This window comes from Cavia porcellus, unplaced genomic scaffold (assembly GCF_034190915.1).
Source record: "Cavia porcellus strain 051 isolate PalLab524CR breed Dunkin Hartley unplaced genomic scaffold, mCavPor4.1 scaffold_40, whole genome shotgun sequence".
In the NCBI taxonomy this organism is placed as follows: Eukaryota; Metazoa; Chordata; class Mammalia; order Rodentia; family Caviidae; genus Cavia; species Cavia porcellus.
Genome location: NW_026947523.1, coordinates 4,355,583 through 4,494,630, shown reverse-complemented (window position 1 = coordinate 4,494,630; position 139,048 = coordinate 4,355,583). Strand labels below are relative to the sequence as shown.

Below are 139,048 nucleotides of genomic sequence, written 5' to 3'. Positions count from 1 at the left end.
GACAGGAAGCGTCCACCGGGTGCTGGCCTCCCATCGGCCCTGCGGAGCAGCGGGAGATTCCCTCACACCGTCTCAAACTGTGCCTGGGAGGAAAAGATGCACCGGGAGGCCGTGAGAGAGCGGACTACATCCTGGCCGCTTCCTGCCAGAGCGGACTTTGGCTCAGAGCGAGCGTCATTAGGGACAGTGTGGCCCGAAGTAAATGTCCTCATCTTTTAGTGTTGCTATCAGCAACTCCCAAAGCCTCAAGTCCTGAAATATGGTCTGTTTCCAGCGCCCCCGCTTAGCAGGTGCTCTACAAATCATTCCTATTTTATTTGACTTTTCATTTTGGGGGGGTACTGGGAATCGAACTCACCACCTTTCATTTGCTAGGCAGGCGCTTAAGCCACTGAGCTATATCCCCGGCCTCCACAATCATTTTAAATCATATTTCCAAAACACTTGTCCATGCAGGGCTCTCTAACAGAAGCATTGCTGGGATCAAGTAACTTGGGGAACCACACAACCTCATGAAGGAAGGTTCGTGATGCCTCCCAACACGTTCAAGGCTCTGAGAAGTCCTGCGGCGGGGACTGATGAATTTACCTCAGCGGTTTCCACGGCCAGTGGTCACCAGCCGCCTTTCCCCCCACATCCTCAATCAAGCTTTTCACAGTGACGGCTCCCAGAGGACACAGGGCAGGGCTCGGAGACCAGAGGCCCAGGGTCCGGCTCCTCCTCCTGAGTTTGTTTTTCTGTGTGCCCTACATATCTCGTTCTTGACACGGATGGGAATAACAGCAGCAATCCCAGACCTCAGGGAGGCCTTGGGGACCCCGTGCCGTGGCCATCAAAATGGGTGCTGAGGCCGCACCTCTGTCTGGACGTCCCTGGGGTGTGCAAGGTGACTTTCATCTTCCGTTCTCCAGCCCCGAGGGAAGCCATCCACCTGCAAACATGCTCTTCCGTGTCCAGGCCCAGGCTCGGTCTCCTCAGCCCGGGCCCAAGGACCCAGCAGGCGGTGGCGACGCCAGCTGTGCCTGTGGCTTCCGCTCTGTGCCTGCCATCCCCTCCCACCCTGCAGCCTCCTCTGGGTAGGAGATCCGCCCACGCCCACCCCTGTGGAGGGGAAACCGAGGCTGGTCAGGACAGGTGACTTGTCTGACCTGGACAGGGGGACCAGGTCAGTGCGCCAGCCCCACACCCATGTCTGACACTCCTCCTGCTGGCCATTCAGGAGGAGGGCAGGGCTGGGGCCTTGCATGAGCCTCACTTGGCCTGGGTCACCTGCTGCATGGCCAGCCTGAGTTGCCATGGGACTGGCCGCCAGTGAAGCTGGGGGGTGGGTAGGAGTGGGCAGGGACACCCGGGCCTGTGTTGGATCCATGGGTGACAGAGACCCCTGCAGGAGGTCCTGTTTGAGGTCTCCCAGAAAATCAAGGACTCACCCCTCTTCACCCCCAGCCTCTACCATGCCAGACTGCTGCCCTGGGGGTGCAGGGTCTGCTCTGCTGGCGTCTGAGGCCCAGAGGAGCCTGGAGCATGGACAGGGCAGGGACTCTGCGCAGGGTGGTCCTGCCCAGGGCTCCCAGGGCTCCCGCTGGTGTCCTATAGCAACCAGGATGTCGGGGACCAGGTGAGGTGAGCAGTGGGAGCTGGCGGGCAGGCGGTGTGATTGGGAGCCCACGGCCGAGCTGAGGTCAGAGCCGCAGCCTTGCGCCTGCCCAGTACTCTCCACTCTGCAGGGGCCAGGCAGGGGCTCCAGCCAGGCGGAAGGGTGGCCAGAGGGACAGGCACCAGAGAGGGGCAGCTCCTGAGGTCTCCAGCCTGCCTGGAGGTCACACAAACGAGATAACCCTGGGCCCAAGGCCACCCTGAGCCTTGGGTGCTCAAGAAAACCATGTCCCCATGGGTCCCTATGACCCATGAGCCCGTGCTCTGTCCCCTGGCCGAAACTGCTCACCTGACAGATGCACAGCCTGGAGTCACGTCCACCAGGAGGCTTCCCTGACCTCCGCTGCTTCCTGGGTGACGGCTTTTCCCAGTAGAGGTGGCCTCCAGATGTGTGTGTCCAGAGCGACCCTGGCTCAGAGTCAAGCTGCATGTGGACGAGGCCTGGCTTTTGTCCCCGGGGCTGGACGGTGGTGCTGAGTGATTCACCTGTAGTTTGGGCAGCTGTGGACAGATGTTGTTGGGGGCAGGACGGGCCCCACACCCAGGCCCTGAGCCGGGGCTGGGGCCCCACATCTGCTGTCCTCTGATGGGCCTGCTCATTGCAGCTGCACAACGTCACCCTGGCCCTGACCCTGCTGAAGGATGAAGGCCTGCTCAGCCACCCTGTCAGCCCCGAAGGTGAGAGCCCTGTGCAGGGCACGGGGATGAGTGCGTCCTCCGGCCCCGAGGGAAGCTGGGAGTCAGCAGCCTCCAGGGTCCCTGGGAAAACTGACCTTGAGGCATCTCCGTGTTGAGAGGACACATGAGGTGTGGGGGAGGCCTGGACTGGAGCAAGGCAGAGGCCGGGTCATGTGGTGGGCGCTGGGCAGGACTCAGGCCTGGGGGACCCACAGTCAGCCTCCCAGCAAACCAGAACGGGGGGCAGGGGTGCGGAGTGGGGGCGGGCACCCTGCTACCCGCCGGACTGACTCTGCCCCTCTGGCCCACAGACATCGTGAACAAGGACGCCAAGAGCACGCTGCGGGTGCTCTACAGTCTCTTCTGCAAGCACAAGCTGAAGGTGGACAAGGACGGGAGGCCCCAGGCACCCACGAATTAGCCGCTTCTGTCCCCTGAAGCTGTTCCTCCCACCCCTGCCCTGCCTCTTCCGCAGCAGTGTCTCTACTCTGGGTGTGGAGCCCTCTGGAGCCAACCTGAGCTTGTTCAGTTTAGTTTGCTCAATTATTTCTTGGGGGGCTCTGGGTGCCTTGGGCAGGGACCTGATGGGCTCAGTCCCCAACTGTGACAGACCTCAGCAGCCTCTGTCCTGTCCCATGGAGCTCCATGGGCACCCTGGGGGCCCGGACAGTGAGTCAGTGATGGTGACCTGTCTTGGGGCTCCTGGACTCGGGCATCAGGACGACGGCCCCAGACCCAGCTTCTGCCCGAAGCTGCCCGCTGCCCACCTCTCAGGGCAAAGGTCCTGGGATCCCCACCCAGAGGCAGGAGTCCCTGGAGGCTCCAAAAACAAGCCCCGACGCTGCACGGAGAAGCAAGCCAGGTTCCTAGCTGAAGCAGCTGTGGCCCAGGCCAGCCCCGCGCCCACCCGGCTGCCACTGTGAGATTTGCCCAGAAGTCTTGCCGGAGAAATCTCTGTGGTTGATTAGTGGGTTCAGGTCCTCTCCAGCCTGTCCCTGGGCGAGCGAGCATTGCTCTCTTAAGTGAGGTCTGGCATCTTCTGCAAAGAAAAAGAAACTTGTATGAGAATTGAGTGCAATCGTTCCAGGAGTGGCTTCCAGGGCTGCCGCTGCGGCTGTCTGATGGGAACCAGCTGGAGGAGGCGCATCAGGCGGGCATGGAGGGGTGCGGGGTGGAGGGTGCAGGGGTGCAGGGCATCCAGCCCTGGCTGCTGCTCCTCCCAGCCGCCCGCCTCCTGCCCTCCAGGATTCCAAGCCTCTGTCTCTCCCCTCTCCCCAGGTCAGGGCTGTCCCAGTGTGACAGCTTGGGTTTGGGGCGGCCTTTGGAGAGGGGATGAGAGGCCCGGCCACCATTGTCAGGCTTGGGAGGACGCCCTGTCTGGGAAGGTGGCACCATCAGGATCCCGGCCACTGCCCTGCTCCCTCCTGGTTCACAAAGCAAACCGAGGTGCTTAGGTGGGCTCTGCAGAAGCCTCCCCCCATTGGATGCACCCCATCTGCACCCACACCCCTTTCCCTGGGCCCCTGGGCAGGGCCCTTCTCCTATACAACTGTCCTTCCATCTCCTCCCTTAGGATGCCCCTGGCCTTCCTCTCCTCCCCTTGGGGCGTCCTGGGGCTGTGCACAGGCCAGGACCACCCATCTTTTTCTCACCAGGCTTCATGATGAAGCCAACGTCCACGCCCCACTCCCAGGGTCCCCATCCCACAACACGGGCCTCACCTCCTGCAGACGGCTCTGCTCGGCTACCCAAGCCTTCACCATGTTCTATTTAATAGCAAATTCTAAAAACAGCAAAAACAAAAACCTTTCGTAGCTCGCTTGAGGAATAATTTAGAAACAGTAAAATTTCCCAATCGAAATGTACGCTTTGACAGGGTTGACAGATCTACATGGCAGGGGCCCAACCCCAGCAGGGCTGAGCCTGGGTGCACCCCTCCCCCAGCTGCTCCCCAGCGTCCTTTAGATCCAGCCCCTCCCGCCAGTCTGCTTCTGGTCAACACGGCTTTGCCCCTTCTAGGATTTTCCATAAACTGCTTCAAACAGGACGGCGTCTTTGGGGTCTGTTTCCCTAAGCATGACCCCCATTGGCCCTTGCCCTTTAGCTGCTGGGGTCATCCACTTGGTGCTGTGTCACTAAACCAGCCCTTTCTATGACCCAACACAGGGCCATGTGTGGGGATTTCACACATTTCGTGATGTATTATTTTTGCTCCAAAAAAAAAAAAAAAAAGTTATGGCTCAATGGCACAAGCGCCTGCCTGGCGAGCACAGGGTCCTCAGTTTGCTTTCCAATATCAGAAAAGAAAACACAGGACAGACAGCGTCTTTAGAAGAGACCTGTGAGCACCCAGGAGAGCGCCTTGCACTGGCCACGTGTCTGCCCTTTCGCCCTCTCTGTGCCCCCTTCTGCCTGGGACCCTCTGCCTCCTGCTGGAGACCTCTGTCCGGTTCCCCTCCTGTTCTGGTTCTGCGGATTGCACCCAGAGCCTGGCACCGCCCGCACACCCGGCCCTCTGTGGAGGTCATCCGTGGAGATTTGTTTCTTACTGGCCTGGGAGATGGGCAGCCCAGCGAGAAGGGCTCGACCTGAGGCAAAGGCTTTTCTACTCCGTGGCCGTGGCAGCAGGTGGAGGGACCAACAATCACGTGAGCGTGGAGAAAAAGGCACTGAACTTGCAGCCAGAAACTGCTCATGGTCAGCGTCCACCCTTTCCCACGTGGAGCCCTCACGGCCTGGGAACCCGCAGTGGACCTCACCCGCAGACTCTGCTGCTACTGGGGACGCAGGTCCCGATGTGCGACCTTCGATGGTCACATTCAGGCCAAAGCGCCCTCTGCGGCGGTGTGCGGGTGCCGTCTGCCGTTAAGGCGCTTCCGAACCTACACGGACAGACCCCGTTTTGAGAGATAACTTCTCTGCGGGGAGAATTCGGACTGGCAGCTTTTGGTCCCAACACCTTCACGGCCCTGCTCCCGTCGCCGGGCGGCGGGCTTTCAGCATGAGGTCCCCTCCTCTCTTCTCTGAGGTCCTCAGCTCTATGTCCTGTCTCTCTGGCTGTGAACCTTTTGATTCTGGAGGTTCATGGTTTTTAAATCTGGAAACTCTTTGTCCATCGTAATGTTTATTTTTGGTCTCCCTTTCCTCTGCCTCTTGGTCTCCAGTGGGTCCTTTCACGTGGATTGGCATTGCCTGTGCAGACTGCAGTCCTGGGGTCTGAGCCCAGAGCCTCACGCAGGACAGGCAGGAGCTCCGCCCCTGAGTCACAGCCGTCCAGTCTTCATTTCACGCTCAGTCTTTTGCCCCGCTCTCTTCCCCTTTAGTGATTTCTCCTGCTGTGTTTCCAGGTCTGCTGAGCTTCTCTCTGGTGCTGTCTCCTTGGCTTGAATCCACAGCCGTGTCGTGGATTTCTTTGTGTTTCTTTTCTGTGTTTGGGCTCTGTCTGGGATGCAGTCAGGTTACTCAGAATCAGTATGAGCCCGTGGACTCTGCCCCTTACACTCTGTAGAATGGGTATAGGGAAAATTTGAGGGCCTCCTGGCCCCATGATGAGCAGTACTGACCTGAAGACCTGCCCATGTCCTGTGTGCCGGAAGTCTTTCCCCTGGCAGACTGTAAACGACGCCCTGCTTAGGTCCGTGGCTCGCTGGGCTTAGCTCCTTCCTGTGATTCTCTCCCCAGCGTGGGAAGCTAGGAACGGTCCCTCCCATGCATGTGACATCCACATCTGACCCAGGGCTGGGCGGGGGTGTGGACTCCTGTAGCTCTCCAGGGCTCTCTTCTGCCCCATGCAGTATAGTTGTCTTAATTTCCCCACACCCCAAATTACACCCTCCAACACTGGGCTATCTTGGGGTTCCTGTCCCCTGGGCACTGCAGCTGGTGAGCTCGGGCATGCACAGGGGACCTCTTCTTCTTCTGGTCCTCTCAGGGACCACTTTCCTGCACAACTGCTGTCCAGGACCTGGGGACCCTTGCTTCCAGATACTCTGTCTGGAGGACAGGGAGGTCAGGTGCTGCTCCCCGACAGTGGTTACAGGGCGGAGCTTTCGGGTTGCAGGGTCTCCTGCCTGTCCCACCCCTTGGGCGCCCCTGACCGGGCTTTTCTCTGGGCCCTGGGAGGTGGATTTCCTGGCTTCTCCCCCGCCCCCCGAGTCTCCCTTCCCTCTACCTTCCCGGAGGAAGTGGCAGGGTCATGGCCTCCCCTCTGATGTCCCCTGCCTCTGCGACCCTGTCCCCCTCCTCAGCGGGGAGGCTCCCCGAGGGTCCCTCTCCGTCTCCGCTCAGCTCCAACCCCTCATTCTTTTTTTTCTTCTATTCTTATGCAATGTGGTGAAGCATACATCACACAAGCCTTCCCGCCCAGCCCTATTAAGCACATCCATCTGATGATTGTGTACCCACCGCCACCACCTGCTCAGACACGCTCCATCCACAGAGCTGACACTGTGTCCCCATCAGACCATAACCCACCCCCTCTGTTCCCCTGGCCCCGGGGAACTACCCTTCCATGTGCTGACCGGACCCACATCTGTAACCCTCCCTGGGGTGCCCATCCCGAACTCTACATCACGACACGGCTCAGCTCTCTGCCCTGTCCCTCCCCCCGCTCCCCGTTGCATCCTGGTCCCCAGGCCGGAGACCCGGGTCCACTCCTCTCCCGCCTGAGCACGCGCCCTGTCCTTTCTGTCTCTTGCTCCCCCGATGCTGTCTCCTGCCTCATCCTCTGGACTCCAGTTCTATCCCGACATCCTCTGGGTCCAGCTGGGCTGCTCTGATGTCCGTCGATGGCCAGGAAGATGCCTTCACTACAGCCCCAGAGGATGTCTCAGTCACACCAGTGGGGAACCCCTTGAGGAGCAAGTGGGGGGCAGGATGCCCTTGGGAGATGGAGGTATGACTGGGGACCCCGTGTCTGCGAGTGAGAGGGGGACAGGCCCCTGAGAAGGAAGGGGCAGCCTCTGCCCGGGTCCAGCTCTCTGTCCATCACCCTCCCCCTCCGTCTCCAGAAACCTGACTCTGGCCGATCCCACAGAAGCAGGGAGCCAGCATAATTGCAGTGGGCCGAGCTGGAAGGCGGCCAGGGCTGGAGAAGGAGCGGGCAGCCCCAGCCGGGTGTGCTAACAGCTTCTCAGCCACAACGGGAAATGCCTCGAAGGCGAAGAAGGCCGGGTGCCTCGGAGTTGAGCTGCTTCCCAAAATAATCCAGGGGGAGCTGTCTCAGAGCCTGAAACTGGGTCTGGCCGCCCAGGCTGCAGGAAGCCCCAGGCCCACACCAGCCCTGCTCGGGGAACAGATGGTGCTGGGATTTTTCCTTTCTTTTACCAAAGTCAGCTGGTAGGCAAACAGCTTGTCTAGAGAAAAATGTATTCCTTCCCCCTCTGCTGGCAACGGATCAAAGCTAGCTCTCCCCGTCCCCCGCCATCTCGGCCTCCTCTGGCCTCTTTCCCTGTGAGGCGGGGGGCTGCAGGCTTGTTCACCCCACACCTCATGCAGCCCCACACGCTGTCGGGTGCAGACCCTCCAGTGCCCTCAGTCTTAAAGGGCCTGGGCTGAGCGGAGGTGCAGAATGCGAGGGGCCCGGCTGCTTGGAAAACAGACAATTGGGATACAGATTTTTCTAAGATCTGGCAGGCTGGACTTGCCCTGACCAGCAACTGCCCGAGCTCCCTCATCTATCCGTATGCATTTCCCACAGGGCGCGGCCTCCTGTCTCCTGAAAAAGCGGCCCAGCCCCTCCCAGCCTGGCTTTCACAGCTCCGCAAATAAGTGTGCACAAGACATTCCCACGAGACCCTCCTGAGCACCTGCCGAGTGTGAGCCCAGGGCTCAGGGCACGGACTGAGGCCCCGGGGAGCTCGCAGCCCAGGCTGGAGCAGGCTGGGGCACAGTGGTCACGGTGGGGTACTCTGGGGTGTGTCCCGTCCTTGTTCTGTGACACTGGGATGAATCAGTCATCTCCCTGAGTCTTGGTGTTCTTGTGTGTCAGCTGGAAGCAATCAGAACCTATTCTCCATAGAATTATTATGAAACAGTTGGAAAAGAAAACAGTTTGAACCATGGCAGAGCATCTAATATTCAATAAAATGTCATGTGACATCACTGTCATCACAACACTGCCATCATGACCACGGTCACTGCCATCTGTGTTGCTCAGTTTACCAGCACTGGGACAAAATATCCAGCGACTGCAATTAGAAGGAGGAGAGCAGGTTATTTGGGTCACAGGTTCAGAGGGTTCAGTCCATGGAAACTCCGAGGCCAAAATAGCAAGGTGGGAGGGCCTGGCATCCGGGAAGCAGGGAGAGAGGGAGGGGCGCGGGCAAGAACGCCCCTTCCCAGGCCTCCACCTGTGACCCAGCCCTCCCGCGAGCCCTGCCTCCCAGGGGCTCAGGAACAGCTGAAACGTGAGCCAGTGCTGAACGCAGTGTCCCGTGACCCAGCTGTCTCCCTAAGCCCCACCTCTGAGCACGTGAACCTGCGTGGGACAGTCTCAGTCTAAACCATAAGACCCTCACCATCACCCCCACCACCATCATCATCACCATCACCTTCAGAAAACCAGTGTTGAAAGTGACCCCCTTCCCAGGTCCAGGGATGTGACATAGGTCAGGTCAGGGCCCTGAGCACTGTTGGCATCAGGCTGATACACTGAACGGTGAGCCCCGCCTGTCTGTCCTGTGTGCCTGCCCCCAGCTCTGCTGTGGCTCCTGCCGTGGCCCCCCCTCTCTCCCAGGCACTGGCTAAGTACGTGTTGGCAGTGACCTCTTAACCCTGCTGCGGACACAGATCCTGACTGCTACTCAGCTCACAGCTGCCCCGCCAGCCTCCTGAGCACCCCAGGTGCCGGCGTTAAGGCTGAGCTGACAGTGCCGGTTTCCCTGGCCCTGGGTTCCGCTGACCTGTGCCTCTCCTTCTCCTGTAGCCTGCGATGAGAGGCGGAGCAAAGATGTGGCCAAAGTTCTGGGTTCCAATCCCAACTGTGCCTCTAAGCAGGTATGTGATAGAGCACAAATCACTGCCCCTTATCTGTAAAATGGGAATAATCCTCTCCACTCAGATTAGACCTCAGGGTGGAAGTCACAGAGACTGGCTGAAACACTGATAGGTCGGGTGTGTCAGGTGAGTGTCTGCTAGAGCCTCTCCTCCCTTCTGTAGTGATAGCCCAGGCCTGGCTCACCAAACCCATTCCCTCCCTGGCTGGGCTCGCAGTGGACTACATTTCCCAGACTCCCTTGTAGTTTAACGTGGCTCCGGAGCCCTCACCGGTGAGCTTCCTCCCAGCCCAGTCTGGTCCGCCTGTAGTCCTGGTGCTCGGGACGCTGGGATGCAGCACACGAGGGTGCCATCTCAGAAGCCAGGTGGAGGAGCTGGAGCCCCAGATGGGAGCCCCAGGAGGTGCTGACGCCAAGAGCTCCCAGCTCCGGAGGACAGGAGTGTGGGAACCCCTGAGCCTCCTGAGTGCCAGGATTAGGAGTTTTCGCCAGTTCCCTTCAACTTATGCCTGGGGATTTATCAAGGACACAGGTGAAAGTTGGGGTCTTCAGAGAAAGCCCCCCTCTGCTTCGGTGGGACCTGTGGGCTGGCTCCAGGGTGGTCCCCGTTACCTTAAATCTTCAACCTGAGGGTTGGGGTCCAGGCAGCCAGTGTGGAACCCACTGTAGACCGAGGTTAGGATCCCCACAAAGCCCCTCCGGCTTGTGGTTATGATTTCTGGGGTGCAGTTCCTCCTTTTCTCACCCAGGACTGCAGATGACCCAGGAAGACCCCTTGCTCCTCCTCCAGGGCAACCCCGTGTCCCATTCTTATTCCCCGTGAACCACGGCCCCTGGAGAAGGGCGAGTGTCTGGCTCCTCACGATGGTGGGCTCCGGTTTCCTCCTGTCCTGAGTCGTGTGTGGTCCTAGCAGGGGAAGGTCAGCTGACCCTGCACGCGGGTGTCCTCTGGGCCTCTGGGGTTGTCACTGTCACTTTCAGTTTGGTGGCTGGTGTTCCTTTTGTTCCCCTTTGCTGGGGGTCTCCGTTACTTTTCTCTTGTTGCTGGGACAAAACACCCAAAGCAAAGGAAGGAAAGGTTTATTTAGCTCACTGTTTGTGGAGGTTTCAGTCCATATTCAGCTGGCTCCAAGGCAGGGCGGCCTGGCACAGGGGCAACACTTCAAGGCAGCAGCCAGAGAAAAAGGGCAGAACAAGCTTCTTCTCCTCCTTTATATAATACTCAGGTCACCCCCGACCCCCAGGGCGGGTGCAGCACTCACAAAATTTCCTTGGCCTCGTCTTGCACAGGCTGAGGATATTTATAAAGTAAGAACCCTGGCTCCGCACTGAGTCTCTCAGTTACAGGTCTAAACTGCTCAAGGTGACACAATGTGCCAGCCATAACACCGGTATGATGCCTTCTAACCACCTGTCCTGGATACACACGCAGGCCCACACCTGCACCCGCGCGGAAGCACTGTCCATGCACTGTCCATGCGGTAGCCTCTCCGTGGCTTCCCTGCTCCGCACACAAGTCTGCTGTGCTGTGGAGAGTGGAAATCATTCTCCAGCAGCTCACAGTGGAGAGTTAATAAGCAGCCAAGTACAGTGAAATCTTGCTTTGCAAGAATAACTTGTTCCGGGGACAGGCTTGTTGGCCGGTGCTCCTACATCAACGTGAATTTCCCCATAAACATAATGGACACTCAGGTGATTTGTCCCATGACCCAAAAATACTCATATAAAATGATTACGATGCTGTAATAGAATACAAAATAAATAAAGAACATATGGCGTATAAAGAAATTCACCTGCACTTACCTTGAAGACCTGTCGGGAGGAGGGCGGGCAGCAGGGCGCCTTCACCAGCGCGGACCAGCTGCTTCTCCCGGCCCCACGCACTCCTGTGCTCACCCAGTTTCAGCGAGCAGCCTGTCCAATGACCGTGCTTTCTGCCTCTTTTTGAGGATTTCATGAAAATGTGACGTTGCGTTGTTGTTAAACACATTCGTTGCTCTCACCACGATGGTCCTATTTGGGTGACGATTTTTGGTAAAATTTTGCACCGTTCCCCGTATTTACATCTCCTGGAAGTTCAGGACTCCTCTCCCCTTTTCTCCTCCTCATCTGCAGATGAGGTCTCCTCCATGATCTCTTACTGTTGGTAGACAATCACCCATAATACTGCACAGAAAGAGAGAGACAGAGAGACAGAGACAGAGAGTGATGGAGAGAGACAGAGAGAGACAGACAGGCAGGCAGACAGAGACAGACAAGACCACTGACTCGGCTGTGATCAAGTGAAGTCTGGCATCATGGATGACTTATATCGCAAAACTGCCCGTGTAGTGGGTTAACCTTTGTCAGAAAGGTTCAGGCATCTCGCAGGACACTCTGGGAAGCAGCTCCTCGCCATCCCAGATCCCGCCTGCTCTTCTCCCCGCAGGAGCCCCACGCCCACCCCGTCTCCCACACCTGGCCCCACCCCTGCCCTGGGCCCTGCCCTGGCTGGCTGGGCAGGAGGCAGCATCTTCCCCACCCACAAATGGCTTCGAGTGGTTTCTTCTCAGTGCAGAATTAGTGTAAGGGGTTCTGGACATAGAATCTTCTAGAACAGCCAGCCCGGCTCATTCTGGAGGCGGGCCTGCGGGACAGAGTGGCTCCTGAGACTGAGGGAGAGAAGAGACAGGTGCCTTGGTCTCCGTCTGAGGGCCCCGAGGGGACAGCAGGGCCCCTCCGGAGGGGTGTGGGTAGATGGGGGCACCCACTTCCTGGGAGCCTGCACCGGCCTGGGCACAGCAGGGAGGTGAGAACAGCTCTCCCATGGGCCCTGTGCCAGGGGCCCTGCCCTATGTGCCGTGGCCATCAAAACCTGGGCTGAAGTGGCGGGCGGGGCCCAGTTGCTGATGCCCACTCGCCGGGCAGGTGGGCACAAGCAGCACGTGGTCTGTCGGGACCCAGGTAAGACCCAGACCCCTGGGCCTTGCTTTCATGGAGATGTGGCTGGTCTCCTGGTCATGCAGGGGATGCACCTTGGTGTCAGGCTCAGGCTCCAACTCCTGGCCAGGCGCTGAGGGTGCCCTGGCAGCTGCTCCTAGTGAGCTGGTGCTGCTGGGCTGGGAAGAGGGCTTTGAGTGTCACTGCTGGGTGGTGTCCTTGCCTGGCCTCGCCTGGACAGCCCCAGCCAAACCTGGTCCTGGGCCCTGGTGCCCCTGGGAGGGCCAGACACTGCCAGGCAGCTCCAGCCTGCAGCCACGTGTCCCAGCCACGGCGCTCTGCTGCGGAGGAATAGGAACACACAGCCCGGCTTCGTCCCTAGGCCTCATCTCTGTCTTGACGGGGACGTCCTCTCTGAGGACAAACAGGATGGCATGATGCTGAGCAGGGTCTGGAGGGCCTAGGACAAGACGTGCACAGGAAAGGCGGCCCAGAGGGGACCCCTGACCCCTCCCAGGGCCTTTGCTGGCCAGCACCGGCATCGGGCAGGATGGGAAGGTGGGTGGAGGGTGGAGCAGATGGCAGGAGGGTGGCCAGGCCCACGGCCTCGCCTTGCCTTGCTTCTTAGGAGCCCCAGGTTCCCGGCTCTGCTCCCCTCTTCTGTCTCCAGGTCACTGGGGTCACTTCGGGCCTTTGGCCCTGGAATGCGGCCGGTGCCCCTGGCCTGTCACCCTGGGTTGCGTCAGGGAATGGTGGGACCAGGACAGGCTATTGCTTATTGTCCAGGCCCAGACAAAGGACCCCAGCCCTGTGGGCCCCAGCCCTGAGGACAGGGATGGCCACACCGCTGGGCCCTGGCCCTGGGATGTATGTGACAGGACTCCCTCCCTGCCCTGTGATGGGTTTGTGCCTGTCAGGGAAGCTCCTACCCACGTGTAAAATCCTCCACACACCCTTAGGAATGCGTTTTTCAAGCTGTCTCCACAGATAAGGGTAAAGTCAGGCGTGGGAAATGCCAGCCTCAGGCGGAACTGCCCTCCACGGGGCGTGGGTTGTTGGGTGACTGGCTGTGAGGGCGGAGGGCCTTGGATCTGTGCACCAGCTCTGGGTGTGCAAACAGCGTTTCAAATGCTCATGCAGTGTGGTCCCCGACAGCCCCTCCCCGGTGCCCTCAGCTGCCTTCCTGGGGACTCCCGGCTGCAGAGCCGCGGCTGGGCGGGACAGAGCTGGAGCCCCGAGCGCCTCGGTGGCCCAGGGCTGGGATTCAGCGACAGGGCCAGACGCGAGAGCAGGTGTGACCTGTGGGGTTTCCTGTACGATGGCTCAGGGCGCCTGGCCCTGTGCTGGGTTGACAGTTCCTCCTCACTTTCTGCTCAAGGTCCTGGGCCTCTGGGACCATTCTGTTGGTTTGTCCATCTCTTTGTGGTGGTGGGAACGGGTCCCAGGGTCTCGGTGCTGGCCTGGGCCCTGGCCCTCCTGAGCATTCAGACATTTGAATCGGATCCGTTTCCTCTGGGTCTCCTTACTCCTGACCACAAACAGAGAGGATCCTGGCGAAGCCCTGGAGGCTGGCGGGAGCCACGCGGTGGGTGTGGGGGGCGTCCGTTCCACCTGCTCCTCCTGGGTCTGCTGGTTCCGGGCAACCTGGGCCAGCCCGAGCTCGTGGCTGTGTGGCTCTGTCTCCGCCTTTTCCTGTTGCATGGCCTCCCCCAGGTCTCTCCTGCATCTGTGTGCCTTGAATTTCCTCTTGCTGTCTCTGTCCCTGTCTCTCTGTGTCTCTGTCTGTTTGTCTCTATCTCTGCCTCCGTCTCTGTCTCTCTCTCCTTCTCGTCTCTTTCCCTAAGCATTAATTTCACTGTCCTAAAAATAAAATAAGCACCCGGGTAGGCGGAGGGCGTCTACATTACATAGAGTTGAGACAGCTCTACACCAAATGGAGACAGGGCAATGATTCGCCCTCATGATGGGTAAGATGAAATTTCGCAAAAGTCCGAGTCTGTGACAATATGATACCACACAAAGCATCAAAAAGACAGTGTGGGTTCCCCAGGGTTTGCCATAAGCCCCTGGCCTCTGTTGAGCCCACTCAGCAGCCACCACCCTGTCCCCGACCTGTGGTCTCCCGGTGACTGTGGGGGGCCAGGTTGCACCCCAAGGATGGCTCTGTCCAGTCCTGCTGTGACACCCCCCTCTCCAGATACGCATTTCCTTTCCATTGTCAGTCACTTAACACCTTCCTTGTGGTGCATGAAAAGCAGCCTGATTTGTAAGTGTGTCCTTTCCTGGGTTTCTGTTCCCAGCTGCCAGGAAATGTTTGCTTTTTTGCTCCAGGGATACCAGCCTCTGTAGCTGTGAGCGGCAGCCGGGGAAGGAGCGCGGTGACTTCGCGGGGACTCTGCCTTCTGCGTGGGGCAGGGCCTGGGCGAGAGTCTCCTCCCTGCCGCAGGTGTGCTGCCGTAGGCAGAAACACTTCCTTGCTTCCTCACTGTCCTCCTGGGCTGCTGGACTAGGGGATTTCAGGAGCCCCCAGGATGACACAGGCCACCTGGAGGACACCCCGAGATGGTCTCGGTCACCAGTGTGGGGAGCAGGCCTGGGCCCTATGGGCTTTTTCTCAGCCTGGGCTCCATTATGCACTCACCCCCAAACCAGGACACCTCTTCTTCCAGCCCTGGTCCTGGGGACATCGGTGTCCATGTACTGAGGACCACAAGCCTGGGGATGCCCCACTGTGGCTGAAGCCATGAGTCACATGTCCCCAACAGAAGTGCAGTGGGTACAGGCTGGGCCAGAGGATGCCATTTGCCGCATCGGCTGAGCTTGGGCTACCCAGCAGTGCCCTGAGGCCAGGATCGCTGTGGGCCTGGGGGAGCCACAGCACCCCCATGCCACTGACCCAGCAGAAGCTGCCCCAGGACCCCTCTCCTGCCTCACACAGGATCCTGGTCATTAGACTTAGGATGGGCCTCAAAGGCCCCACATCCGGACGAGGTCCCATTCGTGCCTCCTGTGCCCGGGCCGTGGACCATCTTTAGGGGACACCATGCAGCCCACGGAGCCCGGGCAGAGACTCAGGGAGATGGGATTTCCTGATTTGGGTCTCTTCAGGGCTGTTGGGGGGCGGGGAGAAGCAGGTGTGCAGGTCTCAGGGCAGGGCCGGGACCCAGATGAGGCCAGAAGAGCCGATTCCACCCCGGTGCAGGGAGGAGCCAATGCCCAGAGACACTGACCTAATGCCTGGGGATTTCAAGGCCACAGCTGATGGAGCAGGCAGGCCTGCGTCTGGCTCAGCCCCTTCTCTGGGTGCCGCTGTGGTCCCCAGGGTCTCCTGGATGGACCCACAAAGAACCAGCTTTCAGTACCTTGTACCAAGAGAGTGGACTGCTTGGTGGTAGTGAGCTCCCTGTCCCCAGTGGTATTTAAGCAGTCATTGGATGAGCACATTAGAAAGACGTTGGAGGTAGAGCTTGAACTCGAGGGTCCAGTGTCCCTGTCCCCAGCCTGCCACCATCTTGCTGGGATGCTCTGGGTGGCATCAGCCCCTCTCCGGGCCCAGCCTCTCTACTGTTCCAGAAACAAGAGGTGGCCGCGTGTATTCGTCTGAGTCATCCAGATGGAGCAGGCTGCAGCAGGGAGACCGATATTTATTCATTATCATGTTCAGAAATTAGACTGGGGAGCCACAAATAGACATTTCTAACCGAGCCCGTCTGTCCCCGGCGCTCGGCTCCTGCCGCAGACGCGTTTGTGTCCGTCTCGCCGCCGCCTGCGCGGGGGCTGCTTGAGTGGCCGCCGGCTGCTCGGTTATCTCCCGAGGCCATTAGTGGGCAGGAGGTGGCCAGAGCTGCTCCCGGCCCCATCCGCGCCCCCAGCCTGGCTTCAGCCTCCTCCTGGTCCAGGCCGAAGACCGGGAGGCACCCGGGCAGGAGGCAGCAGTCTCATGGTGCTCTTTAACCTCCGCGTCCCACGGCCTCCGTGCTCCGTGACATCTCCCTGGGTCAAGCTGAGGTCCCCACAGGCTCCCAGCCCCTCCTCCTGTCCAGGGGCAGCCCCAGCTTTCCAATCGCTCAGGCTGGGCTCTGCGCTGTCCCCCCGCACACCCCGCACCCAGGCTGTCTGGGATCTGACGCCCTCCTCTCTGCCCCGCTGCTGTCCATTCCCAGGAGGCAGAGGGAAGAGCCTCTGCCGACATTAAACTCTGCTCATTAAGCCCTGCCCGACGTCTACCTGGGCTCAAAGCTTGTGCCTGAGACTCCAGCCGGGGTCCTCACAGGGGCCTGCAGAGTGCAGGCTGTGGGATGGACATTGGCCTGCTGCTGTCCCCCCCCCGCCCCGTGCCTGCTGCTTGGGCCGCGCTGCCCAGCATCCTCTTCCCCAAATGGGCAAGGCAGCCTCTGCCCCGAGACCTTTGCAGTTTCTCTGTCCTCTGCTTAGATTCCTGTGTCACTGGGCCTGTGCCCCTGCACCCCTTAGCTCTGGTTACGTCCTCAGTGCCCTCCACCCCACCCACCCAACTCCTCACTCTTCTCCACTTGGCCTGCTTCTCGGAGCACCCGCTGCCGGCCAGCACACCCTTCTGTTTAATTCCTATAACATCCATTGTTTATCAGCTGTGTTCTCCTGGTAGGCTAGAAGCTCCTTGAGGGCGTATTTAGGTGCTCAGTAAACACCTGTTGACTGTGGAAGAGTGGGTGGCTGGTGTCAGGAGTGTCACGCCCAGGGCGTGTGCACGGGAGGCCTCCGCACCTCTGTTATCACTGAGAACCGTGCACAGGGAGTGCCTTGTGCAGATTTGCTAATTTCTCTGAGTCTCTGAGTGTTGTCATGCAAAAAGAGGGTGACAGCGGCACCTACCCTCGGAAGCCGTGAGGATGCAGTGAAGCCTTGTGCTACAGCTTCTGTCTAGACGTCCCCCCAAAGCCTCATGCAGTCATAGCTGGGGCTTTGTCAGAGGCGGCTGGAACTGATTCATGGTGCCATGAAGGCACTAGGATTGAGGGCGTGACCTGCTACCTGCTCTGGAGAAGACACAAGGGAGAGGAGGAGGCTTGCAGGTGTTCACATGGTCGCTTGCTACTTGCTTTTGCTGTCTTCTGCCCACCAGGAGCTGTTTCTCTGCCATCCCTCCCCGCCTTGGAGTCAGCAGCTAGGAACCGAAACCTTACAAACGGTGAGTCAAATAAACCTTTCCTCTTATAATGTTTGGTATTTTGTCTCAGCAAGGAGAGGAAGTAGCTAAGACATCGTGTATTAAAATGCCTAGTACAGGGGCTGGGACGAAGTGTGTGCGTGAGCTTCGTATGACAGTGACAGTATAACTACTGCCTTGTACTGTAATCACCGTCGCTTTGCTGCTGCCGTTCCAGGAGTACAATATCTAAGGCGAGGCGTTAGCTCAGTGCCTTTCTCTTGCGGGCCACGTCTTTCCCGTTTCTGACTACTGAGAGGGGCCTAGGAAACGCTCTGCTCCCAGCTTAGGACACAGTGTTGTCCTCTGAGCGCTCACTGAGCTGCGTGGCCTTCGGAGGTTGTCACTGAGGGTCTGGCTGGGTCCTCATCGCAGGGGAGTGAGGACGGAGGGAAGGAGCTGATGGGAATTGTGTGATACACATGGGCTGAACCTTTGCTGTGCACATGGTACCTAGAGTGTGGATGGAGGGATGGAGGGATGGAGGGATGGACAAACGGATGGATGAGTGGCTGTCTAGATGAACAGATGGAGGGGCGGGTGATAGCCAGATGGGCAGATGAATGAATAGGCAGGTAGATGGGTGAGTGGAGAGGTGGATTGGTGGGTGGGTAGATGAGAAGATGGATGGATTGAGAGCTAGATGAATGGATGGATGCATGGATGGGTAGATGGGTGGATGGATGGAGGAATGGATAGATAGATGCACAGGTAGGTGTGTAGATAGATGGATGGGTGGGAGGATGGATAGATGGGTGGGTAGATGGGTGGATGAATGGATGGATGGAAAGATGAGTGGGTGGATGAGCAGGTGGATGGGTCAGGGAATTAGTGAATGTGTGGAGGGATGCATAGGTAGAAATAGGCGGAGTCTTGTTGGCGTGATCAAGTCAGGAAAGAAACAACTGGACAAGGCTGCCGTCTTATCTGAAGGCTTGGCTGTGTCCCCTCTCTGTTCCTGTGCAACACTGGACTCGCTGCTCTCACTCTGGGTCTCAGTTTCCCCTTTACTGTAACAAGACGTTTGGACCAGAGCCCCTTCCAGAGCTGGATCTCAGTGAACACTGGCTCCACGTGTAATGAGGCTGGATGACCAAGGCCCGGGGTCATCAGGGTCTGTTGTGTTTCAGACAATGAGCGTCCTATCCTCCGTCCTGGGTGCAGGGTGGCGAGGTGGCCTTGCTGCTTCCTCACCAAACAGTGACTCCTGAGTTCTCCTCCCCCTAAATGCAAGCTGACCCCGGGCTCATTCAGCCCAGCAGAGCCCGGCAGACGTGGCCCAGCCCCGGCCTCTGCTCCTCAGAATCCTCCCTAGAACCCAGGCCCAGGGCAAGTCCTGCACAGGGGACACCCAGGTCCTCCAGCCCCAGCGGGGCCCCCACTTGTAGCCACATCAGCCACCAGCCGGGGTAGGTCACCCTGAACCCTCCAGTTGCCCCAGGGCCCCCATGTGACCCATGTGGAACAGACATGGCACAGGCTTGACCCACAGAATTGTCAGACTTTGTGGGGTTTAGGAATCTTCACAGCCCATTGCATGCTGGGATAGCAGGGTACTGGATGTGGGGTAGCTAACAGTGAACGGAAGGGGCTCAGGGTCCAGTCCAGCAGCCCGAGGCCTGCTCATGCCAGATTGCCTCTTTTAAAGAGTTTATATCGAATTCTGTTGTGCTACCTAGCCCTAACCTTCCCAAGGGCAAGCTGGGGCCCTGAGGATGGCTTCTTCTTTTGTGAATTTCTCAGGGATTTTGTTAAATATAATCAATTAAACAAATCATATGAACTCCCAATCATGCACATTATATTATTTTATTATTATTGTTATTGGTACCGAGAACTGAACTCATGACCTCGCCCTTGCCAGGCAGGCACTGTGTCACTGAGCTATATTCCCGGCCCCATGTGCATTATGTTAAAAATCATAGTGACAAACACTCAGCGGAGTCCATGTGCCCACGTCACTGCCATCCGAGCTCTCGCAGTTGTTCTCGGTGGCTGTGATCCTGGCACCCTGTGAGTCAGGGGTGTCTCTCCCAGGCAGGACCGCCCCCAGCCACAGCAAGGGAGCCGGCTCACGGCCTGATGCGTTGTGCTGACCGTCTGACGTGAGCACGTGGTGGAGAAAATGCTCCTGAAAGTTGACCCTGCGGTGCGTCACGTCTGCAGTGAACGCGTGGTGAACAGAAGGACCGAGCCGGGACGTACTGCCCCAGGCTGTGGACACGCTTCTGCCCCTCTGAAATGTGTCAAAGGAGCCACATTCCAGCATCTTTCATGGTTCCTTTCTTCCTCCACAAAAGCAAACGCAGCCACGGAAGTTCAGATCAGGCCCATCTCTCTGCTTGTGGGTTGGAACCGTTAGTCGGGCATGAACAGAAGCAAGACTTTCTGTGAGAATCAATGGACCATAAAAGTCTATAGTGAAGAGTAGCATATTTTATTATTGTTGGTAAATTTTGTGCCACACATCTGTCTTGGTTACTTGTACTTTTTTCTCGTTGCTGGGACAAAATACCCAACACCCAAAATGAAGGAAGGAAAGGGTTATTTAGCTCACAGTTTGTGGAGGTTTCAGTCCATGATCAGCTGGCTCCCTGCTGAGTTTCTAAGTTAATTTTCTAAACTTCTCAAGTTGACACAGTGTATCAGCCATAACAACACCTTTTATGTTTCCACATTTTATGGTAAATGGAAGCTGTGCACATGTGTGGATTTCTCCTCCTTTTCCTCTTCTTCCTCCTTTCTTTCAGACTACAAATCGTTTACCATTTATGGCACACATGCAGTCCTGCACACAAACAAGACTGTCTGTTTTTGTTCCAACATGGAACAGAAATCCCTTCCATGCCGAGTCAGGGAATGCATGTACTTAAATTTTAATACACATTTTCAGATCGTTTTTCACAACGGCCGTCATACTTCTTATTTCCAGCAACAGGGCCTGGGGACCCTTTTTGAAAACAGCTGCTGACGCTGGATATGCTTTCCCCTGGTCTGACAGGTGCGGGCGGGATCCCATTATTCCACCCCCTCCAGCAAGTCTAGGTCACTTCACAAGGTCGCCGCCGTCTTCAGTCACTCTCTATGGGGCTCCCTCGGGTCCCTTGGGTTTTCTCCTGGCTTGTCCCCTTCAGCCAGTGTGAGCGTGTTCTCCTGAGTTAGACACCACCCTGGTACCTGGCTCCCGTACTCCCGTGTCTTGTCTGTGGATTGACTTCGTGTTGTCTTCTGTCATAGGAAAATTAATGTTTGGCATTTCTTCCTCGTCTCCGGGTGCTTGGTAAGGAACAGTTCCTCTGTGTCAAAGGGGCGTATTCACCCCGTACGATCTCTCGCTGCCTTTTTTATTGCTTTGTTGAAGTCACTAAGATGAGGCTTCTCATTTATATCTGGTAAAAATAGGGGTCCTGTTTTGTTGGGGATGGCTGGCCAGGTATGTTCAGATCATTTCTTAAAATTGATAGCTTAGTAAAAAAACAATAATTATGTATTCACGATCCCCCACAGCACCAAAGCACCACTGTATCAAAGTACTACCAAATCACCGTGCGTCCAGACATTCCTGTAGTTCTTATTTGTCTTCTTTTTCCGAGACAGGGCCTTGCCTGGAGTTCAGGCTAGCCTCAAGCTCACCATTGCTCTTCTGTGTCAGCCTCTCCCGTGGGCTGGGGTGACAGGTGCCCTCCGTCATGCCCAGCGGACTTCTATTTTAGATCACTTCCTGTGCCAAAGGGCACCTGTTGGATCATAGTGTTTCTAGCATGTGTTTTGATCTGGAGTTTTTGGGAGGCATTGGGTATATATTTCTGGGATATCATGGAATTACAAGTGCCTTTTATTTTTCTGTCTCCCTTTCAGGGTGTTCACCACAGGGAAACTGGACGTCAGAACTATGGCAAGAGGAAAGCACTTGGGGTCCAAAGTCACTTTATGGAGGGAGGGGAGTGTCCATCAAGCACTGCCTGATAGATCATCTTTGCATCTTTTTGTTTTGAGACAGAGTCTCACTACATTGCCCAAACTGACCTCAAATTTGTGCTCTTCCTGCCTCCGCCTCCCAAGTGGCTGGGACCACAAGCCAAGACCACCACAGTTGGCTGACCCTTGTGTGGATGTCAGCATAGCCCAGCCCGGCCTGATGAATAATTGGTGCTGTGTGTCATAAGGCTGAACTCCACGGTGAGAGCTCAGTGGCTAGACACAGGTGGGTTTCTCCAAGGGAACTGTTCCCGGGGGCTGGAGCTGGTGATCCATGCTGTGAGTGGAGAGACGGTTAGTTAAGGGCCACTGCAGGAATTCACGGGCTGTGAATCTGCGACGGAGGACAAGAGGAAAGAAAGCAAGGTGTCGTAAATGCATGCTGGCTGTTGACCAACGAGGTACGTGAACTCAGGAGAGAAGGCGTGCCCCTGTCAGGAGAAATTTCTAGGAGATCCCAGGAATTGGGGGCTTAGCAAAGCTGGGGAGCAGATGGCCCTCCAGATACCGATAACCTGAAACAGGGCTGGGAAAAACCTCTGAGCTACACAGGTCCGAGCAAAACACAAGACGAAAAAGAGCCAGGATGACCAAGGCCGACATACTGTGCACCCATGAGAAGTAGGTTCTAAAAAGCAAGAAAGTCGAGATCTGTATCTCAAAAGCATGGGGGAACTTAGGGCCCCGGGCCCTCCTGGAGGCAGATCAGGGCTTGAGACATTTTCAAGGACATCGTTTTGTGAAAGGAACTCAGAGATTGGACTGAAATGAGGCTTTGACTGATCATGACTTAGAACAACCCGTGGCCACCCATTTCCCATGGGCACAGTCTCCCCTGCTCATCTGAGAGGTGTCAGAAGAGCAGAGCGGGATGACATGGTTAGAGGCCAGGGAGGAGCTCAATCAAGACACCTTCTGCAGCCGGGTGTGGCGGCACAAGCCTGGGATTCCAGCACTCGAAGCGGGGAGGCTGAGGCAGGAGGATTGTTGTGAGTTCAAGACCAGCCTGGGCTGCATAGTAAGACCCTGTCTCAAAAAGAAAAGAAAAGAAATCAAATAGAAAGAAAGAAAAGACAAGACAAGACAGCTTTCCACTCGTGTCCAGCCTTCCCACCCCACTTGGAAGTGTCCATGGTAGTTGCTGGGCCTGCTCCATCATGGGTCCCTGGGTCCAAGGGGAGGCTGGTTGTTAGCTGCAGAGCCTCCGGTCCCGGAACATGGAGGTACAGACCCAGCGGGGGCACTGGGCAGACGGTCTGGAGGCCCAATATATCAAGCAGGACAGCTCTGGGAGGGGACTGTCTCCTAGAGAAGGTGGAGGGTGGTCTAGCGATAGGAAAAGGAGCAGCCATAGGTGCACAGGAGAAGGCTCACTTCCTACTTCCTGTAGTTGCTCTGGGTCATGTGACTCGTTCTAACCAATGAGCTGCAAGTAGCAGGCCTCGGGCACGCTGGGCACAAAGCATTTAAGGGCTGCTGAGCTCACTGTGTCCTTCTCCCTGAGGGTGTGTGGCAGGGGTCCTTCCCAGCCCGATGTTAGATTTGGTGTGAATGCAACGCTTATGACTATTTTTTTAATGCTTAGCCAGTGGGTTTAATTTATTTTTGATGATTTTGAATTTCCCGGCAGTGCCATCATGGCACCTGTGGAAGGTGATCTTTTGATTTCTTTCCTTTTCTTCTCAGTCTCTGCTGTACGGCGGGGCCTGGGACTTCATAGTCAGTGCTGGCAGTAGGGGTGACAGCCTGGTGGGCGGCTTCCAACAGAGAGGAACGCTTTCAGCGTTCCCAGCAATGAGACGTAAAAGGCACCTTCTGTAATATTTTGGGAATCTGTTATCTGTTTAAACAAAGGCTCCCTGTGCTTCTAGTGTGCCTAGCTCGAATGACGTTGGATTTTGCATTTTTTCCCATATCACAGGAGGAGTCGTGTATTCCCTGTAGGAGGGAACCGAGGCATGCGGACACCGTGATCACGTGTCCTTTCCCATGCTGCACCAGGCTGACGTTTCAGCTCACCTGATGAGGTGAATCCCTTCCCTCTATCTGACTGGGACTGTACGCTGGCATCCGAGACTTCCTCTGCTAGGTTTTAGTGTCAGAGTCATTCTGGCCTCATATAGGAGTTGAGACCATTTTATACTCTTTTACATTAATTTTGTGAGTTTTTTTTTTTTTTTTTTTTTTTTTCAGTATTAAGGTTTGAACCTGGGGCCTTTGCACTGATCTACATCCCTGGATCTTTTTAATTTTTATTTTGAGGCAAAGTCTCGCTAAGTTGCTATATTGTCTGGGCTGGGGTTGAGCTTTTGATCTTCCTGCCTCAGCCTCCCTGGGTACTGGGATTACAGGTGTGCACCACCAGACGGAATTTATTTGCTGCTGTGTTTCTATTCTTTAAGACAGCTTGGGGCTGGGGGTTTAGCTCAGCGGCATAAGCGCCTGCCTTGATAGCAGGCAGTTGTGAGTTCGATCCCTGGTACCGATAAAAAGGAAAAAGACAAAAAAAAAAAAAAAAAAAAAAAAAAAAAAAAAAAAAAAAGACAGCTTATCTAAGACTGGCATTATTTTTTTCTTCAGATTGATTGAATTGGCCTGTGGTTTTCTTAGTGGGAAAAATTTGGTTGTAGATTCAATTGATTTCATTATGACAGGAATTTTCAAATTACTCTTTTTTTCCCCTAGCATCAGTTTTGAGAACAAGTTCTTTTTGTTTCTTAGAGAATGACCTGTTTCAAATTTTCACATGTTTTGGATTTAATTTTTCATAAACAGTCTCTTGTCTGTTTGGACTGCTATACTAAAATACTAGAGAGGCTGAGTACTTTACAAGCATTAGAAATGTATTTCTCACTGTTCTGGAGGCTGGATGTCCACAGTCAAGGTGCGGCAGGTGTGGTGTCCGCTTCCAAGGGGCACTGGGGCTGAGTCCTCTGGGGGGCAGCGTGGGTTTTCATGTGGGGAAAGGGGCAGAAGGACAGAAGGACAAAAGCTGGGCCTCGGAGATGGCAGACATGGGAGGGCAGGAGTCCTTTTAGTTCACTGATGCTCTTTGTAAGGTTGCTAACCCCATTCGGGGGACCCCAGCTTCACGAGGGACTTAGCCACCTCCTCCCCGGCCACCTCTTCATGGGTCACATTGGTCTCAGGCTCCAACATGAGATTCTTGGTGAGGGGCACAGACCACAGGAATCGCCGCTCTCTCACGTTTGCTGGATGCGAGCCAGTGTCTTCTGATACGGAAAATCAGTGTTTCCTCTCATTTTTATTGATAGGAATTTTGCTGAGGGTTTGCCAAGTTTATTGATTTTTCTCAAAAACCTGGCTATTAAAAAAATCTGGCTATTGGTTTGTTGGTCCATTCCATGTGTATTTATTTTGTTTTTTCCCTTAGATTTGTGTTTATCTCCCCTCCCTCCCACTGTGTGTTTGACTTCCATCTCCAAGCTCGTACCCCAGTTTGGAGAGAATGACACCCTCGCTACGCTGTCCTCCGGCCCACAGACACAGTCTGTCTCTCCATGAGTTAGATCTTTAATTTCTTCACCAGCGCATGTGCTAAGGCTCAGTTCCCACTCAGCACTAATTTACCTTATCACGCAAGCTTTCGGGCCACCTTTCTCTGGTGACCAGAGGTTTTCTAGTTTCAGTATGATTTGTTCTTTGACTTTGGGCTATTTGATGGTTCTTATTTTCCGAGTGAGTGGGAATTTTATACTTAGATACGTGTTTTCTTCCTAGATTTCCATCTTAATGGTATTATAGCTAAATAATACCTTCTGAAGATAGTCTTGCTTAATTGTCCGTCTCTGGTAAAAGTTTGTATCTGTACAAGAAAGAATGTGGGGCGGGGGATTTAGCTCAGCGGCATAAGCCTTGCAAGCAGGCAGTCGTGAGTTCGATTCCTGGTACCGATAAAAATTTAAAAAAATAAATAAAAGAAAGAATGTGAATTTTGTGTTGGTTAGATGCAGTTTCTCTGGAGCTATACACCAGGTCCCCAGGAAGCAGCGCAGGGGAACGGCGCCGGAGTGGAAGGGACCATGGGACAGACACAGACCCCGAAGTCACGCACAAACACGCCCAGAAGTGTACGGCCACGTTCCTACAGATTCAGGGATTTTATCGTCTCATTGAACTGGCTCTTCTGTCACTGAGAAATGTTTTCCTGCATCTTTGCTAACGCTTCTCTTTATATCTGCTTCATCTGATAGTGTTTTAGCCACACTAGTCTGTTGGTGTTTTGGGTTAGTGTGTCCCCGTCTTTTGACTTTCATTTTCTTCCTATATTCGAATGCTATAAGTGACAGATAGTTGTTTCCTAAGAAAGACTAACCTGCTAATCTTCACCTTTTAATTATAGCATCTCATTCATGCATACTGTATCTCATGGATTTCTAAAATATTTGGCTTCAAGTATTCTAATGATGTATTTTGTCTTAGATGTTCTTTTTTTAAATTGCTAGCTGTTGCTTTTTAACTCTTATCATTTTTTGTTTTCTTCTTTCTTCCTTAGAATAAACACATTTGTCATTGAATGTTTTCCTAATGTTAGTTTAGAAGCTATCCCTTCTTCTATTTCCATGGTAACCTAGAGATTCTAAAATGTGTCCTCAATATGACCTAATATTATTCAGCATTTTGTTTCTTCTCGGGTAATACAAGTACTAACTACACTTTATCCCCTCCCTGCAATTGTGTTAGGTATTTTAATTCTCTATAATTTAAGGCTCATAAGAGCATATCACTCCCATCCAATTCAGCTACTATTAGGATTTAAATCTAAAATGCCCCATAAAATTCTCATGTGCCTGGAGGGTGATTGGATTTTGGGGTACCATACTTACCCTCTAAGAGCTATAAAGCTCTTAGAAGCAAACATGGGTAGATCTTCATGACCTTGGCTTCTTAGGTCTGAATCCGAAGGCGCAGCCAATGAAATAAAAATAAACTGGACTTTATCCAAATGGTCTGCCCTGTGTACGTTCTATTTAGTAAAATGCCTCTTTCTGTCTCACTTCATTTCTGTGCATTGAATTTTGAATGTTCTTTAAGCGCTGTCACTGATGACTCTTCGCTGGGTGCAAGATCTGCAAACAGTTTTGCAGTTAGCATTGAAATCTATGAGACAATTAGCACTTAAATTCTCGAGCAAGGCTCTATTTTTTCCCCTGTGAGTGTATAATTGCGTCATCCTCTTGTATTGAAAAGTCTCTTTCTCTCTTCAAATTGCTTTTGCATCTCTGTTACGGACCCCGGACACCTTGGCAGGGTCTGTCTCTGGCTTCTCCGTTTTGCCCCCTTGGTCTGGGTATGTTACAGTTTATGTTTAAAGGTCCCCTCAAAGCCTCATGAGGCCATGGGGGCGGGCCTTTAAAGGCAGCTGAGCCAGGCGTTTGTGATTGGTTCATTGCCTCACGCTGGGATTGGTGGTGCGAGCGCTGTACCCGCCCAGGGGCGGAGCCAACATAGTGTAAGGGAAGGGTGGAGAATTTAAGTGCTAATTGTCTCATAGATTTCAATGCTAAATGCAAAACTATTTGCAGACCTTGCACCCAGCGAAGAGTCAGCAGTGACAGCACTTTTGCCCTTTTAGCTGTTGTTGCTTGCGGCTGCCATGAATGGCTGCCCCAGAGCCATGCCACCCTGCCTTGGAGGCACCTGAGTATGGGCTCAAACCTCAAAAAAACTGTAAATAAACCTTTTCTTTCTTCACTTTGGGTGTCAAGTATTTTGTCTCAGCAGTGAGAGAAAAGTAACCAAGACAGGGTACCCACTTCCCCACCCGCAGCACAATCTCCACTACTATATCTCTGTCACCAGTCTGAAAGTGGGCAAGTGATTATTCCCACTTAATCAAGATGATTTGCCTTTCTATGTAAATATTAAGAGCAATCTTGTCTATGTTTAAAAAAAAAAAAAAACCAAAGAGGGCTGGGATATAGTTCAGCAACACACAGCTGCCTGGCAAGGACCAGGTCCTGAGTTTGAGTCCTGGTACCAAAAAACAAAACAAAACCTTCCCGGAATTTTTGTTAAGAATTATGCTAAATTTATACATAGGTTTGCAAAGAACCGGCCTCTGCACTATTTGGGGTTTTTCAGTGTGCAACCAAGCTGTATTTATCTCGGAGATGTAGTTTTTCTGCAGTAATATTCTGTAGTTTTGGCATGCGATGCTGCCCGTCCTCCATTGGCCTTGCATCTGAGGTTCTCATTTTGAGGGGGAGTGTTTGCAAATGGTACTGTATTTTTAATTTTAGTGTTCACATGTTCACTGCTGGTAAGGAGAAATACTATTGATCTTTGTATATTCAGCTAGTGTTCTGGGGTTCTGGGAACTCTCGAGTCATTCTAGAAGTCTCTGCAAGTTCCTTAGGTTTTTCTATGTTAGTGATGGTGTCCTGTGCCCACAGGGAAGTGCTGCTTCTTCCTTCCACCTCTGAAGCCCTTTCATTCTCTTTTCTTGTCTGTGTCCTTGTCTGCTGGCTCGAATGTCCCACAGTCTGGAGGTTTAGATCTTTTAGAGCAATGTCAGGTGAGCAGTAGCACTGAACAGAAGGGACCAAGAGGTCTACCCAACCCTTCCACCATTATCAAAACGTCCCACCAGAGTTGCAATCAACAAACACTCCCTGACACACTGGGGTCACCCTTGGTGTTGCACATCCTGTGGGTTTGGACAAATGTAGCAGGTCACAGACCCGCAGTATACTGTCACACAGAATAGCGTCACGGCCCTGAACGTGCTCCACGCTCTGTCTCACCTCCTCTCCCTTCCTCTAACTCTTGGCCATTCTGTCTTTTCCAGAATGTCTCCAATTGCAATTGTATTGCATGTAGCCTTTTAGACGGGCTTCCTTTACGTAGTCACACATTTGAGGCTTCTTGGTGTCTTTTCCTGGCTGCAAGTTCTTTCTTTTTCATGCTAATAGCTCACCCTTGGGATGCTGTACTTTCTTTAACCCCCAGCCCTGGAGGACATCATGGTTACTTTTGACGTTGTGGATAAAGTTGGCCACATGTCTGGGTGCAGGTTCTGGCGTGGACGGAAGCTGTCACCTCCCTTGAATAAATACCAAGGAGTGCAAACGGTTGGCCCACACAGGAAGGGCGGGCTTAGCTCGGCTTCTTCCAAGTGGCTGCACTCTGAGCCCTGGTCCTTTCACTTCTTGTGGTGTCTTGTGGCGTCACGATTCTGAACACAAGCCGCCCTAACCGGCGGGTGCAGGGGGAGTCCTTTGTCCCCCTCTATTTATCCGATGTCTCCCCATGTTCTCTGCCGAGGTGTCTTTGGCCCGTTTTTTTAAATCGGGTTGCTCATTTCCTTGTAGTGAGTTTAGAGCGTTCTTCATCTGTTTTGCACCCTGGTCCTCTATCCGATGGGCTGTTTTTGCACCTCATCTGGCCCAATCTGTGGCTTTCTTTTTGCAGAGCAGATCTTTTAAATTTTAATGAAGCCCAGCTTATCAATTTTCCCTTTCATGGCTTGTGCCTTTGATGTATTTAAACACTCATCACCCAACCCAAGGTCATCCGGACTTCCTGGCTGCTCTTTCCCAGGAGTTTCATGGCTCTGGTGGGGGCCTGGGACCCACGGAGACGCTGCTTTGTGGGGTGTGAGGTCTGCTTTGATTCCTTTTTATCCAGCTGCACATGGCTGTCCGGTTGTTCAGCACCATTTGTCACGAAGGCTATTTTTGCTCCACTGTGCTGCCCTTGGCCCTTGTGGCGCGCCGGCCAGCTATATTTCTGCGGCTCTATTCTGGGCGCTCTGTTCTATCCTGTTCTGCGCTATTGATGCGTCTCTTCTTTTGCCAACAGCACTCTGACTTGTGTAATCTGCTTTTAAACCCACTTACCGAGCCTTGCATTTGGCTATCCTATTTTCTCTGAATCCCTACAGTTTCTAATTGCTTTTGAAAAAAATTTCCTGTATCTCTTTAATAGTTTGCAGACATTCTTGCATTTCTTTTGAGCACGGGACACACAGTTGTTCAAAGGCCTGTGTCTCAACGTCCCTCCCCTGGAGCCTCTGCCGATCTGTCCCCCCATGCTCCCCCATTTCTGCTGCTCCTCCATCACCGATGCTCATCTGGGGTGACTGGGCCTCTCTGGGGAAGGATGCTTTTTCTGCCGTCACTTGTCAGGGTGTGCTGGGAATGAGGTGCAGCTCAGGAACTGGGGGGCTCTAGATTCTCAACACGAAACTGAGCTGTGAGGGCTGGCGCACTCCTACATCTGTGACGCAGGAGTCACAGCAGGGGACGGTGAGAAGCCACGTCAAGTCCTCTATGCAGGAGAGCAGTGTGCCCCACGTGTCCATGCCTCGTGGCTGCCAGGAGCCAAGTCCTGTAGCCCCGTGCCTCCATGTCCCTTGCCCTCTCTGCCCCCACCCACGCCTGCCTTAGTTCCGCTGCTCACACAGCCGGGTGCTTGTCACCCAGTCAGCCACCAGGTTCCGAGGGCAAGCCAGGTGCGTCTCCTCTGTCCTCTCCTCTGCGTCCAGGTGAGGGACACCAGGGCAAGACAATGGCTTTTCAGGAGTGACAATGCTCACCTGTCCACTTTCCAGAGGCTGGGGCAGGGGGTGCACGTGTGCACCAGTGACAGGTGGAGCACAAGAAGAAGAACCACTGGGGTTCCCTGGGGTCCTCCCTGTACCCCAGGAGTAGCTGGAGACACACCCATGTGGCTCCTCCCGTCATGCTTTTCTGGGTCTTTCCTGCACTGGGCCTGAAATTGTTAGGGAGGGGGGCTGCTGGTGGGGCTGGTCCCCCCAGGCCACCAGAGCTGGGACTGAAGTTCTTGGGGTCACGGCAGGGGTTGCTACACACAGCCTTGAACCTGAAACACGGACAATAGGACCCGGGCCTGCGCGATGGAGTGTCCTGCTGTGGCCAGCTCAGCGGGGATCAGGACCCAGGTGGCTACAGCATGACCCAGCCAGGGTGTCACACAGCAGGACAGCAGGGTGCCAGCTCGGTGTCCTCTGCTCTCTATGAAGCCTCTCTTGCCAGAGCTGAGGAGCTCGCTAAGCCTGCCAGGGCCCTGCCCCAGTATGCAGTTACATATGGGAGCTATGAATGTGGAACCCTGTTCAAAGCATAGCACCAGCCTGCACATGTGGGTAAGGAGGAGACAAAGAGGGACCCGGCAGAGAGCACCTGGCTGTCCCCGACCTGCCTGGTGCCCTCAGCTCCATCCCTCTCTCTCTCCACCTGCTCAGAGCTGGACCCCTGAGGTCCTGGGGTGAACTTGTGTCCCCAGCTCCTCCCAACCCCCACCCCGGCTGAGACCCCAGACTCCGCTCAGCAGAGCGATAAAGGCGTGACTCAGGACACCACGGCACACTCGGATTCCAGAACAGTGGATGTGACACTCCTTTATTAAAACCTAAGGACATCTTTATAAAAACTACTGTGTATAAAGACAAAAGCAGCGTGACAGCGGTCAGTGTAAAACACGTCATTGTCACAGGGGAGGGTATTCGGAGGGACAGGATTGGTTTTTTGGTTTTCCCAGTTATCAGCATCTGACACCCCACCTTGCCACACAAAGTTGGGGTTTCCAGCACAGAGGGGAGGTCCCTGTCCCCCCGACCTGCACACCCTCATCTAGCTAGCCCCGGGGAGGACCACGACCTTTGGGGGGAGGCTCCCTGCCGTGTCCCCAGGTCCTTATTGCACACTCACTGGTCCGGATGTGACCGAGCTTTCACACAAGCAGTGGGGAGGGAGAGGAAGAGACGGCGTGAGAAACTGAGGCACGTTCCAAGAAGAGACCCCCTCAGGGCTCCGGGCTGGCGCTGCTGTGAGAGGACTCTGCTCGCTTCGCAGGGTGGTTCGGGCCGTTCCACAGGGACCCCAGGGTCCCGCTCTATTCCTGTGAGTGATGCCCTCCCTCCTGGTGTCCCGCAGCCCTGAATTTCAGTCTGTCAAGGACAGAGGGCGTCAGGGCTCTGATATAAAAATACGAGTTTAGGCTACAGAGTGACGAAGGGACCGATCTGCTCACTCGCCAAGCGTCTGTCTAGCACCAACCCTGTCTGGGTCCTGGACTGGAGACGGGTGGGGCCAGGGAGGCAATGCCACCATCAGGGTCACCTTCATGGGTGGGGCGGGCAGGCTCCTTATTCGTGTGCGGGTTTGGTTTCTGGAAGGAATGGAGCGTGACACTGGCCTGGTAAGGTCACCCACTTTCGGCCCTCTGAATGCTTGGGTGACCCCAGGGACCAGGCGGACAGGGAGATGGAGCCCCCTGAGGTTCCCACTGCACTCCTGACCCCAGATTGTTATGCCAGAGTGGGCAGGCCGAGTGTCACCATCCTGTCCTTCCACCCTGACCAGAACCACCCTATGGGGAACCTTCTCTTCACACCCAAAGGCTCTTCTGTGGGCCAGGGCCAGCGAGATGACCAGTGAGAGCAGACGAGTGAGAACCCGCCAAGCCTGCTGCTGGGCACCGAATTCCCACGGGCATGGTCTCCAGCAGTCCCGTGAGGGGGGCTCAGCCAGGCAGGTAGAGGTCCGAGGGACCACCAGGGTGAGGCCGCACCACTGGGCTGCTGTTTGAAGTGACCGGAGGGGATTCCACCAGGGCCTGGAGCCAGGGCATCTCCGAGCCTAAACAGATCACACCCTGTCCTGTGCCAGGGCTCCCCTGATGTTGCCCGCTGGGGGAAAGCCCAGCTGCCTCCCAAAGCCCTGTGTGTGGACCCCAAAGGGGACAGGTCTGCCTGCTGAGTCACACATGTGCATGTGTTTATGCATGCACATGTATGCACACGTGTGTGTGTGTGTGTGTGTGTGTGTGTGCATGGTCTCTCTAAGGCCCGCTGCACCGGGTGAGTCACAGTCCTGTGAGCTTCCTGTCTGGGTCCCCAGATACTGAGATTCTGGAAGACACAGCCACCAAGCCACACCCGGGGAAAGGAAGGCGTAGACTGCCCGTCGTGAATGGCACGGGTTCCCGAGGGAAGGAGTCACCCGGACAGGGAGCTCGTGACGACACACAGTGGATGCACTGAGGTCTTCTTTTCCTTTTTTGGATTTTCATTATGGATGGTGATAAGTTAGAGGTGGGGCCGGAGGGAGACGACAGAAAGGTAAAATAGGCGGCTTGAAAACTCAGGCCCGGGCACCACTGAAGAGCCCTGACCCTAGGCGTCTACCCTGGAGCGCGGCTGTGCCCTGTATCTGACTTCCGGGGACCTGCGACTGACTGGCACGTCCCTGGCCACAGTATGATGGGCACAGGACTTTGCCCTTCCTGTCCTGGGCACATCTGAGGTGCTGCCCTTGGCCAGTGAGCCCAGGAGGCTCAGAGAGGACGGGCCACTGGCCAAGGCACCCATGGGGAGGGAGCAGGGCTGGGGCAGAGGTCCCTTCCTCTGTGGCCCTTGGACCATCAGCCCCGCGGGGACTTTCTGTGACTCTCAAGCCCACTGGTGGCCAGGGATGCCCTCCTAGAAGGTCACAGATCCAGAGGGGTGCGAATCAGCCCTAACTGTGCAGTGACAGTGGTCTCTGACCCCAGCACCTGCAGGGCAGGGGACAGGTCACCAGACCCTGATCGGCAGAGGAAGCTTCTCTGTGAGCACCAGCCAGGCACTCAGGAAGCCAGCAGCCTCTGGGCACCTGGGCTGACTCCTCCCACAGATGGGGAAACTGAGGCAGCAAGGACGCAGGCCTTGCCTGAGGTCACACTGCTCTTAGCAGCAGAGCTGATGCCAGAATCGGGCTCTTGGGCTCCCCACTCACACCCCAGGCTTCCTCTCACTCTGGAGGCCCCCACAGGGGATGGAGGTGTGGGCTGATCCAGCTAGGCTGACTGTCCATCGTCTTCCAGAGACATCGCTGCCCTACATGGACACAGCCCTGGGGCACGCGGCCCTGAGGGGAAGGACACCATGCCCGTCCCTGCTCCGGACTCCACGCTGTGTGTGCCAGACCACCTGAGCACCACACAGGCTGGCCAGCAGGTGCTCCAAGTGGACCCTCAGCAAGCGTCCCCTCATGACTGTCCTCGTCCTCAACACCTGTCTCTTTGTGGTCCTCCCGCCCCGCTGGAAGCACAGATGGCCGGTCCATGTGGGGATGCCGGGGACAGCTCTACAGCAACACAGGTCGGGGGACACCAAGCTACGAGCTGGGGTTCTGGTTTGCTAACACGGATGCAGTGAGCACATCTATGCTGGCAGTGTGGCTTTGGGGACGTCTGTGATCCTCCCGTGTGTGCCCTGAGGGGGGTGGCGGTGGTGGTGACCCACAGGCAGGTGCTACAGGCGTCCAGGGCTGTGTGGAAGCCCTGTGCTACAGTGGATGTCACTCGGGACCTTCAGCTTGGGTTCCCAGCAGCCTCCTCACCCATCTGCAAAGATCCCGTGTTTGTTTCTCCCACCTGTGGGGAGGACCTCTCGGGGCCGTCACTGCCTGGCCCATGGCTCCACTCAGCCAGCAGGTATGGGTGGACAGACCTTCGGGTGGTGCTGGGGAGTCTGGGGTGACAGTGCCCTGCTGAGAAGTCTCCAGAGATGCCTCAGGGGTTGTCTCGAGCCCCTGGGCTGCAGAGCCACTCGTATCCAGGGATTTGTGGCCTGGATTTTGGGCACTTCATTTCTGAGGCCACAATGAAGGTGGCTTCCCCTGGCCCCAGTTCCTGGCACCCGTCCCCACTCTGCACTGCTTCTGCAGGGGTCAGTCATATCTGCATCTCAGGGGCTTGACAGAGTGTGCCTAAAGCACCTAGCCTGGTGGCTTCCCTGTGGCTGGCCAAGACACGTCCCTTATTATTACTGTCATAGGAACTAGTTCCGTAAGAAATAACCCTTGGTGTTTTCAAGTCCCCCGAGCCACAGGAGGCCCAGCATGGCTGTGCCTTGGGCCCTGTGCCCGGTCACCCCCATCTGGCCTGGGACTGCTGACTGCACCAAGAAAGGACGCTGGCAGCGACCCCCAGCCACAGGGTGACCCGTGCCCACTGGAGAACTTCCAGGGGAACCCCAATAAAAAACCAACAAACAAAAAGTCACCCTAAATCACGCACACGCACTCACACTCGATCCTTGGGCAGAGACGCCCGAGGGGCACTATTGGGAGGAGCGGGGCAGGGGGAGCTCCGGGGTTTGGACCACGGCGGGGACTCGAAGGTCTAGACCCCTCCAGCTGGACTCAGCCAGGACGCTCTGTGTCGGTCACCTGAGTCCGGAAGTCACCTCTCAGAAGCCACCAGCCCCAAAGAGAACTATTGCTTGCAGACGGGAGGCTCAGAACCTCCTGACACCCCCAGTCCCCACCCCTGAGTTTACTCTGAATCTTAGAAGTCCACGGAAGAGGGATCTGGGCACAGCTGGCATTTCCTTCTCGGCCGCCACCGCCGTCACCACCGCCGTCACTGCCGCCTGGGCTCTCCCTGGTGTCCCTGTCGAAGTTGTCCTCAGAGGCTGTGCTGGGTGCGTCCCGTCCTGCCTCCCCCATCCTGAGGCACAGCAAAGGGGTTTTCTGGGGAAGCAGAAGGAGAGAAAACATCATAGGGCGTCTCCCCCAAGGAAATCTGCTAAGGACATTCTCCGGGGCCTCAGAGCCAGGAGGTGCGGGGCTTTCTCGGAACATGCTTGTCCTGCCCCTGCCACTGTGGCCGGCCTCAGGGCTGTAAGAAATCTGAAGTCTCTCTGGCTCTAGAGAGCCCTAGAGACCCCAGCTCCAACGACTGTACAAAAAAGTAAAAGCAGAATCCACACTGGAACAGAAGGACCAACATCATAAGCAAGCAATAAACTCCACAGAAAATCTAACAGAATCAACAGAATCAGAACAGAGAGAGCAGATACAAAAGTGCAAGGTGTCTCGGTCCAGGGACACTTCTGTCCGCGACCCTCGTCATGAACTGAACTGGACAAGAACCAAATCAAATTTTGCATGAGGTCAACATTGAACCTCGATGTTGAATTGGATTTGGTTCTCATCTAACTTGGGTTGACCATGATTCTTCATGGAATCAGGTTCCTGAACCCAGGTACCACTGTAATTTCCAATCTGTGGGAGATCAGTTCCATTTTTAAAACTCTGGAGTACCTGTCTGCCCAAGCTTGACTGCATGACATGGGACAATCCCAGCTGATGTCTGTTGTTTGACACAATTTTTAATATTGTTCCCATTTCTCCCTAGAGAGTATTGGATTGGGATGGTAAATTATATAGTCAGCCTTGTCATAACAAACTAAAAACTGTTTAAAAGAGATACAGATGTCATTTGTGAGGGCAACAAAATCCATTATGCACCTTGGAATCACACCACAGAACTGTACCACGCAGAGGCATGGCGAAGACACCAGTACGCACCTCAAACAATAGTGGGCAGGGGCTGGAGTGCGGCAACAGGCCTGTGGGAATCCTGACAGGCAGAGTCAACCTGCATACAAGCCAGTGAGGAACAGAAGCACAAACTTCATCTGTGCAGGCACCATAAATTGCCTAGCTCACAGCCCAGCCATAGGGGCTAATCTTCCCAGATTCCCTTGCAATCTGGGTGGTCACATGACCCAGCACAACCAATGGTGTAGAAGTGGCAGTCCACAGGGCCATGAGGGTGGTCACATGACCCAGTACAACCAATGATGTAGAAGTAGAAGTCCACAGGGTGTGACGGTGGTCACATGACACAAGGCAGCCAATACCTTTGAAGTAGACATCCACTGGGCTGTAAGACAGCCAAGGTCATTGTGGGTTTTGCTATATTGTTTGGGATGAGAAAGTAGTTGGCACATAGCAGAAGCTTAATAAATAGTTCTTGAATAAATGAGCCAAGAACTTAAGCCCACACAAAGCATCTCTGAGGTATAAAGTCAGTAGGAAAACATGCAGGACATATATTTGAATTAGAGTTTCCATAATCCCTTCTTAAATTTATGACCCAGCAAGCCCAAGTGTAAATGGAATAACTCAGGCAAGAGTCCTGGCAGCCAGCACAGAATCTGTGTAACTCTAGGACCACGTGGGCAGCAAATCTGAAGATTAGGACTATTATGGAAAAGAGTGAGGGAGACAGCCGAGGTCCGATATAAATAATGATAAGTGGGAGGAACGGAGGGAGGCGATATAAATAAATTATGTCTGATTCATTTGAGCTGGGCTTCTAAATAATTGCTCAGAAGGTGAAGCACAATTAGAGACACAGAAGTCAGCAGCAGAAGAATATAATCCACTAACGGAAGTCGGTGGAAGGGGGGGAACGCAGGGTAAGTAGAAGCTTTTGAATTTTGACATCGTTCACAGTAGGGAGACCGTGAGCACCGTCCAGAGGAGCATGAAGTGCGTCACATCGCACTGTGATTATGAAGGTAACCATGGGATCAAAACACAGCTTTCCAAATTATCAGGAGATGTGTACACAAAAAATAAAACAAAGGAATCAGGGGCCATATGGTGAAAATTGACAACCCCCACAAAAGCTATAAACGCAGAAACGTAAGATAAACTACCAGGACAGAAATAAGACCCAATATATCTGCCGTATCAGTAAAGGAGCCGTGCGCACTTGCTAAAAAAGACACAGAGATCACAGGCAAAATGCACGGAAGGGGGGTGACGCAGGGAGATGTGTGTTCAACGCCGCTGAACGGGCGGGCGGCGGATCTTGTGTTATGTGCCTTTGGCCCATTTATAAAGAAAGGATGGGTGGGAACACAGCAACAGGGAGAGAAAAAAAGAAGCCACCCCGTGAGTGTCAGTGACCGAAGTCCCCAGGCAGATCTGACAGCAAGGGCTGTTTAGGTACTGGGCGGTGAGCTCAGTACCCACAGAGAAGGGGCTGCCGGGAGCCACGGAGAGGCCAGGCCTGTGCAATCACGTCACCCCTCCCAGGACAGCACCGAAGCGATGACTGTGTGTGTCTGTGCATTAAGCAGAACCTACTCTTTATTCCAGTGCCCTTGAACACACACAAAACTGACTCTCAGACCTAAAAGACCAAAGGCAGAAAGGAGCCAGCATTTCCTGATCACAACATAATCAAGTTTGAAACCACTTATAACCCGCCACAAAACAAGCCCGACCCGACAGCAGGATGTTTATAGCTCTTTAAAATGACTGTAGAGTGAGGCGGAACCAAAAACTAGAAACTATCGAACAGCTAAACAGTAACCAAACCGAAATGAAAATCTCACAACGAAAAATTCAAAAACCTTTTTATGATAAAAAGAACATTTCAGAGCCTGTGCGATGTAGCCAGGGGCAATGTTCAAGGAAAAATTCACAGCCTTAAATACTGGTCTTATTAATAAACAAGAAAACAAGAGGTAAAGATCCAGCTCAAGAAGTTAGGAAAGAAAGCCCAACCCGAGGGGGACACAGGAAAGTGCCAGACAAAACCGAGGTGGAGCTGACAACAGCAAAAGAAACTATCAGGTCGAACCCTGACTCTTCTGCAAACAGCAAGGTACGATAACTGTCATAACTTGGGCTAATAAAGCCCAAGATTTCAGGCGCAGGAGGAGGAGGGAGGACTCTTTGGGGCTTCTGCTCTCCAATCTCACTTCTGTGTCCTCCTCAAGGTCAGCTGTTTCCAGCAGATGGACCCAAGTGGCCACTCCTCCTATTCCGGGGCCTCCAGACCTGGCCTGGTTCTCTCCTGCACCCCTGGCCTCCTGCCTGGGTCCTGTGTGTCCCCCTGACCCTCCCCACTTCTGACCCCTCCCCCACCTCCTGTCCAGGATTAGATCCTGTTCTTAGATCTATGCTCAGGATTCTCCAGACTCAGACCCTCAGCTCTCAGATGCCACATTTATAGCCAGACTGTCTCCCTGGCATCAACTCCACGGCCAGACAGCTTTGCTTCCCTCCTTCCCCCCAGCATCAAGAATTGAACTCACAACCCCGGGCTTCCCAGGCAGGCGCTATGATATACCCCATATTTTAAACGTCTGCACCCTAAAACAGAGCTCCATGCTTCTTTCCCAAACCTGTTTTGCCCACAAGTTTCCTGGCCTCAGTAAATAATACCTTTGGTCCCTCTCTGTTGTTTTGTTTTTGTTTTTTGCCTTTTTGGAACAGGGTCTCGCTATGCAGGTCAGGCTGGCTTTGGGCTCACTTTATAGCCCAGACTGGTCTCGAACTTGCAACAATCTGCCTACCTCAGCCTCCTAAGTGCTGGGATTATAGGGGTGCACAACCACGCCCGGCTGGCCCCTCTCTTTCTTTCACATCCAATATCCAATCAACCCACTCGCAAATTCCTACAGCCCTTTGGAGTCCTCTCTACAGCCTGTGCTTTTTCTGGGCCGCCTCCTGGGCGGCAGGATCCTTACACCACCAGCCTCTTCTCTCTGTACCTGGCCTCCCTGCAGCCCCATCCCAGCTCCCTCTGGGGTCCCACACTTGTGACTCCTTCATTCTCCCCACTAAAGCTGTGAGGTCAGCCTCACGGGGACCAGGGAACCTGGACACCGGGTTAAACACTTGGGAAGAGTCCCGGCGAGCTCAGTGTCTTTCTGGCCGGCCAAGCTGATGGCCCATGGTGGACAGCTTAGTCCAAGTCCAGCCCACTGGAGGCCTGGACGGAACAAATAAACCGGGGAAGAAGCGTCTGCTTGCTGTCTTTGAGCAGGGATGCGGGTCCCCTGCTTTTGGGCTTGGCCTGGAGCCCGCCCTTCGCCTCCACAGGGTGAATGGTAACCTGCCCAGGGTTCTCCAGCTCTCCAGGGAGTGCCACGGAGCTGGGGACATTTTCTGGGTGAACACAGACCGGATTTCCTTCAGCTCACCCAACGACGCTAGCACCACCTGTGACCATTCATCAAGACGCTTCCCTTCTGCTGGCGGAAGTGCCAGGCAGATGGGCAGAGCACAGCTTCCGGGTGTCAGTGGATGATTGACAGGGCATAGGCCCATACAGAGGCGATGACCCACCCCAGCTGTGGCTATCACCAGCCAATAGGCTTGCAGCCTGGATGGACCGGTGGGGAGGAAGGAGGAAGGAGGAAGAGCGCTTGTGCCCTTTGCGTTGTCACCTTTGGATGTCCTTCTACGTTTCCTTAGCCTTTCACGGCAGACTTGGGTCTGTGACCTCGCTGGGACTTTCTGGGCCTCCAACCTCGCGTGGCGCTGCCTCGTGGATCTCGCGTTCCTTGATCTTTGCTATCTTCTTGGCTGAGCAGCTCCTGAGTCCTGGGGGGGGGGCATGCAGACGGCATGGTGCACTCTCCCACCTCTGGCCCTGTGTGACACCTGAAAATCCCCTCGATCGCACCTGCTACTGATTCCACCCCGCTGGAGCAGCCTAGCCAACGTGCCACCAGCGCGCCCGCGTCTCGTGTCTGCAGTTTCCCTGTCTGACCTCCACGCAGATGAGCCGAGCAGACGAATAAAGACAGCAGGGGGAGGGGAGAAGGAGAAGAAGGACTTCCACCCGCTTTAACACAGCAGCGTTACCACAAAGCCTCCGTGAGACGGTGCATTTCCAAGAAAAGAGAAATCACTCGAGGATCCAGGGAGGGAGAGCCTCAGCAGACCAATTGCCAAGAAGACAGAAACTGTCAAATGGCGAATCTGAAGCCTAAAATAAGAGAGATGTAAATTAAAGCCGTATCGGGAAACACTTGCTGAACGCGCCCCAGAGGAAGCGCCCGCCTGCCTTCTCCTTGGCTGTCACGCAGCGAGGATCACACGGGTGGCGCGGTGGGAGAGACCTCGCGTGGTCTTGGCGCAGGCAGCAGACTGGCACGCACCTGGGTGTGACATGACCAGACCAGGGTGGTCCAGCAGTGAGGGTCACAGCGCAAAGTCCAGAACCCAGAAGTCCCTCCGGAAGGTCATTCCCAACCATGGAAACCGAGGCCTACATCTGCAGCTCTGGAGGGTGTACACTGTGGCCTCCTGTTACTATCGTGGCATGGACGTGGCCTGTCCACTGTTACACAAATGCCACATGGGGAACACGGGACATTTTTGTACTCTCCACTCATGTTTTCCTTAAAAAAACTTTTTTTCTAAATAGATGTATACCATTGAGATGTTTTCCTGTTTTGTTTTGTTTTGGTTTTTTTGAGACAAGGTCTCACTATGTAGCCCAGGCTGGCCTGGAACTTGTGGTAACGCTCCTGCCTCAGCCTTCCGAATGCTGGGGTGACAGGTGTGGGCCACCAGAACCCAGTTCCACTCTATTTTTGCTGTAAATCTGAAACTGGTCTAAAAGATAGCCTATTCGATAAACTGTAACAGAATTCATAAGACAGCGAGACATCATCTTATATCAGCCCAAAGTAGGCCAGAAGATCATTCTGGGGGCAAGCCTGTGAGTGACAGGGGTGACCCCTGTCCTGCTGTGAGGTGACCTGGCACCCCCTCCTCACCTCACCCCTTAAAGAAGCCTTGGAGCGGGCCTGGGGAACACGGGCCATCTTCTAGGGTGGCGAAAGCCAACATGAGTTTGGCTAAATCTCAACCAAGTGCAGCCACCTGCTCTCTCCGAGCCTCGATAGGGGGCGCTGCAGCAAACACGGAAGATCAGGATCTCAGGGCGTGGTTTCCAGAGTTTCCCCCCCTGCCTGATGCAACACGAGGCTCCAGGGGGGAGAAGGCGGGAATAGACCGCAAGAACTAGAGGAGCCAGGTGGCCCCACCCGACTTGGGAAAGGAAGCGACGCCCAGGCAGGGTCTGAGCACAGCCTGGAGCCAGCCAGCCCTGCAGAGGGAACTGCCCAGGAGACTCTGGGCCGGAACCCAACTGGCAGAGACCCATTTTGTCGTCACTGTCCCCCAACAGCATGGCCACTACTTCCACAGCATGGCTGCTGTGGGAGGGGACCCAGGCCACCCAGAGGGGACCCCACTGATAGGCGCAGGTGCGTGGGTGCTGCTGGAACGTAGGAGGGTTTGGGGTTTGGAGCATCCGAGGATGTGGGTGTCCCCGGGAGCCTGATTTATTTACTTATTTACTGACTCTGAGACAGGGCCTCCCTCCAACTTGAGATCCTGCTCCTTCCTCAGCTTCCACAGTGCTGGGTTTCAGGCATTTGCTACCACATCAGGCCTCCCGCTGTTGTGCCTCTATTAGGACTTTGAGCCCCCCCCCCCACCATTCCAAAGGTGCTCCCCTCAGCCTTCGACAACTCCTAGACATGCGTCGAGGCCTCTGTCCCGAGCACATTTCCTGAACAGCCTGGCTGACTCCCGCAGGCCTCTGTAAGATCTGGAACCACAGGGGACTGCAGAAGGGCCAAGATGTGTGAAGACTACGGGCCTTGAAGTCAGTCTCACCATCTGAGAGACCCTGGGCAAGGCGCTTAGCCCCTCGGGGCCTTAGGTGCCCTCTGAGCCCCACAGGTCTGTAGGACCCTCTTCAGTGCTGGCTGTCGTCAGCCCTGTGGGCTCTAGGGACACCCTGCCCTCAAGAACCCCGAAACACTTGCAGCAGCCCCTTGCTGTGTCCACAGGGAGGGTCTGGAGGGTTGGGGTCTGGGCCTGGGGGGAGGAGTGGAGCTAAGTGGCCAGGCAGGTTTCGGGAGCACTGGTGGGGAGGGGTGGCAGCCTGCAGAGGGCGTTTGGGGGATCACAGCGCAGCAGCCTGGAGGTGGGGACCCCAGGCATCCTTGGCAGGGCTGAGTCTGCAGCGGTGGCAGCCACTGCAGCTTCCAAAGGCATCAGGCCTTGGCCAGGGCGCTGGGAGCTGACAGGAAGCTCACTTGCAACTCTAGTAAGGGCCGGGAGTCAGGGCTGAGGGACGCAGGCCCAGGCCCTCTCTTGGGCACAGTAGACCCGTGAGCTGGGGAATCATCCTCACCACGGTTTCCTGACCAGGGCCCCAAGGCTCCCAGAGGCAGTGCGACCTTCCCAGGTCATCACTGGGGGTTCCAGCCCAGGTTGCTAACTACCGAGCCATACTGCCGTTCATCCACCTAGTGCAGTGGCCTGGCAGGCGGGGGTGGGGAGGTTGCTTGGTCGGAATCCAAGCAGCCCTGGTGCCCGCAGCGGTGCCCGCAGCGGGAGGAGGAGAAGAGGGTGGAGGCGTACAGCTGGCAGGGCGGTGGCTGGCAGTCTGCAGCCCAAGCAGGAGATAAGCGAGCACCTGGCAATTTGAATAATAATGTGGCTTCCAGAACGCTGGAGAGTCTGTGACAATGGCTGTGAGTCTGTGACAATAATCACTCCTGTGACAAAAGCAGAGGAGTCACGAGGCACAACATGACTCACTGCCAGGTGAGGTGCACACAAAGCGCTCGCTCGCTCGGCACGGCCCCTCTGCGCCCCTCTGCACGGTGCTGGCTGCCACGGGGGGCGGGGCCGAGGTGGGGGCGGGGCGGGGCGCGCAGGCACAGCCACCCCGAGGTGGGGGAGTGGTCGCGAACCACATTTTACAAAAAAAGCAGACGGCACAGGGACTCCTGAGACCGGTGCAGGTGAGAGGCCCTAGCCAGGCCTGACCCGCGGGCAGCAGTGGAGATGCGGAGATGGGGTGGTGGTGAGGACCAGGCGCTGCCCTCGCGGCGATGCCAGGGTGAAAGGCGCAAGGAAGGAGCTGGCTGCAGCTCACAAAACCTCCGGAGAACAGACTGACCCCCACTGGTTACAAGCTGGGGGACACAGGGGCTCAGCCACCCCTCTCTGTCCCACCCTCCGTAGGGGGCGCTGGAGCAGACACAGAAGTTCAGGATCTCAGGGCCCAGTTTCTGGAGTTTTCTGTCCCTGCCTGGTGCAATATGGGGGCTCAGTGGAGGAGGCGGGAAGGGACGGGACAGGGTCAGGGCAGGTGGGACAGCCGTGAGCACGGGCCATTGCGCTCCGGAGGACCCACTGGCTGAGGACGCGGTACCCCCGGAGCTGGGACGGCAGGACAGTGGGTTCTCCCTGCAGCCCCACACCCCGATGCCGTCCCAGGACACTGAGAGATAAGTTGCTGCCTGAAGCCACTGAGCTTGCGGTAGTATGTCACAGCTGCCACCGACACTAACGTGGAACCCGAGAGAAACGAGTCCCAAGGTTCATCAGGGGACTCCAGCAAGCTTCATAAAGAGGGCCCCGGGGGCCAAGCCTCGGTCTCCCCAGGAGATGGGCGAACATCCTTTGCACACCACATTACAGAACCCACGGTGGACATCTTGGACACATGCAGTGGCTCCCACAGAGCTTATTTCCCCCTCGGGGTGCTGGGCTAAATCCCCAGCCGTTGTTTAATTTTTCAAGACAGGGTCTCATTAAGTTTCCTAGCCTCGCCTCAAACCTGTGATCCTCCTGCCACAGCCTCCCCGTGTGCTGAGATTAGCTGACTTTCAAGCAGCAGTGGCTGCTCCGTGGAAGCCACCTAATGTGGCATCTGATCCATAAACATTTTCTGAAGGAACCCGTGGGAGCCTTGTGGATCCCTTGTGGATCCGTGGATCCCATCTGGATCACAGTGTAGTGTCTCAGACACACAGCTCCTGCCTGGGTGACGGCCTCCTTGTCGAGCAGCTTCGCCAGCTTACAAACATCTGGTGGCCAATTTACAAACACTGTTCATTTCTGTTCCACCCTCAGGCCGGGAGCAGGAACAGGTGTTTTCATGTTCCTGCTGAAGAGTTGGAACTGTCCTTAATACTTCAATCTGACCCAACTCCAGCTTTATGAGTGACTCTGATTGGATGAATCTATTACTATGCCCCACCCCTCGTATAGTAATTGGCTAAGAGACGGAGGTGTGGTCCACAGAGGGCCAATCTGGACCAGGAGGCGTGGCTCTGGGCCTGGCTCTGACCCAATGAGGATAGAGATACAATCTCTGATGCTCCAGGAGCAGGTAGAGGCTACTATGGACTGTGCTGGGACCACAGGAGGACCGTGGTTTTTTCTGGCTGGGCAACTCCTGTGCTGTCTCCATCAGGGCACTGTCCTGGGAAGGAAGCAGCCACCAAGAGGCCAAGTGCCTGCTGTCCCCAGCCAGGGGCCTGTGCGTGAGCTTGGACATGGTCTCCTCCAGCCCAGCTGGGCCACACCCAGATTCCTGACTTACAGACAGCTGAAGTCACGATTAGCTCATGTCCTGCCCCTGAAAGGCTTGAATAAGGCCACTCTGTACCCTAGACCCACCTATGTCCTCTGCCACCTGCCCTCGGGACCCCTTCCCTCTTGCTGTCAGTTTCCTTCTGAGTCACAAATATACCTGCTCTGTCTCAGAGCCTTTGCACACACAGTTCTCAGGCCTGCAACACTGCCTTCTCCACCTTGGTCTCCTCCAGTCTGGGCAGGCCCACTCCTTCCATCCTGCACACTTCAGCTGTCCAGAGAGGCAGGGGCCAAGCCACAGAGGGCCACTCATGCAGAGCTGTGTGCCTGTCCTATCCTACACGTCTCTGGGGTTCCACCTAAGTCCCATCCTCCTGGGCTCCCCAGTCCTCAGGCAGCTCCTACTCATGCCTCAAAACCTTGCCAAGCCTAATCCGCTTCCCAGACTTCCTTCCTCCCCAGAGGACCCCGTCACAGCCAGAACCACTGGGCCTGTGTCCAGGAGATGGGTGAGAGGCCATCCATGTCCTCCCATCACCCGACCTGCTGCTGCCCTTTGCAAGCTGTGGGCTTTTGCATTTTTCCATTTTAAGCCTCCTGACTGCCCCCACAGTAATGGACAGCTGACCGGCAGGACAGTGATGGACTCGCTTTGAACACTTCCCGGCAGCGAGTACAGACTCTTTGTCCCTGTAGCACGGAGGAAGCAGCTCGGGGCATTTCGTGGCATTTAATGTAGAACCAGGTCTCCTGCTAAAGCAGCGGCATCAAATATTTACCAGAGTGGCATTAAAAATTAACCTCAGCGCGTGGGTGCCCAGAGCCTGAGGCCTCCTGGGGTCAGCAGGGTAGCGTGCTGGCCCCACACCCAGCTCCAGAGCAGCCTGAAGTCTGTGAGGCACCGCACCCGCCGGGGTCTGAGCCGCCTGGGTTCCACCCAGCCCGAGCCTGGCCTCGGAAGATGCACCATCTGCCCGTTCCACACCGGGGCTCCCCACCTCCCTGGCTCCCAGCCCCAGCACTCTGACTGCCCCTCCGTCTGCCACTGCCCTGGCCACATTTCGGTTTTTCCAACCCCTGGCCTGCAGGGCGGAACGAGGCTGACCAGGGGCGAACCCCAGCAGGTGGCTGTGCACACTCAGGTCCCCGGGTGGTGCATGCACCCCAACTGCACCCTCTCACTCTCCCCATCCCACCTGGCACCACAGCCAAGGAGCAGCCACCTCCCCTGGGCAGTGCTGTGTCCCCCGCCCCTCCTGTACCCCTCTGCCTCTCACTTCCTGCTCACCTGTGACTCGCCTGGCCCAGCCATTCAGAGTCTCTGCCCCCATCTCTGCCCTGGTGCCCCGCAGGCTCCCTGCCTTTGTGGCTGCGGTCAGCTCTGCCCGTGGCACTCGGGGCTCTGTCCAACCCCATGGGACACCATTCCTGTGACATCCTTAGACTAACAGACACGCTTTCCCATCTAGAAGCTCCGTTTCTAAGCACCCAGAGACCCACCATTGATTGACTAATGGCTCTCTGGAAGGCAGACCGTGCGCAATGTTCCGTAACAGGATTCATTGATCCCAGGCATGGCTGCGTGGGGACCCGAGAGTGACAAACATCACATAAGTGACAGTGATGGTGCAGGCAGAGCCTTGGCAGATTGACAGAGGCACCTGGGCCCCTGCCTGTTAGCAGGCACCAGGCTGAGTCCTCCCACGCTCTCCTGATCCCAGGCGTTTGTTACTGGAACTGTTGCGGTCAGAGAGTGGCCTCACAGGCTCGGAGAGGACCCCCAGCCACCCACGCAGAGACCCCACCAAATCTGCACCCCTGAGGTCACAGGACCCCAGGCCCTGGAGTGCAGGAGGTGATGAGAACAGAGGACACACACTGGGCTGTAGGTGGCTCTGAAGCCACACCCAGCTCCGTCCTGTGGACCCCAGTCCCTGAGCGGGCCGCCTCTGTCCCCCAGAACGGGGACAGATGGTGACTGAGGGGCAACAGGACAGTCTTCCGTGACTAGCCGGGAGCTCATCCCCACACAGACTGGTGAGAGACAGGGCACTCGTGAGGCCTCCCTCTGTCCCCCTCTCCTGCCCTCGGTGCCCACAGCAGATGCTCAGGTCCCTGCACTGATGTCACTGCAGCTGAGAGAGGAGCCTCAGCTCCCAAGGACACACAGCCAGGCAGCCCACACAGCCGGGCAGCCCAGAGCCGAAGTCACACAGGGTGTGGCGGAATCACTTCCACGGCCTCTGTGAAGCAGTCTGCGAAGCTCCCCCAGCACCCCAAGGAACCTCAGAGACCTCAGGGTGCCCGGGCTGTGCTGGGGGCATGGCAGGCGCAGGCACCCTCGTGGACCCTGGGCAACCTCAGCCTCCATGGCTGTCGGCAGTGGTGCCCACACTGGGACAAGCATCTATCCTGGGAAGCAAATATCTCAGCAGTCACATAGGGCAGAGCTTTCCTGGTGGGGACGGAGGGGGGACGGAAGGCTGCCACCACCCCAGCCTGAACTGAGGTCCACCAAGACGGGTGTCTTCGCCTGCCTGTGCCCTGCGGCCACGGCTGGGAGCCCTGGAACTCGGGTAGCTTATTGGGGATAGCCCACAGCCATCAGGCAGGCTTCGTTTCTGTCTTGATGGTGACCTTGCCTCTCTCTGGGTCACCCGAGCAGCCTCTCACGGGGTGACTATGAAGGAACCCCCGTCCCAGGGCACACAGCCACTCCCACCTTCCCAGGGCTCTCTGAGGAAATGTCTCTGTCAATCACCCGGGGGCGCTGATATCTTTGTTTAGGGTGGCCACAGCGCTGCGGGCATTTTAACTAAGGTTCCAGCTATCGAGCTGGGGTATCAGCACGGGCCTGGGCAGCCTTGGGTGCAAATCTTGGGCGTCAGTTGCAGGACCAGGCTGGTTTAATGCCAGCCACTGGGCAGGGCCTCGCCAGGGACAGGGCGGCTCCTGAGGGTCTGGTGTCCCTGCTCTTAAGTCTCCACTTTGACAGGGTGGGGATCCAGCTCCAAACTGTCACTCCTCCTGCACAGAGCTGACCTGGGTGAGGAAGAGGCTGGGCGGGGCAGCGTGCAGCGCCCACAGTGACCCCTCCCCTCCCCCGCCCCCCAAGCTACCTCCGAGCTGGGCCGAGCACATTGATTTTCCCAAGTGACCTAAGGGGAGGGTCAGGATGGGCTTTTTGTGAACTGCAGGACAGGGCTCCCTGGGGACAGGGCCTCTGCCTTCTCCGCCCTTTGCATCCAAGTGTATAATGCAGGGCAGGCCTCTGGCTGACCTTCCGTAAGCGCCTGTCGGGTAAATGAACAAACCGCGGGTGCCCAGCAGCGGTGTCCAAGGACAGCCACGCAGAGAAGAGGAGGAGGGACCGGCGAGGTGGCACAGGGAGGGCTTCCTGCCTTCGGGTCTCCCTGGCTTCCTGCGCCCTGGGAAGGTCCAGGAGCCTGCAGAGGGACATCCGAGACCCACTGGGCCTTTGCCCGGGTGCCTGTCTTGGGGTGACCCTGGCAACACTGGGGCCCTCTGTTCACAGACGTGTGATGGGGCAGGCGAGATCAGGCGAGGTAGTTAGCACCACCACGTGAACCCCAAGTCCCACGCCAGCGGCCTACACCGACCCACCCGTTCTCGGGGGCCCATGCCACCTGAACAAGACCAGGACGCAGAGCCGGGCTCACGGGGCTGCAGCACAGACACTGCCAGGTGCTCTGTCACAGATGCCAGGCTGGGAGAGGTGATGTTCTTGGGGTGGACGCGGTGGACATGGGGGCCAAGAGCGCCACAGAAGCAAGCGCCCCAAAGCAGGAGGCAGGGAGCTGGGACACTGATTACCCGCGCGCCTGCAGCCACGTCTTTCACCGTAAGTTTCTGTGACATCATTTTTAGGGGCAGCTGCGCTGCAGCACCAGGGTGCCCCAAGTCCTGGCAACCCTGTGCTCAGTGCCAGTGAGGAGAGTGAAGGAACAGACGGGGCTTCAGGCAAGGCGGGGTTTGGCTTGATTAAAATTCAGTGGTTTTAAGTAAACAGCGAGGGAGGAGGAGCAAAGACTAGAGAAGGGGCCAGGCCAGGACGGGACAGGGCCACCAAAGGCCGCTGCAGGGAAACGTCTGCCATTACCAGCTTTCTGGGGGGCACCGAGAAATAAAGGGGATGCTCAGAGGAGGAAACAGAGTTCATTAAAGATGGAAAGCAAAGGTACTGGGCACAGAGAAACGGGCACTGAGACGGGCCCTGAGGCTGAGCCCCCGGAGCCTGGCGCCCTATGAGGAGCTGGAGAAGTGTCGCCCGCTCAGGAAGGTGTTTGCTGTGACCGCTTCTCTTCCAGACTGTGGCTCTCTCCGGCCCCTGCTTCTGTTTGTCGTAGAAAAAGAAGAAAAGAAGTGGGCTGTCAAAATACCCTGCCGCGGGAGCTGCCACCGCTGCCACCGGCTGCCAGCACGCGCCCGGGCTGCTTAAATGACATTAGAGAGATTAAGCAAACACGCAGGATAATGGCCGAGCTAATGCTAATTGAATAAAATCGGAATGTGAAATTACGTGCGCGTTATTATTAGAGAGGAGAAGCAGGTTCCCCGGGAAGGTAGGAAAACGCACCACAGACTCGGTTCAGCGCGAGATTCTAGGTGGCTTCTGTCTCCCTCGCCATCCTTTACCCCTCCAGACAGCACTCGGCTCACTGCTCACGCAGGCTTCTACCACACCTCAGGCCCTGCGCTTAGCCTCACGGTCAGTCATTCTGCAAGCTGAGTCCACTTGCACCCACCCACTTTATAGATGGGAACACTGAGGCTCAGAGATGGGGAAGGGTTTGTCCCAAGGTCCCCATGAGCACACAGAGCAGGGGTCTGAACCCAAGACAGCAGCTCATTGCTCTGTGTCCCAGCAGGTTGGGAGTGAGAGCTCCTGGCACCTGCCTTTTGCAGGGTCCCCTGTGCCGGACAGTGCTGGCCGAGGGAGGAGGTACAGGTGGTGGCCAGGTGCATGGACCAGACCTCCTGGGGCTGGAAGGACCTTTGCTGCTGGTGTCAGGGACAGGACAGGATGGGGATCTCACAACTGAATAAACCCAACCAGGCCACACCAAATCAGTGCCTTTGACCCGCAGGGCAGCTGTGGGGGGTGGGGGTGGGGTGCCAGTGCTGAGTTTCAGGCTCCTGCCAGATCCCGGCCAGGGAGGCCTAGAACCCAGGCCTCATGTGCTGCTGGACACACTTAGGGTCCTGCCCCAGGGCCAGGGAGGCCATGGTCACTGTCTGCAGAGCACCTGGCACAGGCTTGGGCGGCAGCAAGATGGCATCCTGAGGAGCTGGGGGAGACCCCAGTGTGCTGATCCCCAAGGAACACAGCATTTAGAAGGCGCCGCCTTGAGGGCAGAGGAGTGGGTGGAGGGGGGTGGCCCTTAACCTCACCCTGGGGCCTCAGTCAGTTTTCCACTCCTGGCATCTGAGGCCCAAGGTTGAGCCTGGTTCAGGGTTTCAGAGGGTTCAGTCCATGGCTGACCCGAGGCAGGAACAGCATGGCAGACAGGCCTGGCAGAGGGCTGGGCACTGGGCTGCTCAGCTCCAGCAGCTGGGAAGCAGGGGGAGGTGAGGGACTAAGGCCATGCCCATGACCTATTCTCTGTACTCCACTTCTAGGGTTTTTTGTTTTTTGGGTATTTTGGTCCCGGGGATTGAACTCACGACCCCATGCTTACCAGGCAGGCGCTTACGCCCCTGAGCTAAACCCCCGAGGCTTCCCTGTCTGATCCCAACAGCAGCCAAGCCTTCACGCAGCAGAGCTTTCTGGGGGGCACGCTGGAACCCCCCCCCCCCCGCCGTGGGTTCACTGCCCCCTTGCACACAGGAGCCAGCACCGGCAGAAGCGGCAGGCTTTGCCCCAGGCTACACAGTAAGCCCCAGCCTGACTCCTCCTCCGAGGAGGGCCCAGGTTTCCCAGCCAGCTGGAAGTCCCAGGGGTTTGAACTCCGTCCCACGCCAGACCTTAACGGTCTCTGAATTCCGGTCTTGGAAGCCTCCGTGGTATTTGATGTCACACTGAGGAAACCGGACACCCAGCCGGCTCCCTCTCTGGTCTTCTAATTTTCGGGAATTTCTCTCTGCTGGCAGCCAGGAGAGGGTGACGGCAGCGTGGATGGAGGCTGAGGGAGTTCTGCCAAGGGCCAGGGGCCTTGCGGTGGACCAGGCAGTGCCCAGCCCAGCGGGCAGAGGCCTGAGGGCGTTGCAGGCTCCAGAGGAGCCCGCCCTGGAAGGAGCCACAACATGAATCAACCACTCCCTTCAGGGCCAAGTCAGGCGTCTCCCCAAGCTCTGAAAGACGGGGAGGGCTGGGGGCAGGGCAGCACCTCTCCTCCAGCTCAGCCCCGCTCTCCACCCGCACTGGGCCGGCCTGGGGCCTCTGAGCTCCAGCTAAGTGGTAAAGGATGAGGAGGAGTCCCCCTGCGTGGGACGAAAGACAAGCACAGTGGGAGAGGAACCCTGGACTCAGGGCAGGCAGGGGGCCAGGGACGGAGCTGAGGGCCAAGCCAGGTGGACAAAGAACAGCATCGGCACTGCAGTGACCAAGACCAGGGACCCTGCCCTGCCCCATGCAGATGGGGCTCGCCTGGTACCTGCTGGGTGAAGACTCGAAGCCATGCGGAAGACAGAAGCGGGTGGTGGGTAGGCCGGGGCAGGAGGGCGGTGACCCTCGCCTGCATCCCGGGACGGCTGAGGCTGCCCGCTGGGGAGGAGAAACTGGAGCCCCAAGTGTGCAGGGGACACCCAGCCAGGGAAGGCGGCTGACAGAGCCACACAGCCCAGGCACCGCCGTGCACCCGGGAGCTGTGTCACTGATTGCCAGCCACACCTGGGAAAGGAGCTGGGCCAGCGGGGAGCAGGGACCGGGCACCTGAGGAGCCGGCGCCCCGGGAATCTGCGTGAGAGCCGGCAGAGTCCAAGCTCACTTTCCCTAAGGGGGGAAAACTCCCAGCGTCCCTGTGACATTAAGTGAAGGCATCTGTGTCACCACTGTGTCCCTGGGCAGCTCCCTAACTCAGCTACAGCGACGTCTGACACCAGCAGGATGGGGGGACCCCGCAATGCACTGGACCCTTGGCAATGGGACCCCCCTCCCTGTCCCCAGGCAGGACGATGGCAAGCCCAGCTGGCAGGGCAGATGGAGGGGGTTCCTGGCCGGCCAGTGCTTCTGCTGCCCCCTGGTCACTCAGCTCCAGCACCCCAGCCGCCCCACAGCAGCCTGGTGTCAGCCTTGCCCCCCCCCCACGCCCGCCCTGCCCAGCGGTGACCTGGCCTCCTGCCTCAGTCTCCACTAGGGCGCTTCCTGCCCCACTACATTTTCCCTGCAGCCACCCGAGGAGTCAGGTGGCAAGCGGTGTCTGTCACCCTCCACCCCCCCGCGAGAATCAGGGGAGCTGGGGTCACCGCATAGCAGAGCCCAGGACAGGAGACGCGCAAGAGGGCTCCGGCTGAGGACTGCTGGACACGCAAGAAGGACACTTGGGGGCGGACGTGGCCGAGGCTTTTGAGGCAGCGTAAGAGCCTCGGGATGCCCTCTCCCGGGCACCTTGGGGCCTAGGGGGCAGGCAGACACAAGGCTCTTAAACGCAGGGGGCCCACGTTGCGCATGCGCGCACGCCCTGGAGGGGGCGCGGACCCGTGGGCGCGCTATTCCACGCATGCGTGCCGCACACCAGAAACAGGGTGGGGGGCAGCGCTGCCTTTCCAGCTGCAGACCCTGAGCTGTCCAGCACCTTGACTATGTGTGACGTCTTCCTGTGGTCCTGAAATCGTGGTCACCAGGACACCAGTGTGACACAGGCTCCAGGAAGTCTGCGGCCAGACACCCATATTCCAGGACACCCCCACCCCGCCCTCGGGACAGCCAGCGGATCCCTAAGGACACTGGGAGCCGGGTCCAGGACAGGCTCCTCTGTCAGACGGAGCCCCGCCGGGCCACCTTGGTCTCCTACATGATAAATGCAGCCATTACGCGATCAATAAGCAAGGCTGGGTTTAAGTGCGTCTTATTAATTATTCAAGCCATTCATTATTGAAAAGGTCACCACTTGAGAGATATTTAAATGAGCATTTACTGCCTCAGATGCACCTCCAGAAAGGACGCAGGGAAGGGTCACGGCGCCCCTGCCAGGAGCCCGGTGCAGCCGAGCCTCGGGACTGTCCGGGGAGGGGCGCCCTACCCTCGGCTCCTTCCGGAAGGTCACAGGAAGGGGTCACAGGAAGGGGTCACAGGAGCTGAGAATGACGGAGCTGGCTGTGGGCCCAGCCACTGGCTCTCAACTTCAAACCCTGGCCCCCTCTGGCCACGCTTTGCGGAGCTCTGGGAAGGCCTGGCAGCTGGACTCAGGTCACGACCTCCTTACCCGATGCCTGACCGGCAACCCATGCCCACTCTGGCCCTGGACGCGGGTCCTGGCAGAAAGGAATGGGAGTTGCCGGCCCCACCCCTCCGTGCTGGCTCCTTCCTTTTCCCGGGCCATGGCTGAGCCGCCTCACGGTCAGTGTACAATTTATTTTATCACCTCAAACTGAAAACTCTCCCCAGCTACCGACGGTCTGATTGGTTTCCTTTGACCACACCCTAAGAAATCTAAACAGTCATCCAGTTTCTCCTTTTTGCCCTGCCAGCTAGGAAACTCGAAACCCCACCAAATGTTCAGAGCCAGTCCGTCTCACGCCAGCCTCTGAGTGCAGGGAGTTTGCAAGCAGGCTTTGCCCGGGAGCTGTTTCCACCTCTCATCTGTCTTTCCCGTGCGTGCGTGCGTGCGTGCGTGCGTGTGCGTGTGCGTGTGCACCACCACAGGCAGCTTCGAATCCCTCCTGGCCAACAATAAGCAAAGCGAATCATCAGGGAACAGTGGTCAGGTGCGGCGGCCCTGATCGCCCAGCATTTTCCAGGCCCGCCGGCCGGGGCCACGCCACCCACGGCCACGGCGGACCAGAGCCACCACTCACCAGGCGGACGAACTCTGGGAGGACTTCAGCGGCGGGCTGTGGGCGTCTCCCCGCGGCGGGTGCACGGCCTGGGGCGCGGGCGCTTGCTGCAGGGGCCCCGGGGGAGGCTGGGGCTGTGGGGCCGGCTGCTCCGGCCGGGGCACCCGGGCAGGGTTCCCCCACCGCCGAGGGTCCTGCTTCATCCAGCGTCCCTGGATGCCCCAGCGCGCCAGGTACACCTTGCAAACGTCGTAGTTCATGGCGGAGTAATACAGGAGGTCCAGGACCAGCAGCACGAGCACGAAGAAGCCGTAGATCCACACTCCCAGCAGGGCGGTGTAGTTGCTGGGGACAGAGGACAGCGGGTGAGCCGGCCGCCACCGCCCACACCGCCTGGCGTGCAGGGTCCGCTCCCTGCCACCCGCCCCTGGCCACCCTCCCTGTGCCCTTGGACCGGGCCCTTGCATCGTTGCTGCCTTGGCAGGGGATCCAAACTCTCCAATCCGGGTATCGGGGCGCCCTCCACCTCGGGGTGCCCGCCCCCTGGCATCTGCCTTCGCTGCCCTGCCTGCCTCTGTGATGCCCCCCTCAGGCCTTGGTCTCACGACCCCGGGGCAGGCACTTGCTGAGATGGTCATCAGAGGGCCACCTTGCGCCGCTGCTCCTGGGCCCCAGCTGGTGCTCCCCCTTCAGACTCCCTCCAGAGCCCCTAATTCTCCCAGGAGCCCAGCACCCCAGGGCCTTGGCTCAGCACTGCTGCCCTTGTGCACCCAGCCACCATTCATTTGCGTCCCTGGACAGGAGCTGCAGGCGCCTCAGCCTGGGGCAGCTGTGCTCCCTGAAGAGCACCTGGGCACCCCGCACCAGGGCTGTGCCCGCTCTGCCCCCCATCCTGCGGGAACCCCTGCCTTTCAGACGCCCTGGAACCCCTGACCCAGCATTTCCCATGCCCAGGGACCCCCTGCCCACCCCAAGGCCCAGCTTCCAAATCACTCAACACAGCCTCTGCTCCTCCCTGCCAGCCGGCATCTGCTCCTTTGGGCATTTGAGGGGCAGAGGGCAGTCCGGCTGTGCGGGCCGCTGTCCCCACTCCAACAGGGACTCGGTCAGAGGTGGGGACTCCTCCCACTGTGCAGCCTGGGGGACCCGTGTCTGTCTCTGGGCTAGAGGAGGAGCCCTTGAGGCCTGGCCCAGCCTGTGCTCAGGTCCGGACCCTTCCAAGCTCAGTGGGGAGATGCAGCCCTGGGTTCTGTGGCTCCCTCTGGGCTGAGCCCAGAGCCAAGATGTGGCCTTCCCTGCCCTGCTGCAGCCCTGTACCCTCACTTTGGCCAAGACCTTAGACTAAGCCTGGGGACCCTCCATGAGAGGCCTTTCAGCCCTGAGCCCCTGATGCAGGTGGCCTGCGGGTAGGTGCTCAGGCTCAGTACCTGCCTGAGGGACGTGTGACCCTCTGTTTCCATCCTCGCTCCCTACCTTGGCCTCATCTCCCGGCCACCACTGCTGTGAAGCCTGCAACAGATACAAGGACTTGTTCATGCTAAAGTGTGAGTGACTGACACTCCTCTAAGCTACTTTATTTGGAGGGGACACTAGCTCTGCCTGGAAGCTTTGGGCAGAATTCTTGCCAGGGAGAAGAGGCCAGGTGCCCATTTGAGAGCGCTGGAGTAAGATCTGGGGAGAAGTGGTCTGCCTCTGTCCTGGCCCTGCCCTTCCCAGCACCTGCCCTCCTGTGCCGCCCCCTTCTCCCTGCGGTTCTCACGGCAGCAGCTCTGGTGGGTGGAGGGAGCAGCAGAGGCCAGGGGAGGTGGGCAGCTGTGTGCAGCTGTGGCCCAGCAGGGTGGGGCCCACACCACAGCACCGGACTGGGACATGCAGTTGTTGGAGCCTGGGAAGGGCCTCATCCCCTGCCCAGGCACTACCCTGGGGGCCACCACACGGAGTCAGGCCACTACAGCTCATGGAGCTCAGTGTCTCCGGGTGCATCACAAACAGCTGACCACAGGGACGTGGGCAGCGACGCGAGCCTGGGCTTCTGAGCCAGCCGCCCCTGGAGCTGTGGCTTCCTTTCCACACAGGAGAGGAGGGCCAGAGGCTCAGTCCCAGGCCCTGGGAATCTCAGAAATTTTCAGGCCAAACCTTCGGCAGATGAAAGCCAAGTGCGCTGAGACAAACCTGTGAGGCCAGCCCTCGGGAGGCTGAGGCAGGAGGGTCACCTCAAGTACACAGCAAGACCCTGTCTCAAAACCAAACCTAGGACAGATGTCCAGAGGAGGTCCCCACTCCTGCCTGGGAGGGCCCCCCGTTCCTGCTAGCTTGACCAGGAGCTGAGGACAGGGCCGGCTTCTCCCACACCACCTCCTGAGCAGCGGGGGGCAGTTGTGCTAACCCACACATGCATGTGTGTGTGTCCTGCCCGGCCTTCTGTGCCCTGCAGTGGTGCCCCCTGCACCCCACCTCCCGCCCCTGCAGGACCCTACACTGGACCCCACCCCTGCCAGGGAGAGGCCACCCCGGTGCCACGCTTGGCACCACCCGGCTGGGAAGACTCAGATTGTTTAAAATTTCTACAGTTTAACCAAAAATCCGCGATTTTGGAGACGGGCACCGTCCAGACGCTGTGCGTGTGGGAGATAAAAGCCAGGCTGGCGAGGGGCAAAGCCGCAGCGGCCAGGCGCCGGGTATTTTGGGAGCTGGACTGAGCCAGAGTCCTCTGGTGTTTTCTGAGCGATAAACAGAGCCTCCCTGACGGGATGGAGCACCTTGCTCCCGGAGGAGGGCCACAGAGGCCCGGCCGGGCGGGGCATGGGAGTGCCAGTCCCATCTTGTCGCTCTCCCCACACCACCCCCTTGCAGGTGCAGGAGGAATGTTCTAGGCCACCGGTCAGAGAGCCAGGGGCGGACTGGACCTGGTGCCAGCACAGTGGGAGGGAGGAGGGAGAGGGCGGTAACCATGGCAACAAAGGGGTCAGGAGTGAGAGCCCGAAATGACCCACAGCACCCTCTGTGGTGGGAAACCGAGCCTCAGTTTCCCCACCTGTGGAGTGAGGGCCATGAAACCGCAGCAGGCCTGGAAGAGAAAGGACTCAGGGAGTGCTGGCCTGTGCCACTCAAGCTCGGTCCCTTTCGGCCCAGAGGGGCGAAGCCCCTTGGCCAAGGCCACACAGCAGGATAGGCGGGCCGGCGTGGTCCCTGTGCAGTATGGATTTGGCCCATTTACACCCAGGAGTGCGAAATCTATGGTGATCACAGTCCGAGCTGTCCCTGGCCAGAGGACGTCTCAGCAGGGTCCCTGCCGCGCCCACTGAAAACAGGCTGGCCACGTGGCAGCTAGCAGGGCTCAGACCCAGGGTCCCGAGCAACTCACAAAGCTCCATCTAGGCTTCAGGAGGGATGGGTGGGGGACCACATAGGCCAGTGTGACCGGGACAACAGAGGTACAGGGATGTCCAGGACACACTCGGGAAGGACATGGAGGGCGGGTGGCCTTTGCATCTCCAGGGGATGCCACTGCTGGGCCTTAAGACCTGGGCAGCTGTGCCCACCTGCTGCGTCCTGTGTGGCTCTGGGCCCCTTCTGGCTCTCTCTGGCCTCAGCCAGGTGATCGGGTATGCTCAGGTGTGGCCTGGGTGGAGGGTCAGGGCCCGAGGCCCTGGGGACCGTCATATCTGTGTCTGTAGCTCTCCAGCCACCAGGGCTTTGCGCTCGGCCACCAGGAGGCTTAGCCCTTGGCTGCCCACGCCAGCCCTCGGAGAGGCGTGCTGTGTCTGTAGACGGCTGCTGTCCTGGCCCCTGGGGCCTCTCCACCCACTCGGGAACCCTGCAAATGTTGATGACACCCTAAGCCACCCCTAGGGGCTGTGCCCACCCAGGACAGAGCTGATCGCTCCCGGCAAGACTCAGCCCCCGAGTCTGGCTGGGGCCGAACTGCTGGGTCCCTGTCTGAGCCCTGAAGCTGGTGCCCCGGGCCCTGTGGGAAGACCTGGGGTGCCCCCCCCCAGCCTCCGAAGACTCCCCGCATGGCTGGAAGCGGGCATCGGCCTTGGCGGTGGGCTCGGCGGTGCGGCCTCCTCCCCCTCTGCCCGCTGCCTCGCTGCCAGGAAGCCAGAACCAAAACAAACCATTCTGTTCCTCTGAAAACCACAAATAAATAAGGCACAGCGTTCAGTTCTGTCACCACCGCCCCCGGCTGATTCACCAGCCCAGGTGGGGCCCGAGCCTGTGCCGCTTTGGGTGCCCCTCGGGGGTCACCGCCGGCTCGTGGACACTGAGCCGCCTGGGATGCCGGGAAGCCGGGCCCAAGGCCATCCAGCCTGGGCAGGTCCCACCCAGATCCGGCCCACTGGCCCCTGCGGGCCTGCACATTTCCTCCCAGAGCTTTGGGGAGCGCACGATTGGACTCAGGGCCCAGATGGACCTGAGCCACGGTGAGGCCGGACCTGAGGGCACCACGGGCGCTCAGCGGGTGGCTCTGCCCCGTCCACACTCACACGCAGACCCAGCCACATCAGCCCGCTGACAGACCACTCCCTGGGCTGGCCTGTCACCCCACTGCACCCAGGCAGGTGCAAAGCCAGCCCAGGACCCCCCAAGCTCTGGGAAGAGGCCCGTGCACCTCCGTCCTGGAGGCGCCCACAGGGTCACAGCAGCACAGGTGACAGGGAAGGTGAGGTCCCGGAGCTGAGGCCCCTAACCCTGAACCTACATCTCGGGACAGTGGCCACTGGATGATCAGGTTGGATGGAACCTCGCCAGGGCAGCGGTTCTCAGCCGTGTGACTCTACGCCCCTCTGATGACATCAGGAGACACTGTGAGGTGCCCCTGGGTGGGGGAGGAGGTGCTCCTGGGGGTCACCGTGTCCCACCCCCATAGTGTACCCAAGTCCTGTCCCTGCCTAGATCCGCCTCCACGGTGGGTGGTCTAGGATGGCTATAGCGACTTCTAGACCCAAGGGTCACCCCAGGCGACCCTACTGGAGCTTCATCACACAGCAACTCAGTGCTTCCTGCCTCCTCGGCTTCCCCACCTGTGAAATGGGCTGTCTTGGGGGCTCACAAGAGAGAGTGTGAGGGTCCAAGACCCCTATTGAGTACTGAGAAACAAAACCTCAGGTTAAAAGCACGGATCACTGAGTCCCCACTGCCTGCTGCCCTGGGGGCCCACTGTGACATTGGAGCTTGCTGAGCGACTTCACACACAGAATTATTCTGAGGCTGAGCAGATGGCAGGGAATTGGGGGAAACTCCACACACCGCAGGAAGGCTGGGAGCTGGACTCGGGAGGGAGCCGGGCCACAGCCATGTAGTTTGTGTCTCCCGCCTGACCCAGAGAGCGAGGAGGGAGCAGCAGAGCCCACCCAGCACCAGACACTGGGATCCAGGCTCAGACCCACAGTTCCCTACAATATCCTCAGCCCTTCAATAGCCACTCAACAAACACTATTTTCATACCCATTTCTCTTACCAGGAAAAAACACAGGCACCCCAGCAGTCAGCCCCCCCGTCTCCTGTGAGGCACCCATTAAAACGCATCTGCAGAGAACATGGGCTTTCATCATGTGCACAACAGGCAGAAGAGGGAGCCCAGGGAGAGACCTCTTCCTGGCGACGGGAAAAGGAAGAGGGAGGGGTGAGCCCGGAGGGGGCGGCGGCAGGCACAGGAGGAAAACCCTGAGCTGCCATCCAGGACCCCTCGGGCCTCGGGGTGGCAGATGGCGCCCCCGGGTGGGACCGCTAACACCAGGAAAAGCCCTCCTGGGCCACGCTGTGAATTCCACAGAACCCAGGCAGGAGGCGCTGACTTGGTGCTGATCTGGGGTTTTATTTAGGCGGGGAGGGAACAACACGAGCCAGCTCGACCCTCCGGGTGACAAAACCCGAGAGGAATAAGCCCAGAAGTCACCCGTGTTAACGCAGGAGTTCACAAGGCGGACTCCAGCAGGGACCCCACAGCCAAGACCCGCCCTCAGAGCCGGGACAGGCTTGCATGCAAGACCAGCCGAGCGGCCGGCGAGGCCCTGAAGGACGTCCGGGTCCTGCGCTCAGAACTAACAAGGCTGCTCCCGGCTCCGCGTGAGGAGCAGCGGCCGAGGACCAGACAGCGTCCAAAGAGACCGGTTACAAAGGACAAAGCAGAGATTTGGAGCCGAGAAATTAAAACAAAAGAAACAGCAGAGGACACGGGGGATCTTTTAATGGTCTGAAACACGAAAAGCTTTTCTCACTATGATGCAAATCCCAGAAGCTGTAAAACCGAAACTTCCCATGCGAGGTGATTATGTAACCATAAAACCAGGCACACGGAAGCACGGCCTGAAGGCTGAGGCCCACTGAGCCACGGTAACTCGCTTCTGTCTTTTATGAGACGGGGCCCAGGCCGGCCTTGGGCTTGCACCCAGCTGAGGCTGGCCTCAAACTCACGGGGTTCCTCCTGCCTCAGCCTCCCGAGTGCTGGGATTACAGGCCTGTGCCACCTGCCCGGCTGGTCCTTTCACATGCAAAGCTTTTATAAACAAGTAACAGACAAAAAATGCAATCAAAAAACAGTAAAAGAGGGGCCGGGGATATAGGTCAGTGGTACAAGCGCCTGCCTGGCAAGCACAAGGTCCTGAGTTCAATTCCTGGTACCGAAAACAAAACAAAACACTACAAGGAAACTGGTGAAGGCAGGAGCAGCCAGCTCGTCAGTGCAACGCAAGCAGGTCTCACCCGTGCGAAAGGTGCCGGCTTCACTCCTGAGACAGACACACGATGGGGCTTAGGCAGCACTGCCTCTGCTCTCCTGTCCGCAAACCCCTCTCCACCCTGTGGTCTCCAAGCTCAGGGTGTCCGAGCACCGTACAGAAACCAGCTGCCCCAGATGAGTGATCTCTGGCTTCACAGCGTCAGTTGGTGTTTGTTGAATGAATACCAGTGCAAGAAGGAACCTCGGTCTGTAAGATTCCAGGCCTGAAAGCCTTCTGGATCCCTGACCCTATTTACTTCCTGCAGCGGGCCTGCCATGGCCCCGATGTGCCCATTTTTCAGATGAGAAGACCGACACTCAGAGACCCTGGTCACCTGAGACTCCCCTAGGTCCCCCCCCCCAAGATGGTCCCTCCCCATGCCCGAGGGCCCCCTCACTTGTGCACGTAGCCCTCGGAGCCCGCCGTGAGGTTGGCCTGCATGACCGCCTGGAACTCCGTCTCGTTGCAGCAGTACTTGAAGACCGAGCTGTTGTGGTGGCAGCACAGGGTAAAGGTTTTGTTGTCCGAGAGCCGGGGGCAGTGGAAGCCGAAGTGGTAGCGGCCTTTGTGATCCGTGTAGGGCTCACACACCCGGAAGTGCGCGGACAGGCCTGCAAGACAGAGCGCCGGCTGCTCCCGGAGCCCCCGCCCCACCCCAGTAACCCCGGGACTCCCCCTTGACCGATGGGGAAACTGAGGCCGAGAGGCCTAAGTGACTAGGCCGGGCTGGAGCAGGGTCAGCGCTGGTGGCCGCTTCGTGGGCACCGGAGCCACTGACAGGCCAGGCTGGCTGGGGTGCAAGACCAGCACCCCGCTTTTACACATCTCAGGGTCCACTGCCCTGGTGCCCTGCACCCAGAGCCTAAACCAAGCACAATGCAAACCCCGGGACCCCTCAGCCCTCATCGGCTCCCTCAGAAAAGGAATGGCTGTCTCCTGTGGGGAGCGCTGCGACGGCTGAGGCTGTAGCTGCACAGGGGACCCTGCCGCACGGCCCAGGACAGGCCGCTGTCCGTCTCTGAGTCCCCAACTCCCTCACTTGTGGGAGAGGAGTTTCTCCCCGCCAGGAGCCAATGCTCGGGGTCACCGGAGGAGAGGAGCTGGCACACGGCGGCCTCGGAGTCCTGGCCTTGGCCTGGCTTCGGCTCTGTGTCCCCTGCCCAGCACCCCCAACCCAGCCTCTTCTGGGCCCCCGCTGAGGTGCAGCCAGCAGAGGCGCAGGGCTGGAGCAGGTGTGTGTGGGGCACAAGGGGGTCTCCCTGTTGGCTCTGGTTTGGAAGATGTAGGGCTTGGCCGACCCCCATCTTTGTAACCAGAGTTCCAGCCACTCGTGACCCCAGCTGAGACTCGAGGGACAGCCTGGGAGGGCTGGCCGCCAGCTGGCCGCCTGTGCTGGAACCCCGGCCCCAAACTGGCTGTGCTGTCTCAGGCAAGTCAGTTCTGCCCAAGCCTCAGTTTCCCCATCTGTAAAGGCCGAGTGTCCATCTACAGGGGTGAGAGGGAGGACGTGCATGAAGGCTTCCCCCGCAGCTCCCGAACCCCACGACGTCTGAGCCGCCCCGAGGGCCCCCCTTACCTGCCGAGAAGAGCAGCGTGAGAAGCAGGGCGAGCGCGTTCCAGGACCGCTGCCCACAGCTGGTCATCGTTTGGCCTGCATCGACCCGATCTGCCCAGCGCTGCCTGTCAAGGAGAGCCAGGGCGAGTGGGCAGGCGGGCACAGGGACCGAGGGGAGGGAGGCCCAAAGCCGCCACCTGACCTCTCCCGACCGAGCGACCTTCCCCACGGCCACCTGTCACCTCCCGGGCCTTTCATGGCTAGAGGACACTGGCAATGCACTCACACAGGAACACACGTGTGTGCACACACACACAAGTGCACGCGCACACAGAGTGTATAAAATGCCACAGAGGAACAGGACGCGGGACTCCAGCAGATACCAGCACCCTGGCGGCCAGCAGGGAGCCGGGGCACGGGCAGATGCTCCCACACATGTGCTCACAGCCGAAGTATTCGCAGGCGCCCAGGGGACACGAGCCAAGCGTCCGTGGACAGTGCGATGTGCGTTCGGCGGAGTACTACTTGGTCTTCAAAGGGAGGGGTCTCTGACACATGCACAACCCAGACAGAGTGGGGGCGCTGCACCCAGCAAGACTCGCAGTCACAGAGACCTGTCATGCAGATCCGCTTCGGAGAGTCCGGGGGAAGTCTCGGGTTCAGAGATGAAGGGCAGGGTCCCCTGGACCCCCTGACTTGGCTGCTCCCCTTCCGGGTCCCTCGGACTCCCCGCCCCCTCCAGCGGTTTGCTGACAGCTGGACGAGGTGACCCAGGAGGCAGAGAGGTAACCTCAGGGTCTGTCCATCGGGGACAGGAAGGATGGCCCCTTGTTGGCTTGCGACAGTCCTCAGGGCCACCCCATGGCTGCCTTGTCCTCCTGAGCTCCCAGCCTGGCCAGGCAGGGCAGAGGGGACAGGCTGGGTTCGGAAGCAGCTCCACACCTGTGTCAGCTGGCCTGGTCAAAGCCTGGGCTGCAGGGCAGCGGGAGGGGCGGCCACCTGGGGGGTTGAGCACAGGCTGCCAGGTCTGGGGTAGGGGGGCTGCTCCTGCCTGCCCCACCGCTCCTGGACTGCAAGCCGTTTAACTGCCCTGCACCCCGGCCTCCTCCCAGGCGCCCCGGGAGGATGAGCGAAGATTATAGCTGCCAAGTGCTTAGCATAGTATTCGCTCCAGGGAGACCTGGAAAACACCCTGCGGCCCCATCAGGGAAGCGAGGCCCATGAGGCCCAGGCTGGCTCCTGCCACTCTGCAGGGTGGGGCCGCCCCACTTCCAGTGCCCCAGTCCTAGAGCTGGGAGCTGGCAGAGTGGAGGAGAGGCCCCCCACATCCCCCCTCCCTACAGGCAGGAGCACAGGCATGGCTGATGTTGGGGGACATCACTGGTGTCCAGGGTGCCTGCCCTCCTCATTCCTGAGAGCCCGAGTCCTGCAGCCCTGGAGAAGCGGGTACAGTGCCACCTCCTCCTGGGAGCTGGCCTTGGCCATGTGCTGGGTCTCACCTGGGTGCCAGTGATGGGAGGGGTCCCTGTGCTCCCCAGCTCCCCTTCCATGACCCACCCCATGGCTACTCTATCAGGGCCAGAAGGTTCTAGGTCAGGGGCTGGCCAGGCGGGATGTGCAGGGCACAGGCTCCTGAGTACAGGCCTGGGGGAGCCCAGCCCTGGGGACCCTCAGGCCTCTCTGTTGGGGGTGTCTAAATAACAGTACCCTGGGCCTAGCCGGGCATGCTGGCACATGCCTGTAATCCCGTCACTCAGGAGGCTGAGGCAGGAGGATCACTGTGAGTTGGAGACCAGCCTGGGTTATAAAGTGAACTCAAGGCCAGGCTGAACTGCACAGTGAGACCATGTCTCAGAAAGACAAAACAAGTAAGCAAACAAACAAACAAAATACAGTGCCTTGGGCCTCTATGGCCGAGCAGTGCCACCTGGGAACTGCATCCCGAGAGGGACAATGCGGTTGGTGTTCTCAGAGCTGGAAACTGAGGCTCAGAGAGGAGAGGTGAGGCACCCGCGGCCACTCAGCCACACGGATCGAAGGCAAACCCAGGCTCACAAAGTGCTCCGCCTTCCCTGATCTCGGGGAGACACAGGCACAGGGACGCAGGTCAGTGGCCGTCCCCCGGGTCCCCTTCCTGGAAAACTGGGAGCCAGCCCAGGAAGCAGCTCAGAGCTGAAAAGCCAGCAAAGGCCCTGGTGAGGGGCGCAGGACGGGGCGCCCTGCCCTCCCGGGCCCCTGTCCAGTCAGGAGCCCAGCGCATAGCCCTGTGGTCTGGGTCCACCCCTCGGGTCAGCCAGGCCGCTGTTCCGGGATCTGGAGGTTACAGTTATTTTTAAACCCCAAATGTGGCGAGGCCAAGAGGAATTAACCCCCGTGTGAACCACAAGGAGCCACTACACCGGCTCCTGGGGGCAGGTCACCCTTCCCCTGGACGAGGACAGAGGGGCAAGGCTGGGCCCTGGAGAGGCCAAGTCCTGGCTGCGGCTTGGGACCCTGCGTTGGGGTGTCCCCCAGCTCAGTACCCCTCGCTGCCTCCTGTCTGCCGCAGCCTTCTTGGCCAAGCCAGCTCCTGGTCACCCCGGGCCTTTCCTTGCTGAGCCCCCCCCCAGCTTCCTTCGGCCCATGCCTCGGGGCCTCCGCGCCTGCTGACCCCACCCGGCCTCCTTCCTCATCTGTAGCCTGGAGGCCCCAAAAGGCGCGCTGCCCCCACCCGAGCCTGCGCCCACCAGTGCCAGGGTTTGGGAACTCAGGCAACTCAGCGAGACCCCGTCTTAAGGCCAAGGGGCCGGGACACAGCTCACAAGTGCCTGCCTGCAAGCGTGAGGTGGTGAGTATTACATTCTCGGTACCAAAAAGAAAAAAGACCATCATTAAAAAAGGGCTGGGGTGTCGCTCAGCGCAAAGGTCCTGGGCTCAACCCCCAAAACTCTCTCTCTCTTTCTATACTTTTTATACATCAGGAGGCTAAGAGGTCAGACGCCAGGGCTGCAGTCCGAGGCCAAGTCCGCCCAGCTCCAAATGGAGGCTGCCAGCAGTGTCTCCCTGGTCTCTCCCTCCCCTTCTGTGAGATGGGGCCATGCTCCCACATAGCTCAGTGCTGAGGACAGAAAAGACCCCGGGGCACTAGGCCCGCAGGCAGCTGCTCCAGTGCAGGCCTTGGTGCTGCCCAGCCAGCAGCTGAGGCGCACAGCTTAGGTACCCCGAGGGCCCCGTGTGCCCTTGTGTCCCTGCACCCCGGGGCTTGGCCAGGTCTCTGCTCAGCATGGATTTCCTCCCCCTGGACACCCGGAGAGCTGCCCTGCGGGCCCCACGAACCCTCGGCCCAAGCAGGGTGCGCAGGAGGCTGAGGCAGGAGGACCGCCAGGTGTAGGTCAGTCTGGGTCACACAGTGTATTCAAAGTCAGCCTGGACTGCACAGCCAGGCTGGGTCTGTCAGCATGGGGCGGGGGAGGAGGGCGCTCTGCAAACTGTCTAAGGGGTGGGGCAGGCTGGTGACCCCGCCTTGGAAATGCTCCTCCAGTCTCCTGGCCCCACCCCACCCACCTGGCTCTGGGGACCCTCACCCTGAGCCACCAGGAACTCTGAATAAGTCACTGCCCCAGGGTCTCCCACAGCTGGAGAGACGGCCAATGGCGAGAGGGGTTCACTGTGCACCAGCCCACCCCCTCCTGCTGTGAGGGGCATTCGCGGAGAACCCCCACATCTGCCTCCATCTCCCCAGCAGTCGACGGCTGCACCTGGAGATAAAACGGCCCGAGGTCCCAGCAGCAGAGACGTCCAGGGAACATGAGCAGCGGGGGCCGGTCAGTCGCTTGCAATGCCAGAGCCCCAGCCCCCAGCCCATTCTCTCCCATGGGTGGGCTAGGGCTCTTGGGGGGGGGGGCAACGACTCGGCTCTGGGTTGGGCTCAGGCTCAGCCATTCATTCAATCCTTCCTGGTCTTCCATTCGCCCTGCTCATTTATTCCCTCCTGCCCAGCTGATGCTGTGCTGGACACTGCAGACACAGTTCCACCCCAGTGTGTGCAAAGGCCCTGAGGTTGGGTGGGGGCAGGACAGGGGTACAGGGGCCAAGGAGGAAGGGATCTGGCACACATGGTTGTGACACCCTCCACTCCAGAAGTCCAGAAAGGAGCCAGTGTGACTGGCCTACTATTGGCACCAGGCTTCCTGCCCACTAGAGGGATCCAGCCACTGACAGGGACTGTCCCCAGTCCCATGTGTGGGCCAGGTTCTGCTCTGGTATCCTCCCAGGAGCCCAGTTAGAAGCCCATTTTACAGATGAGCAAACAGAGGACTGCACAGCTGGGATCATGGCCCCTCAGTCTTGGGATCACGTGGGGGTCACTGGGTACCTGTTGAGGTGTGGGGGATGCATTCGGGCCGCACACACCCTGGGAGCAAGGAAACTGGCTGTTCCTTGGCTGTCACCCCCATTCCCTGACAGCAGAGAGTCCTCCTGACAGGCAGGGCCACCCAAGCCCAAACCGGGAAGTGTGCCCTGACCACGTGGACACTGCTGGAGGCTCCTTGGGCCCCGCGGTCCCGTCATCCCTCCGTGCCCCTAGCCTGGGGGTATCTGGAGTTGGCCCAAAAGGAGGCCGCACCCCTCTTGGACTCCTGCTCATGCAATCCAGGCCAGAGAGAAATCTCCTTCTGTACCCTCCTGGCACACAGCCTGGGGTCCTCACCCTGCCTGGGTCTGGACTGACCGCACTGATCCAGAGAGAGGGGAGCGACCTGGCGGGTGTCAGGGCTCCTGCCCCCTGAACCCTCACGGTCAGGAGGTGCCGTGATGGTGCCGACCTCCAGGTGAGGCAGAGCTGGGACTCGGCTGGGGAGGCTGTCAGCCAACCCGCAGGGTGAGAGTGGGGAGACATCTCCACAGGGGAACAAGGGCCAACGCGAGGGGAGCTCACGTGGCCGGACCAGCCTCCCTGCAGAGAGATGAGGAGGCTGCCGAGCCTGCAGCCAGCACACGGGGTGCTGGGTTCGAGTCCCAGCCCTGCCGTCCCATCCCGGTAGCCTCGGGCAAGTCCCTCACCTCTGAAGCCTGGGCTGCTCTGCTGGCTTTTGTTTTTCTGGTACCAGGGATCAATCCAGGGCCTTTTGTGAGGAGCTACATCCCAGCCCTTTGTAATTCCCATCTTTATTCTGCAAGAGGGTCGGGCTAAGTTGCCACCTTGCCGAGGATGGGCTCTAACTTGGGGGCCTCCTGCCTCAGCCTCCCAAAGTGCAGGGACCACAGCTGTGTGCTCTGTTGTTTTTGTGACCGTTTAAAGCTGACCCCGCAGCCGGGTCGGGAGCGCCTGACGTCCTCGTGCAGTGTCCAGGTCCCCAGAGTAAACTCAGGCCCAGGCACCTAACTGTGAACTGTCTGATAAGAAGGCTCCTAGCTGTGGCCAATGCACACAGGAGGCTGAGGGGTCCTGGCCAGGGCGGGTACAGGGACAGAACCAGGAGAGCTTGGCACGGACCTGCAGAGGGAGAGGACAGAGCGCTGAGGCGGCCCAGCCTGCAGCTTAGCAAGGGAAAGGCCAAGTCAGTGTTGAGAAATCACAGAAGTAAAAACAACGATGATCCCCAGCCACAGCGCAGGCCTGCTCGGAACTCCCCAAACGCACCCGGGAAAGGACTGCCCAATCCAGGACAGCACTCATGAGACCCCAAATATCCCGTCCTTTGGGGAATTCCCGGTCATGAAGTCTCTGTCTTGGTTTCTCTGTCCAGGAGATGGGGAAAGAAATCACTAACTGTGCTCCTAGCCCCCTGCTGTGACTTCACAGAGGGCCCCACGTCACCCAAATCAGGCTCAGAACCCTAAAGCTCCTGCTCACCCAGCCCCGCCTGCCTGCCCTCCCTGGGAAGCTTGGCTTTCCCCTGTACAGGAGGCCTCAGCCTGCCACCAGCCCCAGGGACTCCAGATCTGGGGGAAGATGCGCCACGACAACCACCAAGTACCACCTGACTGCCTCCTCCATGAGAGACCTGGGTGGGATTAATGCCCCCCAGGTCATTCTGTCACCTGCTCACAGGACACTGCTTGTGACAGTAGGCCCTGGGCTAGAGTCCAGGTTCAGAGGAGACCAGATGTAATAACTGGGGTGCAGAAGTCCCCACTCTTGGAAGATACCTGCGCCCAGGACACAGCATGCAGTGCTAAAGACCCAAAGCTGGAGATCTTGGGCATGAGAGTGACCTCTCTGAGCCTGTTTCCCCAAGCATCTTTAGGGATGGTCCCCACGCACAGCTTGGGCCTGGAATGTTCTCAAACCAACCTGTCCTCTCCCCATGCTAATTACCCCAGCTCTTCTGTCCAGTACCCAGAGTGGAACTGAGGCTCCTGGGGGTGGCTGACCGGGGAGCAGCTGCGAAAGGCAGGAGCCAGCCCCCAGGTGGGCTGGTCCACCACCGGACAGAGGGCATAGGGTGGCTCTTCTTTCCCAGCTGCCCAGGGGACTCTGGTGCCCCTGCAGTCCAAGCTCCGCAGGTAGAGCAGAGCTCAGAGGCTTCATGTGCAGAGGGCCGGGAAGTAGATGCCATTGGCTCCGCTGGCCACCGCACAGAGGAAGTGGCTGAATGGGCAGCGCTGTGTCCCAATAAAACTTCATTAGCACAAACAGGCGGCCCCCAGCCACCCACAGCCTTCCGACCCACGTCCCAGGCTCCGGGCCACCCTGCCTGGGAATCAGAGCCTCCTGCCACCCGGCCCTGGGCACCTGCACCTTGGCAGGGCCTGCACAGCGCCCCACAGGCAGAGGCAGGTTCATCTCCGAGGCAGCCTGGGGAGCCGCGGGAGGGGCAGGAGCCCAACAAACCAAGTCACCAGCCCGGCTAATTGGCCGCAGCTGCTGTTCCAACCAGCGCCTTGTCAGCTGTGATTAAGGGAAGTTGCCTTCAGGCCAATCAACTTCAAAATTATGCAAAGAGAGCCGCAATGGAGACCACAGGGTGTGTGCAGAGCGGCTCCCCCACTCTGACAGGCACTGTGGGCCCCGCGTCCTGGCCTGGTTACCCCATCCGCTGCCCTTGGGGGCCGAGGAGCCTCCCTCCCGCCCTCTCCCCTCTCCACACCATGGAGGCTGGGCTCATGGGGACGCAGGGCCACCGCTGTGGGCCTAGTAAGCCAGGCTGCTGTCCTCAAAGGCTTGCCTCCCCCTGAGGGCCCGGGGCCTGGGCGAGGCACAGCCTGGAGGGCTTCCCAGTGGCCGTGAGGGCCACGAGGAGGAACACGGGTAGCAGAGATGGCTGCTGTGTCCCGGCTCCCCCAAGTCCAGGTCAGGACAGGCCTCAGCCGGGACCCTTGCTGGACTCCCCAGCCACAGGGCTGCAGTCCTCCCTCTGTCACGGCCCCTCAGGGAGCAGGGGGTGGTAAGGAAGCACCCCTCGGCCTCAGCCCTGAGGCTCTCTTCTCTGTGGCTGAGTTCATGCTTTGCAGACAAAAGAACAAATGCATCTGAGTGACCTGACCGCTGCTGCCCACCAGGCCCACCCGCGGGGGCCTCGGGGACAGAGCCCATCACCTGTGTCCTCTGCAGGCCCGCCCGCAATGCCGGCCTTCCTGCCCTTTGGTAGAGACTGCGGGTCCCTCTAATGGGAGGAAATCGCTGAATTCTCCAGCCCAGGGTGACAGCCGCGTAAACAGCTTTCTGGAGGTCTAATTAGCGTGCCGCTCTGGGGGAAGGCTGGCTCGAAAACTTCTGGGAACCCGAGAGGTAACATCAAAACGCATTTATGGAGGAGCTTTGTCGGCAGAAAATCTGAGGAGAACTGGGGCGGCGGGGGCGGAATTCCCAGGGGAGGCAAGGGGGTGCCACGGGCAGCCAGGCCACAGTCACAGAGCACAGGAGGTGCGGGCTGGCAGCTGGCATGGGGACACGGCAGCCCCAGGCCCCTGGACTGTGTCCCCGCCCCTAAGTGGGGTGAGGATTGGGTGAGACGCCCTGTGAACCCCAAATCACGCTGGGTGGCCCCCAAGGCGGCCTGCATGTCCCAGGCTGAGCGTCAGAGCCACACAGCTTGTGAGCACTGGGCTGAGGGCTGCCATGGCTCAGTGTCCTGGCACGTTCAGGTCCTCAGGGCTCCCAGGGCCCCTTGTGACGTGGTGTCCCCTGCTGCAGCTGGGGGATGCGCGGGATCTTGAGTTCACAGCGGCAGAAGTCAGAGGACAGCCACGCCCCGCAGCAGAACGGAGGAAAGGCCGCTTCCCCACTGCCTGCGAGGCTGGGCGCCACACAAACTTGTCTCTTTCAGGTTTTTTGTTTCATTTTGGACTTGCTATGTACAAACTGGGCTCTACTTCATAGTGATCCTCTTGCCTCAGCCTCCTGAGTGCTGGGATTACAGGCGTGTGCCAGCTCAGGACCAAGTGCTAACTGAGGCTGGGACCCAAGTGGGTCTGGCTTCCCGGTCAAGGTTCTTTCTGGCTTGGGGGGGGGGTGTGGAAAGAGGGAGGAGGAAACTAAGAATTCCTGGAGCTCCCTGCCACGCCCTTCCCAAACCAGACAGGGTGGGAGACACTGGGAACCAGCCACCCCCATTCCCATGGGTGCTGACTCCTGCAGACACCAGCTCCCCACAGCCCTGGAGCCAGCCCTCAGGGGGCGGACCCCGAGGCCTGCCCCTACACCAGCCTGATCCCGCCCTGAATGAGCTATTTTGAAACAATCAGCTTTTGGTCTATGCCGCAGGGGATTGTGGGAGCTGTGAGGGTGGGAGGGGCCTCCCTGCTGGGAAAGCAGGGGTCACTGGCCAGACAGGCGAGGGCCAGAGGAGGCCTGGCTGTCTCTAGCCATGGGGGAGGGAATGTGTGGTTTGGGGGTGAAAGATCACCTTTCAGTCCCAATGCCCCAGGGACAGACGCTGTGACAGGGGCCGGTTGGTTCATCCAGGCCTCAGTTTCCTTTTTTTTGCATCCTTCCTCCCATCCATCATGCAGGAATAAACTTTTACTGAACACCTACAATGTGCTTGTCCCCTGGGTCCCGGTGACAGTGGACGGGTGGGACAGACAGACACACACACACACACACACACACACTCCTCAGCATGCAGACCCCTGGGGCGGTGGGTGCGGGAGACCTGAGCGCTCGGCTCTGGCAGGTGCTGGTCCCTGAGGCTGGAGGGGCTGGGGCGCCCTGGCGACATCGGGTGTGGAGGGGCAGCTGCAGGCGGGAAGGGCACAGGTGGGCAATGAGGAGGTGAGAGGCCCGGCCCGGCCCGGCCCTGGACCATCTGCAAATAAACCTCCAGCCCAGCCTCTTCCCGGCTGCGCTGAGACAGAAAATAGCTTTCACACTGTATTTGCTGATATTTGTCACTCTGCCGCTTCTAAATCGATCCAGAACAGACTGCCCAACTGTTTGGATTTCAGGAGAGAAGTCTGCTCATCTTTCGCTCATCCCGCCCAGAGCCCTGCCCGGCCCTCCGCTCCCCGGGCCTCACCCTGCGTCCAGGCTCCAGCTGGACGGCAAAGGCCATCCTGGGCTCGCCTGCTCATGGCCTGTGGGCCCGCAGGTGACAGGTGAGGAGCCGGCCCAGGAGAGGGGGCTGCGCTCCTCGGTGGCACTTCTGTTACACAGCACAAGACAGAGCATCGTGACCCCAGTTGCCTAAAGCAGTGAGGGCACCAGGTGCCATCTCAGGGGCTGAGGCTGGGGCTGCCTCAAGGACCTGGTGCACCCTGAGTCCTGCCGGTGGGTTGATTAGCAGTGTCTGCCCTGGGCACCACAGTGATGGGTAGTGGCATTCAAACCACAGTACCTGGATCTACAGGGCAAAACTCAAATTATTAACTAGTTCGAATGTGCAGGAATCAGTCTTGGTTTCTGCTCAGCTTTTCACAGATGCCATGGGGCAATCACACGGATGTACTGGAGTTTCCCGAACGCGTTCCCAAGGCTCCACATCCATTGTTCCCTCTGTCTCCACCATCCCTCCGTGCCCTTCCTCAGCAGCACGGGCCAACTCACCTCCGTGGGTGCCTCCTTGTCCGGGCAGGCCTCCTTAATCTCCCTCCTCCCCCTGGCAGAAGCACTTCCCATTCTCTGTTACCCCGAATTCTACACGGCAGTCAGGCTTGGGACAAGCGGGGGACCACCCTTCTCTCTCCAGAGACCACGAGGCAGGGCGTGGTGTCACCTCACTCACCTGTCCCCGCCCAGGCAGCCGGGAAGACAAGGCCCTGCACAGCTTCCCACACGCTCCTAGCGCCCTGGTCTCGATGCCCCAGGAGACGGAGTTTGTGTGGTCATGGGAAAGGCCAGGCAAGGCCAGGCCCACCAGGGCCTCTGCACGAGCCCCAACAAACCCCGCCCAGATGTGCAGAGGGCCTGCTGGGACCCTCTTTATAGACGAGGAAATTGAGGCACAGAGGAGAAAGGCATGGGAAGCCTTGCAGTGCTGGGGGCAGCCGCAGGAGCATGGGACCCCTGCGGCCTGCTGTGAGTGGTCAGCCTCCCCTGGGGAGCAGGCAGGGCCAGCAGGTCCTCCTCTCAGCTCTGTGCTGGGGTCGGTGCCCCCCTGCGCTCTCCGCTGAGCTGTGGGCATGGTGCCTGACCCTGCTCCTGTGCTGCAGGATGAAGCCAGGTGGCGTTTGCAGGGTGGCCAGGAGAGTTCGGGGCTTCGGGGATCCCGGGCAGGGCACCCCCACTCCTGAGCTGGCCTATGGCTGCTGGATGGGGGCCTGACTGGTGCTCCTCACCCCCTCCCAGAGCCCCAGCCTCAGGTCACCGCAGGGCTGAGGTCACGCCCGGCTGGTGTTTCCTGATTCTGCCTGCCTGCCGACACTCCCCGGCTCCCTGCTGCCCCCATGGAGCTCCGCTGACTCACTGTACCTCTACACACCTTGTGCTCCCTGATACCATGTCCTCGGTGGCTCGCCTTGGCTCTGAGGAAGGGGGAAGGTGGTGCTGCCTCTCATGCAGCAGGAGGGATGGGCTCAGGGAAGCCAGGAGCTTCCCTGTGCTAAGGGGCGGCAGCCACAGGCTGCCCTGGGCTCCATCCAGCCCAGGACCAAACTCCAGGGAACCCAGACAGGGCTCCCAGATCCCAGCCACCCCCAGTCAACCTGAGTCAACAAACATGTGTGGGGACAGGAAAGATCACATCCAGCTCCACACAGGATGCCTTGTGCCTGCACAGGGAAGCCCATGTCCCAGCGCCCAGTGTTCCTCCCAATTTCTCTGCTCCAAGCTTATGACATCCTGTCATCCACCCATCCACTCATCTACCCATCCATCCAGATATTCATCCACCCACCCATCAATCCAATGATTCATCCATCCATCCATGGATTCACCCATTTATCCATCCATACATGCATCCACTCTCTCACCCACCCACACATCCATCTCCTCACCACCCAATGGTCCATCTACCCATGAACCCACCTATTCACCTAACTACCCACCCACCCATCTATCCACCTATTCATTCATCCATCCATCCATCCATCCATCCATCCATCCATCCATGCAACCCATCCACCCACCCACCCATCCAACCACCCATCCATCCACCCATCCATCCATCCACCCATCCATCCACCCATCCATCCATCCAACCACCCATCCATCCATCCACCCATCCATCCACCCATCCATCCAACCACCCATCCATCCACCCATCCATCCATCCATCCAACCATCCATCCAACCATCCATCCAACCATCCATCTACCCATCCATCTATCCATCCATCCATCCATGCAACCCACCCACCCACCCATCCATCCAACCATCCATCCAACCATCCATCTACCCATCCATCCATCCATCTATCCATCCATCCATCCATGCAACCCACCCACCCACCCATCCATCCAACCATCCATCCAACCATCCATCTACCCATCCATCCATCCATCTATCCATCCATCCATCCATGCAACCCACCCACCCACCCATCCATCCTAACTACCCACCCACCCATCCATCTATCCACCTATTCATTCATCCATCCAACCATCCATCCACCCATCCATCCACCCATCCACCCATCCATCCAACCATCCATCCATCCACCCATCCATCCATCCACCCATCCATCCAACCCACCCACCCACCCATCCATCCAACCATCCATCCACCCATCCATCCATCCAACCATCCATCTACCCATCCATCCATCCATCTACCCATCCATCCATCCATCTATCCATCCATCCATCCATGCAACCCACCCACCCACCCATCCATCCAACCATCCATCCACCCATCCATCCATCCAACCATCCATCTACCCATCCATCCATCCATCCATCTATCCATCCATCCATCCATGCAACCCACCCACCCACCCATCCATCCAACCATCCATCCACCCATCCATCCATCCAACCATCCATCTACCCATCCATCCATCCATCTATCCATCCATCCATCCATGCAACCCACCCACCCACCCATCCATCCAACCATCCATCCATCTATCCATCCATCCATCCATCCATCCATCCATCCACCCACCCATCCATCCATCTATCCATCCATCCATCCATCCATCCATCCATCCATCCACCCATCCATCCATCCATCCATCCCTCCATCTACCCGTCCACCCATCTGTTTGTCCACCTCCTTCATTCCCAGCAGACCGGTCAGCTAGCCAGGCCTTGTTGCTTGCTGGCTGCAGAGCACAGGGCCAGGGGCTCCCCTCCAGGGCTGGAGAGATCTCTGTCCCTGCTCTGGCCCTGACCTCCCTGGAGTTTCCGCTGTGGGGCAGGGCGAGGACAGGAAAGGCCAGCATAGTCCCTGAGCACCTACCATGCCCAGGCGCAGCCCGGCCCACACGTCCCCAGCACTGACCCGTTTAGCAAGAGCCCTATGAGGCGGACACTGTCCCCATTTTTCAGGGAGGAAACTGAGGCCCAGAGAGGCAGTGTAAGCAGCTCAAGGTCAGAGGCAGAGCACACAGAGGACAGGATCCACGCTGACTGTCCCTTTAACAGAGGGAGCGGCGCCAGCACTGGCACTGTCCCCGAGCAGGGTGCCCTGACCATCACACCCCCCAGCCTCCCGACCACCTGGGCAAGTTCTACTGTCTCATCTTCCCCCACCTGTTTTGGAAAGGGAGACACAGGAGCCAGGAGCACGGCCCAGCACCGGCTGCCGGCTGCCTGGAAGACACCGCACCGGATCGGATTGGAGCCCCAGCCCCTGAGCGGCTGCCGCCTCCCGGTTGCCATGGTGCCGGGGAAACACCACCTGTCCCCGGCGCCTGGCGTCCGGGCAACTCCTCACCTTCCTTCCAGAATCCTGCTCTGGGGGCCTGGGCCGGGGAGGAGAGCTGGCTCCTGCAGGGCCCCTTCACAGAATGATGCACCCCTGCGGTGACACAGAGGGACAGGCACGGTGAGGACACAGAGCCCGCACTGGACCAGATGCCTGTCGGTGCCCACTGCGCCCTCCATGCAGAGCCGCCTTCTCTAGCTCTGGGGCAACCATGCGACGAGGATGGAGTGGCTCCGGGGTCACAGCGCGCCCCTCTGTCCTGCCACCTGCAGCCCGCAGGCCTCTCCTTCCTGGGTGCGGATCTCGAGGACCCAAGTCCCAGAGTCCATGCTGCTCAGGGCAGGTGCAGGCCGAGCTCTGGGGGGCAGGCAGGGATTTTCTGGGCTGTGCTCTTTGACTGAATTTTCAGGGTGCCACACCATGGCTCCTGGCGGGCACCCTCAGGCTTGGGGCTGCAAACCCGGGGCTCTGACTTGGGCCACTCCAGGCTCCACCCTCCTCAGGGAACTGCGTCTCCAGCTGCCGGCTGACGATGGGCAATAATGGACAGTCCGGGGGCTGGGGATTTAGCTCAGCGGCATAAGCGCCTGCCTTACAAGCAGGCAGTCGTGAGTTCGATCCCTGGTACCGATAAAAACGAAAAAGACAAAAAAAAAATAATAATAATAATGGACAGTCCGGAAAGATCTTTGCAAAAAGCCACATGTCAGGATGGGCTTTAACAAAGGAAGCTTCACACTAAAATCTGAAGGTGTCACTGGAAGCCACGCCCACGCCCACGGGTGAGACTCGCTTCCAACCTTCCTCAGGCTGCCCCTCTTCCCAACATCCCCCCACCCACTTCTGCCCAGCACACTCCTACACACCCTTCAAGATCCAAACTGAAGTGACCACTCCAGCTGAGTGTCCCCTCAGTTGCCTGCTCTTTTGTTCTCCAGCGGCTCTCACGCCACAAACAAAACCCAGCAGGGCAGGGCCCTGCTCTCTCCCCATCCCCTGGGCCGGCACCCCATCCCCGCACACAGTGAACAGAACCATCGAGAGCTAAATTCGTTTTCCCTCGGTCTGGGAATCCCACCGTGCACGCCCGCCCTTTGCCATCCGCAAGAGAAGGAGCCCGAAGTGAAACCAAATCACCGTGGCTTTCCTCACACGCTCAGGGAGCCTCGGAGGAAACTCCTGCCCTGGATGATTGAAGGAATTTGCCTTTATTTTTGATTTGTGCCAATATCTAAGAAAACGGCACTTTATTTTGAGCCCATCCAGCGAAAAGGAGCCTGGGAAGCTGGCGCAGGAGACAAACTTTCCCGGCCCAGTCTCCCCATGCAAACCGCTCAGCCGGAGGAGCCGAGTCCCCTCCCCTCCCCCTCCCTCCCCCCTCTCCCTTCCTTCCCCCTCCCTCTCCCTCCCCCTCTCCCTTCCTTCCCCCTCCCCCTCCCCTCCCTCTTCCTTCCCCCTCCCCCTCCCCCTCCCTCCCTCCGAAGATCCCAGAGCACCTCCCGGGCTGCCAGCGAGGGATAATCAGATTATGTAGCTGGGGTTTCAAAGAGCAGGGTTTGTCTCATTTTCCAGGCAAGTGTGAACAGAAAAAAATTTTTTTTCCTTCCAGGGTTCAGTTAAGAGCTTGCAGAACTTAATTCAGTGTTAAATGGGTGTAATTTGGGAAACTCATGCATTATTTCTTAATTTCTAGAAGGCACATCTGCACACATCTGCTGCGGCAGGTCGGGTGCGGACAGATGGGGGCTCTGGCGGTGTGCACCCCAGACGGGGACCCAAGCGTGTAGCACAGGCCGGCGGGGACATCCTGGAAAGCAGGGTTGGAGGCACCTTCTGCTTTTCCACCTGATGCCCAGGGTAGGGGGTGCCTGCAGCAGCTCATAAAAAGGGTGCCTTGGGGTTCTGGGGTTTCATTATCCAAAGAATTTGGACTCCCCTGCCCAGCCTCAGAGGCCTATGGCAATGCCCACTGTGTGTGGTTGGATACCCTGGGCCTTCGAGGACGTCCAACTCTCTGTGTGACCTTGACACCCCAGTGGCTCCATCAGGGGTCCCCCCAGCAGCGACCCCATTAGGGTGCAGTGCACACACTTAGGGTGCTGCTGCCCGGGTTTGGTCTGCATCCCGTCCCCTTCTAAGCCAGGGACCATGAGGCTGGGACAAGGGTGGAGGGAGGAGGCCCAGGACGCCCAGGCCAGGCCCTGACCCCAAAACCCCCAAGCTGGCCACAGCGGGGGACAGGGGACAAAGTGGGGAGTGCGGAGCAGGGACATCCAGAGCCCCAGCTAGAGGACCCCAGCAGGTGCTAAACTGGTCACACCCAGGCAGGGAGCCGCAGGGGACAAATCAGGGCAGCCGGGGGAGTCTCCCAGTGTCCCGAAGTGGGGCACCCCGCAGGGGTCAAGGGAGGGGTCAAGGGAGGTGTGAGCTGGGGAGGGGGGGAAGGAGGAGCAGGCAGGGCTGGGGCCTTCCTGGTGGGGCACCTGCTGCACGGTGCTCAGGATGGCCTGGGGCGGGCGGGGCACCTTGGGGCGCTGGGCTCAGGTGTTCAGGACCCCACCTTTTTTGGGAAACAAGCACCTCTATTCTCAGGGCTCCAGAGAGTAACTTCAGAGCAAGTGGGGAAGCCACTCTGGGGAGCAGGGCCAAGTGCAGGTCATTCTAGGACCTCTGTGGATCTGCTGTGTGTCAGCAGGGAAGCCAAAGCACAGGGCTGGGTTAACAGAGGTAGGGCACCAGAGAAAGGAGGCGATGCCCAAGGAAACGCGTCAGTGACCAGCAGTCCGCCTCCAGCAGCCAGGTGAGGTCTCAGGTTGCGCCAGCCATCCTGGCAGGAGCTGGCTCTGACCTGGCTTTGTGTCTGGACCACACTCACCGCCCCAGGCTGTGTCAGCAAAGCTGTGGACACAGCTGAGGCAGCCAGACCTGGTGTCATCTGCCACCCTCCCTGGACACCAACAGCCTGCTGCCTGGGCAGCCCATGTTCTCCTGGACCTGCTGGGCAGGAGGAAGGGCTAGTGACCGTCCCAGGGGATGAGGCCCTGGTGTCTTCGTGTCCCCAGCCACTGACCCTGCTGCCCCTGGACTAGGGGTCACCAAGCCTAAAGCTGTTCCCCCACTCCGAGGCCCTCGGCCAGGCTGGGGGTGGGGTGGAGTTCCTTACTTCTGCACGCCACCCCTTTGCTCAGCCCCTCAGGTCCAGGGGGGACAGACCCTTCCCCTCCTGGCTGCAGCCGCACCTGGAGGTTCTGTGTCCCACAGCCATCTCCTCCCTCTGCAGACTCTCCACTCAGGCCCTTCCTGCACCCCAAGGGACACCAGGCGCTTCTGTGTGTGTCCCTAAGGTCCACACGCTGGCCCAGACATGCCTGAACCCACTAGCTTGTCACTGGCCACTTCTTTCCTGGTCAGCTTCCTCCAACCAGGGTGGCAGGGAGGGAAGGACAGGATGGACGGGGACAGGTGACGAGGGTCGCCTCTCACAGGGCAGTCCCAGCCACTTGCTCATCCTCAAAAATCTGATCCCACCCCCTTGTCCCCCTAAGCTCCAGGCCAGGGAGCTCAAAAGACCGGGGTGGGACTGACAGGGACAAACACTTGCACACACACACATGCACATGCACATAGGCACACACGGGTCCAGGCCAAACACCTCCCTGATGCCCGAGACAGAGAAGCCAAACCCGAATGACCAGGACATTAAAACCCCTGCTGATCCTCTAGCCTGAGCTCCAGGGAACAGGGCCAGCCAGGCTGCAGAACTTCCAGCCAGGACAGGCAAGCGGCACACGGATGTCAGGGCAGGGAAGTGTCCTGCCCTGAGCAGTCACAGGACCAGAGAAGGAAGCAGGTCCTGCATGGACACCAGGGACCCAAGGTGACTGTGATTCTTGGTGACATTTCCCATCCACTTCCATGCTTGGCCAGGCTGTTTCCAAAGGTCCCCAAGGGACACATTCGGTCGCTGGGAATCTGGTGTAGGAACAAAGGGCAGAGCGGGGCTGGAACTGCCCATCGTGTGGAGCTGAACCCACCAGTCCACCAGCGTTTCAGCCGCTGCTCAGGGTGACTGTCAAAGCCCATGGGTGATGGACGCTGGCTTAGACGTCACCAGGGGGCCAGGGCCTCACTTCACAGACCAGGACACTGAGGCCCGGTGTCAGCACTGGACTTACAGGGTTTTGTGTGTGACCTCCCGGCAACCCGGTGGGTGAGCAAAGGCTCCGCTGGGGCTCAGTGGATAGGGAAACAACAGAGGCTCCCAACGGAGGCTCCAAGTGGAGAACCGGGTTCAAGGGTTCAAGGTCACACGGCTGGGGAAGCCAGGGCTGGAGGCCCCTGGGGCCTCGGGCAGGGCACTTTCTGATCTTCCCATCCTGTTCTGGCAGGGACAGCCACTAAACCAAGGGGACCCGGAGGCCCAGAGAGGCGGGAGAGACCCGCAGGCTCGCTTGGAGATGCTCCGGGGGATTATATAACCCCCTCGCCAGGGGCTGCTCCCAGAGTGCCACTGAGGCAGCCGGGTGGCCGAGAGACCTCCAGCCAGCCGGCCGGCCTCCCACCAGCCGGCTCCGCTTTTTCCAAAGAGGTAACAGTTGGAGGCGCCAGGACACCCTGGCTTTTCTTCCTCCTTTCTTTTCTCCCTCTTGCTGGCTAACAAATAGTCATACCGATAATGATAATAATAATTAGAATAAATATAACCTGAAGACGCTTGGGGTCTCGTTGCTATGACAACCCTTGGCGATCACGGTGCTTCCCAGGCCGCCGCCACCGGGCCACCCAAACCCCGGGCGCGGGATCAATCTTGCTTCGGCCCTGGCAAAGAGGCGGCGGTTTCGCGGGGGTCACGGGGTGGGCTGGGACCCAGGGGAGCGCACTTGGAGGAGGACCTTATCCGAGCCCCGCACCCCCCGGCCAGATCCCCGGAGCTCGCCGAGTCCGCAGCGTGGCCCCGGCCCCGGCCCCTGTCCCTGCCCGGCGCGCACCCGGCAGCCGGCTCGCTGCGCTCCCGGACTAGGTCGGTCCCAACCTTGGACACGGATTCCGGTCCCGGTCCCGGCCGCCGCGTCCCGGCACGATGCGCCCCAGACTGCTCTCGGACCCGGGCCCCTTCTTCTCAAGGCTCAGCGGTCCCGAGCTCGGCGCGGACCCCGGTGCAGGGCGGCCGTCAGCCGCAGCCTCACCCCAGTGCGCGCCCAGGGGTCCCGGGCCCTTCTCCAGAGCGTCCCGCACCCGGATGCACCTTACGCGCGTCTCCCGCGCGCCCACCTTCCCCGCCGGCTGCCGAGCGCTGCCCGGCGCCCAGACCCCGCCCCTCCGCCGGACCCTCCCCCCTTTCGCGCCCCCCCCAGCTCCGCCCCTGCCCCCCGGGGGACCCCGGCCGCCCCTCCCCCTCCCCCGGCCCGAGCCGCTCACCTAGTGCCGCCCGCGTCGCTTCCGCGCTCTGCGCCGCCGGAGCCTCCCGGCGCCGCCGCCGCCGCCTGCCGGCCGGGGTTGCCCACGCCCCGCGCCCCGAGCCCCGCCGCCGCCGCCGCAACAGTTGTCCCGGCGCCCTCGGGGTCGCGGGGCTCGGGGCGCGGAAGGCGCCCGGGCTGGGCTGGGCCGGGCTGGGGCCGGGCTGGGGCCGGGGGTCCCGCGCCCCGAGCCCGCGCCGACTCGGCCCCGCGCCCCGAGCCCCGCGTGCGCCCCGCGCTCCGCCGCCGCCGCCCGGCGCCCGCCCGCGCCCACTGCCCCGGCGCCGCCCGCGCCCTCGCACCCCCGCGCGCGCCGCTCCTCCCCTCGCGCGCCCCCCCGCGCTCGCCCTGCTCGCTCGCTCGCTCGCTCGCTCTCCGCCGGCTTCCTTTCGCAATCTCCGCTCCTCGCTGCGCGCTCGCCCTCCGCCTCCGGCTCTTCCCGGTGTTTTCTTGCGCGATCGGTGTGCGGTCCTGCGCTCCCTTCCCCTCTGCGTTCGCGTTTTCCCCTCCTCGTCTCCCTCCTTCACGAGTTCGTTCCCTTCCTTCTCCTCTACTTTTTCCTTCCTTTCTCCTTTCTTCCCCTCCCTCCCTCCTTCTCCCCTCTCCTTTGTTCCCATCGCCTCCTTTCCCGCGGCCCCTTTATCTCCTTCTCTCCGCCCACCCCAGCCTCTGGCCCGGATCCCCGGCGCGCTCACCTGCCTCTGCCCACTGCTCCGGCCCTGGCCGGCTGGCAAGGCCGGGGAGCCCCGAGGCCCCGCCCCTACCCCAGCTCCACCCAGTGGTCAAGGTCAGGGTCAGAGTGGCCTGGAGGACCCTTCCCTTCCCAGGAGCCCCTGTCCAGCTGCTCCCTGGGAGCACCTCCTCCCCAGCCCTCCCTCCCACAGCCCCCCTTTCCTGTCGGACCCGTGCCTTCAGCAGGAGGCTGTGCTGGCCCCCGGCCTCCCTGTTCCCCACTTTGCTCTGGTTGTGAGGAGGGTCTTTTGGGGACCACTCATATGCCTGCAGGGGACCTTGCAGACCCTGTGTCTTTTGGGAGGGAAGAGGGCTTTAGTGTCCAAGGGTGCGGGCCTGACTCCATCCCCCACTGTGTGGAGCCTCCTGCATGCTGGGTTTGGTTTTATTTCCCTAGATTTTGGTGGAACCTTGCAGGTCGCTCGGCAGAGCCTTCAGACGCTCTATGTGCTGCCTGCTGTGGGCGCTGGGTGGTGACCTTCCTACCTTAGAGACAGACGACCTGGGCTCAGAGAGGGCAGGACACTGCTCTGAGCCACACAGGAGTAGGATAGGCTGAGGCTCAGGCCTGCATTTGCCCGAGGTCCAGGCCCAGGCCCTGCACCTGAACCTCTCTGGGTGACCTCGGGACAGACACCTGCAACTGTTTGTCCAGCAGCCGGGCCAGTGCAGTTTGGAGACTGCATGGAGAAGACTTGGAGACCCGGGCTGCAGCGCCAGGGTCCACACGGCCGCAGTGCTGCTGAAGCCACAGCCCGAGTTCCTGTCAAGTTAAGGGTATGGGGGCTCAGGGAGGCCTGGCCATGCGACCGGGGCACCCAGCTGGAAGGGTGTGCCAGGACACAGCGCACCCCTCAAGCCCACCTGTGTCTGGGTGCCTGTGTCTCCCCATCTGGCAGCAGGCATCCAGGGCCTCCTCTCCTGTGGCTGTGCCCTGGGCAGTTGTCTTGAGTGGGTCCCTTCCACAGGGCGCCTGAGAACGCCCAGCAGGTGAGGTGGGAGTGGAGATGACACCTGCTTAGTCACTAGGGGCTGGGACGTGTGGTCCAGTGGTTAAGGTCATGGCCCCAGAGCAAGGTGGCTCCGAGTCTGCCTGGCCACAGCCTCTGGCGTGGCGCAGAGCTCCCTGAGTGTCAGTGTCCTTCCTGCCCCCAAACCCCCTGGGACAGAGATCCACCCATGTGGAGGAGGAAGCTGGGGACCAGAGGGGGTCAGGGATGGGCCGGGGTGGGGCTGGGCACAGCAGGGCACCCAGATTTCCACTTCTGGCTACATGGAGAGGGGTGGCCCTCTGAGCCCCCGGGCCTGGGCTGTGGTTCAGGGGTGCTCGTTCAGGGCCTCAGTGGGCAGGGGTGGTGAGTAGGGGTTTGAGCAAGGGTGTGAGTGTGTGCTTGTGTGTGTGTGCTGTCACGGGGGTATAGTGTGTTGCCTGGGGTGTGGTATTGATGCTGTGCACAGTGTACATTGTGTGTGGTGCCTGTTGTGTTGTAGTCGTGTCACGGGGAGTGTGGCTTGTGGATGGCACGTCTGTGTGTGTCGTTCAGACTTTGTACACGGGGGTGTGGTGTGTGGTGTGTGCGTGTGGTGCACCTGTGGAGTATGGTGTGTGCAGGCGTAGCATGTGTGCGTGGTGTGAGATGGGGTGGGTGTGTGGTGTGTCTGTGTGTGAGGTGTGTGGTAGGCGTGCTGGTCATGTATACGGCGTGTGTGTGTTGAGTGTGTGTAGTGTGTGCACTGTGGGCTGCATGGAGCAGTAGAAGGAGCAGCCTCTCCCCCCGGGAGCCGTGGGCGTGGTGGGTGCCAGCCTAGCTGGGGACAGCGTGGCATCCAGCACCACCGGCAGGGGGCAGCACTCCACACAGCCGACCTCTGCAGCAAGTGTGACCTCCTCCCGCTGCCTGTGAGGGCTGTGCACCCTCCTCCCCTGCCCAGCGGGAAACCACACACCTCCCTTGGCCTTTTCTGCAGAGGGAAGGAAGCTTCCTTCCATCCAGCTCCTGGTAGCAGTGGTCCCCTTGGCTTGTGGCCGCACCACCGCCGGGCACAAGGCCAGCCTCTTGACCCTCGCTGTCCACATGGCCCTTTCTGGTCAAAACCGCACATGATGGAAGCGGGGGTGGGGGACCCCGAGGCCATCGGGCTCCTCCTCCCAGCGCCAGGTCCTCAGCTCAGGCCTCTGCACAGTCCTTTCCCCTGCCTGCCATAAGAGGCCACACTCATAGATTCTATCCAAGGGGCGGGCATCTGTGGGAGCTGGCAGCAGGAGCAGGTTAGGGGCACCCACAGGGCGACCTGATCCGGAACACATCTACCTCAGGGTCACATAGGGACCCACAGATCCTGGTGAGGCCTCCTGGCTTGGGAATGGGCTGAGAGCTTTCAGACTGCGCGGTGTCTCCCCCAGCCCGGCTCTGAGCACCATGCTCTGTCCCCCGCGGTAATCCACAGTCCTTATTTACTATGTCGCAGCCTTCGGGAGGCCTGCTCCCCCGCAAACCCCGGCTCACCGGGCAGCCTGGGATGACTCAGTGCTCTCTCTTGGTGAACGCAGCCTTTTCAAAGGGCTGGCTGGGGAGGAAGCTAAATTTACAGCCAGGCTTCCTGAGCACATCACCTGCCACATCAAAGTTGCTGCCATGTAATTAGCAGTCAGGACACCAGGCGTTCCTCCCCGGGAGGGGCCGTGGGAGAGGCCGAGACCCTGGTGGGCAGGAGGAGTCCCCAGGCTTGGCGCCTTCCCGGGAGTAGTCCTCCTGCCAAACCCCCTCCAGTCCTTTTTCCTCTTCAAGATCTTGAGGTCCCCACCCCTGGCCCCATTTCCCACATCAAGACACGGGGCAAGGATGAGAGTTGAGAGCCCTTTCCTCTCAGGAGCGGGTTGAGGGTGTGGTCACAACGGTACTGACCTCCATCGGCTCAGGAGTGTGGGACAGGCTGTCCTGCTGCCCGTGGGGCAGATGCTTTTGTTTTGGGGGTGCCCATGCTTTGATCATGTTTTTCTACCAGCCAAAGGGGTGAAAATGGGGCTCTCTAAAGGTGGGAGTCCTGAGCTGCAGACATCCCCTCAGGGTCCTTGCTGCTGACCATGGGCACTGTTGTGCTCTAGGAGTGAGTGACCAGGCAGACAGGGCTGCCCATACCTGCCAGCGCTGCTGCAGAGGAGGGCTGGGTTTGAATCCCGGCTGCTGCAGAGCCTGGTGACGTCCTCAGCCTCGGGGTGCTCAACCTTCAGTCCTGAGGCTGGACAGGTCAGGCCAGGCACATAGTAGGTGGGCACCGCTGTGGTCCCAGAGACTTGGGAGCCTGGGTGGGGAGAGCTGGGCACCCCGAAGCCTTCCAGGGCAGGTGCTGTGCACACATGCCAGCAGCATGGTTGGCAGAGCCATGCTCTGCCCCCTTGTACCCTCACTGCCTCCCCAGGGACCAGCAGTGAGCGGCTTCCTCTTTCCCCAGGGTACGAGGCCGGGCTCCCAGCCCTCCGGTAAAGCTGGGCTTTGTCTGCAGACAGTGCACCGGCAGGCCCGGCCCTCCCTGGCCTCCTTCCCAGGGTGCCCCTGCAGCTGTGCCGGTGTGGTTAAGGGTGCTGATCAGTTGGCCTTGGGGCGAAGAGCCGATGGGAGCACTTGGCCCCAACACTCAAACCCTTTGAAAGCCGAGTGTCTCGGCCATCGGCGGAGGAAGCCCAGGGACCTGTCATGGTTTAGAGCTAGGTGTCCCCAAAGCCCCGTGTGCTTAGAGGAGGGGCTGTGGAAGGCGAGTGTTTCGTGGGGTGCTGCATGCACCAGAGGAGTCTGCGCTGACCGGGCCACTCCTTGGCTTACGGATGGAGGCGGTCGCACCTTCGGGACAGAGCTGGCTCCTGGCTCAGCCTTCATCCCAGTGAAAGGGGCGAACTCCTGTCAGGCTGGCAGCAGGGTTCCTGCCACACAGACAGAGCTCCCGGGGACAGGCCTGGACCCAGGACTGTCCTGGGACCTGTGAGGTCAGGCTCTACAGTGTTCCAGGCTCCTCATGGGGAGGATGTCGGCCACCAGGAGGGCGCCAGAAGGGAGACACCTTCATCACTTTCCCAAGGAGACTGAGTGCTACTCTGGGTCTCCCCACGCCTCAGTTTCCCCATCAGCACGCTGGCACTGGTGATGACCCGCTCAGGCAGCCCCAGGCTCTGTTCTTGGTGATCTGCTCGATCTTGGCAAGCCCCGAGAGCACGGGTGCCAATCTTTCTGTCCTTATCATCGGCTTCGCAGGTGACAAGCGAGAATAGAGGTGACATGCTGAGGTCACACCCTGACTGCTGGGCTTGACACACCAGCTGGTGCCTGGACAGAGCCTCCCTCCAGCCCACGCAGCTTGATTTGTCATCTGTGGACCACAGCAGGTGGGCAAGGCTGGCCAAGGGCGTCCCCACCAGTCCCTCGGGTCCCTACTCTACCCCACAGTGACAGAGCCTGCTCCTGGCTTCCACACTGTGCGGGTTTGGATTCTCCAGAGCCAGCTGTTCTCATGGCTCGTGGATTCTTCCTATGAGGGGTCTTGAACCCATGCAGAGACAGGTGATGAGAATTACTACCATGCAAGCTGAGCACCCCAACATCCCCTCAACCAGCCTGGGGGAGCCGCCCCAGGATAACCGCCAGTGCAGGAGTCAAGGTGGTCCAGCCTCAGGTTCACCAAGCAGCCCCCAGCTGGTTGCACCCTGCAGAAACATCGTACAGGGGTTCTGCGCCAGCCTCTTAGAGCTGCTGGCAGCCAGTCCAGAGCTCATGTGTCCAGCCCTAGGTCATGCGCACGGCAGATGAGAGCACAAAGCCTGTCCCAGGGGCTAGAGTGGCCTCAATCTGCATGCTGTGCCCTTATACTCCCAGAGGCTGAGCGGGACGCTCTGGCAGGACAGTCTCTGTGGTAACCTCTGGGTCTGGCCAGGTTGGCTTGAGCCCCGAGTGTAAGATCTGCCTTTTCTGTCGGCTGGGTCTGGAGCAAACGTGTGCTCCTCTGGCCGCCCGTCCAGGCTGTGCACTGTGTCGACTCGGCAAGTACCTGTTTTTGGGGCCCAGTTAGATTTCCTACCCGGCAGGGCTGCTGGCCTCTGAGGGCCTCAGATGGGCTCCCGGAGCCCTTGCAACCCTCTGAGAAGTTGCTTCTGTGTGTTCTTGTTTATGCACAGCAAAATCGTGTCCAGAGAGGTCAAGAGGTGTCCCCAGAGCAACACAGCCGGGAGCTTCTGAGCTGAGCTTAGAACCTGGGTTGTGCATCCCCCAACCCAAGCCCCTGCCCTAGACCTCAACACAGCAAGGCACAGAAGGGAGGCTGTGGAGACGGACCGGGCCTGGCTGCACCTCCACAGGCCTCGGTGTCCCTGCTGGCTCCCGGCTCCCAGCCGGGCCTCTCCTGCTTCACTCTCCTGGTGGGGTGCGGGCTCCCTTGTAACCTCCTGTTTCCTCGGAGCCCGGGGAAGGAAGAGCCCAGCACTGAGTCCTGTGCCAGTGAGGACCAGAACAGACGCTGGCAGCGCTGGGTAGCTGGGCAGAGCCACGGCCAGGCCAGGCAGCTGTTGCCTGTGTGGCCCCAGGCCAGCCCCCGCCACCAGCCGCGTCTGGGGTGAGTCAGCACCGCCGCCACCGGGGTGTGGCCAGGGTCAGGTGGTTGAGGGGTGTGGCATGGGCACAGGCCCAGGACACCCACGGGCCCTGTCCAGAGTGCTCCTGGTGGGCCACAGCCAGCCAACTCGGGCAGCTTTAGAGGAGGAGGAAGGAAGGGAGCGATGCCAGAGCCCAGAGCTGCATCCGCGTGCCTGTGTCGGGCTCTCTGCTTCCTCATGAGCTCTGCTGCCCACCATGAGCCAGGGATTATTTCGCTTCAGCTGAGGACAGGGAGGACCCAGAGCTTATGCACCTTCCACAGGGCCACACAGCAGGTGATCGGAAGATCTGCCAAGCTCAGAGCCGTTTCCAGCAGCATCGCTTCCTCTGCAGAGAAGCTTCCCCTCCCCGTGTGGAGGCCCAGTGGAGTCGCAGCCTCGGCCTAACCCTCCCCCTACCCAATGCCAGGCACTGGGAGTGCCCGGGCCTCCAGAGGTGTCTTTGCTCCCAGGTACCCTGGAAACAGTGCCTGGTCCCGGAGTCTGGGCCAAAAGAGGATGGGCAGCCTTGTGCCCCAGAGCACCATGGGAGTATCTTGGGCATCACCTTAAACTGGGAATCTCAGCCCATGGCCTGCCACAACAGCCCAAGAGCAGCAATGTGAGCACCAGCTGCAGTGGAGAAACTGAGCGTTAGACAGACTAGGGACTCCCCAGGCCCTAGCACATCCACCCCTTGTTCCCCTCTGTATCCCATTTAAAAGTGACACCTCCAGATAAGTTCATAAACTCTGCCTCTTACTAAGCAGCAGTTCCCCTGTATGAGTCACTTTTTTCTTCTGAGCCTCAGTGTTCTCATCCAGGAAATAGGGCCAGCAGTCCCTGCCTTTTGAGGACCCCATGACAATTGGCCAGCTGAGGCCAGAGCCTTGTGCAAAGTAGGGGCTCTCTCGGTGCCTCCTCCCAGCCACCCCATTAGAGGCCAGGCCTGCAGCTTGGTGACACTGACACCATGGTGACACTGACACCATGGTGACACTGGGTCTTAGCTAGGTGCAAGGGAGAAGTGCCCACAAATGGGTTCGTAAGCCATGGTGTCATGGTGTGCACATCACTGTGTGCTTACAGCAAGCCGGGTGACACGGCCAGGCTCTGCGGGGACATGCACCACTGTCTCAAGGCCACATGAAGACGCCCAGCCCAGGGGAACCAGTGAACACCAGACAGGTGGGCTGCTGCCACCTCTGATTGTAAGTGAAAGAAATTTGTGTGACCAAAAAAAAAAAAATACAGCAATGCTTAAATGAAAGTAGAAGTTATTATAGTGAAATGTGCGAAGCACCCTCCAGTCCTCCCCCGCTCATCGGACACGTGCAGCCCACGTCGGCGCCACTTTCCGAAGCAGCCCTGCAGGGCTCTTCTGTCAAGTAAAGGGCAATTTCTGTCAAGTAAAACCATACCAGAGGGGGGCCGGGGATTTAGCTCAGTGGTGTAGGCGCCTCCCTGGCAAGCGCGAGGTCGTGAGTTTGATCCCAAACAAAAAAATCAAACTGTTCTGACTCCCACGTTCAGGAATAGTACAGGATGGAAGAAGGCCAGTTTGGGGCCACCACGTTGTGGCCTAACAAAATGCCCTGGCGTGGCACATGCTTGTAACTATGGCTCCACTGTGCCCACTCCCGGGAGGAGGCCACTGTCGCCCCGCCCACCCCACAGCACGCTGAGGCCAAAGGCTTGCACCCCGAGGGGCAGAGCCCGGCATGTCGAGGAGGGCGGGCAGCGGGGTGGACATGGGTGGGGTCACAGTGACCTTGGCCAAGGCCTCAGCCAGGCTGGTGCTGGAGGTGGGGCAGGGCAGGTGTGTGCCCGACGGAGAGCCGGAAGCTCGGGCTCCTCCTGGTCTCAGACAGGGTCCTGCCAGGCGGTCCTGGTGATTCACCCCACAGGGCTACTCTTCCCCTCTGGCCCCCAGCTCCTGCCCTTTGGTGGCTTCTCTGGATGCCAGCGCTGCTGCCTCCCTGGAAATCCTTCCATGGCGCCCTACCGGGTCTGGGTGAAGTCCGGCCCCACTGCCACCTACCTCCCAAGACTGTGCCTCTTTGCCACTGTGCCCTGGTGCTGTTTGCATTGCCCAGACACTGTCCCGCAGCTCCGTGCCTGTGTGCTCCCACCGCGCCCTCTCTCCCTTCCGGAAGCTTCTCCGAACGTCTCCCTGGGTTCCAGCTTCCGGTGGGCCTCTGACCACGCAGACCTGGGTGTGTGGGGGAGCAGGAAGCCCTTATGGCCTTCGGTCTCCTGGGCACCAGTCCGTCCCCATTTGCAGTTGGCACTGATGGGCACATTTGGCACCGGCCTCGCACCCCACCCTCCAGCTCCGCAGACCCCACTTTAATTAATTCTCCCCAGACCCTGGGCAAAGCTGCTCTTCCCACGGCAGATAATGATGTGTGAAGCCCTTTAGGCAAGACGCTGTGATTAATTCCGCTTGCAATTAGAGCCCTTTCCCCACCTGCCAGCCCCGCCCGGTTCTGGGCCGAGCCTCCTGGGACCCCACGGGCCCAAAGGCTCTATCGCAGAGTGTTTGTTATTCTTCTGGAACTGTGAGTGAGACTGTACAAGCTCACTGCTGAAACAGGGCGACGTCAGCCCAGGAGATGACAAGGCACGGCAGAGGGGGGCAAGTCAGCTGAGCAGCTGGGGTCGGGAGGGCCTGGAACTCACAACGGGAGCTCACAACCTGGAGGTGAAAGCTCGCCTCCTCCAGGAAGCCCGCCTGACGCGTCTGTTCAGACTGGCCTTGCCTTTTCTGCTTCCCTCTGGCCTTTAGCACAGATGCTGCTGTTCTAACAGATGATGCTCTGGCTTGGCCTGGCCTTCCCAGCCACACTGCAGGTTCTCGCCACCAGAGTCAAGTCTCCTGAGAGGTACTGGTGAACTGGCTTCCAGTGGGTGGGGGGGTGGTATGTGTGGAGGAGTGGGTGAAGGGTAACAGTGAACAGGAACAGGTAGTGGGTGGGGGGATGGATGGGTGGATGGATGGATGGATGGATGGATGGATAGACGGAAGGGTGGATGGATAGGTGGATGGATGGGTGGGTGGATGGATGGATAGATGGATGGATGGGTGGGTGGATGGATGGATGGATGGATGGATGAGTGGATGGATGGATGGGTGGATGGGTAGGTGGATGGATGGATGGGTGGATGGATGGGTGGATGGATGGATAGATGGATGGATGAGTGGATGGATGGATGGGTGGATGGGTAGGTGGATGGATGGATGGGTGGATGGATGGGTGGATGGATGGATGGGTGGATGGATGGGTGGATGGATGGGTGGATGGGTGGGTGGATGGGTGGATGGATGGGTGGATGGATGGGTGGATGGATGGATGGGTGGATGGATGGGTGGGTGGATGGATGGATGGGTGGATGGGTAGGTGGATGGATGGATGGGTGGATGGATGGGTGGATGGATGGATAGATGGATGGATGAGTGGATGGATGGATGGGTGGATGGGTAGGTGGATGGATGGATGGGTGGATGGATGGATGGGTGGATGGATGGGTGGATGGGTGGGTGGATGGATGGGTGGATGGGTGGATGGATGGATGGATGGGTGGGTGGATGGGTGGATGGGTGGATGGATGGGTGGATGGATGGGTGGATGGATGGATGGGTGGATGGATGGGTGGGTGGATGGGTGGAAGGGTGGATGATGAATAAGTGTGTAAAGGACACATAGACAATGGGTGTATGAAGTAGGTGGTGGGCTAATGAGTGAATGATGGGCAGGTAGGTTTGCAAAACGATAATAAAGTGGTAAAAATAGTTTTCCTGTGTCACTATTTATTGAGATATCAGGCATGATTGGAAACATTTTACACAGGCAGTCACCTGCCTCTCAGCCTCTTCGAGGAGCTGGTCCCAGGACCTCCACAGATACCAAAATCTAAGGGTTCTCAGGCACCTTAAATCCTGCCTGCCTTGCTCGTCATAATGGACGCAGTGCAAGTGTTGTGTAAATGTTTGCTCTGCCGCCTTGTGTAAGGGGTGATGGTGGAAAATCCATAGACGCTCGGTACAGATGCGATATGTTTTTCAAATACTGAATCCACAGACGAGGAAGCTGCAGATCTGGGGATTGAAGGCCTCTTCCGAGAGCCGGGTGCTGACCAGCAAGGGCCCATATTGACCATCACTCCGTGCAGATTGCCAAAACCCAGCTCTCTCCCTGTCGCCGCCCTGCCCAGTTCCTAGCTGGCTCTCTGACATCTATCGTTAAGGTTCAGATCTAAGATGCCCCCCAAAGATCACGTGTTCTGCAGCAGGGCCCTGTGGGTGAGCGGATCACGCGGTGCTGAGTTCTGGCTGAATGTGCTCTTGGTGGGTGGGATCTGGTTGGAAGAGCTGTCACCGCTGTGACCCGGGAGAATATGTTACTGTCTCTGCTCTGTCCTTCTTGCCCTGATGTGAGCAGCCTTCCTCCCCCGCCAGGTCTTTCCGCTAAGCCTTCCTGCCTTGGAGGCAGCCAGCTGTGGACTGAATCCCCTGCACCTCAAGCCCCGTGGAAGCCTCCCCCTTTAAACTGTGGGTGGGGGGCACTGTGTGCAGTGATGGGAGAGGAACTATTCACAACCGACAAGGGTCTGCTCAGCGTCACGTGGTGGACTGCTGCGTACACACCGGAGACCCCTGCGTCCCCCACAGCTTCTTCCCACGTCCCGGATGGTTTTCTGTGCCGCCTCCTTCAGGGTGCAGCCCTCTCCCCACCCCACTGCAAGGCCTGGTGTCCCCCTGGCTTCCGGTACAGCAGTCACCCCCGTTTGTAAAGCCCTAAAGTGCTTTGAGGGTTTGGCTACAGTTATTACTAATAAAGTGTCCTCTTGCCCAAGGATGGTGGACAAGTGGTGGCATTGCTTCTCTGAGTGACCACACACAGGACATGCCCACATCTGAGCTGCTTTTAGCTCGGGGACAGTAGGGTGACCTTGTTGCCCTCCTCCCTGGACCCTGAGGAGCTAAGAATGGCCTAGGACAGCAGACGTCCCGTCATTGTCCTCCCCTGCCTGTGCCAGGGCAGGACTGGCCCCTCGCAGTGCGGCCAGCTGCTGCAGCATCTCTGGGCACCGGGCCGAACCCCGCCAGCTGTGTGTGAGAGAGAGGAGCGGAGCAGCGACAATTTGCATCTTCAAATGTGCTGAGCCAGAGCCGCTGCGTCCTTGCGGTTCCCGGGGGAGGGAGGGAGGGGGTGGCTGCACCACTTCGGGGGTGACCTTTAATCTCATTCCCCAGGTGCTAGAGCAGGATGGCCCTCACCCCCCCTCAGATCCTGTGCCCCCAGGCACCAGCTGTGCCAGGGGCACCCTCTTGCCTCAGCCTCCCCCAGTTTCCATGTGCAGAGGCAGGGGGGTCTAACAGCTCAGAACTGCTGCAGATTCAGCCAGACAACTTGGGGACCAATCCTAGACAGGCCACCTGAGGAGTCCCCCAGACCTCTCCTGTGTAAAGTGGGCAGCAGCCCATATCAAGCAGCTGGTGCAAGGGATATGTGCAGTGTGGCCCTTAGCAGGAGCTGCCGGAGTACACAGTAGGTGTGCTCACTCCAGGCTTGGGAGGTCGCACAATGGCCCTGTTCATCACCCAAGGGCCATGCTGGCCTGCAGGGGACCATCGGGGGTGGATTCAGAGGAAAAGTCCAGCGTAGGAGCAGGGAGAGACGTCCACATGGACGGTCTGTGCGGGTAGAGAGCTCCCCATTCCTTGGGGCAATCAAATATAACCGGACCTCTGCTTTCCAGAGAAATCACAGTCATTCACAGGCCCCGGGGGTCAGTGTGCACCCCAGAATCACAGTGCTGGGCTAACCTTATCCAGCAGTCCCCAACTTTTTTTGTGTACCACGAACGGAATTCATGGAAGAGAGTTTTCCCACGGAAGGGGGTGGGTGGGTGGAGTGATTCAAAGATGCGCACAGCCTGGATCCTGCACAGGTGAGGTTCACAGCATGGTTTGCTCTGCTGAGGGAATCTGCGTCTCTGGCTGGATGGGTGTGGCCAGGGTGGCCCTGACCCCTGAAGTGCCCGGAGGGTTGTGGACCCATGGTGACACCCCAAAAGGAAGAGATAGGTAGCGTAGCCCTCTGGGGTCTTTGTGCCCAGGTCCCCGAGCCTGCAGCAAAGGCCCATGACCCCGTTTTGCTGGCAGGGCTCGGGACACAGCCTGAGGCCTCCATCCTTAAGGGCTGGCCAGGACAGATCGTTCGGGTGATTCCTGAGCTCCTGCTGGCCTCTGCAGCCTGGTCAGGGCTGGCCCTCTAGGGCCTGGCTTCTGAGAAACACAGCGCTGGGTGGGAAATCCACTCCTGCTGGGCGGGGACGATGGGGGCTGGGTACTTTTTGAGCTGTGTCAGGCCTCTTCATCCCCTGCCCGGGGCCTGCCCAGGGCCATGCTGGCTGCAGGCAGGAGTCGCCCAGTCCTCCTGTGGACCCACGGAGGGAGCGTGCGGTTTCCCCTGCTGGACTACCTGGAACTCCTCAGAGCTCCCTGCATCCGGCCTCCTCCCGGTACCCAGCAGCCTCAGGGTTTTTGCTGTAATGGAATCGATGTAACGAGGACCATTTTCTGCATTAAGGCCTCCACTTAAAGCCCTCCCACCGGGACCAGGAGCAAGGTTGCTTTCACTGAACGAGGTGAAGTGGGCGAGCACCTCATTCCAGGAATCGCTCTGGGCAGCCTGCCTGGGGAGCCGGCGGGGGAGCTCTTCCAGGGGGATTTATAACCCAGACCCTCCTCCTTTTCTCTTGTCCATCGCCTGCTGCCAAAGCGCGTCTCCCTCCCTCGGGCGCAGTGGGTCGTCCTGGAAAGGTGGCTGCACATGTCTTGGATTGGGGTGCAGCTCTGCCCCCACTTCTTGTGTGGCCCGAGGAAGGGTCCCGGGCATGGGAGCAGGAAGTGCTGCCTCCTCTGCCGCTGCCCTCTCCTGGATGTCCCCTCCTCTAAACGGCCTCTACAGACAGGCTCCCCCGAAACCATGACTGAGCCGCGGTCTTTGTCCCGAGTTTAGCCCCTTGGCAGCCACACGAGCAGCGTGGGCACTCCCTGGCCCACTTTGCTGGCAGCAATGGGCGAAGGGCCCAGCAAGCAGAAGCAGGTGGTGGTCACTGGAGAAGGACCGGAGAGCAGTGGGGAGGCCATGAGGACCCGGCAAGGTGCGCTGTGACCCTCTGTGGAAACTGAGTCACAGGTGGGCTCTTTGTGCATAGCTGGAGGAGGATCCTGAGCTTCTTCAGGTCCCCCATGAGGCCTGTGATTCCCAAGGTCCTCTGGGCCAGGACTTGGTCACAGCAAAGTCTCCAGAGCCCGGCTATCTCTCTGCACAGCAGCAACTGATCCTCGGCTTCCAGAAAGGACCAGGCCCCTTCTGGCTGGGGTGCTGGGGACATCGGACAGGTGGGCCCCCGATGCCCAGCCTTCCCCAGCCCCCACCCAGCGCCAAGCCCTTCTGTATCACTCGAGCTGGAGATGTCCCATGGCTGATGGGCTGGGCTGGCCCGCTCCAGGTACTGTAAGGCCTTTGGGCTCCTGTCTCCCTCACCCCGAGGATCACCCCCGGGCACTGTGTCATCCCCCACCCACTGCGTTCCTCAGTCGCCCCTTCCATCTGGAGTCCCAGTGACGGGAAGGTGGGCTCCGTGCCTGCTGGGCTCTTGCTGGTCCCGGGGGCTGATCTGTAGTAGGTCCTCAGTAGCAATCTGCTGGGCAAGTGGATGAAGTCTTGGGGTGCCACCTTGGGGTACAGTGCCCCCAGAGTCTGTGGAGAGAACATGGGAGTGTGGACCTCCAACGGTGCCCCAGCTGTAAATCTAAATCGCCTGATTAAAGCGTGAGGAGGCAGTCAAGGCGGAGCCAGGGAGGATCTGGGAGCAGTGTCATTCCTGCTGGGCTTTGGGACCGGGCTTCCCCTCTCAGAGCGAGCAGCCGGGTTTGCTTTCATGACTTCTGGGGTTTCCTGGCCGGCTCTTCCCACGGATTACGTGATATTGTTACATAAAGCGGCTTCAATCATGGGAGCCCCGGACTTTGTTCTCACCGGCTCAGGAGCCAGAATCGGAGTCCAGCGGAACCAGCTGGGGCCAGGAGGTGAGCCAGCCGGGGATTGGGACCCTGGGCTGAACCTCACCTCACTGTGACCCCAGAAGAGGCCTGAGTCCTGGCCAGAGACCGCACAGGCGGCCGGCCGCTCCAAGGTCACCTGTCCCTGGTCCTCCCATCACTCCCTCCTCACCCCTCCAGGCCATGCTGAACACACGCCTCTTGGGACCGTGCCCTGGAGTCCCTGGGCCCCCACAGCCACCCTCCTTGTCCTCGGAGTCTCCCCATCACCTCCCACCCCCTCCCACCCCTTCCAGCCTGAGCCACTCTGGTGTCGCTGGAGCACACACTCAGGGCTCCACGGCTTACTGAAAGTCGGGGGTCATCTGGGATGGAGGGAGACTGGGGCCAAGGACACCCCCAGGAAGCCACCAGTCTCTCCAAGTATGACCTGGAGAGAAAAACCCCATAGCTCAGGGCTGCTGACCCTTTAGGCTGGGGCAGCTGGCTGTGCCTTGAGACCAGAGCTAGAGGGGTTCAGAGCCAGCCACGCCTCCTGCCAGGCTCTCTGGGGTCCTGATGTGTGTCTCTGGGTGGGAAGTGGCCGAGCCGGCTGGCAGTGGTGGAAAGGAGGGAGCCGTCAGAGCAGACCTTCCTGGAGGTGAGCAGGGCTCTGCTCGCCCCCGGCACCCCCTGTGGGGTGTGTGGAGCCCACCACGGGGTAGAGCCTGTGTTTTCCTTGTGTCCTTGTCATCCACGGGCTCGATCAACGTCTCCAAGCCACAGCTGTCTGCCGATCAGGCCTGGGCTGTATAAGCTGTGACTCGGTTTCTGCCTCCTGTCCGAATCCTCAGCCTGGCCTACAGTCAGGGACCGTGTCACTACGCTGAAAGTGGCTTTTGGAGCATCAGCAGCTTTGCCTGATGCTTAGGGGACCTGGGTCACCTGGTAAAAAGCCGACTGAGTCTGAAATACGTCCAGCCTGGTGGACAGGTGACCTGGGTAGGTCATCGCCTCACCCACCTGGGATGCCCCTGGGAGCTGATGGCGGTCAGTGTCAGGGTTCCCACTGTGGGGCCCCTGCTGACATGGGGGACCCAGGGCAAGCAGGGTTGGCAGCTCGTTGACCCCCCAGACCTGCTGAGCTGTCACAAGCTGCTCCACCCAGAGGTGCCCTGATGTTTCCTCAAAGGCCGAGAATGCACCCTGCTGCCCTGATGGAGCAAAGCCAGGGGTTTGCCACCCGAAGCCCAGTGCCCCCTCCAGGGCCCCGGCATAGAGACACCACGGCGGCTTTGGCTTTGTGGCGACTCCACTAAGGGAAATGGTTCCACGAGACACGGTGGTCCCTGCAGTACGGTCCAGAGCAGCTTGCCCCTCCCTGGCAGGTCTGAAAATCGCTCCCTGGGAGGGAGCAGCAGAGGGGCCTGGCCGGACTGAGGCCACCCTGGTGCAACCGGCCAAGGAAGCACGCTTGGCCCCCTGTCTGGCTTCTCTGTATCTCCTAGGGAGGAGGGTGTTTCTACCCTAGAAGGACAGAGCCCGGGTCACGCTCCTCTCGGCAGCAGAGCTGGGGTTAATCTGCTGGAAATGGAAAATAAATTCAATCAAGGCTCAGGCTAAGAGAGGCCAGCCCTGCAGTGACCGGGCTGACCGACGGGGCTGGGGACGCCTGAAGACATCCAAGCCAGGGGAGGGGAGCAAGGGGGGAGGAGCCCGGCCTTCCCCACGGTGGCGTGGCTCCTCCCACACTGGTGATGCAGGAAAGGTACCCAGGCGTGGTGGTGCATGCCTATAACCTCAGCACTCAGGAGGCTGAGGCAGGATGATCTCTGGGAGTCCGAGGCCAGCCTGAGCTACACAGTGAGTTCAAGGCCAACATGAATTATACAGCAGGATCCGGTCTCGAAAAAAAAAAAAAAAAAAAAACGAAATTAACACCAGGTTGTCCCACCAACGCAGGTGCCCAGTGTGAGGCCTGACACCCCACCCCCGCCACAAGAAGCCCTGCTCCCACCCTGGCACCCACTGTGTTCCTCCCTTTCCTCCTCCTGGGCTCAGGGCCTACGGTGTCCCCAGGCCTGTTTCTCCATGTCCTGGGTACTGGGGAGGCAGGACCGTGTCTTCCCCCACTTTCCAGGGCACAGGCCCCACACAGAAGGCAACTCTGTCCCCCAACACCGATCTCCCACCCTGGCCCATGCCAGTCCTGACGAACCTCTACACACCCTCCCTTGGGTCACGCTTCTGCCCGAGGCCTGCAATGTGTACTCCAACTGTTCCCATTGCACAGGTCAGGAGGCTGAGGCCTGGAGCAGGGAAGTGATAATGGATGTAACTGCCTGACGTGTGCTCTGAGCTCAGAGACAAGTGAGGTAACCTGGCTCTCGCTGTATGGTAGTTGACTGACCTCTGCTAACTCTGGGTCCAGGAGCAAGGCCCTCAGCCCTACCCAAGCCTGGGTGCCCTCCTCTGTTTATGGAGCCATCCCTGCCCCTCCCACCAGGCCCTGGGGTGCTGTGGGAGACCTGGTTTCTAGCTGTGAGTGCTGTGGGCTTGGGAGCCAGGCAAGTGACACAGGAGGGGGGCCTCTGCCACCCCGGGGCCAGGTGGGACTCAGGCATCCAGATGGGGTGACGCTGGCTCCTTCCTTTCCTTGCCTTCCAGGAGGACCTGCTCACACAGGACCTGGATCATCAACCTGCCCGGCGCCAGTGGCCGGAGAAGGGAGCAGGGAAGCCATTTAACGGTGACCAAGGTCCCCTGTGGATGGAGTGGGAGCGATTCTGCAGGGCTCATGGCCACGCCTGGACAGCGCCCAGCACTTTACCAGGATCCGGGAACCCCACACTGGGTCCTGTCTGGTTCTGTTAGAGTCCGTGTCCACCTGGGGCTGGTCCTGGGTGGCCCTGAGACAGGCATCCTGCATCCCAGAAGAGGCGGCAGAGTGTGAGAGTCCAGAGTCCCTGGCTTCAAAACCACCTCCATGAGCTCCCATTTTGCAGATGAGATTACTGAGGCCCAGGTGCAGGGAGCAGCCCTCCTCCCAGGAGATTGGGGACTTTGACGCAGGCCCTGTGGGTGTCACTGTGGCCTGCTGCACCCAGCGACCCTGGCTTCCCACTTTCTCAGAACCCCGTATTTCCCGAGGCTGTTCCTTTACCCCAGGGCTGCATCCGTCAGAGGCTCTTTGGTCTGCCGAAGCTCCGGCCTGTTTTTGAAATAAAGATACTCGGACAGTTCGTGGCAATAACCGGTGTTTGTGTGTGCCGGTGCGTACGGGGGTACTCAGCCACAGGTGCACAGGCAAGCGTGCACACACCTGCCCACACACACACACCCTCTGCAGGAGGGGCCTCCTCGCTCACTCCCTGGTTCCCTGAGGAACCACACAAACCAGCTTGTCCAGGGTCTCTGCCCAGCACCCAGGAGGACCCCAGGGGTGGATCCTGGGACGGGCAGGAGGACGTCCAGCCCCCAGCGAGTCTCGGCTCTCTGGGACACACACAGCCTGCGGGCTCCTCCCCACCCAGGCCCGGCTGCCCAGCGGCTGCTCCCCGCCCTGTGGCTCCCAGTGGGTGTGGACCCAAGGCCTCGGCTTGCAGAAGGGACCTCGGCGTCAGGCCCAAGCCCCCCATTCCAGCTCTGGAGTCTGGAGCCTGCTGATTTCCCCGGCCACCTCCCTTCCCGGGCCAGCCACCCTGTACCCTTGACCCCGAAGGACCAAAGGGTTCCTGCCTGGTCCCTTGGTGAGCAGTGCAGGGCGTCAGCTGAAGGACACAGAGCCCCACCTGCTATACGGGAATGGGAAACTGAGGCCCGGGGTGGGGGGCGAAAGGCCCTGCCCAGGGCTATTCCCAGGTCACATTCCCGCCACTCTGTGTGTCTGAGACTCCCGCTGCCCCTGGGCGCTCTGCTGGCTCAGGACAAGGGAGTCTGTCCAGTCCCAGGTGAGGCCAGGCAGGAGTCACCCACAGGCCAGCCGTGCTCTGGGGACGGATCCAGCCTGAGTCAGCTGTGCGACTCGGACCCCAGCACCCAGCTCTGACTTCCCTCCGACGGAGGGGAGGCGGGAGGTGCTTTTAGAGTAATCAAATGGTAAGACCCCAGGCCTCCAGCACCCGACGCATGCAAGCTCTTTCTCAGTGTTTTTTTTTATTTTTCTGTTCTACAAAGCCATTGCTCCTCCACCACTGGGCTTCCTCCCAGCCCTGTTTAATTTTTATTTTCAGACCAGGTCTCACTAAGTGCCCTAGTATGACTGGGAACTTGCACTTGACCACCTCCTGTCTCAGCCTCCCAGGAGTGCTGGAGCACGCAGCACCTCGCCTGCCCCAAGGCTTCTGTGTGAACTTGTGAACCCTCCCGAGACCCTCGGAGTGGAGCCCATCATCATCCCCATTCTCCAGAGGGAACCACTGAGGCCCAGAGCAGTCAGAGGGGACAGGCGGCAGCCAGCACGGTCTGCAGGGCCACCTGGAAATTCCCCTGATACCTGGCAGCGTTCATACCATCCGGTGCAGCCCTAGAGGCCTCCAGCCCACAGAATTCACCTCTAACCCTGAAACTCAGAGTGCCGAGGCAGGCGGAGCTTCCCAAAGAAGAGCAGCCCCGCTGGCCCGAGGGTACACATCCCGGACGGCTGTCATGGGGTGAGAGCAGACCACCTTACAGATGGGAGACCCGGCCGGAGGTGTCGGAACCCACCTGAGCGGACAGAGCCTCCCACCTCCCTCATGGAGCACCTGTGACTCAGTTTCCACATCACATAGGGCCCAGTGGCCACGACGGAGGTCCCTGTGTCCAGCATCCCAGCCTCTGCCCGGTCCCCGTTTCCCCACCTCTTTCTCGCAGGGACCCAAGTGCAGCCGTATCCTTTGGCCACGGCCCCGAAGGACCCCAGCTGCCTCTCATCCCAGGGCTCCCAGCCCCGCCCCGGCCAGGAGGCTTCATCCCACCGGGATCCGGGAGTGAGGGGTCCCTGGTGGGGCTCCGGCCCAGTGGTGGACAAAGCGTGGCAGCCGTGGTCCAGCAGCCGTGGGGCCGGCTCCTCAGTGTCACTGGGAGAGCAGCTGCGGACCACAGAGGGGTGAGGGTGCGGTGCTCTGGGGTGGAGCGGTCGTCCTTGTTCTGGTCCAGATTCTGCACGGAGGGAGAGGCCGAGCGGAGCCTGTCCCTCAGCCCTGCAGGCTGCTGTGTGCCCACGACCCTCCCAGCCCCCGCCATCCCCTGCCCGCCTCTAGGCTGGGCTGCAGGGGCAGCAAGAGCCAGGGGAGCAGTCTGGGCACAGCCTCGGGAGGCGTCTAATCCCCCAGCTACAGCTGGGCTCGGGCCTGGCAGCTGCCGAGGACCAGATGGGCTGGGACCTGGGGACCCGCCAGCCCTGCACTCCCCGATGGCCCTGGAGTGGGCAGGGATCTGGGTCCCAGGAGCCGGGGCCTCCCCACAGCTCGTCCCTCAGGAGATCCCCATTTCTGTAAAATGAATTCGTGCCCCTGCGATGATCTGTGACCATCTCCGTGGAGGCAGCGGTGGGACCAGAAGGCAAAGCCACTTCCTTTGGAGAGGGTCCAGCCGGTGGGGGAGGGGACAAGGACACAGACCTGTCACACAGAGAGGATGGCGGGGGAGAGCTGCCCCAGCCTGGGAGGAGTGCTGGGTGGCATGGGCTCAGCATCTCGGGGGGACCAGCCACCCGTACCCCCTTCCAGCCTCTTCTCCCCACCTACGGGTACCTGAGACCATCCCTTGACCCCCTTATTTCTGCCACCTCCAAGGGAGGCCAGCGTGGCCTCCACCCTGCCCTCTTTGCTGACTGCCCAGCAAGGAGCAGATGACACCTAACACGGGAGACGCCTGGGTGCAGACTTGGGATCGGTACCCGTGCAGCCAGGACCCAGGGCCCAGGTCCCAGGGGAAGGGAGGGCCGGTGTCCGGCCTGATCTCCCGGGAGGTGGTGAGTGACCTGTGGCCACTGCAAGAGGTCGGGCAGCCAAACCGGAAGCCAAGCAGAGGGCGTCCGATGACTGGGGCTCCCCGAAGTCTCTGGGCTGGACAGCCACGGGGTTCAGGGCCTCGGGGTGTCGAGGGCTTGAGGAGCCACATCCAGGGAGAGAAATGGGAAGACGGGCGCCATCCTGGGCATCTCCCCTTTGGGAAACGTAGGATTCTTCCCCCAGAATAGCTCAGCAGGAAGTGACTGAAGAGATCAGAAATCTAAGCACAGATCTCAGCAGCTTTGTGATCGTGGGGGGAAAATTCAAGTGTAGCCCTGTCAAGGAGAGACTCCAATAAACACAGTCAGTCTCAGCTGGATCCCCAAAAAGCAGTACCCCAGAAATAGGGCACACCAGACACAAAGCAAACGCTCAGTCTAGAGCTGGCCTGGGACTGACCAGATTACGGTTATCCCCTCCTAAGCTCACGGTCCGCAGAAGCTAAATCCCCTCAAGAGGGCTGCGACCCTGGGGAGAGATTGTAGGAGTTTATACAGCGTTCATTAAAAACGATCGCGGATGAGAGAAGGCAATAAGCAAAAATAAATGGTCCTCTGTCGGAGTTCCCAGACAAATGAACGACCGTGTATCGGGGTTATCGGAGCCAGGAAACAGCATTATTCTGAGGGGTACGTTCAGGGAAACGGGTGAACAGATGAATCATTTCAGCAAAACTGAAATTAGAAAGAAAGAGAGAGAGAGAGAGAGAGAGAGAGAGAGAGAGAGAGAGAGAGAGAGAAGAGCTAGACCTATAACACATGATGACTGAAAACAGGAACACAGAATGAGGCTTCGGAGCAGGCCGGACCCAGCTGAGAGGAGACTCACACAGCTGGAGAATCGGCACCTGGAAATCTGTCCAGTAAGCACAGACACAGCCGAGGGAAACGCGCAGAAACGGTGGAAGGCTGGAATCTGTTAGCAGTTCCAGCTTGGGATCGTCCTTACTGGCGCCCACTAAGGAGACGAGGGTGTGAGCTAAGCAGACACAGGACCCGCAAAGGTGATCTCCAGGCTATTCAGAAATCTGAATAGAGACCGCGGTGTAGAGTGACATAAATCAGATACGCAAGCTTTAAATATCACCTGATTTTCCGACGTGGGAAACAAAGTGTAAAGAGCAAAATAAAAAATAATGACCGGAAATGGAGAGACGGATCTTTGGCAAATGGGAAGGAACCCAAGATAGAAGGCGGGGAGGGAGGGGTGCCAGAGGGTTAGGGTGTGCCAGCCACGCGCCAGGCCCGGGAACGTGGTTGTTATATTACAACCACGTGTTAATAAAGTAAAATTTAAAAGGAAGAAGTGAAACTGTCTCCCGAACTATACCACGCAAAAAACTGAAAAAAATGGCAAAAACCCCACTAACAACAAGGAAAAGCTAACAGAGAAAATCGATCCCTTCAGCAAAGCAGCAGGAGCTGGGTGGTGACGTCACAGAGAATGGTGATCCCCGAAATCTGCAGGAGGACGGCATTAAGCGTGGTGACCCCGATCCCATCACCCTGAGACCCCCAGCCACGTAAAAAACAGAGCTAGAAATTAGAGCATCCCTAGAACTCTGTAGCTCTTGCAAATCCTTCAGAAATAGGCGTGTGATTAGAACATTCCCAGGCACACAGAAACCCGGGTCGTTTGCTCCTCGCAGAACTCCAGGAGAGGAAGGAAGGAGCTTCCTTCTCCCCTCGAGCTCTTCCGGCAGAGGCAGAGCCTGGAGGAGACTGCGGAGCGGGAGAGAGAGCCTTGGGGAGCCTCGGGGAGGGGAGGGCGGGCGGCGGGAAGGGGGCCTGCGGGGAGGGCAAAGCCGGCTAGAGTGCAGTTTTGCATTTTCTAGGAAGTGCTAAAAGCAGGAACTTAAATTAGACTGCAGGTTAGAGACGCGGGCTGGAATCTCCAGAGGAACGGCTGGCTGGCGGGGTAATTACTGCCACGGTGGTGGGAGAGGGAGAGGAAAAGCAAAAAATAAAAAGTATTTGTCTGTTCGAGGACAAGTAGGACGAGCGGGACGGCAGTGGACAGGTGGGCAGATGGAAGAATCCTGTGATCAGAAGACGAAGGAGCGCCTCGAGGTGATGGGTGTAATCAGCTTTTTAAAGCCCAACTCTTGGGGTCCCGTCCTGCACCCCCACCGTGAGGACCGACGGCCAGTCTCCTCCTGTGAGGGAAGCGGAGGAGGTGGGTGGCTGCCCTGACCCACAGGAAGGTGCAGAGGTGGTGTGCTGTAGTTGACAGGACATGGCGCCTGCCTCCCTGCCTCCGCCTCCTCCCTCTCGGGACGCGCCCTGGGTGGAAGCCCAGGCTGTGCGATGGCTCACAGCAGCGGCTCCTCCAGCCCCACCAGGGTCCCGGCCACCAGCACCCACCCGGCGTGTAAGGGACGGCGTCTTTGCGTGACCTCTGTGCCCACATCTCCCGTCTTCCAGCTGAGGCCCAGACCACGTGCAGCAGAGACGAGCTGTCCCCTCCCGCCCTGCCCGAATCCCGGGACCACAGAACCCGCTGGAGCCCAGGTGATTGTTGCTGAAATTCAGCCTATTTGGGGACAGTTTTTAACGTAGCAACAATCATTGTTGTAAAAGAAAAAGTAAAGACCAAAAACTAGAGATGCAAACGCCCCAGACAAAATGGGAGCAAATAGAGTTTGGTGATGTACGTAAAACGTCACACTCAATTTGGATTTAAGGTGGGAATGCAGGATTGAGTTGACATCTGGCAATCAATGTAATGTACCACATTAGAAGCCTGTAATCCGTAATCACGTATGCGTCTGTTTTGGTTTAGATCTAAGCGTCCCCCAAAAGCTTCACGTGTTCAGAAGGTGACTGTCTTGTGGGGGCACCAACTCATCCGTGGTTCATCTTTGATGGGTTCAGTGGTTGAATAGGAGGTGGGGCTGGTAGGAAAGAAAGGTCACGGGGTGTGGCCCAGAAGGTGCACCTCCCTCCCCGGCTCCTCCCTCCTCTCGCTGCTTCCTGGCCACCATGATGTGAGCAGGGATCTTCCCCAGACCCTTCCCGCCTTGGAGCTGCCTGGTTGTGCATCAACTGAGACATGTGACCTCCTCCTGGAAATTTTATAATGGTAACAGATATTTATAATACCCACAGCAAATATAAGACTGAGTGAAAGATTGAAAACTTTCCCCCTGACATCAGGAACAAGTCGGGGTTACCGTCTGGTACTGCATCTGTTCAATGTAAAGGTTTTAGTCAACATAATAAGGCAAGAAAAAGCAAAATTACTGCACGAGGATTGGGGGGAAAAAAGAAACAAAGCCATCAATGCGCACATTTTGCAGCATATACTTCAGGTTATGATACACAATCTAGAAGAAGTTTAAGGATGACCTACTAGGACTCACACATTTTCCAAGGTTACTGGGTACTAGGTCAATACGTATAACTTAATTGCATTTTATAGATTATTCACAAATAATTAGGAGATGAAATTTTATGAGATCGTTTTTAATAGCATCACAAACACAAAGCACCCACGCACAAAATCTAATAAAAGCTGAGCAAGACCTCTACACAGAACCTCACGGAGAGAAATAAAATAGGAGCCTTTTAAAAACGGGGCTATACGTCACATCCACGACCAGAAGATGCACGCTGCAAAGATTTTAATTCTGCCCACATTAATCACTGCAGCTGAGTCAAGCAGCCCTTTGTGCATGCCTTTGGAAACTGATAAGCCAATCCTTAAACTTACAAGGACACAACAAAGATGTACAGTATTAGAGCCATCTCAAAAACAGTGGAATTGAACCTCACAGTGAGACAGAGAAGCAGGCCACCATGAAAGGACGGGAGCTGGCGGCACAAAATCAACCCTGGGCTAAGCACGCTGACCCCCTGCGAGGCGTGACGGTTCCCCCTTCCCAGAGCGCCTCCCACAGACCTGACAAGAGACCCAGAGGAAACCACAGAAGGATATTTGCATGAAATGAGAAATTCTAGCCATGGAAAAACCTCTCAAGCCCTCTGGCTTCGCGGCTTTTATTCAGTTTAACATCACTGGGAAGACATTCCTAGCTTCCCCCAGCTTGACTGCTGAGGACGCGTCTGATCAGCGCTGCCTGGGCTCCCTCTCGGGGACCTGAGGCCACCTGCTGGGAAGGTGGAGGTCTGAACCCTGCTGGACCCCTTGCCTATGTCCGTGTCCCTCCCCTTGGGCTGGAGTCTGCTCGGCTCTGCGTGTTGACACCCTGATCATGATGGAGAAGTGTTTTGTCCAGAACAGGAACACGGGGTGACCCCGGCCTTTGCCCTGGGGGGCTGTGGTGTTTTCTTTTCCTTTTCTCTCTCCATTGCCCCCCCCCCTCCAGGTCCCTGAAGTCCCTCAATGCTGTCACAGGCGCCAGCCCCTCCAGGCCAGGTGTTGTATGGGACGATGGCAGCAGATGTGTGGAAATCCTGCAGTCTGCAGGGCAAACTGGCCGCGGCCACCTGGTGGACTGAGTCCATCATGAGAAAAAGCATCTTTTGGAGCTGGGTCTCTGGCCAGTGAGGATCCCCGGACTTCAGCCCCGTCAGCAAATCCGTAAAACCCTGCTGCCATCTCTGTTCTGTGAGAAGCTTGATCCCTCTCGGTGCTGCTCCCGCTAGTGGAAGCCCCTGAAGCCCCCCAAATCTGTCCTGTGCTCCAGTGCATGTCTCCCCAATGATGACTTGGTCCTGTTTCTGGGTTGAAAGACCCCAACATCTGGTCCCAATGGGACTGTGTTTGAGACCTTCTCCTCAGTCCAGCACAGTGCGCCTTGGGGCACAGTGTGGAAGGAGGGCAGGTGTGAGCAGGCGTGAGGGGCAGCAGCCTCCAGGGGCCAAGGGAGGGGCTGCAAGGAACTGTGGGCTCAGGTGCGGGCAGGCTCAGGGCAGGCACCCTTGTAAGCCTCTCTGAATCCCCAGAGCAGCTCGGCAAAGTGAATGCTAACACCCCCATTTTGCAGGCAGGCAAACTGAGGCCCAGGCGAAAGAAGCCACCTGCTCCAAATGGCTTAGGATTGTGACTCAAACACAGACCCAACTCTATGCTTTGTGTTTCTAGTAACAGACTGGCCCAGACCCAAGACGAAAGGCAGGAGTGAGGTGGGGGTGGGTCCCTGGGGCACACAGGGGAACACAGGCTGGCATCAACTTTCTCTTGTGTTTGAAGGAGCTGGATGAATCCAGAGGATTTGTGCTCGACAAGGATAATTTTCATCTCACATCTTCAGCTCTGGCTGAGCTGCACCAGGGAGCCCGAGCCGATTGTCACACTTGGCACAGCGGGCTCTGTCTCCCAGACCTCCGTGACGCTGAGGTTTGAAGCTGGAAACATTTGGGCCAGGTGCGACCCAGCTGCAGGGCTGCAGCAGCCACAGACCTCTGGGAGGGGAAGACACCTTGGCCACAGCCCAAGGCCCAGCACGGAGCTGTCCACTGCCGGCAATCCCCAGGGAACAAAGAGGCCAAAGCAATGCCAGGCTGGAGCCAGAGCACTGCCCTGCACTGCCCAGCACAGCACTGCTCTCCGCAGGGACAGCTGTCCTGGGGTAGGGACAGATGACAAGGGAGGAGTTTGAATGCGGGGCTCCAGAGATCGGGTGTCCCCAGACACTGGCAGTGGAGTGGGACCATCGCTCGGAGAGAGGGGCAGAGGGCCCCGTGGATGTTCCCCGTGGCCAGGCAGAGACAAAGACACGGAGAGGCCGTCGCCTCTCACCCTCGTGATGGCCCGGATGGCGAGAGAGACCTTGCAGGGCGGTGATGAGCAGCCCATCCGCAAAGGCATGCAAGCCTCAGGCTGGAGCAAGACGGTCCACTCCTTCCTCCAGGGTGAACATCCGGAAGTCAGCGCCCCAGTTTCTCCACCTGCATACAGGATGATTGCAACCCTGCCCTGTTCCGCTGGGTCACTGTGTGGGCAAGTGCCCGCACCACCCACGAGCCCTGGCAGAGCCCAGAGCACAGGGAAGGCCGGCGAAGACTCTGGTCACTCTCACAGGCCAGCAAGAATGGTGGCCACGAAGACCTCACTGTACGGCTCCCTCTCCATCCCCTGGGGCCCGGCGGGAGGAGCAGCACTGAGCCGCATTAGTCTGGTTCCGGGCTCTCAATTAGCATTCCTAGACCACAGGGCGGCTTTATGGAGTGGAAAAAATCCATTAAGGTTTTTAAAGCAAAGCTCAGGACGTAATCACCTCATCACGAGGTCCTCCGCCTTGGGCTGGCTGGTGCGGGGCTGCTGGGGGTGGGCGGCACCCACCACCCCACCTGGCTCAGGGCTCCGAGCCCGGGGCCAGGGAGCTGAGCCCTGCACACCACTCCTAACATCCATGGGACCTCGGGGTGCCCATTCTGGAGCCTTCCCTGCAACTGACCAGTCCTCTCTGGCTCCTCCCTCGCCGCTGGGGGAAGTTTCAGCCACTGGACAAGGGGGTTGGGAAGGAAACAGGGGAGACATGGAGCTGAAGTGCCCACCGTGGAGCCTGGCACAGGTGGATGGTGGTGACAGTGACCGCAGCACCCCTGCCCCGATGCCCCAAACTCCCCGTGCTCACACTTGCCTGTCCCTGGTTGTGCCTGATGCCTTGTGCCAGAGGGCAGACCAGGCTGGAGGCACCCCCATTGCCCCCAGCAGCCCTCACACAGAGCATGTGCTGAGCTGCGCCCCCCAGCACCCCATGCAGGTCCTGGAGCCGAGGTGCACCCTCAAGGGCTGGCTGGTACAGGCCAGGGAGCGGAGGAGCTCTGGCCTGGGCTCCCTGTGCCCCCCATGTGGCCCCCTTCTTCCTGAGTGGGCCTGTGCTCAGCCGGCCTCCTCCTCCTCCTCTTCCCTCTGGTCCACAACCTCTGAGCGCAAAGAGCCTTTGAGATTCCACCTCTTCCAGGAAGCCCTCCGCCCTTTGCCTGGTGGCCTCCACTGGAAGCCGGGATGCTTGCAGCTCCTGCCATCAGCCCCACATCCCCACACAGACTCAGGGCCGGAGGGACGCATTCAGGGTCACGCTGGGGCAGCCAGACAAGCTCAGTCCAACCCTGACGTCCCCTGCCATTTGTGGGGTTCCCGCGTGCAGCTGTGGTGGGGAGAGGCGCCCCCAGAGGCACTGGGGAGCCATGAAGAGCAATTACCTTGAGTGAATGGGGAGGCGACGCCTCCTCCCTAATCACCCACATTTCCAGTGTTTACAGACAACTGGTTTCCTGCTCCCTGCTTGGCTGAGGCTGGCAGGACCAGGACGGAGGTGGCCCAGAGCTGGGGAAATCGGGGTTCCCACCAGGGGTCCTGGCGGGGAGGGGGGGGGACGGCTTCTGCCAGGGGTCAGGGATGCAGCAGGTCACTCCCCAGACTGCGTGCAGGACCAGCTGAAGTGACCCTGTGGGGCGGGGAGGGCTTGGGCAGTGGCCTAAGGGTGGGGGAAGGGCCACAGAGACCAGAGGATGGGGCGGGAACCTTAGGGCTGGTCACAGGGTGCCTGAGCAGAGGCCCCAGAGCCAGGGACCTCAGGGAGAGGGTCCTGGGGGAGGGGAGTCAGGCCCCTGGCTGACTTTGCTGAAGCTCCCCCAGCACAGATGACGGTGTCCCCCAGAATAGACCAGGTCCCCTAGAACAGAACGAAAGACCGTGCTCCAGCCATGTCCCCTCTGGGGACAGACACCTGCTGCTCCCCGGCTCCCCAGTGGAGCACCTCGCTCTGGTCTCCACCCCAGGAATGCATGACCTGCTCAGCCCAGGGTCCCGAGACCCCAGGACCCGCCCTGCCCCCGTCCCCTCATCCCGCTAACTGGGTCCTGCTGGATCCGAGGTCTCTCGCTCAGGCTTTCCCCAATGGCTCCCTCCTTCTGTCCCTGGGATGTTGCAGGTTCTGCTTTTGTTCTTTTGTTTCTCTTTTTTGTGACCCTGGAAATTGAACCCAGGACCTTTCACTGAGCTACACCCTCAGCTGCCAGCCCAGCCCCACCTGGGACTTGATTTTGATGTTTGAGACAAGGTCTTGCTCAGTCCCTGAGGTGCCCAGGCCGAGCTCTAAGGGATTCACCTGCCTCAGCGTCCCAGAGTGCTGGGATCACAGGCAGCGCCACTACGCCTACAGGGTGTGAGGTCGTGGGGCTCAGGACTTGGTCTCCTTACTGCCAAGGTCACCGTTATGTGGCCCCCAGGGACACCCAAGCCCGAATGAAGCCTTGGGACCTGTGAATGCGTCCCTCCCTGACCCTGGGACAGGAAGACCATCCTGGGTGAACCGAGTGGATCAAGTCGTCACAGAAACCCTAAACCTTAGAGCCAGGCAGAGAGGGAGGGAATCCCACAGGATGGCGCCTGTCCTCCACCCCTGGCATCAGGGTTGCAGGAAGGGCTCAGGAGCATGGACCCCTGGCCCCTCGAAAGGCCACAGTCTTCTGCAGACGCCAGCGAGGGAACGTCGGCCAGCCCTGCAGCCCCCGCCCAGTGCACCCCTACTCAGCCCCAGGGACAGAAGCGGGGGCCCTGCACCCTGGGGCGCCTGTCCCAGTGACAGGAGCAGAGAGGTCTTTGCACCTAGAGTGTCCAGCGCAGTGTCCCTGATGGCCCTAGCATCTCTGGAACAGGGGCCCCCTGTATGGAGAAGTGGGGACCGGGGGAGCCCGGGCTGGCCTGAGGCTGGAGTCCCCGGCTGTCAGCCTTGCCCTCCCCAGGAGCAGCCTGCCTGGTGGGACCGTGTGTGTGTGGTGTGTGTGTGTGTGTGTGTGTGTGTGTGTGTGTGTGGCATAGACAGGTGGACTTCAAGGAGGAGTCACAGGTGCTGGGAGGGGGACTTTGTGACGTCAGGCTCTTCCGGGTGCTCTGCTGTTTCCCCCTGCTCTGAGCTCCTGTGACTGCCGCTGGGGTCTTCTCTCTGGCCTTGGGGCCTCTCCCAAGGAGCCCCCAGAGATCAGACACAAAAGCCTGAATATGACAATAGCTCCCAGGGGACACAGCTGGCCTGACACTTGTAGGTGACAGGAGGCTTCCCGTGGAAACTGAGGCAGGAGGTGCTGGGTGGCAGGTGGGGTGCTCTGGGTGGGCTGCAGCATGGGCTGTGGTGTGGTGAGCTAGGGGGACGCGGGGTCCGGGTGGAAGGCTGGATCCCACTGGGAGGGGCTGCCGAGGTCCGAGGGCAGCAGCTGGTAGGGGATGGTCAGACTCAGCTTGGTGGAGCTTGGATTTTCCCTGCAGGAGGGCAGGGAGCCATGGCAGGCGTCGCCAGGGAAGAGCCCTCTCAGGAAGTCCCATCCTGCTGCACCTGGCCTGGCCGAATCTGGGGCCCCACAGGTGCTGGAGGAGCCAGCCAGCCCTTCTGAGAGGAGAGGAACTGCCCAGAGGGTCGGTCAGCGTGGCCCTGACCTCCTGGGGAGGGCCGCCACCTCCTGGGGAAGGGCAAAGCCATCTCAGGGGCCCTGGCCCTGGCCATCCCCCACAAGTTAGCTGAAAAATGTTCTCGATTGAAAACAGAAAATGAAAAAGGAATTCAGACAGTGACCGCCTCCCCAGGCCGGATTAGCTGCCAGCAGTGTAATGATGTCACTAATGGCCAGTCTTCCGCCAACTTGATTGCAATTACTCCCCGGCCACACTCCGGGGATCGAACAGTAATCAAGTCAGCCGATCACACCTGAGTTCTGATGCCTGATCCCGGCGCCCTTGGCCAATGGGAGAGGCCAGGGGAGGCCCGGCCCCCTCTCCCTGGGGTGACATATACATGGATGGGAAGCAAATGACCGCCAATGGCTGTGTGTCCCGGGGCCACCTCCCCGCACAGGCTGGGTCTCACCGTCCACCTCGGGTGTGGCCATAGCTCCTGGCTGGGAGATGATGGTTTGTGACTCAAACAGGAGCAGAGAGGTCCCAGGGCCCGCCCAAGGTCACACAGCACACTGCCCTAGCCTGGCTTCTGCTGGCTGTTCTTCGGGGAGCAGAGGGGGAAGGGCGGACTCTGGAAGGACAGAAAGGGCAAAGGGGTAGGAGGAAGTGGCCGCCTTTTCTCCTAATGGGCCCCTGCGGCTTCCTGGGGCAGCACCAGGCGGCCCTCATAGGTCCTGCTTCCTCCTCAGTAGAGGGCAGAGGACAGGGCTGAATGCACTCCCCATGCCACTGAGTCCCTCTGGTCCTCATCCCACGAGGACCTGGGTGTCCCCCGTGAGACTTCAGGAGCTGGAGACAGATGGGTTTCCGAGTATCAGGCCTTTCCCGAGCCCCAGCGATGCCAGCACACTCGGGGTTTGTGTCCAGCGGTACAGAGGACAGAAGTGGCCCCAAGCAGGGCCCAGGGCCCAGGAGGGCCCCGGGGATATGGATGGAGCTGTGGCACCAGAACTTTGCCCTGCAGGGGACAGCAGGACGCTGCCACCCACCCTGGGCACCAGCCCCAGCCACCGCTGCCCCTGAGAGAGCTTTGTCCTCATCCTGTCCTGAGTCTCGCTGGTGCTGTCAGAGAAAATCGAAGCCTCAATAAGGGGAGGGGACCGAACAGTGGGGAGGGAGGGGAAGGAGACACGAAAGGAATTGGGGTGATTGTGGACACGCCCCAGCTCCCTAGATGAGTGTTTTACACTGCAAACGCACACTAACGAAAGCAGGAATTAGAAAAGGAAACTTTACACGGGGGAGAGAAACAAACACCACTGATCTCCATGCCAGGAGAAACCTGGGGCTCGCCCTGGGAGGGTGGGCTCACTGGCCCTGACCTCCCCGGGGCCACTGGGGTGGGAAGGATGCAGCGGGACACTGACTCCTGGCAGTGCTGCAGGAAGGACAGGGCCACTGCCAGCATCCTGGGACAGGGACAGCGTCGGGCAGGTGGCAGAGGCCGGCGTGGAGCCCTCGTTGGCCATCATGGAAGGAGCACGGGTTTCAGGAAGCCCAGGTTGGGCCTGACCAGCCACAAAGAACAGGACTGGTCAGGAGCAGGGGCACTGGCATGGGTCACCTGCCCTCTGCTGCCACCCGGACCCACTGGGGATGTGACTCCTGCAAGCCCAGGGATAGCGCCTAGGTGGGCAGGTCCTGCTGGAGGAAGAAGCAGAGGAATCAGAGACCACTGGGTGGCCGGGATGCCAAGGGTGCCCACGTTCACAAGAGCAGGCTGACGGCGGGCGAGAGGCTCCCTGCTCTCAGAGGCGGGGGCCTTCCAGGGCTCAGGACAGATGGACTTCGAGACGGAGGAGTGGGGAAGAGAACTGGGACCTGGAGGCTGAGGCTCAGCAGCCACCCAAGGGCACCTCTCAGGAGAGAGCGCGGCTGATGCGGGGAGAAATCAGAATCGTGAGAGGCGACGTCTCCCCAGCCAGCCACACGCTCGCTCCCAGATCGAATGTGCGTGCCCCGAGCATGTGGAGCAGGACTAATGGTGGAAAACACCCACGCCTGGCGGAATTTCAGGACAACAGCGAGCAGAGAATCCTGGAGGTTCACGGAGGGTAAAGCAGCCAGGGACAAGAGAGCATGTACCCGAGTCCTCGCCACTTGCCAGGAGATCCAGGAGGCGGCAGAGCGACATGGGCCAAGCCCTGAGGGGGAGGTTTTGGATGAGATGGGCACCGTGCCGAGCCATCTGGGAGGGAAGCAGGAAAGGGGCTTCTCCAGACGAGGAGGGGACGCAGCTGGTATCCACATCCAGCTGACGTACACCTGCGACAGGGCTGCACGTACTCCCGGGTCCAGGTGTACGCATCCCTGGGTCTCTACTACATGTGCACCTGGGGCTGAGCTGCATACACCTGAGGTCGGATTGCACACGCACCTGGGGCCGAGCTGAACACACCTGGGTCCTGCTCACGCACACGTGCACACACACACACAGCCCTGAGGTCATGCTATCTGCACACCTGAGCTGTGTATAATCAAGCAAGGGCCGTGCAGGCCTGGGGGTGGGGCTGGGCAGAACCCCATGAAGACCAATGTGGAAGCCAGAGCTGGGCATCTCCAGGGAGCAAGCTTCTCAGAGGCGAGATAGTTTGCTCTGCAGGTCCCATCCGGCTCTTGGACTCGCAGGGAGTAACATTTACACAAGGCAGCCATCAGCAACTGTGTTCATACCCAGTGTGCAGGAGAGCGTGCACAGCACAGTGGGGGTGACTACAGCTCGCTCCACCTGGGGGTGAGTGTCACCAGGACAGGGAGGTGGCCCTGGCCAGTGCAGCCAGACAGGGAAGGCCCAGAGTGAATTCCACGTCCTCCGGCTGGCCAAGGTCAACAAACAGAAACCCGGCTGGCTTATCTGATCACCACCGCCCCCCCTCCTGCTGCCTGGAGCCCACCAGAGGCCAGCGCTGTGCCCAACACCGCGGTCAGTCTCCTCAGGACAGGAAGTGCAATGTCACACAGGAGCTCCCTGACGCTGGGGCGGCCCAGAACAGAAGCAGGCTGCACCGCGGTGATCTGAAAGCTGGAGCTGGGTGCAGGAGTGGGGTCACCCTGCCCAGGGCACAGCTAGCATGAGCCTCTAGGCATGGCTGCCCTGGGGAGGCATCTAGGCAGGGGTGGGGACAGTGGGGCAGGGATGCTGTGGGCAGGGGTGACTTCAGGGGCCCCCTGGCCGTGGCCTCACATGCTGGAGCCTAGACTTGCTTCTGATATAAAGGCCCCTGCGGAGGCCCCGGGAGCCTGAGTGGCACAGCTCTGAGGACCAGGTCCCTCCGCTGCCTCTGCCCAGCAGGCCAATTGGGACACAGAGGGCAGGAGTGGGAGGCAAACACCCCCGTGGGATACCGGGGTGCAGGGAAGTGGGTGCAGCTCACAGCAGGGCCCAGGGAGCACCTGTCAGGCCCGGAGACAGCCCCAAAGGGAAGCAGGGGAACCAGAAGCAGAAACGCCATCAGCCCTTGGCTGGGAGAGGGGGGCGCGGGGCGGCATTTACTCCGGCTTTTACGCTGTCTGGTAAAATTTGCATATGCACCATCCATAACCATGTGCAGATGTAACTTTTAATTAAAAAGGAAGTGGGACAGGCAGGGGCTGGGAAGATACCCCAGGGCTGCGCTGGGCCCCTTCCAAGCGGATGCCCCGCTGCGGGAGGAATCACACAGGGACTGTGACCAAGAGAGCCAGGACCTTCAGGGTGGGGGCCGGGCAGCTCTGAGGCCCAGCCAGGGACAGGAGCTGTCCCCCTGATGAATCTGGGCTCGGGGGCTGGGATCTGAACCCCGGAAGTCGGGTTGGCAGACTCCCCTTCCCTTGCTCCCCCGCCTGTGTCCAGGGAGGAGGCTGTCCCCTGCTGCCCCCGCCCTCAGCAGCACTGGTGGTGGGGAAAGGCAGAGCTGTCACGTCAGCTCCTGGGCACCAGCTGTGTGCAGGGTCCCCAGGGCCTGTGCTTCGATACGGTTATAAACACCTGACGACAGGCAGGCGGGTGAGAGGAGGCAGGCGTCAGCTGCAGGACAGCTCAGAAGCGCTCGCAGAGGCAAATCGGAAGCGAAGGGAGACCCTGGCTCCTTGTGACAACACACAGGTGCCCAGCAAGGAAGGCCAGCAGTTCCCCTGGCCTCCTGCCAGGGCTCAGCCCCGCCCAGCCCCCAGGATGGGGGCCACCCTCACCCTCGGCCAGCAAGGGCTCCTGACTGCCCGGTGATCTGCCCTCTGTGCAAGAAAGTTACGACAGAAACAAAGCAGATAGAAAGGACTCAAGGAAAACCGTTCATTAATTTAATTTATTTACTTGTGGGTTTGTCATAGGGCTCACTGTGTAGTCCAGGATGGCCTCAGCATGCAGCAATCTTCCTGCCTCAGCCTCCCGAGCGCTGGGAGTATAGGCGTATGCCACCATGCCTGGCAAAAATTGTCATTTTTAAATTGTGCTTTTGATTAAAATTGCAGCTTTAGGACATAAACCCAGGAAAAATTCCTAAGGGTTTTAAAGACACGAAGCCTGTAAACTGGGCTCAGGGCCTGGTCTTTCACCTGTCAATCATTCTCCTCCTCCCGGCTCCTTCTCCTCCTCTCCCTCCCTTCTCCTCCTTCCTCCCCCTCCTCAGCTCTGTCCTCACTGTTAACAAGACAGCAGATCCCTTTTATACACAGGTACGGGGTTTGCATTCTAATAGCCAGGCATGGAGGTGCATACCTAGAATCTAGCATTCAGGAGGCTAAGGCAGGGAGATTGCCATGAGCTTCTGGCCAGCTTGGGACACTCTGCTTTGGGGACCTCCGTGCGCCCTTTCTAGGGACAGGAGGGGATGCTGAAGAAGGTGGTCTGGAGCCCGGCCTGCTGCAGGGGCCGGGGATCAGGGGTGGCTCACACACCTGCTGACCCTGCCATGCCGTCCACAGCTGCTGAGGTCCCCCCAGGCCTGTGCACCTGGGCTCCCTCTGCCTGCAGCGCTCACCCGTTTCAGCAGCAGGTGTCAGCCTACAATGCCATCCCTGGCTGGAGCTTGCCTACCCAACCCAGGTTAGGAGATGGCTGGTTCCCGCAGAGGCTGCTCCTCCCCGCTCGAGTCTCCTTCCTCCAGCTGGGGGCCTGCGCTGACCGCTGGCCGTGGGGACCCAGGGAGGAGGGAGACGTGGCCTGGAGGTTGAAGAGGTCCTGAGCGGGGTCAAAGCCTGGGCTGGGTGCTGGAGGGCAGGATCAGAGTTCAGCAGGAAGAGTGAAAATGGGGGGCAGCGAGGGAATTGGGGGGCCAGGGTGTACAAAGGCCGGTCAAGCAGCTCAGTGTGTGTTTAAACTTTTTTAAAGTATATTAAAGTGTACGTTTCCCTTTTATTTCTTTCTCTTGCCTGACTGCTCTGACTAATATTTGGAGGACTCCGGAGAACAGGTGTGGTGAGAGTGGACGTCCTTGTCTGCCCCTCTATATTTACTGAGGTGCTGCCTGTAGGACGGCTGTGATCAAACGGAGCTCCTTCGGTACCTATTTCCTCAGGCTTTTTTAAAATCATGAATGGATGTTGGATTTTTTAAAGGCCTTTTCCATACCTACAAACGGCCAATGAATACCTGAAAAAACTTCAACGCAAACCATCAGACAAATGATGCGTGGGAGCGCCTGCAGGCAGCGTGTTAAGGCAGTAAGAGTTGCCTTACCAAAAATGTAACAATGACTTGCTGGTGGGGAGAGGTGCCCGCCACACGGCTGGAGGGGGTGCAAACCGGTACGGCCATGGTAAATCAGTGTAGCGGTTCCTTAAGAAACTAAAGCTGGAAATTCTATTTGACCCAGCGATATGTTTCTAGGTGTCTTCCCCGAACTTAAAATGATCGTATCACAGTGACAGATTAACACTCAGGCTTACAGCAGCACAGTGTAGTAGTGAGCTCTTGGGAACAGCATGCATATCCTTCAACAGATGAACAAATAAGGAGAATGTGGTGTTTATGCACAACGGAGTACTATGCTGCCCTAAAGAAAGGAAAAGTTGAGGCGTTTGTAGGTAAATGGATACAACTCAAGATCATAATGTTAAGGAAAGAAGTCGGATACAGAAGTTCAAATGCTGCGTGATCTCTCTTCTGGGAGAAACTCAGAGTATATACAAGAATGTGGGGGCAAATGGAATACAGATAAATAGGAACTGGGGAGAGGGGCTCAGATGGTCCCCAAATTACCTAGTCCATATTTCAAAAACATTTTAATATATGTGCTAATGTGTCTCACGCATAGTACTAGTTTCTCTTTGTTGGAAAAAAGTTTCATGCTAATACCTGTTTATTCTTTGTCAGAGAGAATTCTTTTGGTTGATGTATGGTACTCTAACTCCTTTGAAAATAACAATACACACTGTGTGACCTACTGTTATTCTTGTTTTGTTAGGAAATTTCATTTTATTCTTTTCATAAAATAAAGAACAAAAAATGTATTACCATAAAGGAGAAATTGATATAAATCCTCCGAAGTTCCCCTCCCGCCAGCCCGGCAATCGCACGTCCTTGCGCCGTCTGCAGCAGCTCTGGAAGCCTCCTCCGCCAGTGTTTTTATTAATGATCAAAACGCAGCGACTGCGGCTGCGGGCGCCACCCCGCGGAAAGGCGGGCCCGCGAGAACGCGGCCCATGCACCCTATTGGCCAGCTCCGGTACCACGTGACTCCTGGCTCCTCCCCCAAGGTCAATATAACCGAGGTCACAGGACACAGAGGCAGCTGGGCAGCGCAGCTGATGACCCTCAAGAAAGAGGACTCCAGAGCTGCTGCAGAAGGCGGCAGGGACGATGGAGGAGCGCGTCTGAAGCCGGGGAGGGTGTCGAGGAGACTCAGGGAGATGCTCTTTCACTACAATGAGTGATTTAAAATTGTAAGCATGCACTGTGATTTTCAGTCCCATTGCATGCTCTCCCCTGTCTGCAAAACAGCTGGGGGAGCTGTTAGTGAACACCAAGACAGAGTGCGGCCCTCTCCCGAGGGTGCCGGGTGACGAGGAGGGGTGAAGGGGGCGGCAGTGTGCAGAGGGCGGGTGGTGCCGAGCTCCTGGGGCCCAGAGGGCTGAAGCAACCCACACAGACTCACACAGCCCAGGCGAGCATTGCCACAGCCCCCCCACCCCGGGTCTCGCCCCCTGCCAGAGCCCCTGGGGTAACTGGGATCAACACCACACTGATCTTACCCACTGGTGCCAGCCGAGGCCACAGAGGCTTGTAACTAAGATGGCTCCTGCAGCATCGCGCTCTCCTGCATTGTCCCGCAAGGCCCATGCGGCAGCTGGCCACAGCCTTGTTTGGTCAGGTTCCCAGGTGATATAAATGACCTCCCCAGCTCACACACTCCACATGGGCCACCTGTGTCCAGGCACGCGGCTGGCTAGTCATGAAGAGCTGTCACTGTTCCTGAGCCTGTCCAGCGGGCCGGGCCCTCCCCCGCACACTGTGTCCCCACCCTGTTAATGCCAGACACGACAGTGGCCCTTGAAGCTGGCCGAGGGTCAAGCATCTGAGACACCAGCTCTCCTGGCCAGCTGCAAAGCCCCAGCTGGTCCTCTGCCCTACGTCTGCGGGAGTGGACCCCTCACTGAGGGGTGACTCTGTGCCGCTGACTCAGCCGCCCCTCCGGGCCCTGGGCTCTGCCCACCCACAGAGCCAGCGCATTCCCTGTCCTTGGCTGGGCCTGCTTGGAAGTGCAGAGAGCCGGGTCTGAAGTGACTGGGTGACACTGCCCAGCCCTGCCTCTGGAGCGCTGCCGGTAATGAGGAGGCACAATGGACCCTAATGGCCTCCCAGTCTTTCATCATTTACTGGGCACTCTCCACGGGCGCGGGGACGCTAATTGGCAGCCAGCCCTGAGATTTCGAGGAGCAGCTCGCCCTGTAAGTGACTGATCTTGGCAAGATCAGAGGCTGGGAGTTGCGTGTGGAGGAGCTCAGAGCTCAGCCCGGGCATACAGCGTGGCGTGGCACACAGGCGGGAGGTGGGCAGAGACTCGGGACATCTGTGCTCCTCACTGGAAACCATGAGTTTGACTTTGCCATGGACTGGCCTGCCTGGCCAGGGTCAGGAGGCTGACCCCATGGGGACACGGAGGGGACCATGCAGCCCGGGCCCTTCTGGGAAGCGTGATTCCTGGATTTCGATTTATGCAACCCACAACCTCAGGCTCCACGTGGTGCGGCTTCTGCAGAGTCACAGTGGTGGAAGCGGCCACCAAGAGGACCACAGTGGCTTCCACCCTCATGAGCCGGAGCGGCCCTTCCCCAGCCAGGGGCTCCTCCATGCCCCACCCCCACACACTCTCCTACCTGCTGCCTCCGCCCACCCTGGGGGTACAGCCCCCTCTCCCCTACCTGAGCCTGGGGTGGGCTACACTGGCAAAGCCGAGGAGTCCATCTCGACAGCACAGGCTTTCCCCTCCGACTCTGCTTGGCGAAGGCCCCCGGTTCTGGATCTCGGGAACCCAGGAAGCGGCTGGCCCCACGGCTCTCCCCAGAGGCTAGAGAGGCAACAGTGTGGGCGACATTGTCCCCACACTCGGGAGGCGGCTGTGTTATGTCACAACACCCAGAATTTCTCCATGTTGGGGTGCAACCAGCTTCCAGGGTCCCAAGTGACAGTGGACAAAGACAGATATGACCACAGGGCCTGCAGGAGCCCTGCATTCTGAACATCTGTGCAGGGCATTAGAGTGACCTCAGAGTCCAGGACACAGCGACTCCTTCGCCAGGGTGGCAGTGGGGCAGGGGAGGCAGGAAGGGGGATGGAGGGGCTGATGTGGGATGGGGAGGAGAGGCTTACCAGGCTGATGGTCCCCTCGGGACAAAGCCAGCCACAAGGATCCAAGGGCAGTGACAAGGACGAGGACATGGGGGAGGAACAGGAGGTAGGAGGGAAGGGGGTCCCTGGCGGTGGGAATGGCAGAGACTACACAGTAGAAAGAGCCCGGGCCACCCAGGTCCTGCAGGGCTGGGGCGGTCGGCATCCGCCTGTGTGTCCAGGTCCCAGGCGGAACCCAGCATGGGTGGCAGTGGGCGGTGTAAGCAGCCTGTGGCCCCGGCGTGGCCTCAGCATCCTGTGTGGGGTGAGCACAGTGTCTGGGGTGATGGGGATCCAGGCCTGCAGGCTCTTACACTCCCTAGGGGTACCTCCATCCCGCTGGGCCAGACTCCCTCGGCCCCTGGCCCCAAGGTGAGTGCAGGGACCAGGCACAGCCTGCAGCTCAGGCAAAAGCCTCTGCTCCTGCCACCGCCCCCACTGAGAGGTGGGCAAGGCCCCCTCCCTCCGGACGGGCCACTTGGGGGAACAGCTGCTGGGGACCCCCACCCTGGTGAAGGAGTCACCACATCCAGGACACCATGGTCGCTCTGATGCCCTCACTGCCTGCAGGTCTGTCCTTGGAACCTGGTGAGTTCGCCTCTCCAGCTGGTTCTGCGCACAGAAGACCATGTGGGCTGAGGCTCTTGGGGTGACCAGAGCAGGGGACGGGGGCATCAGGGTCAGTGGGACCAGAGGAGCCTGGCTGGGGACCTGTGGCTGCTCCCCACCTGCACGGTGGAGGATAAGGACCCGGGCAGGGGCCAAGCTGAGGTCCAAAGCCCAGCGATGCTCCGGTGACCGGGACCTGTCCCCCGAGCTCCTGGGCCTCACTGGGCCCTCAAATGACGGAGGCCACACAGAGCAGGCCAAGAGCATGGAGACCCTGGGTCACAGCACCCACAGGCCCCAGCGGAAGGCGGTACAGCTGCACACGGAGTCCCCTGCCCCTGGGTGGGTGCGGGGAGAGAGGAATCAATTAGCTCGAGCTGCTGGCTGAGCTTGCACATTTTTGAGAGACGGAACGAAAAAATACCCCACTTCTCCACATTTCAAATTAAGAACAGAAAACATCCAATCCACTGGAATTGCTGGAGAGGACCCTTGAGCTTTATTTCAGGGCCACTCAGGCTGAGCAGGAGGACAAGAGAGGACAGGATGGGGGGGAGAGTGGCCGGCGCGGGAGCGAGCTGGGCAGCAGACACCCCAAGGCCCACTGTGGCGCCCCCCACCCCGCCCGTGTCCCTGACATGGCCCAGGTCAGGGCTAGAGGGGTGGGTGTAACCAGGCAGCCGTTGACCGTGGTGGGAGCAGTGGGCCCAGCCAGGTGCTACCAGGTCCTGTCCCCTCCTCATCCTCCTGCACACTGAGTCACTCTTAGACCAGAGGTCCCTGAAAAACCCGCCTAAGGCAGCTCAAACACCTCCGGGGTGGCATCCCAGCCCTCAAGGCCTGGAGGAGTCCAAATGGGACTCCTCAGGGCCCAGGCCAAGCCCCAGGGCTCTCTGAGTGCTTTCAGGGGAGACCTCACTGTCCTTGAGTGATACAGCAAGGTGGGGGCTGTGGTCACTGCAAATGCAGGTTGGCGAGCCAGAACTGGGCACCCAGAGGTGGTGCCACGGAGCCAGGGCCGTCTAGCACATGCACCATCCATGCGACCAGCCGGCGCTTAACAGTGGGCTCCCACCCAGCAGGACAGAAAGTAGCTCAGGCCCTGGGTGTAGGGCCACAGCTCTGGATGGAGCACTGTCCCCCACCCCGGCCTCCAGTGTCCCTTGGGCAAGTCCACCATTGATGGGTGGTACAGTTCTTCCCTTTCCAACCCCAAGCTGGGCCCGGCCCCTGGGTAACTGTGGTCTGAAACAGGCGTGCCAACAGCTGCAGGGCTCCGGATCGGGGTACGGTTCCAGGCCCCTGGCTCTCAGAAGGGGGTGCACTGGGGGAGGAGACTGAGCCCCTGCATAAACAATGCTGTATAGGACCTGTTGTGTAACGCTCGGCCTCTGGAGTTCACGGCAGACAGGGAGTTTTTAACTGAAAAATAGCCCAGCCCCTTCCAGGCGCACACAGGCTGGTGTTTAAACGCTTTTGTACCCTGACGGCGCCGTGCTGTGGACTTTTTATGGCGTGAGTTCACATGAACTTTGGTTTTGCAAATGACCTTTAAACTGCCAGCCTCGCCCACCACGGCCCTGGGTAATTCTGCCCGGGCTGTGGATTATTAAAGACCGGGTCCATTCTAATCCAAGTAATGAGGTCAGAGGTTCCTGGCTGCTACGGGGGCTCTGGGAAGCAGCTCTGGTGTGGGGACCCATCGCCCTCCGGGACCTGGGGCTGAATGCCCCGCGATGTCCAGAGCCAGACTGACCGCGCCTCAGATTTCCACCTCCAGGCCTTTGCCCGGGCAGTGCCCACGTGCAGGCCGCCCTCTCCCTGCTCCTCTGCCCGCTGACGCCCCTCCATCTGCTCTGTGGTTGAGCCACCTCCCCGGGAACTCTGCAGTCCCTCCAGTGGCACTCAGGGCTGCTTCTCCATCCCCCTCTTCGGAGCTCCACACTAGGAGGAGCGTTCTTACCAGCACTGATGCACCATTCCCACACCCATGAGTCTGAATTTGACTTTTTCCTCTTCTCTTCCCCTTCCACCAAGAAACGCACAAGCCCCAAACTAGCCACCCTCCAGGAGCCCAATAAAGCAAAAGTCATGGAGCTCAGTGATCCCCAGCCGAACAGTCAAACCCCTCCACTCCACAACCCCAGGAGTAGGATAAATCCACGTGTGTTGTCAGCACTGGGGGGTACTTGTTACACAGCACTGTGGCAGCAAGAACTGACCAATGTACTGACTCAGAGCAAGGATCACCCTTCTCCCTGAGGAGCAGCTGGGCTGGACAAAATGGCTCACATTTTCAGTCCATCACCAGCTGGCTCAAATGCAGAGGCACCACGGTGGAAGGGGCTACAGGGGAGGAGAGTTACTCGAGACTTGGTAGGCAGGAATCAGAGAGATAAATAAGGAGCCAGGGAGGATGCTGTCCCCTTCCAGACGCAGCCCCAGGGAGGAGCCTCTTCTGACTGGGCTCAACTCCTCTGTACAAACTCACCCATGGGTGAGTCCACTGCTGAGCATGGCAGCCCAAGAGCCAGTCACCTTCCCCAGGCCCCGCCTCTCACTGGAAGGAAGCTGCTCACACGCCGTGGACTAATATCCACGTGCTGTGGCATCCACGAGGACCCCGTGGGTCAGGCAGCAGCAGGAGGAGTGGCTGTAGACACCGCCCCCGCCCCGCCCTGGTCCAGTGGGGCAGACGTAGCAGCAGCCCTGGGGAGCAGTGTCCATGAGCAGTCACCTGCCCCTGGGGCATGTGTAACACACTCACGTGCACGTGTGAGTTTGGATTTGACAAATATTGTGGCCCACAGTGCGCCAGGCTCCACGCTGGGAAGCAGTGGTCCTGAGACCCCATCAGAAGTCGGACTGTGATATACAAAGTGTCCCCTCCTCGGTCCTAGTCTGTGCTGTCCCCTGCTTCCTGCTCAAGAGCTGTTCCTTTCCCAGTAGCCCTAGGACCAGGACAGGAGCTGTCCTAGGCACGTTCCTGCTCTGGGGCCCAACACCCGACTCCCAGAAACTCAAAGGAGGAGGGGTTTATTTTGTCTCACATTTCTGTCCACACTCAGCCAGGTAGGGGGGTGCCCATGGGATAGCTGCTCATGGCACCACAGATGGATGGGAAGCTCGTGGAGTGGTGACCTTCCAGGCCATGCCCATAGTGACTGGCCAGACCCCACAGCCCATCAGCAAGTCACCCGTAATCGCCCGGTCACCTTCCAAAGGCCCTGCCTGGGATCGCATGAGGCTTTGGGGGACATCCAGGTAGAAATCACGATAGGAGCCTCACCCCACTCTATGGATGGGAAGACTAATTTGGGGGCCAAGGATTTTGAGATCTGTCCAGCTAGGCGCACTGGCATCGGGATGCAGCCTGAGTGGGGATGTCAGCCCAGCGAAGGTGACACGGTCATGGGAGGGCTGGAGACTGTACTGGAGCTGGGAGTGGGCAGATGTGGAGGGCAGTGGGCGCCCAGCAGTGCTCCTGGGCACATGAGGAGAGGAGGTTCAGGGAGCCGCCCCAGGCAACGTGAACACCTCCTCCCCAAGGGCTTTCCTAACACCCTGGGCCACTCACGGCACCTTTCCTATGATGGGCTCAGGGTGGCAGTGGTGACACGGGCCAGCAGGGCCCCTGCCTCTACGCACTGCCTGAAGGTGAGGATGCCAGCCAGGGAATCACGGATCACATCACACCCTTCCTTCCCAGCCCCGAGAGCCAAGGGGCCCCACTCTACCAGTGGGGCCGGAAACCACTCCCACCAAGCTGGTCCTTCCTGTAAACCCCCAGGGAGCTGGGGACCCACGCAGGGACCTTTCCCTCCTCCAGGAAGTCATCACCATGTGGCCCTCACCCATGGCCAGCAGGGTAGAAGGCAGCGGTGCCTGTCTTGCCCCCGGCCATAGCCAGGGCAGGATGGGCTGTGTCTCTCTTCCCAAAGGTCCCTGCGTCCATAGCCCAGCAGCACATGCATTCCAAAACTTTGGGGGGAGGGCTGGCACCTGCCAAGGCCCGGGGGTGCTGATGTTTGGGTGGTGACCGAGAAGAACTGGAAGAGCCCAAGGCCGACTGCCCCTGCCAGGCAGCAGTGGCATGAGGACCCCTCCCTAAGACACTGCCACTCCACGCCGGGACCCTGGGAGTCGCAGGAGGGTCAAGCCGCACAGAAAGTTGCTCCCCTGAACCACCCCCACCCCCACAGGCCACACAGCTACCTCCTGCCCACGCCAGTGGCCCCTTACCTGTGCCCGAGGCTGGTCACTGTCCGGAGGGTGGGGAAGCTGGCCCGGGGAGGCCACTCCAGGAGCCCAGGCTGCTGTCACTACTCAGGGGCAGCAGCTGCCGCACTCTGGGCAGCTCCCTCACTGGGGCATGTGCCTGCGGGGATTGGTGCCTCCAGGGGGCCAGGGTCAAATATTCCTGGCTGCCACCTGCCACCAGCCCATCCCAGGGGCCAGCTGCCCACAACGGGGGCGCTGCAGCCGGGCCTCTGTCATCTGCCACAGTCAGGCAGCCGCGGCTCTCCAGGCTGCTGCCGGCGGCTGAGGCTCAGGCGAGCAGGTTATTTTTAGAGCTCGGCCCTTCCCCAGACGCCAGGATCCCAGCTGAGGTCTCCAGCGGCCCCAAGTCGCCCGGTCTAGGGCCGAGCTGTGGCTTCCTGGGAATGTTCTGGAAGAGAGAGGAGGAGGCCAGAAAGGGCCGGGGTCCTCTGCGGTTCTCATGAGAGCACAGGGCAGACTGGGGTCTCATCGGCTCCGTGGCAAGGCCAGGAGGGGCCTCGGCAGCCTGGCCTGGCCTCATGCAAGCAGCGGTGTCTCCTCTCTGGAAGCCTCGGTTTCTTCATCTGCAAGATGACAGAGGACAGACAGACAGCTATCCAGAGCATGGCTGGGACCCGAGACCTCCCAGGAGCCAGGATTGGGCACCACAGCCACTGTGTTTGCTGGGGTGGCACAAGGCACCTCGTAACCCCATGCCCACCCCATACCTGAGATGCTCGGGGATACTGAGTACTCCGGAGCCCCGCACCGTGCCCAGGTGTGCACGAGCGGAAATGTGCACATTTCACAGGCAGGTCAGAGGGCTTCCAGGGCCCTGCGGCAGGACCCGTCTCCAAGCTCTCATCCCTCCTGGCCTGCCCGGGTCCCCGGGCAGCTTCCCCTTGGTTACCTGAGCATCACTCGTGGTCTGCCCGCATCTGCAGCCCCGTAGTGGCCCTAAATCCAAGCAGCGAGTCTCAAGAGGCCATCTCCTGAGCACTGAGGCCTCCCGTGTCTGCCCGTCCACCTTGTCCACCTTGGCCCCACTCCCAGGAAAGGTGTTTGCTCATCTTTGTTCTGTGTTTGCTCTGTATCCCCAGAAGAGAAAAACTCCCCCCTGCCACCATGCGGTATAAAGTGTGGAGCTAACTGTGGCCCTTCGGGCAGCTGCATCTGAGGCGCCCCACCTGGGGGAGCCAGCCAGCGGCTAGAGCCGGGGTGAGGCATCACTGTGATTGCCATGGCAACCAGCCCTGTGAGTCGGGGAGAGCCCAAGACAGACAGACCCCTCTGCATCCAGGACCACGGCCAAGGGGGGTCAGGAGGAGCAGGGTGCGGGATCAGACAGAAGGAAGCAGAGACTTCCCTTGAAAAGCATTTGGTGCTACTTTCTGAATTCTTGAGCTTTTTTCCTTCTGAATTAGACAACAGCATATTCTTTCCATGGTGCAAAATTTGGAGAACACACAGACGAACTCAAGAGGAAAGGTGTCCCGGCACTGGAGCCCTGGTCCCCCGCGCTGGGACTTGGTGATTTCACACTTTCTCCTGGAACACTGTAAATACACCTCCCAGACCACGCGAAAGCTTTCTACGCTCCAGGCTCTGGGCTGCTTTGCTCAGTCAGCACTGCCCCAGGGTGTGAAGTACTTCTCTGAAAACGGTTGGAACTGGAGGCCCAGGTGAGGTCATGCGACCAGCACCACTCACGAAGCTCTGTCTCTGAGGCCCAACGCCCAGGTCCCGTGACTGGCTCTGGGAGCCTGGGTGCCCCGCACCCCACATCAGGGTCCTCCTGTGACTTAGCTGGGTCACAGGGATATGAAAATCCTCCTGGAGGCTGTGAGACCCGAGGAGGTGACCTACCTGAGGGTGCATTGGCGGGGCGTGTGTTAGGTGAAGAGGAGCCCCTCCCATCCCCGTACAGCCTGGGGTGCACGGCCCAGGGAGGAGCCACAGCTAAGAGCTCCCCCTGCTTCCGGGCCCCCTGGGAGGCTTTGGGAGGCCCTGGGTGTGGGATGTCCGTCTCCGTGTGGGAAGAAGCTCCAAGCTGCTGCCCCGAGATGTCCTGGTGGTGCCACCGCCATCTCACCACACCCAGCCCGCTGGTCCCTTTTTCCCAGGAGGGGAGCTCAGGGGCCAGAATGCCTGGTACTCTGCCTTCCAGGGTCTGAGACCCAGGCCAGGAAGCACCCAAGTTCAGAGGAGGCGGGATGACTTGGGAGGCTGAGGCAGGTGACAGGATGGGTGGAATTGGCCCCGAGGTGGGAGGTCAGCTGCCTCCTCTCCCCACTGGAGGAGGGAGGCCCTGGGTCAGAGCCCTAGGGCTGTCCAGGCTCAATCAGTGCCGGGGGATGCAGACAGGCGATAGGTCCTGGGTATGCAGGGAAGTCTGGGGCGATCCCACAACTCAGGAAACACAGCACAGGGTGTGCAGGAGTCTGATGCACCACAGGATCGCCCTCAGCTCACAGCGGAGACCCCCATGGCTCCCACCGCCGGGGCTGCCACTGCCTGAGACCTGTCATGCTGGCCAGCCTGACGCATGCTCCGTGTGAACGTTGAATGTGTTCTTTGTGATTGTTCAGTAGGATATTTTATAAACACCGATTGGAGCAAATGCGTACTGTTCAAATACTATAACCCAGCAAATATTTCTTAGAGTTCTTAAATTTCCATTTTAAAAATCTGTTTCTTCTTTGCTTTTGTCGGTGTTTGCTTAGTATATTTTAATACTGTTATTTGAGGCATACATATTTAGATACTTTTTTTTTTTTTGAGATAAGGTCTCACTAGGCAGTTCAGGCTGGCCTTCAGCTCATTTTGTAACCCAGGCTGGTCTCGAACTTGTAACAATCCTCCTGCCTCAGACCCCTAAGTGCTAGGATTACACTCTCCCTCTTAATTGGACTTTTTCAAAGGTTTCTCCCATGATTAGGCCAGCAGTGTGGGTTTTGAGGAAGAACAACCAGGAGGTGCTTCTCACTATGTCCTACCAAGGACACGCCTCGGTCAGGTCCGTGTGACCTTCACCCTTCCTCCCGTCTCCCCAGGCCGCACTCTGGAGGGAAGCTGCCTGTGAGCTCCCACACTGGCCGAGCGGGGAGAGAAGCTGCCCCGGCTAAGGGGAGAGTGTCTACATCAATCATTCGAGGATCTGTGCAGGAGATTGGAATTTCCTCTCCATTTATTTGTTCATTCAATCAGTTTTTATATCCAGATGGACTCGTGAGCATTTATTCTACACTTGGGTTATAGTCAAATATCCAATGCTATTCTCTCGACGCTGTGTCTCTCTAATGGTCTGTAACTTCCTGGCACTACAAGATGCCCCAGGCTTATCTGGAATATTTCCTGCCTTGTCCTGGAATTGGCGCTCAGCCAAAGATCTCCGAATCCTTCACCTGATTGTTAGAAACTCAGATACAGCCAGGTGTGGTGACGCAGGCCCGCAATTCCAGCTACAAGTTCAAGGCCAACTCAGACAGCTTAGTAAGAGCCCGTTACAAAATTTAAAGAGAAAAAGAAACTCAGCTTTTGGTGTGTGGTGTGCTGATTTCTACAGGCTGTTGACGCCCCATGGTCCTGGCTGCTGGCAGAGCAGAGCCACACGGGGTGCGGGGTGTGCACCAGCCCGGGTGTAACGTCACTCTGTGTCTTGATAGGCAGCGTCTGCATCTGCAGTAACCTGGGCTGGACTCTCTCCTGAGGTCTGCGACTCCAGTCCACGGAGCCCTCCCCGTGCTGTCTGTAACCTCACAGGACAACAGTAGGGCGTCTGGCTCCTGCCACCGTCCATTTAATAACCACTCAATTCCAGCAGCCCTGGGCAGTGGCGTCCAACTGCCAGCCCACGTCCAGGGGGAGACAGCTTCATAAACCAGAGCACGGCGCGTGTGCGGTTTCCTGGGTCTCTAGTTGTCCTGTTTACTTATTTCTCAAGTCACTGAGAATCACCGCACACCCGGATCCTCTTCAGCGACCATTTCACACGTCTCTAACACAGTTTAATTATTTTTTTTTTTTTGTCACATTTCGCACTCCTTTCTGGGATCCCACAACCTTTCCCGTGATTTTTTCAAATTTGCATATGTTACAGTTTGCTCTGTGTTGTAAACTTCAATGCATTTTGGCAAATCCTTAGTATCTCACAGTCACCACCATTACGGCATAGTTTCACCTCCCCCAAGAAGCGTCCCATTTATCCCCTGCACCCCTGACGCCAGGCCCCCGTCAGCCACAGTCCCGTGTGGGACTTCAGCGGCGTCCGGGTTCTCCAGGACGTCAGCAGGTCCGGGGGGGAATCAGAATCACACAGTAGGAAGGTTTTTTTAAATTGGCTCCTTTGGCTTAGCCGCGTGTGCTCAAGATTCATCGGTGCCTTTTCACAGCTTGACAGCCAGAGCTTCTCGCCGCAGAAAGCTCCTCGGTGCTTAGGGTGTGCCAGCTTGTTCACCTACTCCTTCCAGTGTCTGCCAGCGATGAATAATGATGCCATAAATAGTTGCAGGCAGGTTTTTGTGTAGCCGTTAGTTTTCAGATCGGCTGGCTGTACACCCAGCGGGCGCTCGCTGGCTTGCCTGGGAAGCGTGCGTTCGGCTTTGAGAGCAGCTGCCAGACTGCCTTCCAGAGCGGCTGTACTGTTTTGTATTCCCAGCAGCGAAGGCAAACTCCTTCTGCTCTGTCTCCTTGCCAGAGCAAGGTGCTGTCTTTTAAAACTCATCCCCGAGCCCTCCACCGAGGATCGTGGAGATTTTCTTGTATGCGTTCATCAAGAAGTTTTATATTTTTCTGTTTTCCCTGTAGGTCTCTGATCTGGTTGAAATCCGTTACTGTATAAGGTCTGAAGCTCATGTCTAAGTTATTTTTCTGGCTCTCTTTCTCCTCTTCCTCCTGGATCCTGTTTCTTTTCCCTGTTCCTCTTCCGTACATCCGCACCGCTTATGTGCCATGTGTGTGGCTCAGCTTATACCAGGGCTGTTGTGGAAAGACTCCTCCACTCTGTTTATTTTTTCTCTCTCCATTTTCCCATTCAGATAACTTCCACTGATGTGTTTCTAAAGTCTATCCTTTTCCCCCAACATCCCTAACACACGTGAAACGCATTCCATACATTTTTCATTGCAGTTACTGTACTTTTTAACTCTTGGATTTTGCACGTGAGCTCTTCACTGTTTCTGAGCCTCCACCCTTGCGTGCTCCCTCACACTGTTGTTTGATTTCTTTTCCTCTTGTTCTTTGGACGCAGTTGTGATGGCTATTTCTAAGGGTCACAGGCTTGCCCTGGCCTTGCCCACTGCTTGTGAGGAGTTACTTGGTGTTCTCTGTCCAATTCTATCATTGTTGACTGTGGAGGACAAATCTGTGCCACTCACCTGCCCATGCAAGTCCCGGGCGCTCTGTCCTCCCTGTGTGGCCGACCCCTGGCCTGTGGTTCACTCATAGTAACATTCAGATCCTTTATGGCCTACGGGGCCCTGCAAGTCCGGCCCTGCTCACGCCTCAGGGCCCGCCTTTCGTTGTGCTCCATCACTCTGGCCACAAGGTCCCTCTCTTGTCCCTCAAATCTGCATTCGCTTTCCAACCTTGTACTTTCTCTCTGCTGGGAACTTCTGTCCCAGATCTCTGCCTGGCTGGTGCCCCTCGCTCCCCGCTATGGGGCCTTGGCTCCAAGTCCGGTCTCTCCAGGGAGCATCTCCGCCCCATCGTGAAGTCATCCCGCCCATCTGCAGGTTTCCTGTTTATTCCCCACCCCGCCACAGGGGGCAGGAACAGGTCTGCCTGCTCCTGGCCTAGGTGTACGCTTGACCTTTGCAAAGAACAGTCCCACAGCACGTAGTGACATTTCCGTGAGTGACAGACAGCATGTGTGACAGTGGTCCTAGAAGATGGGAACGGAGGAGAAAGAGTCTTGTTGCCTAGCAACATCACAGCCACGGTGACGTCATGGCACAGCGCAGCCCATGTGTCCGTGAGGATGCTGAGGTAAACACGTCTCCTGCACTGCCAGGCCTGTAAATGTACAGCACAGAGCTCTGTGAGGACATGGTGCTTGGTAACAACGGGCAGCAGCTGCGTGTCTGGTTGATACTTTTTTTACTATTATGTCAGTGTGTGCTCCTGCTTACAGAGAAAAACAAGGTGAAGCTGGGCACGGTGGACAATTCAGCGGGACCCTGTCTCAAAATGACGTAAAGAAAAAGGGCTGGGTGGGGGGCTCAGTGGCAGAGCGCTTGCCTTTTGTGCAGGAGGCTCTGGGGTTCCCAAATACCGGAGGGAGGGAAGGAAGGAAGGAGAAGGAGGACTGGAAGAAGAAAGACGGCTGTGAACAGTTTGCAGAGTCCCCTGGCAGCCGCCCCCTGCATTCGGGGCTGGTCACATCCCTGGACAGCGTTAGGAGGCCCCGGGATGATGGTCCTGTGCCACCTTCCAGTGTGGCCCATTGTTCTGGCTGAACCTTCCGTGCCTCCGCTGCTGGGCCGAGGCTGTGAAGGCTTCCTTTCCCCAGGCAGCTCTGTAGCAATCCTGCTGTGCCCGTGCCATCTTCCACACTCTCCTTTCATTGCAGCCCCCCAATCTCCTCCCCCCCCCCAGGTGGACCATGCCCTTCCCCATGCGACCATTTGCCTCTCAGCAGCCCCATGCCACACCCACCCTTGGCTCTGGGCGGAGGAGCCAGCAGGTGGTCCTGGGAACCAGGCCTGTCACACAGGAAGATGGACAGCAGGAAGCAGGGGCCAGGCCGGGGGGTGGGTAGGCATCACCCCATTCCCGGGCTGTAGGCCAGGAGCCCAGGTGGCCACTGAGTCCCCATAGCCACTGCAGGTACAGCCTGGAGGAAGGGACAGAGCAGTGGGGACCAGGGGTCATCAGCCCCTGCTGACCCTGGAGGTGACCTGGCATCCACCTGCAGGAGCAGCCCGGGGCAGGCTGAAGTCCAGTGACACAGAGCGTGTTTTGATCCGCTCTCCCCCAGGGCAGAGAAGCCGGCCTCCAGCCCTGCAAGAGAGCTCCACAGCCCTGCTGCAGGCCATGGCTCTCCCCGCGCCGCCAGGCTCCTGTCCCGGGAGGTGGCAGGATGTGTGGCTGGCGGAGCTGCTGGGCCTCGCAGGCCTAATTGACTGTTTATGCTCCCTGAATGGAGACTGGCCGCTCTCTTCCGGCAGCCACTGTCGCCCTAATTGATATTTGTTTTCCTCTCTTCCCAGAGGCAGTCAGGAAATCGGAAATCTCCGGGCTGTTAAATTCCATCTCTGAGACTCTCTGGATTTCGGGGAGGTCTCAGGTCCACGTGGGCTCTCTCCGCCCCACCCCACTCTGCTCTGTAGGGGACTCACCTTGTGGGGGACAGGTCCGCATGATTGGCACCCAGGAGCAGCCCATGGTAACAAAAGAAAACACCTCAAAAAAGAAAACACCTGCTCCTCCCTCGGGATGAAAACGTGTCCCCTGAAAGCCATTCTCTAGAACACTCTAGAAGTCGGTCAGCTGCCGCTGTGATGACCACGCCAGGGCCCGGCAGTGGGTGGCTGTGACAGTGGCTGCAGTCTCTCTGACCTTGGTTTCTCCTAACCATGGTGGTGAGGACCATGGTGGCAGTGATGGTGAGGAAGGTGACAGTGGGAAGGAGGATGCTGACGATGGTGTGGGGTGGTAGAGATTCCGCTGAGCCTCGAGATCCTTCTCAGCAGTGAGGAAGCCTCTGGTGAGGGAGCAGGGTTGGCACTTGGGGTGGGAGCTTGTATTTATCAGCTCTTCGCTGCCAGGACAGAATACCCGGTAGGCACAATTTAAAAGAGAAGAGGCTTAGTTTGGCTCACAGTTTCGGGGGGTTTAGTCCGTGGTCAGCTGGCTCCAGTGCAGAAGCATCATGGTGGAGGCACGGGGAGAAAACGGCTCACTTCGTGACAGACAGGAGCAGAGAGCAACGGAAGAGCCCGACAGGAGGGAGCCAGGGACCAGGGAGTCCCTCGGGTCACATCCCTTGACCTCCCAAAGCCACCCGGAAATGCGCTGCACTAACCTCCCAGGAGTAAAGCCAAGTGGTCGCTCAAGCCAGCTGGCGACCACGACGAGCCGTCCCAGAGCTCCAGCTGGGGTGCAGTCCTGTCCAGCCTGCGCAGTGGGAAGCCCTTCTCTTTTCTGTTGCCCTCCATGGAGTCCTTCTGGGCACAGGGACCGTGCCCAGGGTCTTCCCTGCTCCAGTGCCGGGTGACTTTCCTGCATGCACAATATTGTGTCCCACACGTGGGCCGTACTTTATGAATCAGCCCCTGTGACTGGTGATTCCAGTTCGTTCCAGTCTGCTACAGTACATGAAATCTCTCCGTGCATAGGAGTCTGCACACGTACCCCGTGATTGTTCAGGATGAATTCCCCACTGGGGAATTTCCACAGAGGAAGAGACAGAGTTTCCATGGCCTATCTCCGCTCCTCATCCTTGATGTATATGTACTTTTGTAATCGTCCCCCATACTTTATGGGAGCTGAGCTGAGTTAGTCCTTTTCCTCCACCTAGAGCAGCCTCACGGTCCCTCTGCCCATCTCAGGGCCTCCCAGCCCCGAGGAATCTCGAAGGAGCCTTAGAAGGGCCCAGCGGGCTGACTAGCCAGGGCTGGGTGCTGACGCACATTAGGCAGCTGCCCCCCGGCCTCCCGGCGCCGAGGCTTGCAGTGTATTTATTCTGTCCACCAGCAGCGTCCGGGGCAATTGCTTTTCCAGCCGTAACTACGCTTCTGCTGCTCTCCAGAGCTCTCCCTCCAGCCCGCCTGGCCGGCCCACTGAGAACCGGGCTGTGAATTAATTACTCACGGGCGCCACGGACTCTGACAGAGAACGCAGAAAAGCAATTTTAGAAAAGAAATCCCTTCTTCTCGCTTGGTGGATCTCATTGTGGGAGACAGGGGCAATTATGAAGTACATCAGAGCTATTCTGGGGTGCTGGGCGGGGGCCTGAGGAGAGTCCTGTCTTGGCTTGCTGAGCAGATGCTGGTTTTTCTGGGCGCCAGGCCTGGGTCACACCTGTCCCCAGCTGCACCCCCAAAAGGAGGACGGTCTGCCTCCCAGCTGCTCAGGACTGGAGCGCTGAGTGACCGCAGGCTGAGCGGTCATCACCAAGTCACAGGATGCCAGAGGAGCCCCCAGGAGCCCTAGGACAATCTTTCCATTCAAATCCATCAGCCTGGGGCCCCCAGTAAGAAGAGGACTCCCCCAGTCAGACAGAGGAGGGCCTAGGTCTGGGACTCAGCTCTTCCCTCCTCACCCAGCATCATCTCAGGTCGGTTTCCTTGGAAACGGAGGTAGGGATGCAGCACAGAAGGCTGGGGCGGGGGCTTCACAGATGCTTGAGCAGGTTGAGTGGTGGCTCCCAAAAGACGCACTCACATCCTAATCCCCAGGTCTGTGCCTGGGAGCTCGTTTGGAAAAGGGGTCATTGATGGTGCAACTCAGTTAGGTACCTCAAGCTGAGGTCATCCACAAGGTGACCTGGGAGGGGCCCAAATGCGATGACCCTTAGCCTTATGAAGGCGGAGGAGGAAGAGGTGTAGACAGGGGTCAGAGGGTGTGGCGTGGCAAGGGCAGACTCTGGAGCGGTGCCAACGGAGCCAAGGAGCTCCAGGGCCACCAGGAGCTGGAGGGGCAGGCAGGGTCCTCTCTGAGAGCCCCCAGAAGGAGCCCTCTCTGCTAATGCCGCCCCTTGGGTTTTGGCCTCCAGCACTGACACAACACGTTTCTGTTGTTTTAAGCCTCTGGGTTCAGGACAGTGCGACTGTAACCCTGATGTGTCAGCCTCTTGGGATTCAGAAACACCTAGCAGGTTAGTAAAGCTCCTGGGTGTATGTGGGGGGCGTCAGGGGGTGCGGCCCTTGGCTGGCCCCTGGCCCTTCCGCTCTGGCACTGTCCCCACGCTCTGCTCCTGGGCCCCCCTGGGCTAAGCAGTCTTGCTTACTGCATCTTCCATCGCGATGCTCCTGCTTTGGGGCCACACAACCATGACTGAGTCCCTGAAACCCGAGCCAAGCGAAACCTCTCCTCCTTAAACCACGGGTGTTGGGCGTCTCGTGCCAGCAGTGGGAGAGTGATTCCCAGAGACAATCTGTCCCAGCAGTCCTGGGACACCAACGCCGCCCCTCTGTAGGGGAACAGGGAGGGAGTGTCGGAGGGATCATCCGGCTGGCGGATCCTCCCCGCAGGAAGAGAGAGTGGGTCCTTCAGAGGGGTCCCTAAGGGAAGCACAGGCCAGGGCTTGCCTGTGCCCCAAGAAACGCTGCCGGGGGAGCCACGAGGTCCCAGCCACCGCCCCTCCCGCCTCCAGGACTGCAGGGATCCACATAGATTTGGAAAACTCAGCTCCTGTTCTGTGCAAGAGTAAAAACCGAGGCAGAGAGAGCGTTTGTGAGACACACAACAGAAGCTTCGCAGCCTGCTTTGCAGAGCGCACACGAGGAGGCCGAGAGACAACACCAACAGCACAGGAGAGGAGTGAGTGAGACACCGCGGGAGAGGAACAGGAAACGCACGGTCTGGTGCAGGCGGGGCGCTGTCTGCCTGGGCTCCTGCTGGCTCGCCACCAACACCCGGGGTGCTGTGTGAAGACAAAGGGGCGCCCTGCGTAAGCCGTCCCTCTGGGGTCCTTCAGAGCAAGGGTCCTGGGAAGTGCACAACCCTCCGCGCCCATCACGGTCAGCTGGTGGCTGTCACCTGAGGGTCGGGTCACCTCCCAGCATCCCAGCTCCATGGCCCCTTCTTGGTCTCCCTCACCCTGGCCCAGCACGGTTGCCCTCTCTGCCTGCCACATCCCGGGCCCTGGGCACCCCTGCCTGGCTCACCACCCCATCCCTGGCCACATCTGTTAGAGCCTTGGCCTCTCCATTAAGGGCCTTCCCTGGCCAGGTCCCCAGCCACTGTCTGTGCTGGTGATTCCCAGGTGTCACTCCTGTCCTCTCTGCCCGACTGTCCGGTCTCCTGCCACACACACACACACACACACACACACACACACACACACACACACGGATCTGAATATCTAATGGGACCTGCGGCCACCACCAGCACATCTTGCATCCCAGCCCACCAGCCCCCCGCCCTTCTCCTGAGCGCCCTCACCACAAATGAAGCAGCTTGGACCATGCTCCGTCCTGCTCTGCCCACACTCGTGGCTGCAGGGGCAACCGAGTCACACTCCTCGGGTCACCTCAAAGAGGGAAGGTGCCGTCCTCACAGGCCACAGGCTGCCGGCGGCCAGAGCAGCACTCGGGGAAGTACTCTGATGATGCCACCATGACAAAGAGAGGAAGCCAACAGGCAGACAGCCGAAGGCCAGTGCTCTGGGGTTCCCCAGACCCGGCATGAGGCGGTCGGTGCCTCTGGGCCTCGGCCTTTCCTTCTCTTCCTGTCCCTGTCACTCAGGATGACGGGGCCAGAATGAGAGGAAATTGACCTGCAGTCCTGTGAAATGCACATTCGCTGCTCGGCCTGGAGATTTCAAGAGCGATAAGAGGTCATCTGTATGGTAATGAGACGAAGTGCCAGGGCCCCCGGAGGGCCGGGGGACGCTGGCCAGGCAGCAGGAGGACCAGGGCAGCATCAGAGGGCAGGGACCTCTGGGGAGGGCCCAGGGGCTGGGGTCGAGCTGACCGCAGTGTCCAGTTGTCTAATCTTATGTGCCTACAGGCAGCGTCCCCCTAAGCCACTGAGGGACCAGGTCTGGAGGCCTGGGGAGCAGCTGGCCGGGGAGAGCTGGGCGCTCTGCACCCCCTCCCACCTGCACTGCTCCCTGCGCCCTCTACCCGGCCACACATCCGTGGCCTTTGTAGAATTCACGTGCACTGTGTCTCTGGGTTTTGTCAGCCATCCTAACCGACTCGTGGGGAGTCACGGGAACCCCAGGTTATGCTCTGCAGTCTGTCCCTGGACTAGAGTCTGAAGAGGAGGCAGTCGGGGGGCCCAGAGCCCTGGCTGTGGGAACCGATGCTCCCTCAGGTAGAGGGTCCCAGATGACATGAATTCAAGGACACCCAGGAGGGGTTCACTGGGTCACAACTGCCTGCCCAGATTCCCAGAGGCGTGAGCTCAGAAGCGCCATTACCATTTTTAAGCAGGGCGTCCTTTCCACTAAATTCCTACAAGAGCTTGAGAGAGATGTTGAGGGGCATTTTTGCTTCAAGTCTGAGCAGCTCGCCTGGCTCACACCGGCTCAGATCCCCTCTCGGGCGCTTCTGAGGCCACAGTGGATTGAGCAGAGCCCAAGCCGCCGCCTGCCCGTGAGACCCACTTCCTGCTTTCCCTCCACCGTGGGGCTCTGCCGCTCCAGGGCCCAGCAGGTGCTCAAGAAACAGCCTTTCCCTGCTCAGCCTGGTTCCGAATTTTTTAAATCTGTACTTTATTTTGCACTGTCTTAAAGCCTCTTTGTCATGTTGAGCATCTTCCACTGTGTGCTTGGTGGCATTGCTGGACCTTTTGCACATGCACAAGAAGCCCTGCACGCATTGACTCCACCTCTGCTCTGACCCGCCCGGGCCCCGGGGACCTCCTTCCCTCCGTCTGCAGACCGCTGCTCACCCACACGGAACTGCAGTCCCTTTGTGACTGGACACGTCACATCGCCTGGCACCCTGCGGGAGCACGGGCCAGGATCTCCTTCCGTTCCCAGGCCGAGCTGCTAGGTACTACTATCCCATCCAGTTCTGTCCCTGACATGGTGAAGAGGTTTCTCAGTTGTTTACTTCGCTCTGCAAACCCAGCTGAGCACGGGAGGAGGAGCTGGACACTGCAGGAGGAGCGAGAGGTACCACCGAGGCGGACCCTGTCCTGCTCTGTGGCTTGGAGACCAGAACGGGGGCTTGGACATAGGTTTGCCTGCAGGAAGCACAAGCCGAGTCAGGAGGGCGCTGAGCAGGGCTGCAAGGAGCCAGCCTCCCAAGTGTCGGTGGCCGGAGGACCCTGGGCTCCACCTCCTGGGCCAGCCGGCCGGGGCCTGTCTCGGGCTGATCCGGCTCCCGTGGATGGGACAGGAAGAGAAGCTCCGTGCCAGCTGGAGCCAGGACAGCAGAGGCAGGGGGAGCAGGAGGGGCTAAGATGGGGTCACAAAGGACAGCAGGCTGGCAGGTGGCAGAGCAGGGAGCTGCACTGCAGGGTGGACGGGGAGGGGAGGAGGGTGGACTCGAGGACGAGTGGCAGCTCGCTCACCCAGCGTCTCTCTAACTAGAAGTGACAAGCCACAGAGCAGGAGCAGGTGGCAATTTACCTGCTCCCACAGACAGATGTCTGAGCGAGTTCTCAGCCCAGAGCTGCCCTCCAGGTCGCTGCAGTGCAGGGACCAAGAGCAGTGGGGCGGGAGGGGCTGGATGGCGCCAGGACGGCAGCCACAGGTCCCGGGAAAGGGCTTGGGGAGGCTGCTCCTGAGATTTGCGTGGCCCTCTCCCACTCAGACAGTTTCAGTGAGAAGCTGGACAGTTAAACTGCAGGACGGGGTTTATCCCGCAGTGGCGGGTTCCTGTCCCTAAGCCACAAGCCTCGTCTTCTGAGCACACCGGGGAACAAGCTGCCCTCACTCTGGCTGCTCTGTAGGGGACAAAATTAGTGGCCACCAGCGCGGTGGGGACCAGGAATTCCGTGCTTGCTGGGGGACCCCAGGAGGCATATGTGAGGGGATCTGTGACCCTGTTCTCCTTGCTGGAGTTGGGGAAGGTGCGGCTCCAAAGAGCCTCGAACTCGAGACCACCTGGGTGGGCAGGCGAGGATGAAGTGAACCCGTCTTCCTCCCACGCAGCTCTCCAGAGGGAGGAGGCCAGCTGTCCTTCCGAGACCCTTCTGCAGATGGAGCAGAGTCACCTGCGGCGGGACAGGCTGGCTTATAAAGCAAGGTTAAAGCTGTGGTCCCAACACTCCCTGTCCTGTGCTTCTGGCTGGCCTGGCCCTGCTCTGCCTCCTCCCTGGCCATGAGGTCTATCTGCTTGGGACATAGTGGGCTTCTGAACATACCTGGTGGCACGGCTCAGAGCCCACATGCCACACAGGAGAGTGCCACGTGGTCCCCATCCCTGCCTCACCCCCAGTACAGGAATGAATGCCGGGAAGACGGGTGTTCAACCATTGGTTTTCGTGCCCCTGCCAAGTACTGGGCCCCACCGGGGAAGCGGGGGCCATCTCAGTCTGGTGCCAGGGGACCAGGAGATGTGGCCCCCAGAGGAGCCTCAAATTCGGGGGCAGGTACAGCAGCTGGAGCAGGGAGCCCTGAGGGGCCCTCAGGAAGCAACATCAGCACCATCACGGAGCAGAGGACAGCAGAGGGCAGGACAGGCAGGGCAGGAGCCCAGGGCCCGCCCCGAGGAGGGGACTTCACTCAGACGATGGCAGCCACTGAGGAAATCAGCCCTCCGCACTGTCAGCCCTGGCAGGTCCTGGAATGAAAGTTTCCCTGCGGGCCAGGACATAGGTATCCCTGAGCCTTAGCACCTGCCCAGTGTCCCAAGGCTCCAGTGCCAGGGAGACACGGAGTGGGCATAGCTGTGCCAAAGCCCGAATCCAGTCCCAGCGACAGTGGGGGAAGCAGCTGATAGGAGAATGTTCCAGAAGTGCTGGCTCAGCCCAGATGGCCACCTACTCTGTGACCTCCTCTGCAAAGGAGCTGTGGGGCCTCTCCACTCACACCTGTGCATGCACGCACACACACGCACACACGCACGCATGCACATGCATGTGCACACACACAGCATTCATGATGCAATCCTGATGCGTCATCCTCTCGGGAAATAAGCCCGAGCCCACCACACTGCAGGTGCTGAGCAGGTCTGAGCCAGGGTGGGCGACACAGACCGAGTTCAAATCCTCCGGGGAGACCCATGCTAGAGAAGCCCAGGCTGCTCCGGCAAGCTCAGCCCCGCAGGCTGAGGCAGCAGAGCCGTGCTCAGGGCCACAGCAGGGATGCTGGGCTGGGTTCCACCACACACCCTGTGTCCTCATGTGTAAGGGTGGTCTGAGTGCTGACCTCAGCAGGTACCTGGCACACAGTGATGCTTCACAAAGGCCGGAACCCGCTGTGGGGTTCTTAGGTAAACACCACTGTCTGTCACCAGCTAGCCACGCAGACTGGTGTGGGGCCCGGGGTGGCAAGAAGTGGGCATAGTCTGCGCCCCGTAAACCGCCAGAGCTTCTGTGAGTGGCCTGGGATGGTGACCCTGGAACGCTGTGGCCCCAAGCCAGGCCCACACAGGGTGTAAAGTCACAGGGGCATGGGCACACGAGTGCAAGCCAGCGTGGCCCATGCGTCACAGAGCCAAAGCCCAGCTACCAGGCGGC

General features: G+C 58.9%; 3 protein-coding genes and 2 long non-coding RNA genes across 9 annotated transcripts in view; 3 read left to right on the top strand and 2 right to left on the bottom strand.

Annotated features, from left to right (window-relative positions):
* Nucleotides 1–726, bottom strand: part of LOC134474888 (uncharacterized) — a 1,040-nt gene extending 314 nt beyond the window's left edge. The window contains exons 1-2 of the long non-coding RNA XR_010045802.1: nt 589–726; nt 1–83 (exon numbers count right to left, since the gene is read on the bottom strand). The exon at nt 1–83 is cut by the window's left edge and continues 23 nt beyond it. This is a non-coding gene — a long non-coding RNA (uncharacterized LOC134474888). The remainder of the gene's footprint in view (nt 84–588) is intronic.
* The window catches only part of Parvg (parvin gamma), an 18,890-nt gene extending 16,023 nt beyond the window's left edge, over nt 1–2,867 (top strand). Inside the window, exons 12-13 of one of the 2 annotated variants that reach the window (XM_063243930.1) lie at nt 2,262–2,334; nt 2,646–2,867. In XM_063243930.1, coding sequence (XP_063100000.1) covers nt 2,262–2,334; nt 2,646–2,755 — 183 coding nt within the window. In that variant the 3' untranslated portion in view covers nt 2,756–2,867. Of the gene's footprint in view, nt 1–456; nt 595–2,261; nt 2,335–2,645 lie in introns of those variants that run through there. The other variant, XM_063243931.1, reaches the window with a different exon arrangement.
* A 27,906-nt stretch (nt 2,868–30,773) lies between these two features.
* Shisal1 (shisa like 1) lies at nt 30,774–123,895 on the bottom strand. 4 transcript variants are annotated; one of them, XM_063243897.1, is made up of 5 exons: nt 123,731–123,895; nt 61,644–61,747; nt 60,465–60,678; nt 53,367–53,690; nt 34,727–34,916 (listed from the first exon to the last, which is right to left on the bottom strand). In XM_063243897.1, coding segments are annotated over exons 2-5 (606 nt in total). In that variant the 5' UTR covers nt 61,711–61,747; nt 123,731–123,895; the 3' UTR covers nt 34,727–34,915. The 4 variants fall into 4 exon arrangements, with proteins under 4 accessions (XP_063099968.1, XP_063099967.1, XP_063099966.1 ...); XM_063243896.1 differs by lacking the exon at nt 123,731–123,895 and adding an exon at nt 80,272–80,423; XM_063243899.1 differs by lacking the exon at nt 123,731–123,895 and adding an exon at nt 79,886–80,084.
* LOC106027864 (uncharacterized) lies at nt 47,757–48,929 on the top strand. Its single transcript, XR_001201438.3, has 2 exons — nt 47,757–48,252; nt 48,719–48,929. It is a non-coding gene; the product is annotated as an uncharacterized LOC106027864 (long non-coding RNA).
* On the top strand, nt 79,584–87,928 carry LOC134474831 (basic proline-rich protein-like). Its single transcript, XM_063243668.1, has 4 exons — nt 79,584–81,818; nt 85,289–85,419; nt 86,206–86,639; nt 86,943–87,928. Exon 1 carries the CDS (start codon nt 79,584–79,586, stop codon nt 81,516–81,518), a length of 1,935 nt encoding a protein of 644 aa, XP_063099738.1. The 3' UTR covers nt 81,519–81,818; nt 85,289–85,419; nt 86,206–86,639; nt 86,943–87,928.
* Nucleotides 123,896–139,048: the final 15,153 nt, after the last annotated feature.

Coding starts and splice junctions, on each gene's coding strand:
- Shisal1 (XM_063243897.1), bottom strand. CDS start 61,710: ATGACCAGCTGTGGGCAGCGGTCCTGGAACGCGCTCGCCCTGCTTCTC. Junction 60,679..61,643: donor CACGCTGCTCTTCTCGGCAG/GTAAGGGGGGCC, acceptor TCTGTCTTGCAG/GCCTGTCCGCGCACTTCCGG. Junction 53,691..60,464: donor TCCGAGGGCTACGTGCACAA/GTGAGGGGGCCC, acceptor CTCTGTCCCCAG/CAACTACACCGCCCTGCTGG.
- LOC134474831 (XM_063243668.1), top strand. CDS start 79,584: ATGACAACCCTTGGCGATCACGGTGCTTCCCAGGCCGCCGCCACCGGG.